Genomic DNA, 144,179 nt, shown 5'->3' with positions numbered 1-144,179 from the left:
CACACCCATGCATAACCCAATGCTACTCAGAAGAACACAACCCAGTTCCAACCACTGCTTCCCAATAAAAACACACCCATGCATAACCCAATGCTACACAAAAGAACACAGCCCAGTTCCAACCACTGCTTCTCAATAAAAACACACCCATGCATAACCCAATGCAAACCAGAAGAACACAGCCCAGTTCCAACCACTGCGGCCCAATAAAAACGCACCCATCCATAACCCAATGCTACCCAGAAGAACACAGCCCAGTTCCAACCACTGCGTCCCAATATAAACCCACCCATGGATAACTCAAAGCTACCCAGAAGAACACAGCCCAGTTCCAACCACTGCGTCCCAATAAAAACACACCCATGCATAGCCCAATGCCACCCAGAAGAACACAGCCCAGTTCCAACCACTGCGTCCCAATATAAACCCACCCATGGATAACTCAAAGCTACCCAGAAGAACACAGCCCAGTTCCAACCACTGCGTCCCAATAAAAACACACCCATGCATAACCCATTGCTACTCAGAAGAACACAGCCCAGTTCCAACCACTGCTCACCAATACAAACACACCCATGCATAACCCAATGCTACCCAGAAGAACACAGCCCAGTTCCAACCACTGCTCCCCAATAAAAACACACCCATGCATAGCCCAATGCCACCCAGAAGAACACAGCCCAGTTCCAACCACTGCTTCCCAATAAAAACACACCCATACATAAACCAATGCTAGCCAGAAGAACACAGCCCAGTTCCAACCACTGCTTCCCAATAAAAACACACCCATGCATAACCCATTGCTACCCAGAAGAACACAGCCCAATTCCAACCACTGCTCCCCAATACAAACACACCCATGCATAACCCAATGCTACCCAGAAGAACACAGCCCAGTAGTTCCAACCACTGCTTCCCAATAAAAACACACCCATGCTTAACCCCATACTACCTACAAGAACAGAGCCCAGTTCCAACCACTGCTTCCCAATAAAAACACACCCATGCATAACCCAATGCTACCCAGAAGAACGCAGCCCAGTTTCAACCACCACTTCCCAAAAAAAACACACCCATGCATAACCCAATGCTACTCAGAAGAACACAACCCAGTTCCAACCACTGCTTCCCAATAAAAACACACCCATGCATAACCCAATGCTACACAGAAGAACACAGCCCAGTTCCAACCACTGCTTCTCAATAAAAACACACCCATGCATAACCCAATGCAAACCAGAAGAACACAGCCCAGTTCCAACCACTGCTTCCCAATCAAAACACACCCATGCATAAACCAATGCCACCCAGAAGAACGCAGCCCAGTTCCAACCACTGCGGCCCAATAAAAACGCACCCATCCATAACCCAATGCTACCCAGAAGAACACAGCCCAGTTCCAACCACTGCGTCCCAATATAAACCTACCCATGAATAACTCAAAGCTACCCAGAAGAACACAGCCCAGTTCCAAACACTGCTTCCCAATAAAAACACACCCATGCATAACCCATTGCTACTCAGAAGAACACAGCCCAGTTCCAACCACTGCTCACCAATACAAACACACCCATGCATAACCCAATGCTACCCAGAAGAACACATCCCAGTTCCAACCACTGCTCCCCAACAAAAACAAACCCATGCATAACCCAATGCTACTCAGAAGAACACAGCCCAGTTCCAACCACTGCTTCCCAATAAAAACACACCCATACATAACCCAATGCTAGCCAGAAGAACACAGCCCAGTTCCAACCACTGCTTCCCAATATAAACACACCAATGCATAACCCAATGCTACCCAGAAGAACACAGCCCAGTTCCAACCACTGCTCCTCAATTCAAACACACCCATTCATACCCCAATGCTACCCAGAAGAACACAGCCCGGTTCCAACCACTGCTTCCCAATATAAACACACCCAGGCATAACCCAATGCTACCCAGAAGAAGGCAGCCCAGTTCCAACCACTGCTTCCCAATAAAACCACATCCATGCCTAACCCAATGCTACACAGAAGAACACAGCCCGGTTCCAACCACTGCTTCCCAATATAAACACACCCAGGCATAACCCAATGCTACCCAGAAGAACACAGCCCAGTTCCAACCACTGCTTCCCAATAAAAACACACCCATACATAACCCAATGCTAGCCAGAAGAACACAGCCCAGTTCCAACCACTGCTTCCCAATAGAAACACACCCATGCATAACCCAATGCTACCCAGAAGAACACAGCCCAGTTCCAACCACTGATTCTCAATGAAAACACACCAAAGCATAACCCAATGCTACCCAGAAGAACGTAGCCCCGTTCCAACCACTGCTTCCCAGTATAAACACACCCATGCATAACCCAATGCTACCCAGAAGAAGGCAGTCCAGTTCCAACCACTGCTTCCCAATAAAACCACATCCATGCCTAACCCAATGCTACCCAGAAGAACACTGCCCGGTTCCAACCACTGCTTCCCAGTATAAACACACCCATGCATAACCGAATGCTACCCAAAAGAACACAGCCCAGTTCCAACCACTGCTTCTCAATAAAAACACACCCATGCATAATCCAATTCTACCCAGAAGAACACAGCCCAGTTCCAACCACTGCTTCCCAATAAAAACACACCCATGCATAACCCAATGCCACTCAGAAGAACGCAGCCCAGTTCCAACCACTGCGTCCCAATAAAAACACACCCGTGCATAACCCAATGCTACCCAGAAGAACACAGTCCAGTTCCAACCACTGCTCCACAATACAAACACACCCATGCATAACCCAATGCTGTTCAGTAGAACACAGTCCAGTTCAAAATACTGGAGCCCAGTATAACCCAATACTACCAGGCAGAACACAACCCAGTTCCAACCACTGCTTCCCAATGAAAACACACCCAAGCATAACCCAATGCTACCCAGAAGAACGCAGCCCCGTTCCAACCACTGCTTCCCAATAAAACCACATCCATGCCTAACCCAATGCTACACAGAAGAACACAGCCCGGTTCCAACCACTGCTTCCCAATATAAACACACCCATGCATAACCCAATGCTACCAGAAGAACACAGCCCAGTTCCAACCACTGCTTCCCAATAAAAACAAATCGATGCATAACCCAATTCTACCCAGAAGAACGCAGCCCAGTTCCAACCACTGCTTCCCAATAAAAACACACCCATCCATAACCCAATGCTACCCAGAAGAACACAGCCCAGTTCCAACCACTGATTCTCAATGAAAACACACCAAAGCATAACCCAATGCTACCCAGAAGAACGTAGCCCCGTTCCAACCACTGCTTCCCAATAAATCCGCATCCATGCCTAACCCAATGCTACCCAGAAGAACACAGCCCAGTTCCTACCACTGCTTCCCAATAAAAACACACCCATGCATAACCCAATGCTACCCAAAAGAACACAGCCCAGTTCCAACCACTGCTTCTCAATAAAAACACACCCATGCATAATCCAATTCTACCCAGAAGAAAACAGCCCAGTTCCAACCACTGCTTCCCAATAAAAACACACCCATGCATAACCCAATGCCACTCAGAAGAACACAGCCCAGTTCCAACCACTGCGTCCCAATAAAAACACACCCATGCATAACCCAATGCTACCCAGAAGAACACAGTCCAGTTCCAACCACTGCTCCACAATACAAACACACCCATGCATAACCCAATGCTGTTCAGTAGAACACAGTCCAGTTCAAAATACTGGAGCCCAGTATAACCCAATACTACCAGGCAGAACACAACCCAGTTCCAACCACTGCTTCCCAATGAAAACACACCCAAGCATAACCCAATGCTACCCAGAAGAACGCAGCCCCGTTCCAACCACTGCTTCCCAATAAAACCACATCCATGCCTAACCCACTGCTACACAGAAGAACACAGCCCGGTTCCAACCACTGCTTCCCAATATAAACACACCCATGCATAACGCAATGCTACCAGAAGAACACAACCCAGTTCCAACCACTGCTTCCCAATAAAAACAAATCGATGCATAACCCAATTCTACCCAGAAGAACGCAGCCCAGTTCCAACCACTGCTTCCCAATAAAAACACACCCATGCATAACCCAATGCCACCCAGAAGAACGCAGCCCAGTTCCAACCACTGCTTCCCAATAAAAACATACCCATGCATAACCCAATGCCAGCCAGAAGAACGCAGCCCAGTTCCAACCACTGCGTCCCAATAAAAACACACCCATGCATAACCTAATGCCACCCATAAGAATGCAGTCCAGTTCCAACCACTGCGTCCCAATGAAAACACACCCATGCATAACCCAATGCCACCCAGAAGTACACAGCCCAGTTCCAACCACTGTGTCCCAATATAAACACACCATGCATAACCCAATGCTACCCAGAAGAACACTGCCCAGTTCCAACCATTGCTTCCCAATAAAAACACACCCATGCATAACCCATTCCTACCCAGAAGAATACAGCCCAGTTCCAACCACTGCTCCCCAATACAAACACACCCATGCATAACCCAATGCTACCCAGAAGAACACAGCCCAGTTCCAACCACTGCTTCCCAATAAAAACATACCCATGCATAACCCAATGCTACTCAGAAGAACACAGCCCAGTTCCAACCACTGCTTCCCAATAAAAACACACCCATGCATAACCCAATGCTACTCAGAAGAACAGAGCCCAGTTCCAACCACTGCTTCCCAATAAAAACACACCCATGCATAACCCAATGCTACCCAGAACACAGCCCAGTTGCAACCACTGCTTCCCAATAAAAATACACCCATTCATAACTCAATGCCACCCAGAAGAACACAGCCCAGTTCCAACCACTGCGTCCCAATAAAAACACACCCATGCATAACCCAATGCCACCCAGAAGAACACAGCCCAGTTCCAACCACTGTGTCCCAATATAAACACACCCATGCATAACACAATGCTACCCAGAAGAACACTGCCCAGTTCCAACCACTGCTTCCCAATAAAAACACACCCATGTATAACCCATTGCTACCCAGAAGAACACAGCCCAGTTCCAACCACTGCTTCCCAATAAAAACACACCCATGCATAACCCAATGCTACTCAGAAGAACACAGCCGAGCTCCAACCACTGCTCCCCAATCCAAACACACCCATGCATAACCCAATGCTACCCAGAAGAACACAGCCCAGTTCCAACCACTGCTTCCCAATAAAAACACACCCATGCATAACCCAATGCTACTCAGAAGAACACAGCCCAGTTCCAACCACTGCTTCCCAATAAAAACACACCCATGCATAACCCAATGCTACCCAGAAGAACGCAGCCCAGTTCCAACCACTGCTTCCCAATAAAAACACACCCATGCATAACCCAATGCTACCCAAAAGAACACAGCCCAGTTCCAACCACTGCTTCCCAATAAAAACACACCCATGCATAACCCAATGCTACCCAGAAGAACGCAGCCCAGTTCCAACCACTGCTTCCCAATAAAAACACACCCATGCATAACCCAATGCTACCCAAAAGAACACAGCCCAGTTCCAACCACTGCTTCCCAATAAAAACACACCCATGCATAACCCAATGCCACCCAGAAGAACGCAGCCGAGTTCCAACCACTGCGTCCCAATAAAAACACACCCATGCATAACCGAATGCCACCCAGAAGAACAAAGCCCAGTTCCAACCACTGCGTCCCAATATAAACACACCCATGCATAACGCAATGCTACCCAGAAGAACACAGCCCAGTTCCAACCACTGCTTCCCAATAAAAACACACCCATGCATAACCCATTGGTACCCAGAAGAACGCAGCCCAGTTCCAACCACTGCTCCCCAATACAAACACACCCATGCATAACCCAATGCTACTCAGAAGAACACAGCCCAGTTCCAACCACTGCTTCCCAATAAAAACACACCCATGCATAACCCAATGCTACCCAGAAGAACGCAGCCCAGTTCCAACCACTGCTTCCCAATAAAAAAACACCCATGCATAACCCAATGCTACCCAAAAGAACGCAGCCCAGTTCCAACCACTGCTTCGCAATAAAAACACACCCATGCATAACCCAATGCCACCCAGAAGAACGCAGCCGAGTTCCAACCACTGCGTCCCAATAAAAACACACCCATGCATAACCCAATGCCACCCAGAAGAACGCAGTCCAGCTCCAACCACTGCGTCCCAATAAAAACACACCTATGCATAACCGAATGCCACCCAGAAGAACAAAGCCCAGTTCCAACCACTGCGTCCCAATATAAACACACCCATGCCTAACCCAATGCTACCCAGAAGAACACAGCTCAGTTCCAACCACTGCTTCTCAATAAAAACACACCCATGCATAACCCATTGCTACCCAGAAGAACGCAGCCCAGTTCCAACCACTGCTCCCCAATACAAACACACCCATGCATAATCCAATGCTACCCAGAAGAACGCAGCCCAGTTCCAACCACTGCTTCCCAATAAAAACACACCCATGCATAACCCAATGCTACCCAGAAGAACGCAGCCCAGTTCCAACCACTGCTTCCCAATAAAAACAAAACCATGCATAACCCAATGCCACCCAGAAGAACGCAGCCCAGTTCCAACCACTGCGTCCCAATAAAAACACACCCATGCATAACCCAATGCCACCCAGAAGAATGCAGTCCAGTTCCATCCACTGCGTCCCAATAAAAACACACCCATGCATAACCCAATGCCACCCAGAGGAACACAGCCCAGTTGCAACCACTGCGTCCCAATATAAACACACCCATGCATAACCCAATGCTACCCAGAAGAACACAGCCCTGTTCCAACCACTGCGTCCCAATAAAAACACACCCATGCATAACCCAATGCTACCCAGAAGAAAACAGCCCAGTTCCAACCACTGCTCCCAAATAAAAACACACCCATGCATAACCCAATGCTACTCAGAAGAACACAGCCCAGTTCCAACCACTGCGTCCCAATAAAAACACACCCATGCATAACCCAATGCTACCCAGAAGAACACAGCCCAGTTCCAACCACTGCTCCCCAATAAAAACACGCCCATGCATAACCCAATGCTACCCAGAAGAACCCAGCCCAGTTCCAACCACTGCTTCTCAATAAAAACGTACACATGCATAACCCAATGCTACCCAGAAGAACACAGCCCAGTTCCAACCACTGCTTCCCAATAAAAACACACGCATTCATAACTCAATGCCACCCAGAAGAACACAGCCCAGTTCCAACCACTGCATCCCAATATAAACACACCCATGCATAACCCAATGCTACCCAGAAGAACGCAGCCCAGTTCCAACCACTGCGTCCCAATAAAAACACACCCATGCATAACCCAATGCCACCCAGAAGAACGCAGCCCAGTTCCAACCACTGCTTCCCAATAAAAACATACCCATGCATAACCCAATGCCAGCCAGAAGAACGCAGCCCAGTTCCAACCATTGCGTCCCAATAAAAACACACCCATGCATAACCCAATGCCACCCACAAGAATGCAGTCCAGTTCCAACCACTGCGTCCCAATGAAAACACACCCATGCATAACCCAATGCCACCCAGAAGAACACAGCCCAGTTCCAACCACTGCGTCCCAATATAAACACACCATGCATAACCCAATGCTACCCAGAAGAACACTGCCCAGTTCCAACCACTGCTTCCCAATAAAAACACACCCATGCATAACCCATTGCTACCCAGAAAAATACAGCCCAGTTCCAACCACTGCTGCCCAATACAAACACACCCATGCATAACCCAATGCTACCCAGAAGAACACAGCCCAGTTCCAACCACTGCTTCCCAATAAAAACACACCCATGCATAACCCAATGCTACTCAGAAGAACACAGCCCAGTTCCAACCACTGCTTCCCAATATAACACACCCATGCATAACCCAATGCTACTTAGAAGAACACAGCCCAGTTCCAACCACTGCTTCCCAATAAAAACACACCCATGCATAACCCAATGCTACCCAGAACACAGCCCAGTTCCAACCACTGTTTCCCAATAAAAACACACCCATTCATAACTCAATGCCACCCAGAAGAACACAGCCCAGTTCCAACCACTGCGTCCCAATAAAAACACACCCATGCATAACCCAATGCCACCCAGAAGAACACAGCCCAGTTCCAACCACTGCTCCCTAATACAAACACACCCATGCATAACCCAATGCTACCCAGAAGAATGCCTCCCAGTTGTAACCACTGCTCCCCAATAAAAGCACACCCATGCATAACCCAATGCCAACCAGAAGAACACAGCCCAGTTCCAACCACTGCTTCCCAATAAAACCACATCCATGCCTAACCCAATGCTACCCAGAAGAACACCGCACGGTTCCAACCACTGCTTCCCAATAAAAACACACCCATGCATAACCCAATGCCACCCAGAAGAACGCAGCCGAGTTCCAACCACTGCGTCCCAATAAAAACACACCCATGCATAACCGAATGCCACCCAGAAGAACAAAGCCCAGTTCCAACCACTGCGTCCCAATATAAACACACCCATGCATAACGCAATGCTACCCAGAAGAACACAGCCCAGTTCCAACCACTGCTTCCCAATAAAAACACACCCATGCATAACCCATTGGTACCCAGAAGAACGCAGCCCAGTTCCAACCACTGCTCCCCAATACAAACACACCCATGCATAACCCAATGCTACTCAGAAGAACACAGCCCAGTTCCAACCACTGCTTCCCAATAAAAACACACCCATGCATAACCCAATGCTACCCAGAAGAACGCAGCCCAGTTCCAACCACTGCTTCCCAATAAAAAAACACCCATGCATAACCCAATGCTACCCAAAAGAACGCAGCCCAGTTCCAACCACTGCTTCGCAATAAAAACACACCCATGCATAACCCAATGCCACCCAGAAGAACGCAGCCGAGTTCCAACCACTGCGTCCCAATAAAAACACACCCATGCATAACCCAATGCCACCCAGAAGAACGCAGTCCAGCTCCAACCACTGCGTCCCAATAAAAACACACCTATGCATAACCGAATGCCACCCAGAAGAACAAAGCCCAGTTCCAACCACTGCGTCCCAATATAAACACACCCATGCCTAACCCAATGCTACCCAGAAGAACGCAGCTCAGTTCCAACCACTGCTTCTCAATAAAAACACACCCATGCATAACCCATTGCTACCCAGAAGAACGCAGCCCAGTTCCAACCACTGCTCCCCAATACAAACACACCCATGCATAATCCAATGCTACCCAGAAGAACGCAGCCCAGTTCCAACCACTGCTTCCCAATAAAAACACACCCATGCATAACCCAATGCTACCCAGAAGAACGCAGCCCAGTTCCAACCACTGCTTCCCAATAAAAACAAAACCATGCATAACCCAATGCCACCCAGAAGAACGCAGCCCAGTTCCAACCACTGCGTCCCAATAAAAACACACCCATGCATAACCCAATGCCACCCAGAAGAACGCAGTCCAGTTCCATCCACTGCGTCCCAATAAAAACACACCCATGCATAACCCAATGCCACCCAGAGGAACACAGCCCAGTTGCAACCACTGCGTCCCAATATAAACACACCCATGCATAACCCAATGCTACCCAGAAGAACACAGCCCTGTTCCAACCACTGCGTCCCAATAAAAACACACCCATGCATAACCCAATGCTACCCAGAAGAACACAGCCCAGTTCCAACCACTGCTCCCAAATAAAAACACACCCATGCATAACCCAATGCTACTCAGAAGAACACAGCCCAGTTCCAACCACTGCGTCCCAATAAAAACACACCCATGCATAACCCAATGCTACCCAGTAGAACACAGCCCAGTTCCAACCACTGCTCCCCAATAAAAACACGCCCATGCATAACCCAATGCTACCCAGAAGAACCCAGCCCAGTTCCAACCACTGCTTCTCAATAAAAACGTACACATGCATAACCCAATGCTACCCAGAAGAACACAGCCCAGTTCCAACCACTGCTTCCCAATAAAAACACACGCATTCATAACTCAATGCCACCCAGAAGAACACAGCCCACTTCCAACCACTGCATCCCAATATAAACACACCCATGCATAACCCAATGCTACCCAGAAGAACGCAGCCCAGTTCCAACCACTGCGTCCCAATAAAAACACACCCATGCATAACCCAATGCCACCCAGAAGAACGCAGCCCAGTTCCAACCACTGCTTCCCAATAAAAACATACCCATGCATAACCCAATGCCAGCCAGAAGAACGCAGCCCAGTTCCAACCATTGCGTCCCAATAAAAACACACCCATGCATAACCCAATGCCACCCACAAGAATGCAGTCCAGTTCCAACCACTGCGTCCCAATGAAAACACACCCATGCATAACCCAATGCCACCCACAAGAATGCAGTCCAGTTCCAACCACTGCGTCCCAATGAAAACACACCCATGCATAACCCAATGCTACCCAGAAGAACACTGCCCAGTTCCAACCACTGCTTCCCAATAAAAACACACCCATGCATAACCCATTGCTACCCAGAAAAATACAGCCCAGTTCCAACCACTGCTGCCCAATACAAACACACCCATGCATAACCCAATGCTACCCAGAAGAACACAGCCCAGTTCCAACCACTGCTTCCCAATAAAAACACACCCATGCATAACCCAATGCTACTCAGAAGAACACAGCCCAGTTCCAACCACTGCTCCCTAATACAAACACACCCATGCATAACCCAATGCTACCCAGAAGAATGCCTCCCAGTTGTAACCACTGCTCCCCAATAAAAGCACACCCATGCATAACCCAATGCCAACCAGAAGAACACAGCCCAGTTCCAACCACTGCTTCCCAATAAAACCACATCCATGCCTAACCCAATGCTACCCAGAAGAACACCGCACGGTTCCAACCACTGCTTCCCAATATAAACACACCCATGCATTACCCAATACTACCCAGAAGAACACAGCCCAGTTCCTACCACTGCTTCCCAATAAAAACACACCCATGCATAACCCAATGCTACCCAGAAGAACACAGCCCAGTTCCTACCACTGCCCAGTTCCTACCACTGCCTCTCAATAAAAACGCACCCATGCATAACCCAATGCCACCCAGAAGAACACAGCCCAGTTCCAACCACTGCTCCCCAATACAAACACACCCATGCATAACCCAATGCTATCCAGAAGAACGCCTCCCAGTTCCAACCACTGCTCCCCAATAAAAGCATACCCATGCATAACCCAATGCCAACCAGAAGAACACAGCCCAGTTCCAACCACTGCTTCCCAATAAAACCACATCCATGCCTAACCCAATGCTACCCAGAAGAACACGGCCCGGTTCCAACCACTGCTTCCCAATATAAACACACCCATGCATAACCCAATGCTACCCAGAAGAACACAGCCCAGTTCCTACCACTGCTTCCCAATAAAAACACACCCATGCATAACCCAATGCTGCCCAGAAGAACACAGCCCAGTTCCTACCACTGCCCAGTTCCAACCACTGCTTCCCAATATAAACACATGCATGCATAACCCAATGCTACCCAGAAGAACACAGCCCAGTTCCAACCACTGCTCCTCAATTCAAACACACCCATTCATAACCCAATGCTACCCAGAAGAACACAGCCCATTTCCAACCACTGCTCCCCAATACAAACACACCCATGCATAACCCAATGCTATCCAGAAGAACGCCTCCCAGTTCCAAATACTGCTCCCCAATAAAAGCACACCCATGCATAACCCAATGCCAACCAGAAGAACACAGCCCAGTTCCAACCACTGCTTCCCAATAAAACCACATCCATGCCTAACCCAATGCTACCCAGAAGAACACTGCCCGGTTCCAACCACTGCTTCCCAATATAAACACACCCATGCATAACCCAATGCTACCCAGAAGAACACAGCTCAGGCCCTACCACTGCTTCACAATAAAAATACACCCATGCATAACCCAATGCTACCCAGAAGAACACAGCCCAGTTCCTACTACTGCTTCTCAATAAAAACACACCCATGCATAACCCATTGCTACCCAGAAGAACACAGCCCAGTTCCAACCACTGCTTCTCAATAAAAACACACCCATGCATAACCCAATGCAACCCAGAAGAACACAGCCCAGTTCCAACCACTGCTTCCCAATCAAAACACACCCTTTCATAACTCAATGCCACCCAGAAGAACACAGCCCAGTTCCAACCACTGCTTCCCAATATAAACACACCCATGCATAACCCAATGCCACCCAGAAGAACGCAGTCCAGTTCCAACCACTGCGTCCCAATAAAAACACACCTATGCATAACCTAATGCCACCCAGAAGAACACAGCCCAGTTCCAACCACTGCGTCCCAATATAAACACACCCATGCATAACCCAATGCTACCCAGAAGAACACAGCCCAGTTCCAATCACTGCTTCCCAATAAAAACACACCCGTGCATAACCCATTGCTACCCAGAAGAACACAGCCCAATTCCAACCACTGCTCCCCAATACAAACACACCCATGCATAACCCAATGCTACCCAGAAGAACACAGCCCAGTAGTTCCAACCACTGCATCCCAATAAAAACACACCCATGCTTAACCCCATACTACCTACAAGAACAGAGCCCAGTTCCAACCACTGCTTCCCAATAAAAACACACCCATGCATAACCCAATGCTACCCAGAAGAACGCAGCCCAGTTCCAACCACCACTTCCCAAAAAAACACACCCATGCATAACCCAATGATACTCAGAAGAACACAACCCAGTTCCAACCACTGCTTCCCAATAAAAACACACCCATACATAACCCAATGCTACACAGAAGAACACAGCCCAGTTCCAACCACTGCTTCTCAATAAAAACACACCCATGCATAACCCAATGCAACCCAGAAGAACACAGCCCAGTTCCAACCACTGCTTCCCAATCAAAACACACCCATGCATAACCCAAACTACCCAGAAGAACACAGCCCAGTTCCAACCACTGCGTCCCAATATAAACCCACCCATGCATAACCCAAAGCTACCCAAAAGAACACAGCCCAGATCCAACCACTGTGTCCCAATAAAAACACACCCATGCATAGCCCAATGCCACCCAGAAGAACATAGCCCAGTTCCAACCACTGCGTCCCAATATAAACCCACCCATGCATAACCCAAACTACCCAGAAGAACACAGCCCAGTTCCAACCACTGCTTCCCAATAAAAGCACACCCATGCATAACCCATTGCTACTCAGAAGAACACAGCCCAGTTCCAACCACTGCTCACCAATACAAACACACCCATGCATAACCCAATGCTACTCAGAAGAACACAGCCCAGTTCCAACCACTGCTTCCCAATAAAAACACACCCATACATAAATCAATGCTAGCCAGAAGAACACAGCCCAGTTCCAACCACTGCTTCCCAATAAAAACACACCCATGCATAACCCATTGCTACCCAGAAGAACACAGCCCAATTCCAACCACTGCTCCCCAATACAAACACACCCATGCATAACCCAATGCTACCCAGAAGAACACAGCCCAGTAGTTCCAACCACTGCATCCCAATAAAAACACACCCATGCTTAACCCCATACTACCTACAAGAACAGAGCCCAGTTCCAACCACTGCTTCCCAATAAAAACACACCCATGCATAACCCAATGCTAAGCAGAAGAACGCAGCCCAGTTCCAACCACCACTTCCCAAAAAAAACACACCCATGCATAACCCAATGCTACTCAGAAGAACACAACCCAGTTCCAACCACTGCTTCCCAATAAAAACACACCCATGCATAACCCAATGCTACACAGAAGAACACAGCCCAGTTCCAACCACTGCTTCTCAATAAAAACACACCCATGCATAACCCAATGCAAACCAGAAGAACACAGCCCAGTTCCAACCACTGCTTCCCAATCAAAACACACCCATGCATAAACCAATGCCACCCAGAAGAACGCAGCCCAGTTCCAACCACTGCGGCCCAATAAAAACGCACCCATCCATAACCCAATGCTACCCAGAAGAACACAGCCCAGTTCCAACCACTGCGTCCCAATATAAACCCACCCATGGATAACTCAAAGCTATCCAGAAGAACACAGCCCAGTTCCAACCACTGCGTCCCAATAAAAACACACCCATGCATAGCCCAATGCCACCCAGAAGAACACAGCCCAGTTCCAACCACTGCGTCCCAATATAAACCCACCCATGCATAACCCAAAGCTACCTAGAAGAACACAGCCCAGTTCCAAACACTGCTTCCCAATAAAAACACACCCATGCATAACCCATTGCTACTCAGAAGAACACAGCCCAGTTCCAACCACTGCTCACCAATACAAACACACCCATGCATAACCCAATGCTACCCAGAAGAACACAGCCCAGTTCCAACCACTGCTCCCCAATAAAAACACACCCATGCATAACCCAATGCTACTCAGAAGAACACAGCCCAGTTCCAACCACTGCTTCCCAATAGAAACACACCCATACATAACCCAATGCTAGCCAGAAGAACACAGCCCAGTTCCAACGACTGCTTCCCAATATAAACACACCCATGCATAACCCAATGCTACCCAGAGGAACACAGCCCAGTTCCAACCACTGCTCCTCAATTCAAACACACCCATTCATACCCCAATGCTACCCAGAAGAACACAGCCCGGTTCCAACCACTGCTTCCCAATATAAACACACCCAGGCATACCCAATGCTACCCAGAAGAAGGCAGCCCAGTTCCAACCACTGCTTCCCAATAAAACCACATCCATGCCTAACCCAATGCTACACAGAAGAACACAGCCCGGTTCCAACCACTGCTTCCCAATATAAACACACCCAGGCATAACCCAATGCTACCCAGAAGAACACAGCCCAGTTCCAACCACTGCTTCCCAATAAAAACAAATTGATGCATAACCCAATGCTACCCAGAAGAACGCAGCCCAGTTCCAACCACTGCTTCCCAATAGAAACACACCCATGCATAACCCAATGCTACCCATAAGAACGCAGCCCAGTTCCAACAACTGCTTCCCAATAAAAACACACCCATGCATACCCAATGCCACCCAGAAGAACGCAGCCCAGTTCCAACCACTGCGTCCCAATAAAAACACACCCATGCATAACCCAATGCCACCCAGAAGAATGCAGTCCAGTTCCAACCACTGCGTCCCAATAAAAACCCACCCATGCATAACCCAATGCCACCCAGAAGAATGCAGTCCAGTTCCAACCACTGCGTCCCAATATAAACACACCCATGCATAAAACAATACTACCCAGAAGAACACAGCCCAGTTCCAACCACTGCTTCCCAATAAAAACACACCCATGCATAACCCATTGCTACTCAGAAGAACACAGCCCAGTTCCAACCACTGCTCCCCAATACAAACACACCCATGCGTAACCCAATGCTATGCAGAAGAACACAGCCCAGTTCCAACCACTGCTTCCCAATAAAAACACACCCATGCCTAACCCAATGCTACTCAGAAGAACACAGCCCAGTTCCAAGACTGCTTCCCAATAAAAAACAAAGTGATGCTTAACCCAATGCTACCTAGAAGAACGCAGCCTAGTTCCAACCACTGCTTCTCAATAAAAACACACCCATGCATAACCCAATGCAACCCAGAAGAACACAGCCCAGTTCCAACCACTGCTTCCCAATCAAAACACACCCATGCATAACCCAAACTACCCAGAAGAACACAGCCCAGTTCCAACCACTGCGTCCCAATATAAACCCACCCATGCATAACCCAAAGCTACCCAAAAGAACACAGCCCAGATCCAACCACTGTGTCCCAATAAAAACACACCCATGCATAGCCCAATGCCACCCAGAAGAACATAGCCCAGTTCCAACCACTGCGTCCCAATATAAACCCACCCATGCATAACCCAAACTACCCAGAAGAACACAGCCCAGTTCCAACCACTGCTTCCCAATAAAAGCACACCCATGCATAACCCATTGCTACTCAGAAGAACACAGCCCAGTTCCAACCACTGCTCACCAATACAAACACACCCATGCATAACCCAATGCTACTCAGAAGAACACAGCCCAGTTCCAACCACTGCTTCCCAATAAAAACACACCCATACATAAACCAATGCTAGCCAGAAGAACACAGCCCAGTTCCAACCACTGCTTCCCAATAAAAACACACCCATGCATAACCCATTGCTACCCAGAAGAACACAGCCCAATTCCAACCACTGCTCCCCAATACAAACACACCCATGCATAACCCAATGCTACTCAGAAGAACACAGCCCAGTAGTTCCAACCACTGCATCCCAATAAAAACACACCCATGCTTAACCCCATACTACCTACAAGAACAGAGCCCAGTTCAACCACTGCTTCCCAATAAAAACACACCCATGCATAACCCAATGCTACCCAGAAGAACGCAGCCCAGTTCCAACCACCACTTCCCAAAAAAAACACACCCATGCATAACCCAATGCTACTCAGAAGAACACAACCCAGTTCCAACCACTGCTTCCCAATAAAAACACACCCATGCATAACCCAATGCTACACAGAAGAACACAGCCCAGTTCCAACCACTGCTTCTCAATAAAAACACACCCATGCATAACCCAATGCAAACCAGAAGACCACAGCCCAGTTCCAACCACTGCTTCCCAATCAAAACACACCCATGCATAAACCAATGCCACCCAGAAGAGCGCAGCCCAGTTCCAACCACTGCGGCCCAATAAAAACGCACCCATCCATAACCCAATGCTACCCAGAAGAACACAGCCCAGTTCCAACCACTGCGTCCCAATATAAACCCACCCATGGATAACTCAAAGCTACCCAGAAGAACACAGCCCAGTTCCAACCACTGCGTCCCAATAAAAACACACCCATGCATAGCCCAATGCCACCCAGAAGAACACAGCCCAGTTCCAACCACTGCGTCCCAATATAAACCCACCCATGCATAACCCAAAGCTACCTAGAAGAACACAGCCCAGTTCCAAACACTGCTTCCCAATAAAAACACACCCATGCATAACCCATTGCTACTCAGAAGAACACAGCCCAGTTCCAACCACTGCTCACCAATACAAACACACCCATGCATAACCCAATGCTACCCAGAAGAACACAGCCCAGTTCCAACCACTGCTCCCCAATAAAAACACACCCATGCATAACCCAATGCTACTCAGAAGAACACAGCCCAGTTCCAACCACTGCTTCCCAATAGAAACACACCCATACATAACCCAATGCTAGCCAGAAGAACACAGCCCAGTTCCAACGACTGCTTCCCAATATAAACACACCCATGCATAACCCAATGCTACCCAGAGGAACACAGCCCAGTTCCAACCACTGCTCCTCAATTCAAACACACCCATTCATACCCCAATGCTACCCAGAAGAACACAGCCCGGTTCCAACCACTGCTTCCCAATATAAACACACCCAGGCATACCCAATGCTACCCAGAAGAAGGCAGCCCAGTTCCAACCACTGCTTCCCAATAAAACCACATCCATGCCTAACCCAATGCTACACAGAAGAACACAGCCCGGTTCCAACCACTGCTTCCCAATATAAACACACCCAGGCATAACCCAATGCTACCCAGAAGAACACAGCCCAGTTCCAACCACTGCTTCCCAATAAAAACAAATTGATGCATAACCCAATGCTACCCAGAAGAACGCAGCCCAGTTCCAACCACTGCTTCCCAATAGAAACACACCCATGCATAACCCAATGCTACCCATAAGAACGCAGCCCAGTTCCAACAACTGCTTCCCAATAAAAACACACCCATGCATACCCAATGCCACCCAGAAGAACGCAGCCCAGTTCCAACCACTGCGTCCCAATAAAAACACACCCATGCATAACCCAATGCCACCCAGAAGAATGCAGTCCAGTTCCAACCACTGCGTCCCAATAAAAACCCACCCATGCATAACCCAATGCCACCCAGAAGAATGCAGTCCAGTTCCAACCACTGCGTCCCAATATAAACACACCCATGCATAACCCAATACTACCCAGAAGAACACAGCCCAGTTCCAACCACTGCTTCCCAATAAAAACACACCCATGCATAACCCATTGCTACTCAGAAGAACACAGCCCAGTTCCAACCACTGCTCCCCAATACAAACACACCCATGCGTAACCCAATGCTATGCAGAAGAACACAGCCCAGTTCCAACCACTGCTTCCCAATAAAAACACACCCATGCCTAACCCAATGCTACTCAGAAGAACACAGCCCAGTTCCAAGACTGCTTCCCAATAAAAAACAAAGTGATGCTTAACCCAATGCTACCTAGAAGAACGCAGCCTAGTTCCAACCACTGCTTCTCAATAAAAACACACCCATGCATAACCCAATGCAACCCAGAAGAACACAGCCCAGTTCCAACCACTGCTTCCCAATCAAAACACACCCATGCATAACCCAAACTACCCAGAAGAACACAGCCCAGTTCCAACCACTGCGTCCCAATATAAACCCACCCATGCATAACCCAAAGCTACCCAAAAGAACACAGCCCAGATCCAACCACTGTGTCCCAATAAAAACACACCCATGCATAGCCCAATGCCACCCAGAAGAACATAGCCCAGTTCCAACCACTGCGTCCCAATATAAACCCACCCATGCATAACCCAAACTACCCAGAAGAACACAGCCCAGTTCCAACCACTGCTTCCCAATAAAAGCACACCCATGCATAACCCATTGCTACTCAGAAGAACACAGCCCAGTTCCAACCACTGCTCACCAATACAAACACACCCATGCATAACCCAATGCTACTCAGAAGAACACAGCCCAGTTCCAACCACTGCTTCCCAATAAAAACACACCCATACATAAACCAATGCTAGCCAGAAGAACACAGCCCAGTTCCAACCACTGCTTCCCAATAAAAACACACCCATGCATAACCCATTGCTACCCAGAAGAACACAGCCCAATTCCAACCACTGCTCCCCAATACAAACACACCCATGCATAACCCAATGCTACCCAGAAGAACACAGCCCAGTAGTTCCAACCACTGCATCCCAATAAAAACACACCCATGCTTAACCCCATACTACCTACAAGAACAGAGCCCAGTTCCAACCACTGCTTCCCAATAAAAACACACCCATGCATAACCCAATGCTACCCAGAAGAACGCAGCCCAGTTCCAACCACCACTTCCCAAAAAAAACACACCCATGCATAACCCAATGCTACTCAGAAGAACACAACCCAGTTCCAACCACTGCTTCCCAATAAAAACACACCCATGCATAACCCAATGCTACACAGAAGAACACAGCCCAGTTCCAACCACTGCTTCTCAATAAAAACACACCCATGCATAACCCAATGCAAACCAGAAGACCACAGCCCAGTTCCAACCACTGCTTCCCAATCAAAACACACCCATGCATAAACCAATGCCATCCAGAAGAACGCAGCCCAGTTCCAACCACTGCGGCCCAATAAAAACGCACCCATCCATAACCCAATGCTACCCAGAAGAACACAGCCCAGTTCCAACCACTGTGTCCCAATATAAACCCACCCATGGATAACTCAAAGCTACCCAGAAGAACACAGCCCAGTTCCAACCACTGCGTCCCAATAAAAACACACCCATGCATAGCCCAATGCCACCCAGAAGAACACAGCCCAGTTCCAACCACTGCGTCCCAATATAAACCCACCCATGCATAACCCAAAGCTACCTAGAAGAACACAGCCCAGTTCCAAACACTGCTTCCCAATAAAAACACACCCATGCATAACCCATTGCTACTCAGAAGAACACAGCCCAGTTCCAACCACTGCTCACCAATACAAACACACCCATGCATAACCCAATGCTACCCAGAGGAACACAGCCCAGTTCCAACCACTGCTCCTCAATTCAAACACACCCATTCATACCCCAATGCTACCCAGAAGAACACAGCCCGGTTCCAACCACTGCTTCCCAATATAAACACACCCAGGCATAACCCAATGCTACCCAGAAGAAGGCAGCCCAGTTCCAACCACTGCTTCCCAATAAAACCACATCCATGCCTAACCCAATGCTACACAGAAGAACACAGCCCGGTTCCAACCACTGCTTCCCAATATAAACACACCCAGGCATAACCCAATGCTACCCAGAAGAACACAGCCCAGTTCCAACCACTGCTTCCCAATAAAAACAAATTGATGCATAACCCAATGCTACCCAGAAGAACGCAGCCCAGTTCCAACCACTGCTTCCCAATAGAAACACACCCATGCATAACCCAATGCTACCCATAAGAACGCAGCCCAGTTCCAACAACTGCTTCCCAATAAAAACACACCCATGCATACCCAATGCCACCCAAAAGAACGCAGCCCAGTTCCAACCACTGCGTCCCAATAAAAACACACCCATGCATAACCCAATGCCACCCAGAAGAATGCAGTCCAGTTCCAACCACTGCGTCCCAATAAAAACCCACCCATGCATAACCCAATGCCACCCAGAAGAATGCAGTCCAGTTCCAACCACTGCGTCCCAATATAAACACACCCATGCATAACCCAATACTACCCAGAAGAACACAGCCCAGTTCCAACCACTGCTTCCCAATAAAAACACACCCATGCATAACTCATTGCTACTCAGAAGAACACAGCCCAGTTCCAACAACTGCTCCCCAATACAAACACACCCATGCGTAACCCAATGCTATGCAGAAGAACACAGCCCAGTTCCAACCACTGCTTCCCAATAAAAACACACCCATGCCTAACCCAATGCTACTCAGAAGAACACAGCCCAGTTCCAAGACTGCTTCCCAATAAAAAACAAAGTGATGCTTAACCCAATGCTACCTAGAAGAACGCAGCCTAGTTCCAACCAGTGCTTCCCAATAAAAACACACCCATGCATAACCCAATGCTACCCAGAAGAACGCAGCCCAGTTCCAACCACTGCTTCCCAATAAAAACAAAACCATGCATAACCCAATGCCTCCCAGAAGAACGCAGCCCAGTTCCAACCACTGCGTCCCAATAAAAACACACCCATGCATAACCCAATGCCACCCAGAAGAATGCAGTCCAGTTCCATCCACTGCATCCCAATCAAAACACACCCATGCATAACCCAATGCCACCCAGAGGAACACAGCCCAGTTGCAACCACTGCGTCCCAATATAAACACACCCATGCATAACCCAATGCTACCCAGAAGAACACAGCCCAGTTCCAACCACTGCGTCCCAATAAAAACACATGCATAACCCATTGCTATCCAGAAGAACACAGCCCAGTTCCAACCACTGCGTCCCAATAAAAACACATCCATGCATAACCCAATGCTACCCAGAAGAACACAGCCCAGTTCCAACCACTGCTCCCCAATAAAAACACACCCATGCATAACCCAATGCTACTCAGAAGAACACAGCCCAGTTCCAACCACTGCGTCCCAATAAAAACACACCCATGCATAACCCAATGCTACCCAGAAGAACACAGCCCAGTTCCAACCACTGCTCCCCAATAAAAACACACCCATGCATAACCCAATGCTACCCAGAAGAATCCAGCCCATTTCCAACCACTGCTTCTCAATAAAAATGTACACATGCATAACCCAATGCTACCCAGAAGAACACAGCCCAGTTCCAACCACTGCTTCCCAATAAAAACACACCCATTCATAACTCAATGCCACCCAGAAGAACACAGCCCAGTTCCAACCACTGCTTCCCAATATAAACACACCCATGCATAACACAATGCTACCCAGAAAAACGCAGCCCAGTTCCAACCACTGCTCCCCAATACAAACACACCCATGCATAACCCAATGCTACCCAGAAGAACGCCTCCCAGTTCCAACCACTGCTCCCCAATAAAAGCACACCCATGCATAACCCAATGCCAACCAGAAGAACACAGCCCAGTTCCAACCACTGCTTCCCAATAAAACCACATCCATGCCTAACCCAATGCTACCCAGAAGAACACCGCCCGGTTCCAACCACTGCTTCCCAATATAAGCACACCCATGCATAACCCAATGCTACCCAGAAGAACACAGCCCAGTTCCTACCACTGCTTCCCAATAAAAACACACCCATGCATAACCAAATGCTACCCAGAAGAACACAGCCCAGTTCCTACCACTGCCCAGTTCCTACCACTGCTTCTCAATAAAAACGCACCCATGCATAACCCAATGCCACCCAGAAGAACACAGCCCATTTCCAACCACTGTGTCCCAATAAAAACACACCCATGCATAACCCAATTCCACCCAGAAGAACACAGCCCAGTTCCAACCACTGTGTCCAAATATAAACACACCCATGCATATCCCAATGCTACCCAGAAGAACACAGCCCAGTTCCAACCACTTCTTCCCAATAAAAACACACCCATGCATAACCCAATGCTACCCAGAAGAACACAGCCCAGTTCCAACCACTGCTCCCCAATACAAACACACCCATGCATAACCCAATGCTACCCAGAAGAACACAGCCCAGTTCCAACCACTGCTTCCCAATATAAACACACCCATGCATAACCCAATGCTACCCAGAAGAACACAGCCCAGTTCCAACCACTGCTCCCCAATACAAACACACCCATGATTAACCCAATGCTACCCAGAAGAACGCCACCCAGTTCCAACCACTGCTCCCCAATAAAAGCACACCCATGCATAACCCAATGCCAACCAGAAGAACACAGCCCAGTTCCAACCACTGCTTCCCAATAAAACCACATCCATGCCTAACCCAATGCTACCCAGAAGAACACCGCCCGGTTCCAACCACTGCTTCCCAATATAAACACACCCATGCATAATCCAATGCTACCCAGAAGAACACAGCCCAGTTCCTACCACTGCTTCCCAATAAAAACACACGCATGTATAACCCAATGCTACCCAGAAGAACACAGCCCAGTTCCTACCACTGCTTCTCAATAAAAACACACCCATGCATAACCCAATGCTACCCAGAAGAACACAGCCCAGTTCCAACCACTGCTTCTCAATAAAAACACACCCATGCATAACCCAATGCAACCCAGTGAAAACAGCCCAGTTCCAACCACTGCTTCACAATCAAAACACACCCATGCATAACCCAATGCCACCCAGAAGAACACAGCCCAGTTCCAACCACTGTGTCCCAATAAAAACGCACCCATCCATAACCCAATGCTTCCCAGAAGAACACAGCCCAGTTCCAACCACTGCTCCCCAATACAAACACACCCATGCATAACCCAATGCTGTTCAGTAGAACACAGTCCAGTTCAAAATACTGGAGCCCAGCATAACCCAATACTACCAAGCAGAACACAACCCAGTTCCAACCACTGCTTCCCAATGAAAACACATCCAAGCATAACCCAATGCTACCCAGAAGAACGCAGCCCAGTTCCAACCACTGCTTCCCAATAAAACCACATCCATGCCTAACCTAATGCTACACAGAAGAACACAGCCCGGTTCCAACCACTGCTTCCCAATATAAACACACCCAGGCATAACCCAATGCTACCCAGAAGAACACAGCCCAGTTCCAACCACTGCTTCCCAATAAAAACAAATCGATGCATAACCCAATGCTACTCAGAAGAACACAGCCCAGTTCCAACCACTGCTTCTCAATAAAAATGTACACATGCATAACCCAATGCTACCCAGAAGAACACAGCCCAGTTCCAACCACTGCTTCCCAATAAGAACACACCCATTCATAACTCAATGCCACCCAGAAGAACACAGCCCAGTTCCAACCACTGCTTCCCAATATAAACACACCCATGCATAACCCAATGCTACTCAGAAGAACACAGCCCATTTCCAACCACTGCTTCTCAATAAAAATGTACACATGCATAACCCAATGCTACCCAGAAGAACACAGCCCAGTTCCAACCACTGCTTCCCAATAAAAACACACCCATTCATAACTCAATGCCACCCAGAAGAACACAGCCCAGTTCCAACCACTGCTTCCCAATATAAACTCACCCATGCATAACACAATGCTACCCAGAAAAACGCAGCCCAGTTCCAACCACTGCTCCCCAATACAAACACACCCATGCATAACCCAATGCTACCCAGAAGAACGCCTCCCAGTTCCAACCACTGCTCCCCAATAAAAGCACACCCGTGCATAACCCAATGCCAACCAGAAGAACACAGCCCAGTTCCAACCACTGCTTCCCAATAAAACCACATCCATGCCTAACCCAATGCTACCCAGAAGAACACCGCCCGGTTCCAACCACTGCTTCCCAATATAAACACACCCATGCATAACCCAATGCTACCCAGAAGAACACAGCCCAGTTCCTACCACTGCTTCCCAATAAAAACACACCCATGCATAACCAAATGCTACCCAGAAGAACACAGCCCAGTTCCTACCACTGCCCAGTTCCTACCACTGCTTCTCAATAAAAACGCACCCATGCATAACCCAATGCCACCCAGAAGAACACAGCCCATTTCCAACCACTGTGTCCCAATAAAAACACACCCATGCATAACCCAATTCCACCCAGAAGAACACAGCCCAGTTCCAACCACTGTGTCCAAATATAAACACACCCATGCATATCCCAATGCTACCCAGAAGAACACAGCCCAGTTCCAACCACTTCTTCCCAATAAAAACACACCCATGCATAACCCAATGCTACCCAGAAGAACACAGCCCAGTTCCAACCACTGCTCCCCAATACAAACACACCCATGCATAACCCAATGCTACCCAGAAGAACACAGCCCAGTTCCAACCACTGCTTCCCAATATAAACACACCCATGCATAACCCAATGCTACCCAGAAGAACACAGCCCAGTTCCAACCACTGCTCCCCAATACAAACACACCCATGATTAACCCAATGCTACCCAGAAGAACGCCACCCAGTTCCAACCACTGCTCCCCAATAAAAGCACACCCATGCATAACCCAATGCCAAGCAGAAGAACACAGCCCAGTTCCAACCACTGCTTCCCAATAAAACCACATCCATGCCTAACCCAATGCTACCCAGAAGAACACCGCCCGGTTCCAACCACTGCTTCCCAATATAAACACACCCATGCATAATCCAATGCTACCCAGAAGAACACAGCCCAGTTCCTACCACTGCTTCCCAATAAAAACACACGCATGTATAACCCAATGCTACCCAGAAGAACACAGCCCAGTTCCTACCACTGCTTCTCAATAAAAACACACCCATGCATAACCCAATGCTACCCAGAAGAACACAGCCCAGTTCCAACCACTGCTTCTCAATAAAAACACACCCATGCATAACCCAATGCAACCCAGTGAAAACAGCCCAGTTCCAACCACTGCTTCACAATCAAAACACACCCATGCATAACCCAATGCCACCCAGAAGAACACAGCCCAGTTCCAACCACTGTGTCCCAATAAAAACGCACCCATCCATAACCCAATGCTTCCCAGAAGAACACAGCCCAGTTCCAACCACTGCTCCCCAATACAAACACACCCATGCATAACCCAATGCTGTTCAGTAGAACACAGTCCAGTTCAAAATACTGGAGCCCAGCATAACCCAATACTACCAAGCAGAACACAACCCAGTTCCAACCACTGCTTCCCAATGAAAACACATCCAAGCATAACCCAATGCTACCCAGAAGAACGCAGCCCAGTTCCAACCACTGCTTCCCAATAAAACCACATCCATGCCTAACCTAATGCTACACAGAAGAACACAGCCCGGTTCCAACCACTGCTTCCCAATAAAAACAAATCGATGCATAACCCAATGCTACTCAGAAGAACACAGCCCAGTTCCAACCACCCAGCCCAGTTCCAACCACTGCTTCTCAATAAAAACGTACACATGCATAACCCAATGCTACCCAGAAGAACACAGCCCAGTTCCAACCACTGCTTCCCAATAAAAACACACCCATTCATAACTCAATGCCACCCAGAAGAACACAGCCCAGTTCCAACCACTGCTTCCCAATATAAACACACCCATGCATAACAAAATGTTACCCAGAAGAACACAGCCCAGTTCCAACCACTGCTCCCCAATACAAACACACCCATGCATAACCCAATGCTACCCAGAAGAACGCCTCCCAGTTCCAACCACTGCTCCCCAATAAAAGCACACCCATGCATAACCCAATGCCAACCAGAAGAACACGGCCCAGTTCAAACCACTGCTTCCCAATAAAACCACATCCATGCCTAACCCAATGCTACCCAGATGAAAATCGCCCGGTTCCAACCACTGCTTCCCAATATAAACACACCCACGCATAACCCAATGCTACCCAGAAGAACACAGCCCAGTTCCAACCACTGCTCGCTAATAAAAACACACCCATGCATAACCCAATGCTACTCAGAAGAACACAGCTCAGTTCCAACCACTGCTTCCCAATAAAAACACACCCATGCATAACCCAATGCTACCCAGAAGAACACAGCCAGTTCCAACCACTGCTTTCCAATAAAAACACTCCCATGCATAACCCACTGCTACCCAGAAGAACACAGCCCCGTTCCAACCACTTCTTCCCAATAAAAACAGACCCATTCATAACCCAATGCCACCCAGAAGAACACAGCCCAGTTCCAACCACTGCTTCCCAATATAAACACACCCATGCATAACCCAATGCCACCCAGAAGAACACAGCCCAGTTCCAACCACTGCTCCCCAATACAAATGCACCCATGCATAACCCAATGCTACCCAGAAGAACGCCGCCCAGTTCCAACCACTGCTCCCCAATAAAAACACACCCTGCATAACCCAATGCCAACCAGAAGAACACAGCCCAGTTCCAACCACTGCTTTCCAATAAAACCACATCCATGCCTAACCCAATGCTACCCAGAAGAACACTGCACGGTTCCAACCACTGCTTCCCAATATAAACACACCCATGCATAACCCAATGCTACCCAGAAGAACACAGCCCAGTTCCTACCACTGCTTCCCAATAAAAACACACCCATGCATAACCCAATGCTACCCAGAAGAACACAGCCCGGTTCCTACCTCTGCTTCTCAATAAAAAACACACCCATGCATAACCCAATGCTACACAGAAGAACACAGCCCAGTTCCAACCACTGCTTCTCAATAAAAACACACCCATGCATAACCCAATGCAACCCAGAAGAACACAGCCCAGTTCCAGCCACTGCTTCCCAATCAAAACACACCCATGCATAACCCAATGCCACCCAGAAGAACACAGCCCAGTTCCAACCACTGCTTCCCAATAAAAACACACCCATGCATGACCCAATGCAACCCGGACGAAAACAGCCCAATAAAAGCACACCCATGCATAACCCAATGCCACCCAGAGGAACGCAGCCCAGTTCCAACCACTGCTCCCCAATACAAACACACCCATGCATAACTAATGCTACTGAGAAGAACGCAGCCCATTTCCAACCACTGCTTCCCAATATAACCACACCCATGCATAACCCAATATTACCCAGAAGAGCACACCCATGCATAACCAAATGCTACCCTGAAGATCACAGCCCAATTCCAACCGCTGCTTCCCAATAAAAACACAACCATGCATAACCCAATGCTACCCAAAAGAAGACAGCCAGGTTCCAACCACTGTTTCCCAATAAAACACACCCATGCATAACCCCATGCTACCCAGAAGAATGCAGCCCAGTTCCAACCACTGCGTCCCAATAAAAACACACCCTTGCATAACCCAATGCCACCCAGAGGAACACAGCCCAGTTCCAACCACTGCTTCCCAATAAAAACACACCCATGAATAACCCAATGCCACCCAGAAGAACACAGCCCAGTTGCAACCACTGCTTCCCAATAAAAACACACCCATGCATAACTCAATGTTACCCAGAAGAACACAGCCCAGTTCCAACCACTGCTTCTCAATAAAAAGGTACACATGCATAACCCAATGCTACCCAGAAGAACACAGCCCAGTTCCAACCACTGCTTCCAAATAAAAACACACCCATGCATAACCCAATGCCACCCAGAAGAACGCAGCCCAGTTCCAACCACTGCTTCCCAATAAAAACACACCCATGCATAACCCAATGCTACCCAGAAGAACACAGCCCAGTTCCAATCACTGCTGCACAATACAAACACACCCATGCATAACCCAATGCTGTTCAGTAGAACACAGTCCAGTTCAAAATACTGGAGCCCAGCATAACCCAATACTACCAGGCAGAACACAACCCAGTTCCAACCACTGCTTCCCAATGAAAACACACCCAAGCATAACCCAAGGCTAAGCAGAAGAACGCAGACCCGTTCCAACCACTGCTTCCCAATAAAACCACATCCATGCTTAACCCAATGCTACACAGAAGAACACAGTCCGGTTCCAACCACTGCTTCCCAATATAAACACACCCAGGCATAACCCAATGCTACCCAGAAGAACACAGCCCAGTTCCAACCACTGCTTCGCAATAAAAACAAATCGATGCATAACCCAATGCTACCCAGAAGAACACAGCCCAGTTCCAACCACTGCTTCCCAATAAAAACACCCCCATGCATAACCCAATGCTACCCAGAAGAACGCAGCCCAATTCCAACCTCTGCTCCCCAATACTAACACACCCATGCATAACCCAATGCTTCCCAGAGGAACACAGCCCAGTAGTTCCAACCACTGCGTCCCAATAAAAACACACCCATGCTTAACCCCATACTACCGACAAGAACAGAGCCCAGTTCCAACCACTGCTTCCCAATAAAAACACACCCATGCATAACCCAATGCTACCCAGAAGAACGCAGCCCAGTTCCAACCACTGCTTCCCAAAAAAAACACACCCATGCATAACCCAATGCTACCCAGAAGAACACAGCCCAGTTCCAACCACTGCTTCCCAATCAAAACACACCCATGCATAACCCAATGCCACCCAGAAGAACGCAGCCCAGTTCCAACCACTGCTTCCCAAAAAAAACACACCTATCCATAACCCAATGCTACCCAGAAGAACACAGCCCAGTTCCAACCATTGCTCCTCAATACAAACACACACATGCATAACCCAATGCTGTTCAGTAGAACACAGTCCAGTTCAAAATACTGGAGCCCAGCATAACCCAATACTACCAGGCAGAACACAACCCAGTTCCAACCACTGCTTCCCAATGAAAACACACCCAAGCATAACCCAATGCTACCCAGAAGAACACAACCCAGTTCCAACCACTGCTTCCCAATAAAAACACACCCATGCATAACCCAATGCTACTCAGAAGAACACAGCCCAGTTCCAACCACTGCTTGCCAATAAAAACACACCCATGCATAACCCAATGCTACTCAGAAGAACAGAGCCCAGTTCCAACCACTGCTTCCCAATAAAAACACACCCATGCATAACCCAATGCTACCCAGAACACAGCCCAGTTCCAACCACTGCTTCCCAATAAAAACACACCCATTCATAACTCAATGCCACCCAGAAGAACACAGCCCAGTTCCAACCACTGCTTCCCAATAAAAACACACCCATGTATAACCCATTGCTACCCAGAAGAACACAGCCCAGTTCCAACCACTGCTTCCCAATAAAAACACACCCATGCATAACCCAATGCTACTCAGAAGAACACAGCCGAGCTCCAACCACTGCTCCCCAATACAAACACACCCATGCATAACCCAATGCTACCCAGAAGAACACAGCCCAGTTCCAACCACTGCTTCCCAATAAAAACACACCCATGCATAACCCAATGCTTCTCAGAAGAACACAGCCCAGTTCCAACCACTGCTTCCCAATAAAAACACACCCATGCATAACCCAATGCTACCCAGAAGAACGCAGCCCAGTTCCAACCACTGCTTCCCAATAAAAACACACCCATGCATAACCCAATGCTACCCAAAAGAACGCAGCCCAGTTCCAACCACTGCTTCCCAATAAAAACACACCCATGCATAACCCAATGCCACCCAGAAGAACGCAGCAGAGTTCCAACCACTGCGTCCCAATAAAAACACACTCATGCATAACCCAATGCCACCCAGAAGAACGCAGTCCAGTTCCAACCACTGCGTCCCAATAAAAACACACCTATGCATAACCGAATGCCACCCAGAAGAACAAAGCCCAGTTCCAACCACTGCGTCCCAATAAAAACACACCCATGCATAATCCAATGCTACCCAGAAGAACGCAGCCCAGTTCCAACCACTGCTTCCCAATAAAAACAAAACCATGCATAACCCAATGCCACCCAGAAGAACGCAGCCCAGTTCCAACCACTGCGTCCCAATAAAAACACACCCATGCATAACCCAATGCCACCCAGAGGAATGCAGTCCAGTTCCATCCACTGCGTCCCAATAAAAACACACCCATGCATAACCCAATGCCACCCAGAGGAACACAGCCCAGTTGCAACCACTGCGTCCCAATATAAACACACCCATGCATAACCCAATGCTACCCAGAAGAACACAGCCCAGTTCCAACCACTGCGTCCCAATAAAAACACACCCATGCATAACCCAATGCTACCCAGAAGAACACAGCCCAGTTCCAACCACTGCTCCCAAATAAAAACACACCCGTGCATAACCCAATGCTACTCAGAAGAACACAGCCCAGTTCCAACCACTGCGTCCCAATAAAAACACACCCATGCATAATCCAATGCTACCCAGAAGAACACAGCCCAGTTCCAACCACTGCTCCCCAATAAAAACACGCCCATGCATAACCCAATGCTACCCAGAAGAACCCAGCCCAGTTCCAACCACTGCTTCTCAATAAAAACGTTCACATGCATAACCCATTGCTACCCAGAAGAACAGAGCCCAGTTCCAACCACTGCTTCCCAATAAAAACACACGCATTCATAACTCAATGCCACCCAGAAGAACACAGCCCAGTTCCAACCACTGCATCCCAATATAAACACACCCATGCATAACCCAATGCTACCCAGAAGAACGCAGCCCAGTTCCAACCACTGCGTCCCAATAAAAACATACCCATGCATAACCCAATGCCACCCAGAAGAACGCAGCCCAGTTCCAACCACTGCTTCCCAATAAAAACATACCCATGCATAACCCAATGCCAGCTAGAAGAACGCAGCCCAGTTCCAACCACTGCGTCCCAATAAAAACACACCCATGCATAACCCAATGCCACCCACAAGAATGCAGTCCAGTTCCAACCACTGCGTCCCAATGAAAACACACCCATGCATAACCCAATGCCACCCAGAAGAACACAGCCCAGTTCCAACCACTGTGTCCCAATATAAACACACCATGCATAACCCAATGCTACCCAGAAGAACACTGCCCAGTTCCAACCACTGCTTCCCAATAAAAACACACCCATGCATAACCCATTGCTACCCAGAAAAATACAGCCCAGTTCCAACCACTGCTGCCCAATACAAACACACCCATGCATAACCCAATGCTACCCAGAAGAACACAGCCCAGTTCCAACCACTGCTTCCCAATAAAAACACACCCATGCTTAACCCAATGCTACACAGAAGAACACAGTCCGGTTCCAACCACTGCTTCCCAATATAAACACACCCAGGCATAACCCAATGCTACCCAGAAGAACACAGCCCAGTTCCAACCACTGCTTCGCAATAAAAACAAATCGATGCATAACCCAATGCTACCCAGAAGAACACAGCCCAGTTCCAACCACTGCTTCCCAATAAAAACACCCCCATGCATAACCCAATGCTACCCAGAAGAACGCAGCCCAATTCCAACCTCTGCTCCCCAATACTAACACACCCATGCATAACCCAATGCTTCCCAGAGGAACACAGCCCAGTAGTTCCAACCACTGCGTCCCAATAAAAACACACCCATGCTTAACCCCATACTACCGACAAGAACAGAGCCCAGTTCCAACCACTGCTTCCCAATAAAAACACACCCATGCATAACCCAATGCTACCCAGAAGAACGCAGCCCAGTTCCAACCACTGCTTCCCAAAAAAAACACACCCATGCATAACCCAATGCTACCCAGAAGAACACAGCCCAGTTCCAACCACTGCTTCCCAATCAAAACACACCCATGCATAACCCAATGCCACCCAGAAGAACGCAGCCCAGTTCCAACCACTGCTTCCCAAAAAAAACACACCTATCCATAACCCAATGCTACCCAGAAGAACACAGCCCAGTTCCAACCATTGCTCCTCAATACAAACACACACATGCATAACCCAATGCTGTTCAGTAGAACACAGTCCAGTTCAAAATACTGGAGCCCAGCATAACCCAATACTACCAGGCAGAACACAACCCAGTTCCAACCACTGCTTCCCAATGAAAACACACCCAAGCATAACCCAATGCTACCCAGAAGAACACAACCCAGTTCCAACCACTGCTTCCCAATAAAAACACACCCATGCATAACCCAATGCTACTCAGAAGAACACAGCCCAGTTCCAACCACTGCTTCCCAATAAAAACACACCCATGCATAACCCAATGCTACTCAGAAGAACAGAGCCCAGTTCCAACCACTGCTTCCCAATAAAAACACACCCATGCATAACCCAATGCTACCCAGAACACAGCCCAGTTCCAACCACTGCTTCCCAATAAAAACACACCCATTCATAACTCAATGCCACCCAGAAGAACACAGCCCAGTTCCAACCACTGCTTCCCAATAAAAACACACCCATGTATAACCCATTGCTACCCAGAAGAACACAGCCCAGTTCCAACCACTGCTTCCCAATAAAAACACACCCATGCATAACCCAATGCTACTCAGAAGAACACAGCCGAGCTCCAACCACTGCTCCCCAATACAAACACACCCATGCATAACCCAATGCTACCCAGAAGAACACAGCCCAGTTCCAACCACTGCTTCCCAATAAAAACACACCCATGCATAACCCAATGCTTCTCAGAAGAACACAGCCCAGTTCCAACCACTGCTTCCCAATAAAAACACACCCATGCATAACCCAATGCTACCCAGAAGAACGCAGCCCAGTTCCAACCACTGCTTCCCAATAAAAACACACCCATGCATAACCCAATGCTACCCAAAAGAACGCAGCCCAGTTCCAACCACTGCTTCCCAATAAAAACACACCCATGCATAACCCAATGCCACCCAGAAGAACGCAGCAGAGTTCCAACCACTGCGTCCCAATAAAAACACACTCATGCATAACCCAATGCCACCCAGAAGAACGCAGTCCAGTTCCAACCACTGCGTCCCAATAAAAACACACCTATGCATAACCGAATGCCACCCAGAAGAACAAAGCCCAGTTCCAACCACTGCGTCCCAATATAAACACACCCATGCATAACGCAATGCTACCCAGAAGAACACAGCCCAGTTCCAACCACTGCTTCCCAATAAAAACACACCCATGCATAACCCATTGCTACCCAGAAGAACACAGCCCAGTTCCAACCACTGCTCCCCAATACAAACACACCCATGCATAACCCAATGCTACTCAGAAGAGCACAGCCCAGTTCCAACCACTGCTTCCCAATAAAAACACACCCATGCATAACCCAATGCTACCCAGAAGAACGCAGCCCAGTTCCAACCACTGCTTCTCAATAAAAAAACACCCATGCATAACCCAATGCTACCCAAAAGAACGCAGCCCAGTTCCAACCACTGCTTCCCAATAAAAACACACCCATGCATAACCCAATGCCACCCAGAAGAACGCATCCGAGTTCCAACCACTGCGTCCCAATAAAAACACACCCATGCATAACCCAATGCCACCCAGAAGAACGCAGTCCAGTTCCAACCACTGCGTCCCAATAAAAACACACCTATGCATAACCGAATGCCACCCAGAAGAACAAAGCCCAGTTCCAACCACTGCGTCCCAATATAAACACACCCATGCATAACCCAATGCTACCCAGAAGAACACAGCTCAGTTCCAACCACTGCTTCCCAATAAAAACACACCCATGCATAACCCATTGCTACCCAGAAGAACGCAGCCCAGTTCCAACCACTGCTCCCCAATACAAACACACCCATGCATAATCCAATGCTACCCAGAAGAACGCAGCCCAGTTCCAACCACTGCTTCCCAATAAAAACAAAACCATGCATAACCCAATGCCACCCAGAAGAACGCAGCCCAGTTCCAACCACTGCGTCCCAATAAAAACACACCCATGCATAACCCAATGCCACCCAGAGGAATGCAGTCCAGTTCCATCCACTGCGTCCCAATAAAAACACACCCATGCATAACCCAATGCCACCCAGAGGAACACAGCCCAGTTGCAACCACTGCGTCCCAATATAAACACACCCATGCATAACCCAATGCTACCCAGAAGAACACAGCCCAGTTCCAACCACTGCGTCCCAATAAAAACACACCCATGCATAACCCAATGCTACCCAGAAGAACACAGCCCAGTTCCAACCACTGCTCCCAAATAAAAACACACCCGTGCATAACCCAATGCTACTCAGAAGAACACAGCCCAGTTCCAACCACTGCGTCCCAATAAAAACACACCCATGCATAATCCAATGCTACCCAGAAGAACACAGCCCAGTTCCAACCACTGCTCCCCAATAAAAACACGCCCATGCATAACCCAATGCTACCCAGAAGAACCCAGCCCAGTTCCAACCACTGCTTCTCAATAAAAACGTTCACATGCATAACCCATTGCTACCCAGAAGAACAGAGCCCAGTTCCAACCACTGCTTCCCAATAAAAACACACGCATTCATAACTCAATGCCACCCAGAAGAACACAGCCCAGTTCCAACCACTGCATCCCAATATAAACACACCCATGCATAACCCAATGCTACCCAGAAGAACGCAGCCCAGTTCCAACCACTGCGTCCCAATAAAAACATACCCATGCATAACCCAATGCCACCCAGAAGAACGCAGCCCAGTTCCAACCACTGCTTCCCAATAAAAACATACCCATGCATAACCCAATGCCAGCTAGAAGAACGCAGCCCAGTTCCAACCACTGCGTCCCAATAAAAACACACCCATGCATAACCCAATGCCACCCACAAGAATGCAGTCCAGTTCCAACCACTGCGTCCCAATGAAAACACACCCATGCATAACCCAATGCCACCCAGAAGAACACAGCCCAGTTCCAACCACTGTGTCCCAATATAAACACACCATGCATAACCCAATGCTACCCAGAAGAACACTGCCCAGTTCCAACCACTGCTTCCCAATAAAAACACACCCATGCATAACCCATTGCTACCCAGAAAAATACAGCCCAGTTCCAACCACTGCTGCCCAATACAAACACACCCATGCATAACCCAATGCTACCCAGAAGAACACAGCCCAGTTCCAACCACTGCTTCCCAATAAAAACACACCCATGCATAACCCAATGCTAATCAGAAGAACACAGCCCAGTTCCAACCACTGCTTCCCAATAAAAACACACCCATGCATAACCCAATGCTACTCAGAAGAACACAGCCCAGTTCCAACCACTGCTTCCCAATATAAACACACCCATGCATAACAAAATGTTACCCAGAAGAACACAGCCCAGTTCCAACCACTGCTCCCCAATACAAACACACCCATGCATAACCCAATGCTACCCAGAAGAACGCCTCCCAGTTCCAACCACTGCTCCCCAATAAAAGCACACCCATGCATAACCCAATGCCAACCAGAAGAACACAGCCCAGTTCAAACCACTGCTTCCCAATAAAACCACATCCATGCCTAACCCAATGCTACCCAGATGAAAACCGCCCGGTTCCAACCACTGCTTCCCAATATAAGCACACCCACGCATAACCCAATGCTACCCAGAAGAACACAGCCCAGTTCCAACCACTGCTCGCTAATAAAAACACACCCATGCATAACCCAATGCTACTCAGAAGAACACAGCTCAGTTCCAACCACTGCTTCCCAATAAAAACACACCCATGCATAACCCAATGCTACCCAGAAGAACACAGCCAGTTCCAACCACTGCTTTCCAATAAAAACACTCCCATGCATAACCCACTGCTACCCAGAAGAACACAGCCCCGTTCCAACCACTTCTTCCCAATAAAAACACACCCATTCATAACCCAATGCCACCCAGAAGAACACAGCCCAGTTCCAACCACTGCTTCCCAATATAAACACACCCATGCATAACCCAATGCCACCCAGAAGAACACAGCCCAGTTCCAACCACTGCTCCCCAATACAAATGCACCCATGCATAACCCAATGCTACCCAGAAGAACGCCGCCCAGTTCCAACCACTGCTCCCCAATAAAAACACACCCTGCATAACCCAATGCCAACCAGAAGAACACAGCCCAGTTCCAACCACTGCTTTCCAATAAAACCACATCCATGCCTAACCCAATGCTACCCAGAAGAACACTGCACGGTTCCAACCACTGCTTCCCAATATAAACACACCCATGCATAACCCAATGCTACCCAGAAGAACACAGCCCAGTTCCTACCACTGCTTCCCAATAAAAACACACCCATGCATAACCCAATGCTACCCAGAAGAACACAGCCCGGTTCCTACCACTGCTTCTCAATAAAAAACACACCCATGCATAACCCAATGCTACACAGAAGAACACAGCCCAGTTCCAACCACTGCTTCTCAATAAAAACACACCCATGCATAACCCAATGCAACCCAGAAGAACACAGCCCAGTTCCAGCCACTGCTTCCCAATCAAAACACACCCATGCATAACCCAATGCCACCCAGAAGAACACAGCCCAGTTCCAACCACTGCTTCCCAATAAAAACACACCCATGCATGACCCAATGCAACCCGGACGAAAACAGCCCAATAAAAGCACACCCATGCATAACCCAATGCCACCCAGAGGAACGCAGCCCAGTTCCAACCACTGCTCCCCAATACAAACACACCCATGCATAACTAATGCTACTGAGAAGAACGCAGCCCATTTCCAACCACTGCTTCCCAATATAACCACACCCATGCATAACCCAATATTACCCAGAAGAGCACACCCATGCATAACCAAATGCTACCCTGAAGATCACAGCCCAATTCCAACCGCTGCTTCCCAATAAAAACACAACCATGCATAACCCAATGCTACCCAAAAGAAGACAGCCAGGTTCCAACCACTGTTTCCCAATAAAACACACCCATGCATAACCCCATGCTACCCAGAAGAATGCAGCCCAGTTCCAACCACTGCGTCCCAATAAAAACACACCCTTGCATAACCCAATGCCACCCAGAGGAACACAGCCCAGTTCCAACCACTGCTTCCCAATAAAAACACACCCATGAATAACCCAATGCCACCCAGAAGAACACAGCCCAGTTGCAACCACTGCTTCCCAATAAAAACACACCCATGCATAACTCAATGTTACCCAGAAGAACACAGCCCAGTTCCAACCACTGCTTCTCAATAAAAAGGTACACATGCATAACCCAATGCTACCCAGAAGAACACAGCCCAGTTCCAACCACTGCTTCCAAATAAAAACACACCCATGCATAACCCAATGCCACCCAGAAGAACGCAGCCCAGTTCCAACCACTGCTTCCCAATAAAAACACACCCATGCATAACCCAATGCTACCCAGAAGAACACAGCCCAGTTCCAATCACTGCTGCACAATACAAACACACCCATGCATAACCCAATGCTGTTCAGTAGAACACAGTCCAGTTCAAAATACTGGAGCCCAGCATAACCCAAAACTACCAGGCAGAACACAACCCAGTTGCAACCACTGCTTCCCAATGAAAACACACCCAAGCATAACCCAAGGCTAAGCAGAAGAACGCAGCCCCGTTCCAACCACTGCTTCCCAATAAAACCACATCCATGCTTAACCCAATGCTACACAGAAGAACACAGTCCGGTTCCAACCACTGCTTCCCAATATAAACACACCCAGGCATAACCCAATGCTACCCAGAAGAACACAGCCCAGTTCCAACCACTGCTTCCCAATAAAAACAAATCGATGCATAACCCAATGCTACCCAGAAGAACACAGCCCAGTTCCAACCACTGCTTCCCAATAAAAACACCCCCATGCATAACCCAATGCTACCCAGAAGAACGCAGCCCAATTCCAACCTCTGCTCCCCAATACTAACACACCCATGCATAACCCAATGCTTCCCAGAGGAACACAGCCCAGTAGTTCCAACCACTGCGTCCCAATAAAAACACACCCACGCTTAACCCCATACTACCGACAAGAACAGAGCCCAGTTCCAACCACTGCTTCCCAATAAAAACACACCCATGCATAACCCAATGCTACCCAGAAGAACGCAGCCCAGTTCCAACCACTGCTTCCCAAAAAAAACACACCCATGCATAACCCAATGCTACCCAGAAGAACACAGCCCAGTTCCAACCACTGCTTCCCAATCAAAACACACCCATGCATAACCCAATGCCACCCAGAAGAACGCAGCCCAGTTCCAACCACTGCTTCCCAATAAAAACACACCTATCCATAACCCAATGCTACCCAGAAGAACACAGCCCAGTTCCAACCATTGCTCCTCAATACAAACACACCCATGCATAACCCAATGCTGTTCAGTAGAACACAGTCCAGTTCAAAATACTGGAGCCCAGCATAACCCAATACTACCAGGCAGAACACAACCCAGTTCCAACCACTGCTTCCCAATGAAAACACACCCAAGCATAACCCAATGCTACCCAGAAGAACACAACCCAGTTCCAACCACTGCTTCCCAATAAAAACACACCCATGCATAACCCAATGCTACTCAGAAGAACACAGCCCAGTTCCAACCACTGCTTCCCAATAAAAACACACCCATGCATAACCCAATGCTACTCAGAAGAACAGAGCCCAGTTCCAACCACTGCTTCCCAATAAAAACACACCCATGCATAACCCAATGCTACCCAGAACACAGCCCAGTTCCAACCACTGCTTCCCAATAAAAACACACCCATTCATAACTCAATGCCACCCAGAAGAACACAGCCCAGTTCCAACCACTGCTTCCCAATAAAAACACACCCATGTATAACCCATTGCTACCCAGAAGAACACAGCCCAGTTCCAACCACTGCTTCCCAATAAAAACACACCCATGCATAACCCAATGCTACTCAGAAGAACACAGCCGAGCTCCAACCACTGCTCCCCAATACAAACACACCCATGCATAACCCAATGCTACCCAGAAGAACACAGCCCAGTTCCAACCACTGCTTCCCAATAAAAACACACCCATGCATAACCCAATGCTTCTCAGAAGAACACAGCCCAGTTCCAACCACTGCTTCCCAATAAAAACACACCCATGCATAACCCAATGCTACCCAGAAGAACGCAGCCCAGTTCCAACCACTGCTTCCCAATAAAAACACACCCATGCATAACCCAATGCTACCCAAAAGAACGCAGCCCAGTTCCAACCACTGCTTCCCAATAAAAACACACCCATGCATAACCCAATGCCACCCAGAAGAACGCAGCAGAGTTCCAACCACTGCGTCCCAATAAAAACACACTCATGCATAACCCAATGCCACCCAGAAGAACGCAGTCCAGTTCCAACCACTGCGTCCCAATAAAAACACACCTATGCATAACCGAATGCCACCCAGAAGAACAAAGCCCAGTTCCAACCACTGCGTCCCAATATAAACACACCCATGCATAACGCAATGCTACCCAGAAGAACACAGCCCAGTTCCAACCACTGCTTCCCAATAAAAACACACCCATGCATAACCCATTGCTACCCAGAAGAACGCAGCCCAGTTCCAACCACTGCTCCCCAATACAAACACACCCATGCATAACCCAATGCTACTCAGAAGAACACAGCCCAGTTCCAACCACTGCTTCCCAATAAAAACACACCCATGCATAACCCAATGCTACCCAGAAGAACGCAGCCCAGTTCCAACCACTGCTTCTCAATAAAAAAACACCCATGCATAACCCAATGCTACCCAAAAGAACGCAGCCCAGTTCCAACCACTGCTTCCCAATAAAAACACACCCATGCATAACCCAATGCCACCCAGAAGAACGCAGCCGAGTTCCAACCACTGCGTCCCAATAAAAACACACCCATGCATAACCCAATGCCACCCAGAAGAACGCAGCCGAGTTCCAACCACTGCGTCCCAATAAAAACACACCCATGCATAACCCAATGCCACCCAGAAGAACGCAGTCCAGTTCCAACCACTGCGTCCCAATAAAAACACACCTATGCATAACCGAATGCCACCCAGAAGAACAAAGCCCAGTTCCAACCACTGCGTCCCAATATAAACACACCCATGCATAACCCAATGCTACCCAGAAGAACACAGCTCAGTTCCAACCACTGCTTCCCAATAAAAACACACCCATGCATAACCCATTGCTACCCAGAAGAACGCAGCCCAGTTCCAACCACTGCTCCCCAATACAAACACACCCATGCATAATCCAATGCTACCCAGAAGAACGCAGCCCAGTTCCAACCACTGCTTCCCAATAAAAACAAAACCATGCATAACCCAATGCCACCCAGAAGAACGCAGCCCAGTTCCAACCACTGCGTCCCAATAAAAACACACCCATGCATAACCCAATGCCACCCAGAAGAATGCAGTCCAGTTCCATCCACTGCGTCCCAATAAAAACACACCCATGCATAACCCAATGCCACCCAGAGGAACACAGCCCAGTTGCAACCACTGCGTCCCAATATAAACACACCCATGCATAACCCAATGCTACCCAGAAGAACACAGCCCAGTTCCAACCACTGCGTCCCAATAAAAACACACCCATGCATAACCCAATGCTACCCAGAAGAACACAGCCCAGTTCCAACCACTGCTCCCAAATAAAAACACACCCGTGCATAACCCAATGCTACTCAGAAGAACACAGCCCAGTTCCAACCACTGCGTCCCAATAAAAACACACCCATGCATAATCCAATGCTACCCAGAAGAACACAGCCCAGTTCCAACCACTGCTCCCCAATAAAAACACGCCCATGCATAACCCAATGCTACCCAGAAGAACCCAGCCCAGTTCCAACCACTGCTTCTCAATAAAAACGTTCACATGCATAACCCAATGCTACCCAGAAGAACAGAGCCCAGTTCCAACCACTGCTTCCCAATAAAAACACACACATTCATAACTCAATGCCACCCAGAAGAACACAGCCCAGTTCCAACCACTGCATCCCAATATAAACACACCCATGCATAACCCAATGCTACCCAGAAGAACGCAGCCCAGTTCCAACCACTGCGTCCCAATAAAAACATACCCATGCATAACCCAATGCCAGCTAGAAGAACGCAGCCCAGTTCCAACCACTGCGTCCCAATGAAAACACACCCATGCATAACCCAATGCCACCCAGAAGAACACAGCCCAGTTCCAACCACTGTGTCCCAATATAAACACACCATGCATAACCCAATGCTACCCAGAAGAACACTGCCCAGTTCCAACCACTGCTTCCCAATAAAAACACACCCATGCATAACCCATTGCTACCCAGAAAAATACAGCCCAGTTCCAACCACTGCTGCCCAATACAAACACACCCATGCATAACCCAATGCTACCCAGAAGAACACAGCCCAGTTCCAACCACTGCTTCCCAATAAAAACACACCCATGCATAACCCAATGCTAATCAGAAGAACACAGCCCAGTTCCAACCACTGCTTCCCAATAAAAACACACCCATGCATAACCCAATGCTACTCAGAAGAACACAGCCCAGTTCCAACCACTGCTTCCCAATAAAAACACACCCATGCATAACCCAATGCTACCCAGAACACAGCCCAGTTCCAACCACTGCTTCCCAATAAAAGCACACCCATTCATAACTCAATGCCACCCAGAAGAACACAGCCCAGTTCCAACCACTGCGTCCCAATAAAAACACACCCATGCATAACCCAATGCCACCCAGAAGAACACAGCCCAGTTCCAACCACTGCTCCCTAATACAAACACACCCATGCATAACCCAATGCTACCCAGAAGAACGCCTCCCAGTTGTAACCACTGCTCCCCAATAAAAGCACACCCATGCATAACCCAATGCCAACCAGAAGAACACAGCCCAGTTCCAACCACTGCTTCCCAATAAAACCACATCCATGCCTAACCCAATGCTACCCAGAAGAACACCGCCCGGTTCCAACCACTGCTTCCCAATATAAACACACCCATGCATTACCCAATACTACACAGAAGAACACAGCCCAGTTCCTACCACTGCTTCCCAATAAAAACACACCCATGCATAACCCAATGCTACCCAGAAGAACACAGCCCAGTTCCTACCACTGCCCAGTTCCTACCACTGCTTCTCAATAAAAAGGCACCCATGCATAACCCAATGCCACCCAGAAGAACACAGCCCAGTTCCAACCACTGCTCCCCAATACAAACACACCCATGCATAACCCAATGCTATCCAGAAGAACGCCTCCCAGTTCCAACCACTGCTCCCCAATAAAAGCATACCCATGCATAACCCAATGCCAACCAGAAGAACACAGCCCAGTTCCAACCACTGCTTCCCAATAAAACCACATCCATGCCTAACCCAATGCTACCCAGAAGAACACGGCCCGGTTCCAACCACTGCTTCCCAATATAAACACACCCATGCATAACCCAATGCTACCCAGAAGAACACAGCCCAGTTCCTACCACTGCTTCCCAATAAAAACACACCCATGCATAACCCAATGCTGCCCAGAAGAACACAGCCCAGTTCCTACCACTGCCCAGTTCCAACCACTGCTTCCCAATATAAACACACCCATGCATAACCCAATGCTACCCAGAAGAACACAGCCCATTTCCAACCACTGCTCCTCAATTCAAACACACCCATTCATAACCCAATGCTACCCAGAAGAACACAGCCCAGTTCCTACCACTGCTTCCCAATAAAAACACACCCATGCATAACCCAATGCTGCCCAGAAGAACACAGCCCAGTTCCTACCACTGCCCAGTTCCTACCACTGCTTCTCAATAAAAACGCACCCATGCATAACCCAATGCCACCCAGAAGAACACAGCCCAGTTCCAACCACTGCTCCCCAATACAAACACACCCATGCATAACCCAATGCTATCCAGAAGAACGCCTCCCAGTTCCAACCACTGCTCCCCAATAAAAGCATACCCATGCATAACCCAATGCCAACCAGAAGAACACAGCCCAGTTCCAACCACTGCTTCCCAATAAAACCACATCCATGCCTAACCCAATGCTACCCAGAAGAACACGGCCCGGTTCCAACCACTGCTTCCCAATATAAACACACCCATGCATAACCCAATGCTACCCAGAAGAACACAGCCCAGTTCCTACCACTGCTTCCCAATAAAAACACACCCATGCATAACCCAATGCTGCCCAGAAGAACACAGCCCAGTTCCTACCACTGCCCAGTTCCAACCACTGCTTCCCAATATAAACACACCCATGCATAACCCAATGCTACCCAGAAGAACACAGCCCAGTTCCAACCACTGCTCCTCAATTCAAACACACCCATTCATAACCCAATGCTACCCAGAAGAACAGAGCCAATTTCCAACCACTGCTCCCCAATAAAAGCACACCCATGCATAACCCAATGCCAACCAGAAGAACACAGCCCAGTTCCAACCACTGCTTCCAAATAAAACCACATCCATGCCTAACCCAATGCTACCCAGAAGAACACTGCCCGGTTCCAACCACTGCTTCCCAATATAAACACACCCATGCATAACCCAATGCTACCCAGAAGAACACAGCTCAGTTCCTACCACTGCTTCACAATAAAAACACACCCATGCATAACCCAATGCTACCCAGAAGAACACAGCCCAGTTCCTACTACTGCTTCTCAATAAAAACACACCCATGCATAACCCATTGCTACCCAGAAGAACACAGCCCAGTTCCAACCACTGCTTCTCAATAAAAACACACCCATGCATAACCCAATGCAACCCAGAGGAACACAGCCCAGTTCCAACCACTGCTTCCCAATATAAACACACCCATGCATAACCCAATGCTACCCAGAAGAACACAGCCCAGTTCCAATCACTGCTTCCCAATAAAAACACACCCGTGCATAACCCATTGCTACCCAGAAGAACACAGCCCAATTCCAACCACTGCTCCCCAATACAAACACACCCATGCATAACCCAATGCTACCCAGAAGAACACAGCCCAGTAGTTCCAACCACTGCATCCCAATAAAAACACACCCATGCTTAACCCCATACTACCTACAAGAACAGAGCCCAGTTCCAACCACTGCTTCCCAATAAAAACACACCAATGCATAACCCAATGCTACCCAGAAGAACGCAGCCCAGTTCCAACCACCACTTCCCAAAAAAAAGACACCCATGCATAACCCAATGATACTCAGAAGAACACAACCCAGTTCCAACCACTGCTTCCCAATAAAAACACACCCATACATAACCCAATGCTACACAGAAGAACACAGCCCAGTTCCAACCACTGCTTCTCAATAAAAACACACCCATGCATAACCCAATGCAACCCAGAAGAACACAGCCCAGTTCCAACCACAGCTTCCCAATCAAAACACACCCATGCATAACCCAAACTACCCAGAAGAACACAGCCCAGTTCCAACCACTGCGTCCCAATATAAACCCACCCATGCATAACCCAAAGCTACCCAGAAGAACAGAGCCCAGATCCAACCACTGTGTCCCAATAAAAACACACCCATGCATACCCAATGCCACCCAGAAGAACGCAGCCCAGTTCCAACCACTGCGTCCCAATAAAAACACACCCATGCATAACCCAATGCCACCCAGAAGAATGCAGTCCAGTTCCAACCACTGCGTCCCAATAAAAACCCACCCATGCATAACCCAATGCCACCCAGAAGAATGCAGTCCAGTTCCAACCACTGCGTCCCAATATAAACACACCCATGCATAACCCAATACTACCCAGAAGAACACAGCCCAGTTCCAACCACTGCTTCCCAATAAAAACACACCCATGCATAACCCATTGCTACTCAGAAGAACACAGCCCAGTTCCAACCACTGCTCCCCAATACAAACACACCCATGCGTAACCCAATGCTATGCAGAAGAACACAGCCCAGTTCCAACCACTGCTTCCCAATAAAAACACACCCATGCCTAACCCAATGCTACTCAGAAGAGCACAGCCCAGTTCCAAGACTGCTTCCCAATAAAAAACAAAGTGATGCATAACCCAATGCTACCTAGAAGAACGCAGCCCAGTTCCAACCACTGCTTCCCAATAAAAACAAAACCATGCATAACCCAATGCCTCCCAGAAGAACGCAGCCCAGTTCCAACCACTGCGTCCCAATAAAAACACACCCATGCATAACCCAATGCCACCCAGAAGAATGCAGTCCAGTTCCATCCACTGCATCCCAATAAAAACACACCCATGCATAACCCAATGCCACCCAGAGGAACACAGCCCAGTTGCAACCACTGCGTCCCAATATAAACACACCCATGCATAACCCAATGCCACCCAGAAGAACACAGCCCAGTTCCAACCACTGCGTCCCAATAAAAACACATGCATAACCCATTGCTACCCAGAAGAACACAGCCCAGTTCCAACCACTGCGTCCCAATAAAAACACATCCATGCATAACCCAATGCTACCCAGAAGAACACAGCCCAGTTCCAACCACTGCTCCCCAATAAAAACACACCCATGCATAACCCAATGCTACTCAGAAGAACACAGCCCAGTTCCAACCACTGCGTCCCAATAAAAACACACCCATGCATAACCCAATGCTACCCAGAAGAACACAGCCCAGTTCCAACCACTGCTCCCCAATAAACACACACCCATGCATAACCCAATGCTACCCAGAAGAATCCAGCCCATTTCCAACCACTGCTTCTCAATAAAAATGTACACATGCATAACCCAATGCTACCCAGAAGAACACAGCCCAGTTCCAACCACTGCTTCCCAATAAAAACACACCCATTCATAACTCAATGCCACCCAGAAGAACACAGCCCAGTTCCAACCACTGCTTCCCAATATAAACACGCCCATGCATAACACAATGCTACCCAGAAAAAAGCAGCCCAGTTCCAACCACTGCTCCCCAATACAAACACACCCATGCATAACCCAATGCTACCCAGAAGAACGCCTCCCAGTTCCAACCACTGCTCCCCAATAAAAGCACACCCATGCATAACCCAATGCCAACCAGAAGAACACAGCCCAGTTCCAACCACTGCTTCCCAATAAAACCACATCCATGCCTAACCCAATGCTACCCAGAAGAACACCGCCCGGTTCCAACCACTGCTTCCCAATATAAACACACCCATGCATAACCCAATGCTACCCAGAAGAACACAGCCCAGTTCCTACCACTGCTTCCCAATAAAAACACACCCATGCATAACCAAATGCTACCCAGAAGAACACAGCCCAGTTCCTACCACTGCCCAGTTCCTACCACTGCTTCTCAACAAAAACGCACCCATGCATAACCCAATGCCACCCAGAAGAACACAGCCCATTTCCAACCACTGTGTCCCAATAAAAACACACCCATGCATAACCCAATTCCACCCAGAAGAACACAGCCCAGTTCCAACCACTGTGTCCAAATATAAACACACCCATGCATATCCCAATGCTACCCAGAAGAACACAGCCCAGTTCCAACCACTTCTTCCCAATAAAAACACACCCATGCATAACCCAATGCTACCCAGAAGAACACAGCCCAGTTCCAACCACTGCTCCCCAATACAAACACACCCATGCATAACCCAATGCTACCCAGAAGAACACAGCCCAGTTCCAACAACTGCTTCCCAATATAAACACACCCATGCATAACCCAATGCTACCCAGAAGAACACAGCCCAGTTCCAACCACTGCTCCCCAATACAAACACACCCATGCATAACCCAATGCTACCCAGAAGAACGCCTCCCAGTTCCAACCACTGCTCCCCAATAAAAGCACACCCATGCATAACCCAATGCCAACCAGAAGAACACAGCCCAGTTCCAACCACTGCTTCCCAATAAAACCACATCCATGCCTAACCCAATGCTACCCAGAAGAACACCGCCCGGTTCCAACCACTGCTTCCCAATATAAACACACCCATGCATAACCCAATGCTACCCAGAAGAACACAGCCCAGTTCCTACCACTGCTTCCCAATAAAAACACACCCATGCATAACCAAATGCTACCCAGAAGAACACAGCCCAGTTCCTACCACTGCCCAGTTCCTACCACTGCTTCTCAATAAAAACGCACCCATGCATAACCCAATGCCACCCAGAAGAACACAGCCCATTTCCAACCACTGTGTCCCAATAAAAACACACCCATGCATAACCCAATTCCACCCATAAGAACACAGCCCAGTTCCAACCACTGTGTCCAAATATAAACACACCCATGCATATCCCAATGCTACCCAGAAGAACACAGCCCAGTTCCAACCACTTCTTCCCAATAAAAACACACCCATGCATAACCCAATGCTACCCAGAAGAACACAGCCCAGTTCCAACCACTGCTCCCCAATACAAACACACCCATGCATAACCCAATGCTACCCAGAAGAACACAGCCCAGTTCCAACCACTGCTTCCCAATATAAACACACCCATGCATAACCCAATGCTACCCAGAAGAACACAGCCCAGTTCCAACCACTGCTCCCCAATACAAACACCCATGATTAACCCAATGCTACCCTGAAGAACTCCACCCAGTTCCAACCACTGCTCCCCAATAAAAGCACACCCATGCATAACCCAATGCCAACCAGAAGAACACAGCCCAGTTCCAACCACTGCTTCCCAATAAAACCACATCCATGCCTAACCCAATGCTACCCAGAAGAACACCGCCCGGTTCCAACCACTGCTTCCCAATATAAACACACCCATGCATAATCCAATGCTACCCAGAAGAACACAGCCCAGTTCCTACCACTGCTTCCCAATAAAAACACACGCATGTATAACCCAATGCTACCCAGAAGAACACAGCCCAGTTCCTACCACTGCTTCTCAATAAAAACACACCCATGCATAACCCAATGCTACCCAGAAGAACACAGCCCAGTTCCAACCACTGCTTCTCAATAAAAACACACCCATGCATAACCCAATGCAACCCAGTGAAAACAGCCCAGTTTCAACCACTGCTTCACAATCAAAACACACCCATGCATAACCCAATGCCACCCAGAAGAACACAGCCCAGTTCCAACCACTGTGTCCCAATAAAAACGCACCCATCCATAACCCAATGCTTCCCAGAAGAACACAGCCCAGTTCCAACCACTGCTCCCCAATACAAACACACCCATGCATAACCCAATGCTGTTCAGTAGAACACAGTCCAGTTCAAAATACTGGAGCCCAGCATAACCCAATACTACCAAGCAGAACACAACCCAGTTCCAACCACTGCTTCCCAATGAAAACACATCCAAGCATAACCCAATGCTACCCAGAAGAACGCAGCCCAGTTCCAACCACTGCTTCCCAATAAAACCACATCCATGCCTAACCTAATGCTACACACAAGAACACAGCCCGGTTCCAACCACTGCTTCCCAATATAAACACACCCAGGCATAACCCAACGCTACCCAGAAGAACACAGCCCAGTTCCAACCACTGCTTCCCAATAAAAACAAATCGATGCATAACCCAATGCTACTCAGAAGAACACAGCCCAGTTCCAACCACCCAGCCCAGTTCCAACCACTGCTTCTCAATAAAAACGTACACATGCATAACCCAATGCTACCCAGAAGAACACAGCCCAGTTCCAACCACTGCTTCCCAATAAAAACACACCCATTCATAACTCAATGCCACCCAGAAGAACACAGCCCAGTTCCAACCACTGCTTCCCAATATAAACACACCCATGCATAACAAAATGTTACCCAGAAGAACACAGCCCAGTTCCAACCACTGCTCCCCAATACAAACACACCCATGCATAACCCAATGCTACCCAGAAGAACGCCTCCCAGTTCCAACCACTGCTCCCCAATAAAAGCACACCCATGCATAACCCAATGCCAACCAGAAGAACAGAGCCCAGTTCAAACCACTGCTTCCCAATAAAACCACATCCATGCCTAACCCAATGCTACCCAGATGAAAACCGCCCGGTTCCAACCACTGCTTCCCAATATAAACACACCCACGCATAACCCAATGCTACCCAGAAGAACACAGCCAGTTCCAACCACTGCTTCCCAATAAAAACACTCCCATGCATAACCCACTGCTACCCAGAAGAACACAGCCCCGTTCCAACCACTTCTTCCCAATAAAAACACACCCATTCATAACCCAATGCCACCCAGAAGAACACAGCCCAGTTCCAACCACTGCTTCCCAATATAAACACACCCATGCATAACCCAATGCCACCCAGAAGAACACAGCCCAGTTCCAACCACTGCTCCCCAATACAAATGCACCCATGCATAACCCAATGCTACCCAGAAGAACGCCGCCCAGTTCCAACCACTGCTCCCCAATAAAAGCACACCCATGCATAACCCAATGCCAACCAGAAGAACACAGCCCAGTTCCAACCACTGCTTTCCAATAAAACCACATCCATGCCTAACCCAATGCTACCCAGAAGAACACTGCACGGTTCCAACCACTGCTTCCCAATATAAACACACCCATGCATAACCCAATGCTACCCAGAAGAACACAGCCCAGTTCCTACCACTGCTTCCCAATAAAAACACACCCATGCATAACCCAATGCTACCCAGAAGAACACAGCCCGGTTCCTACCACTGCTTCTCAATAAAAAACACACCCATGCATAACCCAATGCTACACAGAAGAACACAGCCCAGTTCCAACCACTGCTTCTCAATAAAAAACACACCCATGCATAACCCAATGCTACACAGAAGAACACAGCCCAGTTCCAACCACTGCTTCTCAATAAAAACACACCCATGCATAACCCAATGCAACCCAGAAGAACACAGCCCAGTTCCAACGACTGCTTCCCAATAAAAGCACACCCATGCATAAACCAATGCCACCCAGAGGAACGCAGCCCAGTTCCAACGACTGCTCCCCAATACAAACACACCCATGCATAACTAATGCTACTGAGAAGAACGCAGCCCATTTCCAACCACTGCTTCCCAATAAAACCACACCCATGCATAACCCAATATTACCCAGAAGAGCACACCCATGCATAACCAAATGCTACCCTGAAGATCACAGCCCAATTCCAACCGCTGCTTCCCAATAAAAACACAACCATGCATAACCCAATGCTACCCAAAAGAAGACAGCCAGGTTCCAACCACTGTTTCCCAATAAAACACACCCATGCATAACCCCATGCTACCCAGAAGAATGCAGCCCAGTTCCAACCACTGCGTCCCAATAAAAACACACCCTTGCATAACCCAATGCCACCCAGAGGAACACAGCCCAGTTCCAACCACTGCTTCCCAATAAAAACACACCCATGAATAACCCAATGCCACCCAGAAGAACACAGCCCAGTTGCAACCACTGCTTCCCAATAAAAACACACCCATGCATAACTCAATGTTACCCAGAAGAACACAGCCCAGTTCCAACCACTGCTTCTCAATAAAAAGGTACACATGCATAACCCAATGCTACCCAGAAGAACACAGCCCAGTTCCAACCACTGCTTCCAAATAAAAACACACCCATGCATAACCCAATGCCACCCAGAAGAACGCAGCCCAGTTCCAACCACTGCTTCCCAATAAAAACACACCCATGCATAACCCAATGCTACCCAGAAGAACACAGCCCAGTTCCAATCACTGCTGCACAATACAAACACACCCATGCATAACCCAATGCTGTTCAGTAGAACACAGTCCAGTTCAAAATACTGGAGCCCAGCATAACCCAATACTACCAGGCAGAACACAACCCAGTTCCAACCATTGCTTCCCAATGAAAACACACCCAAGCATAACCCAAGGCTAAGCAGAAGAACGCAGCCCCGTTCCAACCACTGCTTCCCAATAAAACCACATCCATGCTTAACCCAATGCTACACAGAAGAACACAGTCCGGTTCCAACCACTGCTTCCCAATATAAACACACCCAGGCATAACCCAATGCTACCCAGAAGAACACAGCCCAGTTCCAACCACTGCTTCCCAATAAAAACAAATCGATGCATAACCCAATGCTACCCAGAAGAACACAGCCCAGTTCCAACCACTGCTTCCCAATAAAAACACCCCCATGCATAACCCAATGCTACCCAGAAGAACGCAGCCCAATTCCAACCTCTGCTCCCCAATACAAACACACCCATGCATAACCCAATGCTTCCCAGAGGAACACAGCCCAGTAGTTCCAACCACTGCATCCCAATAAAAACACACCCATGCTTAACCCCATGCTACCAACAAGAACAGAGCCCAGTTCCAACCACTGCTTCCCAATAAAAACACACCCATGCATAACCCAATGCTACCCAGAAGAACGCAGCCCAGTTCCAACCACTGCTTCCCAAAAAAAACACACCCATGCATAACCCAATGCTACCCAGAAGAACACAGCCCAGTTCCAACCACTGCTTCCCAATCAAAACACACCCATGCATAACCCAATGCCACCCAGAAGAACGCAGCCCAGTTCCAACCACTGCTTCCCAATAAAAACACACCTATCCATAACCCAATGCTACCCAGAAGAACACAGCCCAGTTCCAACCATTGCTCCTCAATACAAACACACCCATGCATAACCCAATGCTGTTCAGTAGAACACAGTCCAGTTCAAAATACTGGAGCCCAGCATAACCCAATACTACCAGGCAGAACACAACCCAGTTCCAACCACTGCTTCCCAATGGAAACACACCCAAGCATAACCCAATGCTACCCAGAAGAACACAACCCAGTTCCAACCACTGCTTCCCAATAAAAACACACCCATGCATAACCCAATGCTACTCAGAAGAACACAGCCCAGTTCCAACCACTGCTTCCCAATAAAAACACACCCATGCATAACCCAATGCTACTCAGAAGAACAGAGCCCAGTTCCAACAACTGCTTCCCAATAAAAACACACCCATGCATAACCCAATGCTACCCAGAACACAGCCCAGTTCCAACCACTGCTTCCCAATAAAAACACACCCATTCATAACTCAATGCCACCCAGAAGAACACAGCCCAGTTCCAACCACTGCGTCCCAATAAAAACACACCCATGCATAACCCAATGCCACCCAGAAGAACACAGCCCAGTTCCAACCACTGTGTCCCAATATAAACACACCCATGCATAACACAATGCTACCCAGAAGAACACTGCCCAGTTCCAACCACTGCTTCCCAATAAAAACACACCCATGTATAACCCATTGCTACCCAGAAGAACACAGCCCAGTTCCAACCACTGCTTCCCAATAAAAACACACCCATGCATAACCCAATGCTACTCAGAAGAACACAGCCGAGCTCCAACCACTGCTCCCCAATACAAACACACCCATGCATAACCCAATGCTACCCAGAAGAACACAGCCCAGTTCCAACCACTGCTTCCCAATAAAAACACACCCATGCATAACCCAATGCTACTCAGAAGAACACAGCCCAGTTCCAACCACTGCTTCCCAATAAAAACACACCCATGCATAACCCAATGCTACCCAGAAGAACGCAGCCCAGTTCCAACCACTGCTTCCCAATAAAAACACACCCATGCATAACCCAATGCTACCCAAAAGAACGCAGCCCAGTTCCAACCACTGCTTCCCAATAAAAACACACCCATGCATAACCCAATGCCACCCAGAAGAACGCAGCCGAGTTCCAACCACTGCGTCCCAATAAAAACACACTCATGCATAACCCAATGCCACCCAGAAGAACGCAGTCCAGTTCCAACCACTGCGTCCCAATAAAAACACACCTATGCATAATCGAATGCCACCCAGAAGAACAAAGCCCAGTTCCAACCACTGCGTCCCAATATAAACACACCCATGCATAACGCAATGCTACCCAGAAGAACACAGCCCAGTTCCAACCACTGCTTCCCAATAAAAACACACCCATGCATAACCCATTGCTACCCAGAAGAACGGAGCCCAGTTCCAACCACTGCTCCCCAGTACAAACACACCCATGCATAACCCAATGCTACTCAGAAGAACACAGCCCAGTTCCAACCACTGCTTCCCAATAAAAACACACCCATGCATAACCCAATGCTACCCAGAAGAACGCAGCCCAGTTCCAACCACTGCTTCTCAATAAAAAAACACCCATGCATAACCCAATGCTACCCAAAATAACGCAGCCCAGTTCCAACCACTGCTTCCCAATAAAAACACACCCATGCATAACCCAATGCCACCCAGAAGAACACAGCCGAGTTCCAACCACTGCGTCCCAATAAAAACACACCCATGCATAACCCAATGCCACCCAGAAGAACGCAGTCCAGTTCCAACCACTGCGTCCCAATAAAAACACACCTATGCATAACCGAATGCCACCCAGAAGAACAAAGCCCAGTTCCAACCACTGCGTCCCAATATAAACACACCCATGCATAACCCAATGCTACCCAGAAGAACACAGCTCAGTTCCAACCACTGCTTCCCAATAAAAACACACCCATGCATAACCCATTGCTACCCAGAAGAACGCAGCCCAGTTCCAACCACTGCTCCCCAATACAAACACACCCATGCATAATCCAATGCTACCCAGAAGAACGCAGCCCAGTTCCAACCACTGCTTCCCAATGAAAACACACCCATGCATAACCCAATGCTACACAGAAGAACGCAGCCCAGTTCCAACCACTGCTTCCCAATAAAAACAAAACCATGCATAACCCAATGCCACCCAGAAGAACGCAGCCCAGTTCCAACCACTGCGTCCCAATAAAAACACACCCATGCATAACCCAATGCCACCCAGAAGAATGCAGTCCAGTTCCATCCACTGCGTCCCAATAAAAACACACCCATGCATAACCCAATGCCACCCAGAGGAACACAGCCCAGTTGCAACCACTGCGTCCCAATATAAACACACCCATGCATAACCCAATGCTACCCAGAAGAACACAGCCCAGTTCCAACCACTGCGTCCCAATAAAAACACACCCATGCATAACCCAATGCTACCCAGAAGAACACAGCCCAGTTCCAACCACTGCTCCCAAATAAAAACACACCCGTGCATAACCCAATGCTACTCAGAAGAACACAGCCCAGTTCCAACCACTGCGTCCCAATAAAAACACACCCATGCATAATCCAATGCTACCCAGAAGAACACAGCCCAGTTCCAACCACTGCTCCCCAATAAAAACACGCCCATGCATAACCCAATGCTACCCAGAAGAACCCAGCCCAGTTCCAACCACTGCTTCTCAATAAAAACGTACACATGCATAACCCAATGCTACCCAGAAGAACAGAGCCCAGTTCCAACCACTGCTTCCCAATAAAAACACACGCATTCATAACTCAATGCCACCCAGAAGAACACAGCCCAGTTCCAACCACTGCATCCCAACATAAACACACCCATGCATAACCCAATGCTACCCAGAAGAACGCAGCCCAGTTCCAACCACTGCGTCCCAATAAAAACATACCCATGCATAACCCAATGCCACCCAGAAGAACGCAGCCCAGTTCCAACCACTGCTTCACAATAAAAACATACCCATGCATAACCCAATGCCAGCCAGAAGAACGCAGCCCAGTTCCAACCACTGCGTCCCAATAAAAACACACCCATGCATAACCCAATGCCACCCACAAGAATGCAGTCCAGTTCCAACCACTGCGTCCCAATGAAAACACACCCATGCATAACCCAATGCCACCCAGAAGAACACAGCCCAGTTCCAACCACTGCGTCCCAATATAAACACACCATGCATAACCCAATGCTACCCAGAAGAACACTGCCCAGTTCCAACCACTGCTTCCCAATAAAAACACACCCATGCATAACCCATTGCTACCCAGAAAAATACAGCCCAGTTCCAACCACTGCTGCCCAATACAAACACACCCATGCATAACCCAATGCTACCCAGAAGAACACAGCCCAGTTCCAACCACTGCTTCCCAATAAAAACACACCCATGCATAACCCAATGCTACTCAGAAGAACACAGCCCAGTTCCAACCACTGCTTCCCAATAAAAACACACCCATGCATAACCCAATGCTACTCAGAAGAACACAGCCCAGTTCCAACCACTGCTTCCCAATAAAAACACACCCATGCATAACCCAATGCTACCCAGAACACAGCCCAGTTCCAACCACTGCTTCCCAATGAAAACACACCCATTCATAACTCAATGCCACCCAGAAGAACACAGCCCAGTTCCAACCACTGCGTCCCAATAAAAACACACCCATGCATAACCCAATGCCACCCAGAAGAACACAGCCCAGTTCCAACCACTGCTCCCTAATACAAACACACCCATGCATAACCCAATGCTACCCAGAAGAACGCCTCCCAGTTGTAACCACTGCTCCCCAATAAAAGCACACCCATGCATAACCCAATGCCAACCAGAAGAACACAGCCCAGTTCCAACCACTGCTTCCCAATAAAACCACATCCATGCCTAACCCAATGCTACCCAGAAGAACACCGCCCGGTTCCAACCACTGCTTCCCAATATAAACACACCCATGCATTACCCAATACTACCCAGAAGAACACAGCCCAGTTCCTGCCACTGCTTCCCAATAAAAACACACCCATGCATAACCCAATGCTACCCAGAAGAACACAGCCCAGTTCCTACCACTGCCCAGTTCCTACCACTGCTTCTCAATAAAAACGCACCCATGCATAACCCAATGCCACCCAGAAGAACACAGCCCAGTTCCAACCACTGCTCCCCAATACAAACACACCCATTCATAACCCAATGCTATCCAGAAGAACGCCTCCCAGTTCCAACCACTGCTCCCCAATAAAAGCATACCCATGCATAACCCAATGCCAACCAGAAGAACACAGCCCAGTTCCAACCACTGCTTCCCAATAAAACCACATCCATGCCTAACCCAATGCTACCCAGAAGAACACGGCCCGGTTCCAACCACTGCTTCCCAATATAAACACACCCATGCATAACCCAATGCTACCCAGAAGAACACAGCCCAGTTCCTACCACTGCTTCCCAATAAAAACACACCCATGCATAACCCAATGCTGCCCAGAAGAACACAGCCCAGTTCCTACCACTGCCCAGTTCCAACCACTGCTTCCCAATATAAACACACCCATGCATAACCCAATGCTACCCAGAAGAACACAGCCCAGTTCCAACCACTGCTCCTCAATTCAAACACACCCATTCATAACCCAATGCTACCCAGAAGAACACAGCCCATTTCCAACCACTGCTCCCCAATACAAACACACCCATGCATAACCCAATGCTAGCCAGAAGAACGCCACCCAGTTCCAAATACTGCTCCCCAATAAAAGCACACCCATGCATAACCCAATGCCAACCAGAAGAACACAGCCCAGTTCCAACCACTGCTTCCCAATAAAACCACATCCATGCCTAACCCAATGCTACCCAGAAGAACACTGCCCGGTTCCAACCACTGCTTCCCAATATAAACACACCCATGCATAACCCAATGCTACCCAGAAGAACACAGCTCAGTTCCTACCACTGCTTCACAATAAAAACACACCCATGCATAACCCAATGCTACCCAGAAGAACACAGCCCAGTTCCTACTACTGCTTCTCAATAAAAACACACCCACGCATAACCCATTGCTACCCAGAAGAACACAGCCCAGTTCCAACCACTGCTTCTCAATAAAAACACACCCATGCATAACCCAATGCAACCCAGAAGAACACAGCCCAGTTCCAACCACTGCTTCCCAATCAAAACACACCCTTTCATAACTCAATGCCACCCAGAAGAACACAGCCCAGTTCCAACCACTGCTTCCCAATATAAACCCACCCATGCATAACCCAATGCCACCCAGAAGAACGCAGTCCAGTTCCAACCACTGCGTCCCAATAAAAACAGACCTATGCATAACCTAATGCCACCCAGAAGAACACAGCCCAGTTCCAACCACTGCGTCCCAATATAAACACACCCATGCATAACCCAATGCTACCCAGAAGAACACAGCCCAGTTCCAATCACTGCTTCCCAATAAAAACACACCCGTGCATAACCCATTGCTACCCAGAAGAACACAGCCCAATTCCAACCACTGCTCCCCAATACAAACACACCCATGCATAACCCAATGCTACCCAGAAGAACACAGCCCAGTAGTTCCAACCACTGCATCCCAATATAAACACACCCATGCTTAACCCCATACTACCTACAAGAACAGAGCCCAGTTCCAACCACTTCTTCCCAATAAAAACACACCCATGCATAACCCAATGCTACCCAGAAGAACGCAGCCCAGTTCCAACCACCACTTCCCAAAAAAAACACACCCATGCATAACCCAATGATACTCAGAAGAACACAACCCAGTTCCAACCACTGCTTCCCAATAAAAACACACCCATGCATAACCCAATGCAACCCAGAAGAATACAGCCCAGTTCCAACCACAGCTTCCCAATCAAAACACACCCATGCATAACCCAAACTACCCAGAAGAACACAGCCCAGTTCCAACCACTGCGTCCCAATATAAACCCACCCATGCATAACCCAAAGCTACCCAGAAGAACACAGCCCAGATCCAACCACTGTGTCCCAATAAAAACACACCCATGCATAACCCAAACTACCCAGAAGAACACAGCCCAGTTCCAACCACTGCTTCCCAATAAAAACACACCCATGCATAACCCATTGCTACTCAGAAGAACACAGCCCAGTTCCAACCACTGCTCACCAATACAAACACACCCATGCATAACCCAATGCTACTCAGAAGAACACAGCCCAGTTCCAACCACTGCTTCCCAATAAAAACACACCCATACATAAACCAATGCTAGCCAGAAGAACACAGCCCAGTTCCAACCACTGCTTCCCAATAAAAACACACCCATGCATAACCCATTGCTACCCAGAAGAACACAGCCCAATTCCAACCACTGCTCCCCAATACAAACACACCCATGCATAACCCAATGCTACCCAGAAGAACACAGCCCAGTAGTTCCAACCACTGCATCCCAATAAATACACACCCATGCTTAACCCCATACTACCTACAAGAACAGAGCCCAGTTCCAACCACTGCTTCCCAATAAAAACACACCCATGCATAACCCAATGCTACCCAGAAGAACGCAGCCCAGTTTCAACCACCACTTCCCAAAAAAAACACACCCATGCATAACCCAATGCTACTCAGAAGAACACAACCCAGTTCCAACCACTGCTTCCCAATAAAAACACACCCATGCATAACCCAATGCTACACAGAAGAACACAGCCCAGTTCCAACCACTGCTTCTCAATAAAAACACACCCATGCATAACCCAATGCAAACCAGAAGAACACAGCCCAGTTCCAACCACTGCTTCCCAATCAAAACACACCCATGCATAAACCAATGCCACCCAGAAGAACGCAGCCCAGTTCCAACCACTGCGGCCCAATAAAAACGCACCCATCCATAACCCAATGCTACCCAGAAGAACACAGCCCAGTTCCAACCACTGCGTCCCAATATAAACCTACCCATGAATAACTCAAAGCTACCCAGAAGAACACAGCCCAGTTCCAAACACTGCTTCCCAATAAAAACACACCCATGCATAACCCATTGCTACTCAGAAGAACACAGCCCAGTTCCAACCACTGCTCACCAATACAAACACACCCATGCATAACCCAATGCTACCCAGAAGAACACAGCCCAGTTCCAACCACTGCTCCCCAATAAAAACACACCCATGCATAACCCAATGCTACTCAGAAGAACACAGCCCAGTTCCAACCACTGCTTCCCAATAAAAACACACCCATACATAACCCAATGCTAGCCAGAAGAACACAGCCCAGTTCCAACCACTGCTTCCCAATATAAACACACCTATGCATAACCCAATGCAACCCAGTGAAAACAGCCCAGTTCCAACCACTGCTTCACAATCAAAACACACCCATGCATAACCCAATGCCACCCAGAAGAACGCAGCCCAGTTCCAACCACTGTGTCCCAATAAAAACGCACCCATCCATAACCCAATGCTTCCCAGAAGAACACAGCCCAGTTCCAACCACTGCTCCCCAATACAAACACACCCATGCATAACCCAATGCTGTTCAGTAGAACACAGTCCAGTTCAAAATACTGGAGCCCAGCATAACCCAATACTACCAAGCAGAACACAACCCAGTTCCAACCACTGCTTCCCAATGAAAACACATCCAAGCATAACCCAAAGCTACCCAGAAGAACACAGCCCAGATCCAACCACTGTGTCCCAATAAAAACACACCCATGCATAGCCCAATGCCACCCAGAAGAACATAGCCCAGTTCCAACCACTGCATCCCAATATAAACCCACCCATGCATAACCCAAACTACCCAGAAGAACACAGCCCAGTTCCAACCACTGCTTCCCAATAAAAACACACCCATGCATAACCCATTGCTACTCAGAAGAACACAGCCCAGTTCCAACCACTGCTCACCAATACAAACACACCCATGCATAACCCAATGCTACTCAGAAGAACACAGCCCAGTTCCAACCACTGCTTCCCAATAAAAACACACCCATACATAAACCAATGCTAGCCAGAAGAACACAGCCCAGTTCCAACCACTGCTTCCCAATAAAAACACACCCATGCATAACCCATTGCTACCCAGAAGAACACAGCCCAATTCCAACCACTGCTCCGCAATACAAACACACCCATGCATAACCCAATGCTACCCAGAAGAACACAGCCCAGTAGTTCCAACCACTGCATCCCAATAAAAACACACCCATGCTTAACCCCATACTACCTACAAGAACAGAGCCCAGTTCCAACCACTGCTTCCCAATAAAAACACACCCATGCATAACCCAATGCTACCCAGAAGAACGCAGCCCAGTTTCAACCACCACTTCCCAAAAAAAACACACCCATGCATAACCCAATGCTACTCAGAAGAACACAACCCAGTTCCAACCACTGCTTCCCAATAAAAACACACCCATGCATAACCCAATGCTACACAGAAGAACACAGCCCAGTTCCAACCACTGCTTCTCAATAAAAACACACCCATGCATAACCCAATGCAAACCAGAAGAACACAGCCCAGTTCCAACCACTGCTTCCCAATCAAAACACACCCATGCATAAACCAATGCCACCCAGAAGAACGCAGCCCAGTTCCAACCACTGCGGCCCAATAAAAACGCACCCATCCATAACCCAATGCTACCCAGAAGAACACAGCCCAGTTCCAACCACTGCGTCCCAATATAAACCTACCCATGAATAACTCAAAGCTACCCAGAAGAACACAGCCCAGTTCCAAACACTGCTTCCCAATAAAAACACACCCATGCATAACCCATTGCTACTCAGAAGAACACAGCCCAGTTCCAACCACTGCTCACCAATACAAACACACCCATGCATAACCCAATGCTACCCAGAAGAACACAGCCCAGTTCCAACCACTGCTCCCCAATAAAAACACACCCATGCATAACCCAATGCTACTCAGAAGAACACAGCCCAGTTCCAACCACTGCTTCCCAATAAAAACACACCCATACATAACCCAATGCTAGCCAGAAGAACACAGCCCAGTTCCAACCACTGCTTCCCAATATAAACACACCCATGCATAACCCAATGCTACCCAGAAGAACACAGCCCAGTTCCAACCACTGCTCCTCAATTCAAACACACCCATTCATACCCCAATGCTACCCAGAAGAACACAGCCCGGTTCCAACCACTGCTTCCCAATATAAACACACCCAGGCATAACCCAATGCTACCCAGAAGAAGGCAGCCCAGTTCCAACCACTGCTTCCCAATAAAACCACATCCATGCCTAACCCAATGCTACACAGAAGAACACAGCCCGGTTCCAACCACTGCTTCCCAATATAAACACACCCAGGCATAACCCAATGCTACCCAGAAGAACACAGCCCAGTTCCAACCACTGCTTCCCAATAAAAACAAATTGATGCATAACCCAATGCTACCCAGAAGAACGCAGCCCAGTTCCAATCACTGCTTCCCAATAGAAACACACCCATGCATAACCCAATGCTACCCATAAGAACGCAGCCCAGTTCCAACAACTGCTTCCCAATAAAAACACACCCATGCATACCCAATGCCACCCAGAATAACGCAGCCCAGTTCCAACCACTGCGTCCCAATAAAAACACACCCATGCATAACCCAATGCCATCCAGAAGAATGCAGTCCAGTTCCAACCACTGCGTCCCAATAAAAACCCACCCATGCATAACCCAATGCCACCCAGAAGAATGCAGTCCAGTTCCAACCACTGCGTTCCAATATAAACACACCCATGCATAACCCAATACTACCCAGAAGAACACAGCCCAGTTCCAACCACTGATTCCCAATAAAAACACACCCATGCATAACCCATTGCTACTCAGAAGAACACAGCCCAGTTCCAACCACTGCTCCCCAATACAAACACACCCATGCGTAACCCAATGCTATGCAGAAGAACACAGCCCAGTTCCAACCACTGCTTCCCAATAAAAACACACCCATGCCTAACCCAATGCTACTCAGAAGAACACAGCCCAGTTCCAAGACTGCTTCCCAATAAAAAACAAATTGATGCATAACCCAATGCTACCTAGAAGAACGCAGCCTAGTTCCAACCACTGCTTCCCAATAAAAACACACCCATGCATAACCCAATGCTACCCAGAAGAACGCAGCCCAGTTCCAACCACTGCTTCCCAATAAAAACAAAACCATGCATAACCCAATGCCTCCCAGAAGAACGCAGCCCAGTTCCAACCACTGCGTCCCAATAAAAACACACCCATGCATAACCCAATGCCACCCAGAAGAATGCAGTCCAGTTCCATCCACTGCATCCCAATAAAACACACCCATGCATAACCCAATGCCACCCAGAGGAACACAGCCCAGTTGCAACCACTGCGTCCCAATATAAACACACCCATGCATAACCCAATGCTACCCAGAAGAACACAGCCCAGTTCCAACCACTGCGTCCCAATAAAAACACATGCATAACCCATTGCTACCCAGAAGAACACAGCCCAGTTCCAACCACTGCGTCCCAATAAAAACACATCCATGCATAACCCAATGCTACCCAGAAGAACACAGCCCAGTTCCAACCACTGCTCCCCAATAAAAACACACCCATGCATAACCCAATGCTACTCAGAAGAACACAGCCCACTTCCAACCACTGCGTCCCAATAAAAACACACCCATGCATAACCCAATGCTACCCAGAAGAACACAGCCCAGTTCCAACCACTGCTCCCCAATAAAAACACACCCATGCATAACCCAATGCTACCCAGAAGAACCCAGCCCATTTCCAACCACTGCTTCTCAATAAAAATGTACACATGCATAACCCAGTGCTACCCAGAAGAACACAGCCCAGTTCCAACCACTGCTTCCCAATAAAAACACACTCATTCATAACTCAATGCCACCCAGAAGAACACAGCCCAGTTCCAACCACTGCTTCCCAATATAAACACACCCATGCATAACACAATGCTACCCAGAAAGACGCAGCCCAGTTCCAACCACTGCTCCCCAATACAAACACACCCATGCATAACCCAATGCTACCCAGAAGAACGCCTCCCAGTTCCAACCACTGCTCCCCAATAAAAGCACACCCATGCATAACCCAATGCCAACCAGAAGAACACAGCCCAGTTACAACCACTGCTTCCCAATAAAACCACATCCATGCCTAACCCAATGCTACCCAGAAGAACACCGCCCGTTTCCAACCACTGCTTCCCAATATAAACACACGCATGCATAACCCAATGCTACCCAGAAGAACACAGCCCAGTTCCTACCACTGCTTCCCAATAAAAACACACCCATGCATAACCAAATGCTACCCAGAAGAACACAGCCCAGTTCCTACCACTGCCCAGTTCCTACCACTGCTTCTCAATAAAAACGCACCCATGCATAACCCAATGCCACCCAGAAGAACACAGCCCATTTCCAACCACTGCGTCCCAATAAAAACACACCCATGCATAACCCAATTCCACCCAGAAGAACACAGCCCAGTTCCAACCACTGTGTCCAAATATAAACACACCCATGCATATCCCAATGCTACCCAGAAGAACACAGCCCAGTTCCAACCACTTCTTCCCAATAAAAACACACCCATGCATAACCCAATGCTACCCAGAAGAACACAGCCCAGTTCCAACCACTGCTCCCCAATACAAACACACCCATGCATAACCCAATGCTACCCAGAAGAACACAGCCCAGTTCCAACCACTGCTTCCCAATATAAACACACCCATGCATAACCCAATGCTACCCAGAAGAACACAGCCCAGTTCCAACCACTGCTCCCCAATACAAACACACCCATGATTAACCCAATGCTACCCAGAAGAACGCCACCCAGTTCCAACCACTGCTCCCCAATAAAAGCACACCCATGCATAAGCCAATGCCAACCAGAAGAACACAGCCCAGTTCCAACCACTGCTTCCCAATAAAACCACATCCATGCCTAACCCAATGCTACCCAGAAGAACACCGCCCGGTTCCAACCACTGCTTCCCAATATAAACACACCCATGCATAATCCAATGCTACCCAGAAGAACACAGCCCAGTTCCTACCACTGCTTCCCAATAAAAACACACGCATGTAGAACCCAATGCTACCCAGAAGAACACAGCCCAGTTCCTACCACTGCTTGTCAATAAAATCACACCCATGCATAACTCAATGCTACCCAGAAGAACACAGCCCAGTTCCAACCACTGCTTCTCAATAAAAACACACCCATGCATAACCCAATGCAACCCAGTGAAAACAGCCCAGTTCCAACCACTGCTTCACAATCAAAACACACCCATGCATAACCCAATGCCACCCAGAAGAACGCAGCCCAGTTCCAACCACTGTGTCCCAATAAAAACGCACCCATCCATAACCCAATGCTTCCCAGAAGAACACAGCCCAGTTCCAACCACTGCTCCCCAATACAAACACACCCATGCATAACCCAATGCTGTTCAGTAGAACACAGTCCAGTTCAAAATACTGGAGCCCAGCATAACCCAATACTACCAAGCAGAACACAACCCAGTTCCAACCACTGCTTCCCAATGAAAACACATCCAAGCATAACCCAATGCTACCCAGAAGAACGCAGCCCAGTTCCAACCACTGCTTCCCAATAAAACCACATCCATGCCTAACCTAATGCTACACAGAAGAACACAGCCCGGTTCCAACCACTGCGTCCCAATATAAACACACCCAGGCATAACCCAATGCTACCCAGAAGAACACAGCCCAGTTCCAACCACTGCTTCCCAATAAAAACAAATCGATGCATAACCCAATGCTACTCAGAAGAACACAGCCCAGTTCCAACCACCCAGCCCAGTTCCAACCACTGCTTCTCAATAAAAACGTACACATGGATAACCCAATGCTACCCAGAAGAACACAGCCCAGTTCCAACCACTGCTTCCCAATAAAAACACACCCATTCATAACTCAATGCCACCCAGAAGAACACAGCCCAGTTCCTACCACTGCTTCCCAATATAAACACACCCATGCATAACAAAATGCTACCCAGAAGAACACAGCCCAGTTCCAACCACTGCTCCCCAATACAAACACACCCATGCATAACCCAATGCTACCCAGAAGAACGCCTCCCAGTTCCAACCACTGCTCCCCAATAAAAGCACACCCATGCATAACCCAATGCCAACCAGAAGAACACAGCCCAGTTCAAACCACTGCTTCCCAATAAAACCAAATCAATGCCTAACCCAATGCTACCCAGAAGAACACCGCCCGGTTCCAACCACTGCTTCCCAATATAAACACACCCACGCATAACCCAATGCTACCCAGAAGAACACAGCCCAGTTCCAACCACTGCTCCCTAATAAAAACACACCCATGCATAACCCAATGCTACTCAGAAGAACACAGCTCAGTTCCAACCACTGCTTCCCAATAAAAACACACCCATGCATAACCCAATGCTACCCAGAAGAACACAGCCAGTTCCAACCACTGCTTCCCAATAAAAACACTCCCATGCATAACCCACTGCTACCCAGAAGAACACAGCCCCGTTCCAACCACTTCTTCCCAATAAAAACACACCCATTCATAACCCAATGCCACCCAGAAGAACACAGCCCAGTTCCAACCACTGCTTCCCAATATAAACACACCCATGCATAACCCAATGCCACCCAGAAGAACACAGCCCAGTTCCAACCACTGCTCCCCAATACAAATGCACCCATGCATAACCCAATGCTACCCAGAAGAACGCCGCCCAGTTCCAACCACTGCTCCCCAATAAAAGCACACCCATGCATAACCCAATGCCAACCAGAAGAACACAGCCCAGTTCCAACCACTGCTTTCCAATAAAACCACATCCATGCCTAACCCAATGCTACCCAGAAGAACACCGCACGGTTCCAACCACTGCTTCCCAATATAAACACACCCATGCATAACCCAATGCTACCCAGAAGAACACAGCCCAGTTCCTACCACTGCTTCCCAATAAAAACACACCCATGCATAACCCAATGCTACCCAGAAGAACACAGCCCGGTTCCTACCACTGCTTCTCAATAAAAAACACACCCATGCATAACCCAATGCTACACAGAAGAACACAGCCCAGTTCCAACCACTGCTTCTCAATAAAAACACACCCATGCATAACCCAATGCAACCCAGAAGAACACAGCCCAGTTCCAACCACTGCTTCCCAATCAAAACACACCCATGCATAACCCAATGCCACCCAGAAGAACACAGCCCAGTTCCAACCACTGCTTCCCAATAAAAACTCACCCATGCATAACCCAATGCCAACCAGAAGAACACAGCCCAGTTCCAACCACTGCTTTCCAATAAAACCACATCCATGCCTAACCCAATGCTACCCAGAAGAACACCGCACGGTTCCAACCACTGCTTCCCAATATAAACACACCCATGCATAACCCAATGCTACCCAGAAGAACACAGCCCAGTTCCTACCACTGCTTCCCAATAAAAACACACCCATGCATAACCCAATGCTACCCAGAAGAACACAGCACGGTTCCAACCACTGCTTCCCAATATAAACACACCCATGCATAACCCAATGCTACCCAGAAGAACACAGCCCAGTTCCTACCACTGCTTCCCAATAAAAACACACCCATGCATAACCCAATGCCACCCAGAAGAACACAGCCCAGTTCCAACCACTGCTTCCCAATAAAAACACACCCATACATGACCCAATGCAACCCGGACGAAAACAGCCCAATAAAAGCACACCCATGCATAACCCAATGCCACCCAGAGGAACGCAGCCCAGTTCCAACCACTGCTCCCCAATAAAACCACACCCATGCACAACCCAATATTACTCAGAAGAGCACACCCATGCATAACCAAATGCTACCCTGAAGATCACAGCCCAATTCCAACCGCTGCTTCCCAATAAAAACACAACCATGCATAACCCAATGCTACCCAAAAGAAGACAGCCAGGTTCCAACCACTGTTTCCCAATAAAACACACCCATGCATAACCCCATGCTACCCAGAAGAATGCAGCCCAGTTCCAACCACTGCTTCCCAATAAAAACACACCCATTCATAACTCAATGCCACCCAGAAGAACACAGCCCAGTTCCACCCACTGCTTCCCAATATAAACACACCCATGCATAACAAAATGCTACCCAGAAGAACACAGCCCAGTTCCAACCACTGCTCCCCAATACAAACACACCCATGCATAACCCAATGCTACCCAGAAGAACGCCTCCCAGTTCCAACCACTGCTCCCCAATAAAAGCACACCCATGCATAACCCAATGCCAACCAGAAGAACACAGCCCAGTTCAAACCACTGCTTCCCAATAAAACCACATCAATGCCTAACCCAATGCTACCCAGAAGAACACCGCCCGGTTCCAACCACTGCTTCCCAATATAAACACACCCACGCATAACCCAATGCTACCCAGAAGAACACAGCCCAGTTCTAACCACTGCTCCCTAATAAAAACACACCCATGCATAACCCAATGCTACTCAGAAGAACACAGCTCAGTTCCAACCACTGCTTCCCAATAAAAACACACCCATGCATAACCCAATGCTACCCAGAAGAACACAGCCAGTTCCAACCACTGCTTCCCAATAAAAACACTCCCATGCATAACCCACTGCTACCCAGAAGAACACAGCCCCGTTCCAACCACTTCTTCCCAATAAAAACACACCCATTCATAACCCAATGCCACCCAGAAGAACACAGCCCAGTTCCAACCACTGCTTCCCAATATAAACACACCCATGCATAACCCAATGCCACCCAGAAGAACACAGCCCAGTTCCAACCACTGCTCCCCAATACAAATGCACCCATGCATAACCCAATGCTACCCAGAAGAACGCCGCCCAGTTCCAACCACTGCTCCCCAATAAAAGCACACCCATGCATAACCCAATGCCAACCAGAAGAACACAGCCCAGTTCCAACCACTGCTTTCCAATAAAACCACATCCATGCCTAACCCAATGCTACCCAGAAGAACACTGCACAGTTCCAACCACTGCTTCCCAATATAAACACACCCATGCATAACCCAATGCTACCCAGAAGAACACAGCCCAGTTCCTACCACTGCTTCCCAATAAAAACACACCCATGCATAACCCAATGCTACCCAGAAGAACACAGCCCGGTTCCTACCACTGCTTCTCAATAAAAAACACACCCATGCATAACCCAATGCTACACAGAAGAACACAGCCCAGTTCCAACCACTGCTTCTCAATAAAAACACACCCATGCATAACCCAATGCAACCCAGAAGAACACAGCCCAGTTCCAACCACTGCTTCCCAATCAAAACACACCCATGCATAACCCAATGCCACCCAGAAGAACACAGCCCAGTTCCAACCACTGCTTCCCAATAAAAACACACCCATGCATGACCCAATGCAACCCGGACGAAAACAGCCCAATAAAAGCACACCCATGCATAACCCAATGCCACCCAGAGGAACGCAGCCCAGTTCCAACCACTGCTTCCCAATAAAAACACACCTATCCATAACCCAATGCTACCCAGAAGAACACAGCCCAGTTCCAACCATTGCTCCTCAATACAAACACACCCATGCATAACCCAATGCTGTTCAGTAGAACACAGTCCAGTTCAAAATACTGGAGCCCAGCATAACCCAATACTACCAGGCAGAACACAACCCAGTTCCAACCACTGCTTCCCAATGGAAACACACCCAAGCATAACCCAATGCTACCCAGAAGAACACAACCCAGTTCCAACCACTGCTTCCCAATAAAAACACACCCATGCATAACCCAATGCTACTCAGAAGAACACAGCCCAGTTCCAACCACTGCTTCCCAATAAAAACACACCCATGCATAACCCAATGCTACTCAGAAGAACAGAGCCCAGTTCCAACAACTGCTTCCCAATAAAAACACACCCATGCATAACCCAATGCTACCCAGAACACAGCCCAGTTCCAACCACTGCTTCCCAATAAAAACACACCCATTCATAACTCAATGCCACCCAGAAGAACACAGCCCAGTTCCAACCACTGCGTCCCAATAAAAACACACCCATGCATAACCCAATGCCACCCAGAAGAACACAGCCCAGTTCCAACCACTGTGTCCCAATATAAACACACCCATGCATAACACAATGCTACCCAGAAGAACACTGCCCAGTTCCAACCACTGCTTCCCAATAAAAACACACCCATGTATAACCCATTGCTACCCAGAAGAACACAGCCCAGTTCCAACCACTGCTTCCCAATAAAAACACACCCATGCATAACCCAATGCTACTCAGAAGAACACAGCCGAGCTCCAACCACTGCTCCCCAATACAAACACACCCATGCATAACCCAATGCTACCCAGAAGAACACAGCCCAGTTCCAACCACTGCTTCCCAATAAAAACACACCCATGCATAACCCAATGCTACTCAGAAGAACACAGCCCAGTTCCAACCACTGCTTCCCAATAAAAACACACCCATGCATAACCCAATGCTACCCAGAAGAACGCAGCCCAGTTCCAACCACTGCTTCCCAATAAAAACACACCCATGCATAACCCAATGCTACCCAAAAGAACGCAGCCCAGTTCCAACCACTGCTTCCCAATAAAAACACACCCATGCATAACCCAATGCCACCCAGAAGAACGCAGCCGAGTTCCAACCACTGCGTCCCAATAAAAACACACTCATGCATAACCCAATGCCACCCAGAAGAACGCAGTCCAGTTCCAACCACTGCGTCCCAATAAAAACACACCTATGCATAATCGAATGCCACCCAGAAGAACAAAGCCCAGTTCCAACCACTGCGTCCCAATATAAACACACCCATGCATAACGCAATGCTACCCAGAAGAACACAGCCCAGTTCCAACCACTGCTTCCCAATAAAAACACACCCATGCATAACCCATTGCTACCCAGAAGAACGGAGCCCAGTTCCAACCACTGCTCCCCAGTACAAACACACCCATGCATAACCCAATGCTACTCAGAAGAACACAGCCCAGTTCCAACCACTGCTTCCCAATAAAAACACACCCATGCATAACCCAATGCTACCCAGAAGAACGCAGCCCAGTTCCAACCACTGCTTCTCAATAAAAAAACACCCATGCATAACCCAATGCTACCCAAAAGAACGCAGCCCAGTTCCAACCACTGCTTCCCAATAAAAACACACCCATGCATAACCCAATGCCACCCAGAAGAACACAGCCGAGTTCCAACCACTGCGTCCCAATAAAAACACACCCATGCATAACCCAATGCCACCCAGAAGAACGCAGTCCAGTTCCAACCACTGCGTCCCAATAAAAACACACCTATGCATAACCGAATGCCACCCAGAAGAACAAAGCCCAGTTCCAACCACTGCGTCCCAATATAAACACACCCATGCATAACCCAATGCTACCCAGAAGAACACAGCTCAGTTCCAACCACTGCTTCCCAATAAAAACACACCCATGCATAACCCATTGCTACCCAGAAGAACGCAGCCCAGTTCCAACCACTGCTCCCCAATACAAACACACCCATGCATAATCCAATGCTACCCAGAAGAACGCAGCCCAGTTCCAACCACTGCTTCCCAATGAAAACACACCCATGCATAACCCAATGCTACACAGAAGAACGCAGCCCAGTTCCAACCACTGCTTCCCAATAAAAACAAAACCATGCATAACCCAATGCCACCCAGAAGAACGCAGCCCAGTTCCAACCACTGCGTCCCAATAAAAACACACCCATGCATAACCCAATGCCACCCAGAAGAATGCAGTCCAGTTCCATCCACTGCGTCCCAATAAAAACACACCCATGCATAACCCAATGCCACCCAGAGGAACACAGCCCAGTTGCAACCACTGCGTCCCAATATAAACACACCCATGCATAACCCAATGCTACCCAGAAGAACACAGCCCAGTTCCAACCACTGCGTCCCAATAAAAACACACCCATGCATAACCCAATGCTACCCAGAAGAACACAGCCCAGTTCCAACCACTGCTCCCAAATAAAAACACACCCGTGCATAACCCAATGCTACTCAGAAGAACACAGCCCAGTTCCAACCACTGCGTCCCAATAAAAACACACCCATGCATAATCCAATGCTACCCAGAAGAACACAGCCCAGTTCCAACCACTGCTCCCCAATAAAAACACGCCCATGCATAACCCAATGCTACCCAGAAGAACCCAGCCCAGTTCCAACCACTGCTTCTCAATAAAAACGTACACATGCATAACCCAATGCTACCCAGAAGAACAGAGCCCAGTTCCAACCACTGCTTCCCAATAAAAACACACGCATTCATAACTCAATGCCACCCAGAAGAACACAGCCCAGTTCCAACCACTGCATCCCAACATAAACACACCCATGCATAAACCAATGCTACCCAGAAGAACGCAGCCCAGTTCCAACCACTGCGTCCCAATAAAAACATACCCATGCATAACCCAATGCCACCCAGAAGAACGCAGCCCAGTTCCAACCACTGCTTCACAATAAAAACATACCCATGCATAACCCAATGCCAGCCAGAAGAACGCAGCCCAGTTCCAACCACTGCGTCCCAATAAAAACACACCCATGCATAACCCAATGCCACCCACAAGAATGCAGTCCAGTTCCAACCACTGCGTCCCAATGAAAACACACCCATGCATAACCCAATGCCACCCAGAAGAACACAGCCCAGTTCCAACCACTGCGTCCCAATATAAACACACCATGCATAACCCAATGCTACCCAGAAGAACACTGCCCAGTTCCAACCACTGCTTCCCAATAAAAACACACCCATGCATAACCCATTGCTACCCAGAAAAATACAGCCCAGTTCCAACCACTGCTGCCCAATACAAACACACCCATGCATAACCCAATGCTACCCAGAAGAACACAGCCCAGTTCCAACCACTGCTTCCCAATAAAAACACACCCATGCATAACCCAATGCTACTCAGAAGAACACAGCCCAGTTCCAACCACTGCTTCCCAATAAAAACACACCCATGCATAACCCAATGCTACTCAGAAGAACACAGCCCAGTTCCAACCACTGCTTCCCAATAAAAACACACCCATGCATAACCCAATGCTACCCAGAACACAGCCCAGTTCCAACCACTGCTTCCCAATGAAAACACACCCATTCATAACTCAATGCCACCCAGAAGAACACAGCCCAGTTCCAACCACTGCGTCCCAATAAAAACACACCCATGCATAACCCAATGCCACCCAGAAGAACACAGCCCAGTTCCAACCACTGCTCCCTAATACAAACACACCCATGCATAACCCAATGCTACCCAGAAGAACGCCTCCCAGTTGTAACCACTGCTCCCCAATAAAAGCACACCCATGCATAACCCAATGCCAACCAGAAGAACACAGCCCAGTTCCAACCACTGCTTCCCAATAAAACCACATCCATGCCTAACCCAATGCTACCCAGAAGAACACCGCCCGGTTCCAACCACTGCTTCCCAATATAAACACACCCATGCATTACCCAATACTACCCAGAAGAACACAGCCCAGTTCCTGCCACTGCTTCCCAATAAAAACACACCCATGCATAACCCAATGCTACCCAGAAGAACACAGCCCAGTTCCTACCACTGCCCAGTTCCTACCACTGCTTCTCAATAAAAACGCACCCATGCATAACCCAATGCCACCCAGAAGAACACAGCCCAGTTCCAACCACTGCTCCCCAATACAAACACACCCATGCATAACCCAATGCTATCCAGAAGAACGCCTCCCAGTTCCAACCACTGCTCCCCAATAAAAGCATACCCATGCATAACCCAATGCCAACCAGAAGAACACAGCCCAGTTCCAACCACTGCTTCCCAATAAAACCACATCCATGCCTAACCCAATGCTACCCAGAAGAACACGGCCCGGTTCCAACCACTGCTTCCCAATATAAACACACCCATGCATAACCCAATGCTACCCAGAAGAACACAGCCCAGTTCCTACCACTGCTTCCCAATAAAAACACACCCATGCATAACCCAATGCTGCCCAGAAGAACACAGCCCAGTTCCTACCACTGCCCAGTTCCAACCACTGCTTCCCAATATAAACACACCCATGCATAACCCAATGCTACCCAGAAGAACACAGCCCAGTTCCAACCACTGCTCCTCAATTCAAACACACCCATTCATAACCCAATGCTACCCAGAAGAACACAGCCCATTTCCAACCACTGCTCCCCAATACAAACACACCCATGCATAACCCAATGCTAGCCAGAAGAACGCCACCCAGTTCCAAATACTGCTCCCCAATAAAAGCACACCCATGCATAACCCAATGCCAACCAGAAGAACACAGCCCAGTTCCAACCACTGCTTCCCAATAAAACCACATCCATGCCTAACCCAATGCTACCCAGAAGAACACTGCCCGGTTCCAACCACTGCTTCCCAATATAAACACACCCATGCATAACCCAATGCTACCCAGAAGAACACAGCTCAGTTCCTACCACTGCTTCACAATAAAAACACACCCATGCATAACCCAATGCTACCCAGAAGAACACAGCCCAGTTCCTACTACTGCTTCTCAATAAAAACACACCCACGCATAACCCATTGCTACCCAGAAGAACACAGCCCAGTTCCAACCACTGCTTCTCAATAAAAACACACCCATGCATAACCCAATGCAACCCAGAAGAACACAGCCCAGTTCCAACCACTGCTTCCCAATCAAAACACACCCTTTCATAACTCAATGCCACCCAGAAGAACACAGCCCAGTTCCAACCACTGCTTCCCAATATAAACCCACCCATGCATAACCCAATGCCACCCAGAAGAACGCAGTCCAGTTCCAACCACTGAGTCCCAATAAAAACAGACCTATGCATAACCTAATGCCACCCAGAAGAACACAGCCCAGTTCCAACCACTGCGTCCCAATATAAACACACCCATGCATAACCCAATGCTACCCAGAAGAACACAGCCCAGTTCCAATCACTGCTTCCCAATAAAAACACACCCGTGCATAACCCATTGCTACCCAGAAGAACACAGCCCAATTCCAACCACTGCTCCCCAATACAAACACACCCATGCATAACCCAATGCTACCCAGAAGAACACAGCCCAGTAGTTCCAACCACTGCATCCCAATATAAACACACCCATGCTTAACCCCATACTACCTACAAGAACAGAGCCCAGTTCCAACCACTTCTTCCCAATAAAAACACACCCATGCATAACCCAATGCTACCCAGAAGAACGCAGCCCAGTTCCAACCACCACTTCCCAAAAAAAACACACCCATGCATAACCCAATGATACTCAGAAGAACACAACCCAGTTCCAACCACTGCTTCCCAATAAAAACACACCCATACATAACCCAATGCTACACAGAAGAACACAGCCCAGTTCCAACCACTGCTTCTCAATAAAAACACACCCATGCATAACCCAATGCAACCCAGAAGAACACAGCCCAGTTCCAACCACAGCTTCCCAATCAAAACACACCCATGCATAACCCAAACTACCCAGAAGAACACAGCCCAGTTCCAACCACTGCGTCCCAATATAAACCCACCCATGCATAACCCAAAGCTACCCAGAAGAACACAGCCCAGATCCAACCACTGTGTCCCAATAAAAACACACCCATGCATAACCCAAACTACCCAGAAGAACACAGCCCAGTTCCAACCACTGCTTCCCAATAAAAACACACCCATGCATAACCCATTGCTACTCAGAAGAACACAGCCCAGTTCCAACCACTGCTCACCAATACAAACACACCCATGCATAACCCAATGCTACTCAGAAGAACACAGCCCAGTTCCAACCACTGCTTCCCAATAAAAACACACCCATACATAAACCAATGCTAGCCAGAAGAACACAGCCCAGTTCCAACCACTGCTTCCCAATAAAAACACACCCATGCATAACCCATTGCTACCCAGAAGAACACAGCCCAATTCCAACCACTGCTCCCCAATACAAACACACCCATGCATAACCCAATGCTACCCAGAAGAACACAGCCCAGTAGTTCCAACCACTGCATCCCAATAAATACACACCCATGCTTAACCCCATACTACCTACAAGAACAGAGCCCAGTTCCAACCACTGCTTCCCAATAAAAACACACCCATGCATAACCCAATGCTACCCAGAAGAACGCAGCCCAGTTTCAACCACCACTTCCCAAAAAAAACACACCCATGCATAACCCAATGCTACTCAGAAGAACACAACCCAGTTCCAACCACTGCTTCCCAATAAAAACACACCCATGCATAACCCAATGCTACACAGAAGAACACAGCCCAGTTCCAACCACTGCTTCTCAATAAAAACACACCCATGCATAACCCAATGCAAACCAGAAGAACACAGCCCAGTTCCAACCACTGCTTCCCAATCAAAACACACCCATGCATAAACCAATGCCACCCAGAAGAACGCAGCCCAGTTCCAACCACTGCGGCCCAATAAAAACGCACCCATCCATAACCCAATGCTACCCAGAAGAACACAGCCCAGTTCCAACCACTGCGTCCCAATATAAACCTACCCATGAATAACTCAAAGCTACCCAGAAGAACACAGCCCAGTTCCAAACACTGCTTCCCAATAAAAACACACCCATGCATAACCCATTGCTACTCAGAAGAACACAGCCCAGTTCCAACCACTGCTCACCAATACAAACACACCCATGCATAACCCAATGCTACCCAGAAGAACACAGCCCAGTTCCAACCACTGCTCCCCAATAAAAACACACCCATGCATAACCCAATGCTACTCAGAAGAACACAGCCCAGTTCCAACCACTGCTTCCCAATAAAAACACACCCATACATAACCCAATGCTAGCCAGAAGAACACAGCCCAGTTCCAACCACTGCTTCCCAATATAAACACACCCATGCATAACCCAATGCAACCCAGTGAAAACAGCCCAGTTCCAACCACTGCTTCACAATCAAAACACACCCATGCATAACCCAATGCCACCCAGAAGAACGCAGCCCAGTTCCAACCACTGTGTCCCAATAAAAACGCACCCATCCATAACCCAATGCTTCCCAGAAGAACACAGCCCAGTTCCAACCACTGCTCCCCAATACAAACACACCCATGCATAACCCAATGCTGTTCAGTAGAACACAGTCCAGTTCAAAATACTGGAGCCCAGCATAACCCAATACTACCAAGCAGAACACAACCCAGTTCCAACCACTGCTTCCCAATGAAAACACATCCAAGCATAACCCAAAGCTACCCAGAAGAACACAGCTCAGATCCAACCACTGTGTCCCAATAAAAACACACCCATGCATAGCCCAATGCCACCCAGAAGAACATAGCCCAGTTCCAACCACTGCATCCCAATATAAACCCACCCATGCATAACCCAAACTACCCAGAAGAACACAGCCCAGTTCCAACCACTGCTTCCCAATAAAAACACACCCATGCATAACCCATTGCTACTCAGAAGAACACAGCCCAGTTCCAACCACTGCTCACCAATACAAACACACCCATGCATAACCCAATGCTACTCAGAAGAACACAGCCCAGTTCCAACCACTGCTTCCCAATAAAAACACACCCATACATAAACCAATGCTAGCCAGAAGAACACAGCCCAGTTCCAACCACTGCTTCCCAATAAAAACACACCCATGCATAACCCATTGCTACCCAGAAGAACACAGCCCAATTCCAACCACTGCTCCGCAATACAAACACACCCATGCATAACCCAATGCTACCCAGAAGAACACAGCCCAGTAGTTCCAACCACTGCATCCCAATAAAAACACACCCATGCTTAACCCCATACTACCTACAAGAACAGAGCCCAGTTCCAACCACTGCTTCCCAATAAAAACACACCCATGCATAACCCAATGCTACCCAGAAGAACGCAGCCCAGTTTCAACCACCACTTCCCAAAAAAAACACACCCATGCATAACCCAATGCTACTCAGAAGAACACAACCCAGTTCCAACCACTGCTTCCCAATAAAAACACACCCATGCATAACCCAATGCTACACAGAAGAACACAGCCCAGTTCCAACCACTGCTTCTCAATAAAAACACACCCATGCATAACCCAATGCAAACCAGAAGAACACAGCCCAGTTCCAACCACTGCTTCCCAATCAAAACACACCCATGCATAAACCAATGCCACCCAGAAGAACGCAGCCCAGTTCCAACCACTGCGGCCCAATAAAAACGCACCCATCCATAACCCAATGCTACCCAGAAGAACACAGCCCAGTTCCAACCACTGCGTCCCAATATAAACCTACCCATGAATAACTCAAAGCTACCCAGAAGAACACAGCCCAGTTCCAAACACTGCTTCCCAATAAAAACACACCCATGCATAACCCATTGCTACTCAGAAGAACACAGCCCAGTTCCAACCACTGCTCACCAATACAAACACACCCATGCATAACCCAATGCTACCCAGAAGAACACAGCCCAGTTCCAACCACTGCTCCCCAATAAAAACACACCCATGCATAACCCAATGCTACTCAGAAGAACACAGCCCAGTTCCAACCACTGCTTCCCAATAAAAACACACCCATACATAACCCAATGCTAGCCAGAAGAACACAGCCCAGTTCCAACCACTGCTTCCCAATATAAACACACCCATGCATAACCCAATGCTACCCAGAAGAACACAGCCCAGTTCCAACCACTGCTCCTCAATTCAAACACACCCATTCATACCCCAATGCTACCCAGAAGAACACAGCCCGGTTCCAACCACTGCTTCCCAATATAAACACACCCAGGCATAACCCAATGCTACCCAGAAGAAGGCAGCCCAGTTCCAACCACTGCTTCCCAATAAAACCACATCCATGCCTAACCCAATGCTACACAGAAGAACACAGCCCGGTTCCAACCACTGCTTCCCAATATAAACACACCCAGGCATAACCCAATGCTACCCAGAAGAACACAGCCCAGTTCCAACCACTGCTTCCCAATAAAAACAAATTGATGCATAACCCAATGCTACCCAGAAGAACGCAGCCCAGTTCCAATCACTGCTTCCCAATAGAAACACACCCATGCATAACCCAATGCTACCCATAAGAACGCAGCCCAGTTCCAACAACTGCTTCCCAATAAAAACACACCCATGCATACCCAATGCCACCCAGAATAACGCAGCCCAGTTCCAACCACTGCGTCCCAATAAAAACACACCCATGCATAACCCAATGCCATCCAGAAGAATGCAGTCCAGTTCCAACCACTGCGTCCCAATAAAAACCCACCCATGCATAACCCAATGCCACCCAGAAGAATGCAGTCCAGTTCCAACCACTGCGTTCCAATATAAACACACCCATGCATAACCCAATACTACCCAGAAGAACACAGCCCAGTTCCAACCACTGATTCCCAATAAAAACACACCCATGCATAACCCATTGCTACTCAGAAGAACACAGCCCAGTTCCAACCACTGCTCCCCAATACAAACACACCCATGCGTAACCCAATGCTATGCAGAAGAACACAGCCCAGTTCCAACCACTGCTTCCCAATAAAAACACACCCATGCCTAACCCAATGCTACTCAGAAGAACACAGCCCAGTTCCAAGACTGCTTCCCAATAAAAAACAAATTGATGCATAACCCAATGCTACCTAGAAGAACGCAGCCTAGTTCCAACCACTGCTTCCCAATAAAAACACACCCATGCATAACCCAATGCTACCCAGAAGAACGCAGCCCAGTTCCAACCACTGCTTCCCAATAAAAACAAAACCATGCATAACCCAATGCCTCCCAGAAGAACGCAGCCCAGTTCCAACCACTGCGTCCCAATAAAAACACACCCATGCATAACCCAATGCCACCCAGAAGAATGCAGTCCAGTTCCATCCACTGCATCCCAATAAAACACACCCATGCATAACCCAATGCCACCCAGAGGAACACAGCCCAGTTGCAACCACTGCGTCCCAATATAAACACACCCATGCATAACCCAATGCTACCCAGAAGAACACAGCCCAGTTCCAACCACTGCGTCCCAATAAAAACACATGCATAACCCATTGCTACCCAGAAGAACACAGCCCAGTTCCAACCACTGCGTCCCAATAAAAACACATCCATGCATAACCCAATGCTACCCAGAAGAACACAGCCCAGTTCCAACCACTGCTCCCCAATAAAAACACACCCATGCATAACCCAATGCTACTCAGAAGAACACAGCCCACTTCCAACCACTGCGTCCCAATAAAAACACACCCATGCATAACCCAATGCTACCCAGAAGAACACAGCCCAGTTCCAACCACTGCTCCCCAATAAAAACACACCCATGCATAACCCAATGCTACCCAGAAGAACCCAGCCCATTTCCAACCACTGCTTCTCAATACAAATGTACACATGCATAACCCAGTGCTACCCAGAAGAACACAGCCCAGTTCCAACCACTGCTTCCCAATAAAAACACACTCATTCATAACTCAATGCCACCCAGAAGAACACAGCCCAGTTCCAACCACTGCTTCCCAATATAAACACACCCATGCATAACACAATGCTACCCAGAAAGACGCAGCCCAGTTCCAACCACTGCTCCCCAATACAAACACACCCATGCATAACCCAATGCTACCCAGAAGAACGCCTCCCAGTTCCAACCACTGCTCCCCAATAAAAGCACACCCATGCATAACCCAATGCCAACCAGAAGAACACAGCCCAGTTACAACCACTGCTTCCCAATAAAACCACATCCATGCCTAACCCAATGCTACCCAGAAGAACACCGCCCGTTTCCAACCACTGCTTCCCAATATAAACACACGCATGCATAACCCAATGCTACCCAGAAGAACACAGCCCAGTTCCTACCACTGCTTCCCAATAAAAACACACCCATGCATAACCAAATGCTACCCAGAAGAACACAGCCCAGTTCCTACCACTGCCCAGTTCCTACCACTGCTTCTCAATAAAAACGCACCCATGCATAACCCAATGCCACCCAGAAGAACACAGCCCATTTCCAACCACTGCGTCCCAATAAAAACACACCCATGCATAACCCAATTCCACCCAGAAGAACACAGCCCAGTTCCAACCACTGTGTCCAAATATAAACACACCCATGCATATCCCAATGCTACCCAGAAGAACACAGCCCAGTTCCAACCACTTCTTCCCAATAAAAACACACCCATGCATAACCCAATGCTACCCAGAAGAACACAGCCCAGTTCCAACCACTGCTCCCCAATACAAACACACCCATGCATAACCCAATGCTACCCAGAAGAACACAGCCCAGTTCCAACCACTGCTTCCCAATATAAACACACCCATGCATAACCCAATGCTACCCAGAAGAACACAGCCCAGTTCCAACCACTGCTCCCCAATACAAACACACCCATGATTAACCCAATGCTACCCAGAAGAACGCCACCCAGTTCCAACCACTGCTCCCCAATAAAAGCACACCCATGCATAAGCCAATGCCAACCAGAAGAACACAGCCCAGTTCCAACCACTGCTTCCCAATAAAACCACATCCATGCCTAACCCAATGCTACCCAGAAGAACACCGCCCGGTTCCAACCACTGCTTCCCAATATAAACACACCCATGCATAATCCAATGCTACCCAGAAGAACACAGCCCAGTTCCTACCACTGCTTCCCAATAAAAACACACGCATGTAGAACCCAATGCTACCCAGAAGAACACAGCCCAGTTCCTACCACTGCTTGTCAATAAAATCACACCCATGCATAACTCAATGCTACCCAGAAGAACACAGCCCAGTTCCAACCACTGCTTCTCAATAAAAACACACCCATGCATAACCCAATGCAACCCAGTGAAAACAGCCCAGTTCCAACCACTGCTTCACAATCAAAACACACCCATGCATAACCCAATGCCACCCAGAAGAACGCAGCCCAGTTCCAACCACTGTGTCCCAATAAAAACGCACCCATCCATAACCCAATGCTTCCCAGAAGAACACAGCCCAGTTCCAACCACTGCTCCCCAATACAAACACACCCATGCATAACCCAATGCTGTTCAGTAGAACACAGTCCAGTTCAAAATACTGGAGCCCAGCATAACCCAATACTACCAAGCAGAACACAACCCAGTTCCAACCACTGCTTCCCAATGAAAACACATCCAAGCATAACCCAATGCTACCCAGAAGAACACAGCCCGGTTCCAACCACTGCGTCCCAATATAAACACACCCAGGCATAACCCAATGCTACCCAGAAGAACACAGCCCAGTTCCAACCACTGCTTCCCAATAAAAACAAATCGATGCATAACCCAATGCTACTCAGAAGAACACAGCCCAGTTCCAACCACCCAGCCCAGTTCCAACCACTGCTTCTCAATAAAAACGTACACATGGATAACCCAATGCTACCCAGAAGAACACAGCCCAGTTCCAACCACTGCTTCCCAATAAAAACACACCCATTCATAACTCAATGCCACCCAGAAGAACACAGCCCAGTTCCTACCACTGCTTCCCAATATAAACACACCCATGCATAACAAAATGCTACCCAGAAGAACACAGCCCAGTTCCAACCACTGCTCCCCAATACAAACACACCCATGCATAACCCAATGCTACCCAGAAGAACGCCTCCCAGTTCCAACCACTGCTCCCCAATAAAAGCACACCCATGCATAACCCAATGCCAACCAGAAGAACACAGCCCAGTTCAAACCACTGCTTCCCAATAAAACCACATCAATGCCTAACCCAATGCTACCCAGAAGAACACCGCCCGGTTCCAACCACTGCTTCCCAATATAAACACACCCACGCATAACCCAATGCTACCCAGAAGAACACAGCCCAGTTCCAACCACTGCTCCCTAATAAAAACACACCCATGCATAACCCAATGCTACTCAGAAGAACACAGCTCAGTTCCAACCACTGCTTCCCAATAAAAACACACCCATGCATAACCCAATGCTACCCAGAAGAACACAGCCAGTTCCAACCACTGCTTCCCAATAAAAACACTCCCATGCATAACCCACTGCTACCCAGAAGAACACAGCCCCGTTCCAACCACTTCTTCCCAATAAAAACACACCCATTCATAACCCAATGCCACCCAGAAGAACACAGCCCAGTTCCAAACACTGCTTCCCAATATAAACACACCCATGCATAACCCAATGCCACCCAGAAGAACACAGCCCAGTTCCAACCACTGCTCCCCAATACAAATGCACCCATGCATAACCCAATGCTACCCAGAAGAACGCCGCCCAGTTCCAACCACTGCTCCCCAATAAAAGCACACCCATGCATAACCCAATGCCAACCAGAAGAACACAGCCCAGTTCCAACCACTGCTTTCCAATAAAACCACATCCATGCCTAACCCAATGCTACCCAGAAGAACACCGCACGGTTCCAACCACTGCTTCCCAATATAAACACACCCATGCATAACCCAATGCTACCCAGAAGAACACAGCCCAGTTCCTACCACTGCTTCCCAATAAAAACACACCCATGCATAACCCAATGCTACCCAGAAGAACACAGCCCGGTTCCTACCACTGCTTCTCAATAAAAAACACACCCATGCATAACCCAATGCTACACAGAAGAACACAGCCCAGTTCCAACCACTGCTTCTCAATAAAAACACACCCATGCATAACCCAATGCAACCCAGAAGAACACAGCCCAGTTCCAACCACTGCTTCCCAATCAAAACACACCCATGCATAACCCAATGCCACCCAGAAGAACACAGCCCAGTTCCAACCACTGCTTCCCAATAAAAACACACCCATGCATAACCCAATGCCAACCAGAAGAACACAGCCCAGTTCCAACCACTGCTTTCCAATAAAACCACATCCATGCCTAACCCAATGCTACCCAGAAGAACACCGCACGGTTCCAACCACTGCTTCCCAATATAAACACACCCATGCATAACCCAATGCTACCCAGAAGAACACAGCCCAGTTCCTACCACTGCTTCCCAATAAAAACACACCCATGCATAACCCAATGCTACCCAGAAGAACACAGCACGGTTCCAACCACTGCTTCCCAATATAAACACACCCATGCATAACCCAATGCTACCCAGAAGAACACAGCCCAGTTCCTACCACTGCTTCCCAATAAAAACACACCCATGCATAACCCAATGCCACCCAGAAGAACACAGCCCAGTTCCAACCACTGCTTCCCAATAAAAACACACCCATACATGACCCAATGCAACCCGGACGAAAACAGCCCAATAAAAGCACACCCATGCATAACCCAATGCCACCCAGAGGAACGCAGCCCAGTTCCAACCACTGCTCCCCAATAAAACCACACCCATGCACAACCCAATATTACTCAGAAGAGCACACCCATGCATAACCAAATGCTACCCTGAAGATCACAGCCCAATTCCAACCGCTGCTTCCCAATAAAAACACAACCATGCATAACCCAATGCTACCCAAAAGAAGACAGCCAGGTTCCAACCACTGTTTCCCAATAAAACACACCCATGCATAACCCCATGCTACCCAGAAGAATGCAGCCCAGTTCCAACCACTGCTTCCCAATAAAAACACACCCATTCATAACTCAATGCCACCCAGAAGAACACAGCCCAGTTCCAACCACTGCTTCCCAATATAAACACACCCATGCATAACAAAATGCTACCCAGAAGAACACAGCCCAGTTCCAACCACTGCTCCCCAATACAAACACACCCATGCATAACCCAATGCTACCCAGAAGAACGCCTCCCAGTTCCAACCACTGCTCCCCAATAAAAGCACACCCATGCATAACCCAATGCCAACCAGAAGAACACAGCCCAGTTCAAACCACTGCTTCCCAATAAAACCACATCAATGCCTAACCCAATGCTACCCAGAAGAACACCGCCCGGTTCCAACCACTGCTTCCCAATATAAACACACCCACGCATAACCCAATGCTACCCAGAAGAACACAGCCCAGTTCTAACCACTGCTCCCTAATAAAAACACACCCATGCATAACCCAATGCTACTCAGAAGAACACAGCTCAGTTCCAACCACTGCTTCCCAATAAAAACACACCCATGCATAACCCAATGCTACCCAGAAGAACACAGCCAGTTCCAACCACTGCTTCCCAATAAAAACACTCCCATGCATAACCCACTGCTACCCAGAAGAACACAGCCCCGTTCCAACCACTTCTTCCCAATAAAAACACACCCATTCATAACCCAATGCCACCCAGAAGAACACAGCCCAGTTCCAACCACTGCTTCCCAATATAAACACACCCATGCATAACCCAATGCCACCCAGAAGAACACAGCCCAGTTCCAACCACTGCTCCCCAATACAAATGCACCCATGCATAACCCAATGCTACCCAGAAGAACGCCGCCCAGTTCCAACCACTGCTCCCCAATAAAAGCACACCCATGCATAACCCAATGCCAACCAGAAGAACACAGCCCAGTTCCAACCACTGCTTTCCAATAAAACCACATCCATGCCTAACCCAATGCTACCCAGAAGAACACTGCACAGTTCCAACCACTGCTTCCCAATATAAACACACCCATGCATAACCCAATGCTACCCAGAAGAACACAGCCCAGTTCCTACCACTGCTTCCCAATAAAAACACACCCATGCATAACCCAATGCTACCCAGAAGAACACAGCCCGGTTCCTACCACTGCTTCTCAATAAAAAACACACCCATGCATAACCCAATGCTACACAGAAGAACACAGCCCAGTTCCAACCACTGCTTCTCAATAAAAACACACCCATGCATAACCCAATGCAACCCAGAAGAACACAGCCCAGTTCCAACCACTGCTTCCCAATCAAAACACACCCATGCATAACCCAATGCCACCCAGAAGAACACAGCCCAGTTCCAACCACTGCTTCCCAATAAAAACACACCCATGCATGACCCAATGCAACCCGGACGAAAACAGCCCAATAAAAGCACACCCATGCATAACCCAATGCCACCCAGAGGAACGCAGCCCAGTTCCAACCACTGCTCCCCAATACAAACACACCCATGCATAACTAATGCTACTGAGAAGAACGCAGCCCATTTCCAACCACTGCTTCCCAATAAAACCACACCCATGCATAACCCAATATTACCCAGAAGAGCACACCCATGCATAACCAAATGCTACCCTGAAGATCACAGCCCAATTCCAACCGCTGCTTCCCAATAAAAACACAACCATGCATAACCCAATGCTACCCAAAAGAAGACAGCCAGGTTCCAACCACTGTTTCCCAATAAAACACACCCATGCATAACCCCATGCTACCCAGAAGAATGCAGCCCAGTTCCAACCACTGCGTCCCAATAAAAACACACCCATGCATAACCCAATGCAACCCAGAAGAACACAGCCCAGTTCCAACCACTGCTTCCCAATCAAAACACACCCATGCATAACCCAATGCCACCCAGAAGAACACAGCCCAGTTCCAACCACTGCTTCCCAATAAAAACACACCCATGCATGACCCAATGCAACCCGGACGAAAACAGCCCAATAAAAGCACACCCATGCATAACCCAATGCCACCCAGAGGAACGCAGCCCAGTTCCAACCACTGCTCCCCAATACAAACACACCCATGCATAACTAATGCTACTGAGAAGAACGCAGCCCATTTCCAACCACTGCTTCCCAATAAAACCACACCCATGCATAACCCAATATTACCCAGAAGAGCACACCCATGCATAACCAAATGCTACCCTGAAGATCACAGCCCAATTCCAACCGCTGCTTCCCAATAAAAACACAACCATGCATAACCCAATGCTACCCAAAAGAAGACAGCCAGGTTCCAACCACTGTTTCCCAATAAAACACACCCATGCATAACCCCATGCTACCCAGAAGAATGCAGCCCAGTTCCAACCACTGCGTCCCAATAAAAACACACCCATGCATAACCCAATGCCACCAGAGGAACACAGCCCAGTTCCAACCACTGCTTCCCAATAAAAACACACCCATGAATAACCCAATGCCACCCAGAAGAACACAGCCCAGTTCCAACCACTGCTTCCCAATAAAAACACACCCATGAATAACCCAATGCCACCCAGAAGAACACAGCCCAGTTCCAACCACTGCTTCTCAATAAAAAGGTACACATGCATAACCCAATGCTACCCAGAAGAACACAGCCCAGTTCCAACCACTGCTTCCAAATAAAAACACACCCATGCATAACCCAATGCCACCCAGAAGAACGCAGCCCACTTCCAACCACTGCTTCCCAATAAAAATACACCCATGCATAACCCAATGCTACCCAGAAGAACACAGCCCAGTTCCAATCACTGCTGCACAATACAAACACACCCATGCATAACCCAATGCTGTTCAGTAGAACACAGTCCAGTTCAAAATACTGGAGCCCAGCATAACCCAATACTACCAGGCAGAACACAACCCAGTTTCAACCACTGCTTCCCAATGAAAACACACCCAAGCATAACCCAAGGCTAAGCAGAAGAACGCAGCCCCGTTCCAACCACTGCTTCGCAATAAAACCACATCCATGCTTAACCCAATGCTACACAGAAGAACACAGTCCGGTTCCAACCACTGCTTCCCAATATAAACACACCCAGGCATAACCCAATGCTACCCAGAAGAACACAGCCCAGTTCCAACCACTGCTTCCCAATAAAAACAAATCGATGCATAACCCAATGCTACCCAGAAGAACACAGCCCAGTTCCAACCACTGCTTCCCAATAAAAACAGCCCCATGCATAACCCAATGCTACCCAGAAGAAGGCAGCCCAATTCCAACCTCTGCTCCCCAATACAAACACACCCATGCATAACCCAATGCTTCCCAGAGGAACACAGCCCAGTAGTTCCAACCACTGCGTCCCAATAAAAACACACCCATGCTTAACCCCATACTACCGACAAGAACAGAGCCCAGTTCCAACCACTGCTTCCCAATAAAAACACACCCATGCATAACCCAATGCTACCCAGAAGAACGCAGCCCAGTTCCAATCACTGCTTCCCAAAAAAAACACACCCATGCATAACCCAATGCTACCCAGAAGAACACAGCCCAGTTCCAACCACTGCTTCCCAATCAAAACACACCCATGCATAACCCAATGCCACCCAGAAGAACGCAGCCCAGTTCCAACCACTGCTTCCCAATAAAAACACACCTATCCATAACCCAATGCTACCAAGAAGAACACAGCCCAGTTCCAACCATTGCTCCTCAATACAAACACACCCATGCATAACCCAATGCTGTTCAGTAGAACACAGTCCAGTTCAAAATACTGGAGCCCAGCATAACCCAATACTACCAGGCAGAACACAACCCAGTTCCAACCACTGCTTCCCAATGAAAACACACCCAAGCATAACCCAATGCTACCCAGAAGAACACAACCCAGTTCCAACCACTGCTTCCCAATAAAAACACACCCATGCATAACCCAATGCTACCCAGAAGAACACAGCCCAGTTCCAACCACTGCTCCCCAATACAAACACACCCATGATTAACCCAATGCTACCCAGAAGAACGCCACCCAGTTCCAACCACTGCTCCCCAATAAAAGCACACCCATGCATAACCCAATGCCAACCAGAAGAACACAGCCCAGTTCCAACCACTGCTTCCCAATAAAACCACATCCATGCCTAACCCAATGCTACCCAGAAGAACACCGCCCGGTTCAAACCACTGCTTCCCAATATAAACACATCCATGCCTAACCCAATGCTACCCAGAAGAACACAGCCCAGTTCCTACCACTGCTTCCCAATAAAAACACACGCATGTATAACCCAATGCTACCCAGAAGAACACAGCCCAGTTCCTACCACTGCTTCTCAATAAAAACACACCCATGCATAACCCAATGCTACCCAGAAGAACACAGCCCAGTTCCAACCACTGCTTCTCAATAAAAACACACCCATGCATAACCCAATGCAACCCAGTGAAAACAGCCCAGTTCCAACCACTGCTTCACAATCAAAACACACCCATGCATAACCCAATGCCACCCAGAAGAACACAGCCCAGTTCCAACCACTGTGTCCCAATAAAAACGCACCCATCCATAACCCAATGCTTCCCAAAAGAACACAGCCCAGTTCCAACCACTGCTCCCCAATACAAACACACCCATGCATAACCCAATGCTGTTCAGTAGAACACAGTCCAGTTCAAAATACTGGAGCCCAGCATAACCCAATACTACCAAGCAGAACACAACCCAGTTCCAACCACTGCTTCCCAATGAAAACACATCCAAGCATAACCCAATGCTACCCAGAAGAACGCAGCCCAGTTCCAACCACTGCTTCCCAATAAAACCACATCCATGCCTAACCTAATGCTACACAGAGGAAAACAGCCCGGTTCCAACCACTGCTTCCCAATATAAACACACCCAGGCATAACCCAATGCTACCCAGAAGAACACAGCCCAGTTCCAACCACTGCTTCCCAATAAAAACAAATCGATGCATAACCCAATGCTACTCAGAAGAACACAGCCCAGTTCCAACCACCCAGCCCAGTTCCAACCACTGCTTCCCAATAAAAACACACCCATTCATAACTCAATGCCACCCAGAAGAACACAGCCCAGTTCCAACCACTGCTTCCCAATATAAACACACCCATGCATAACAAAATGCTACCCAGAAGAACACAGCCCAGTTCCAACCACTGCTCCCCAATACAAACACACCCATGCATAACCCAATGCTACCCAGAAGAACGCCTCCCAGTTCCAACCACTGCTCCCCAATAAAAGCACACCCATGCATAACCCAATGCCAACCAGAAGAACACAGCCCAGTTCAAACCACTGCTCCCAATAAACCCACATCCATGCCTAACCCAATGCTACCCAGAAGAACACAGCCAGTTCCAACCACTGCTTCCCAATAAAAACACTCCCATGCATAACCCACTGCTACCCAGAAGAACACAGCCCCGTTCCAACCACTTCTTCCCAATAAAAACACACCCATTCATAACCCAATGCCACCCAGAAGAACACAGCCCAGTTCCAACCACTGCTTCCCAATATAAACACACACATGCATAACCCAATGCCACCCAGAAGAACACAGCCCAGTTCCAACCACTGCTCCCCAATACAAATGCACCCATGCATAACCCAATGCTACCCAGAAGAATGCCGCCCAGTTCCAACCACTGCTCCCCAATAAAAGCACACCCATGCATAACCCAATGCCAACCAGAAGAACACAGCCCAGTTCCAACCACTGCTTTCCAATAAAACCACATCCATGCCTAACCCAATGCTACCCAGAAGCACACCGCACGGTTCCAACCACTGCTTCCCAATAAAAACACACGCATGTATAACCCAATGCTACCCAGAAGAACACAGCCCCATTCCAACCACTTCTTCCCAATAAAAACACACCCATTCATAACCCAATGCCACCCAGAAGAACACAGCCCAGTTCCAACCACTGCTTCCCAATAGAAACACACCCATTCATAACCCAATGCCACCCAGAAGAACACAGCCCAGTTCCAACCACTGCTTCCCAATATAAACACACCCATGCATAACCCAATGCCACCCAGAAGAACACAGCCCAGTTCCAACCACTGCTCCCCAATACAAATGCACCCATGCATAACCCAATGCTACCCAGAAGAACATAGCCCAGTTCCAACCACTGCTCCCTAATAAAAACACACCCATGCATAACCCAATGCTACTCGGAAGAACACAGCTCAGTTCCAACCACTGCTTCCCAATAAAAACACACCCATGCATAACCCAATGCTACCCAGAAGAACACAGCCAGTTCCAACCACTGCTTCCCAATAAAAACACTCCCATGCATAACCCACTGCTACCCAGAAGAACACAGCCCCGTTCCAACCACTTCTTCCCAATAAAAACACACCCATTCATAACCCAATGCCACCCAGAAGAACACAGCCCAGTTCCAACCACTGCTTCCCAATATAAACACACCCATGCATAACCCAATGCCACCCAGAAGAACACAGCCCAGTTCCAACCACTGCTCCCCAATACAAATGCACCCATGCATAACCCAATGCTACCCAGAAGAACGCCGCCCAGTTCCAACCACTGCTCCCCAATAAAAGCACACCCATGCATAACCCAATGCCAACCAGAAGAACACAGCCCAGTTCCAACCACTGCTTTCCAATAAAACCACATCCATGCCTAACCTAATGCTACCCAGAAGAACACCGCACGGTTCCAACCACTGCTTCCCAATATAAACACACCCATGCATAACCCAATGCTACCCAGAAGAACACAGCCCAGTTCCTACCACTGCTTCCCAATAAAAACACACCCATGCATAACCCAATGCTACACAGAAGAACACAGCCCAGTTCCAACCACTGCTTCTCAATAAAAACACACCCATGCATAACCCAATGCAACCCAGAAGAACACAGCCCAGTTCCAACCACTGCTTCCCAATCAAAACACACCCATGCATAACCCAATGCCACCCAGAAGAACACAGCCCAGTTCCAACCACTGCTTCCCAATAAAAACACACCCATGCATGACCCAATGCAACCCGGACGAAAACAGCCCAATAAAAGCACACCCATGCATAACCCAATGCCACCCAGAAGAACGCAGCCCAGTTCCAACCACTGCTCCCCAATACAAACACACCCATGCATAACTAATGCTACTGAGAAGAACGCAGCCCATTTCCAACCACTGCTTCCCAATAAAACCACACCCATGCATAACCCAATATTACCCAGAAGAGCACACCCACGCATAACCAAATGCTACCCTGAAGATCACAGCCCAATTCCAACCGCTGCTTCCCAATAAAAACACAACCATGCATAACCCAATGCTACCCAAAAGAAGACAGCCAGGTTCCAACCACTGTTTCCCAATAAAACACACCCATGCATAACCCCATGCTACCCAGAAGAATGCAGCCCAGTTCCAACCACTGCGTCCCAATAAAAACACACCCATGCATAACCCAATGCCACCCAGAGGAACACAGCCCAGTTCCAACCACTGCTTCCCAATAAAAACACACCCATGAATAACCCAATGCAACCCAGAAGAACACAGCCCAGTTGCAAGCACTGCTTCCCAATAAAAACACACCCATGCATAACTCAATGTTACCCAGAAGAACACAGCCCAGTTCCAACCACTGCTTCTCAATAAAAAGGTACACATGCATAACCCAATGCTACCCAGAATAACACAGCCCAGTTCCAACCACTGCTTCCAAATAAAAACACACCCATGCATAACCCAATGCCACCCAGAAGAACGCAGCCCAGTTCCAACCACTGCTTCCCAATAAAAACACACCCATGCATAACCCAATGCTACCCAGAAGAACACAGCCCAGTTCCAATCACTGCTGCACAATACAAACACACCCATGCATAACCCAATGCTGTTCAGTAGAACACAGTCCAGTTCAAAATACTGGAGCCCAGCATAACCCAATACTACCAGGCAGAACACAACCCAGTTCCAACCGCTGCTTCCCAATGAAAACACACCCAAGCATAACCCAAGGCTAAGCAGAAGAACGCAGCCCCGTTCCAACTACTGCTTCCCAATAAAACCACATCCATGCTTAACCCAATGCTACACAGAAGAACACAGTCCGGTTCCAACCACTGCTTCCCAAAATAAACACACCCAGGCATAACCCAATGCTACCCAGAAGAACACAGCCCAGTTTCAACCTCTGCTTCCCAATAAAAACAAATCGATGCATAACCCAATGCTACCCAGAAGAACACAGCCCAGTTCCAACCACTGCTTCCCAATAAAAACACCCCCATGCATAACCCAATGCTACCAAGAAGAACGCAGCCCAGTTCCAACCACTGCTTCCCAATAAAAACACACCCATGCATAACCCAATGCCACCCAGTAGAATGCAGCCCAGTTCCAACCACTGCGTCCCAATAAAAACACACCCATGCATAACCCAATGCCACCCAGAAGAACGCAGTCCAGTTCCAACCACTGCATCCCAATAAAAACACACCCATGCATAACCTAATGCCACCCAGAAGAACACAGCCCAGTTCCAACCACTGCGTCCCAATATAAACACACCCATGCATAACCCAATGCTACCCAGAAGAACACAGCCCAGTTCCAACCACTGCTTTCCAATAAAAACACACCCATGCATAACCCATTGCTACCCAGAAGAACACAGCCCAATTCCAACCTCTGCTCCCCAATACAAACACACCCATGCATAACCCAATGCTACTCAGAGGAACACAGCCCAGTAGTTCCAACCACTGCGTCCCAATAAAAACACACCCATGTTTCACCCCATACTACCTACAAGAACAGAGCCCAGTTCCAACCACTGCTTCCCAATGAAAACACACCCAAGCATAACCCAATGCTACCCAGAAGAACACAACCCAGTTCCAACCACTGCTTCCCAATAAAAACACACCCATGCATAACCCAATGCTACTCAGAAGAACACAGCCCAGTTCCAACCACTGATTCCCAATAAAAACACACCCATGCATAACCCAATGCTACCCAGAAGAACACAGCCCAGTTGCAACCACTGCTTCCCAATAAAAACACACCCATGCATAACCCAATGCTACCCAGAAGAACACAGCCCCGTTCCAACCACTGCTTCCCAATAAAAATACACCCATTCATAACCCAATGCCACCCAGAAGAACACAGCCAGTTCCAACCACTGCCTCCCAATATAAACACACCCATGCATAACCCAATGCTGCCCAGAAGAACACAGCCCAGTTCCAACCACTGGTCCCCAATACAAACACACCCATGCATAACCCAATGCTACCCAGAACAACGCCGCCCAGTTCCAAATACTGCTCCCCAATAAAAGCACACCCATGCATAACCCAATGCCAACCAGAAGAACACAACCCAGTTCCAACCACTGCTTCCCAATAAAACCACATCCATGCCTAACCCAATGCTACCCAGAAGAACACCGCCCGGTTCCAACCACTGCTTCCCAATATAAACACACCCATGCATAACCCAATGCTACCCAGAAGAACACAGCCCAGTTCCAACCACTGCTTTCCAATAAAAACACACCCATGCATAACCAATTGCTACCCAGAAGAACACAGCCCAATTCCAACCTCTGCTCCCCAATACAAACACACCCATGCATAACCCAATGTTTCCCAGAGGAACACAGCCCAGTAGTTCCAACCACTGCGTCCCAATAAAAACACACCCATGCTTAACCCCATACTACCGACAAGAACAGAGCCCAGTTCCAACCACTGCTTCCCAATAAAAACACACCCATGCATAACCCAATGCTACCCAGAAGAACGCAGCCCAGTTCCAACCACTGCTTCCCAAAAAAAACACACCCATGCATAACCCAATGCCACCCAGAAGAACACAACCCAGTTCCAACCACTGCGTCCCAATAAAAACGCACCCATCCATAACCCAATGCTACCCAGAAGAACACAGCCCAGGTCCAACCACTGCTCCCCAATACCAACACACCCATGCATAACCCAATGCTGTTCAGTAGAACACAGTCCAGTTCAAAATACTGGAGCCCAGCATAACCCAATACTACCAGGCAGAACACAACCCAGTTCCAACCACTGCTTCCCAATGAAAACACACCCAAGCATAACCCAATGCTACCCAGAAGAACACAGCCCAGTTCCAACCACTGCTTCCCAATAAAAACACATCCATGCATAACCCAATGCTACCCAGAAGAACACAGCCCAGTTCCAACCACTGCTTCCCAATAAAAACACACCCATGCATAACCCAATGCTACCCAGAAGAACACAGCCCCGTTCCAACCACTGCTTCCCAATAAAAATACACCCATTCATAACCCAATGCCACCCAGAAGAACACAGCCAGTTCCAACCACTGCCTCCCAATATAAACACACCCATGCATAACCCAATAGTGCCCATAAGAACACAGCCCAGTTCCAACCACTGCTCCCCAATACAAACACACCCATGCATAACCCAATGCTACCCAGAAGAACGCCGCCCAGTTCCAAATACTGCTCCCCAATAAAAGCACACCCATGCATAACCCAATTCCAACCAGAAGAACACAGCCCAGTTCCAACCACTGCTTCCCAATGAAAACACACCCAAGCATAACCCAATGCTACCCAGAAGAACGCAGCCCCGTCACAACCACTGCTTCCCAATAAAACCACATCCATGCCTAACCCAATGCTACACAGAAGAACACAGCCCGGCTCCAACCACTGCTTCCCAATTAAACCACATCCATGCCTAACCCAATGCTACACAGAAGAACACAGCCCAGTTCCAACCACTGCTTCCCAATGAAAACACACCCATGCATAACCCAATGCCACCCAGAAGAACACAGCCCAGTTCCAACCACTGCTTCCCAATAAAAACACACCCATGCATAACCCAATGCCACCCAGAAGAACACAGCCCAGTTCCAACCACTGCTCCCCAATACAAATGCACCCATGCATAACCCAATGCTACCCAGAAGAATGCCGCCCAGTTCCAACCACTGCTCCCCAATAAAAGCACACCCATGCATAACCCAATGCCAACCAGAAGAACACAGCCCAGTTCCAACCACTGCTTTCCAATAAAACCACATCCATGCCTAACCCAATGCTACCCAGAAGAACACCGCACGGTTCCAACCACTGCTTCCCAATAAAAACACACGCATGTATAACCCAATGCTACCCAGAAGAACACAGCCCCGTTCCAACCACTTCTTCCCAATAAAAACACACCCATTCATAACCCAATGCCACCCAGAAGAACACAGCCCAGTTCCAACCACTGCTTCCCAATAGAAACACACCCATTCATAACCAAATGCCACCCAGAAGAACACAGCCCAGTTCCAACCACTGCTTCCCAATATAAACACACCCATGCATAACCCAATGCCACCCAGAAGAACGCAGCCCAGTTCCAACCACTGCTTCCCAATAAAAACACACCTATCCATAACCCAATGCTACCCAGAAGAACACAGCCCAGTTCCAACCATTGCTCCTCAATACAAACACACCCATGCATAACCCAATGCTGTTCAGTAGAACACAGTCCAGTTCAAAATACTGGAGCCCAGCATAACCCAATACTACCAGGCAGAACACAACCCAGTTCCAACCACTGCTTCCCAATGAAAACACACCCAAGCATAACCCAATGCTACCCAGAAGAACACAACCCAGTTCCAACCACTGCTTCCCAATAAAAACACACCCATGCATAACCCAATGCTACTCAGAAGAACACAGCCCAGTTCCAACCACTGCTTCCCAATAAAAACACACCCATGCATAACCCAATGCTACCCAGAACACAGCCCAGTTCCAACCACTGCTTCCCAATAAAAACACACCCATTCATAACTCAATGCCACCCAGAAGAACACAGCCCAGTTCCAACCACTGCGTCCCAATAAAAACACACCCATGCATAACCCAATGCCACCCAGAAGAACACAGCCCAGTTCCAAACACTGTGTCCCAATATAAACACACCCATGCATAACACAATGCTACCCAGAAGAACACTGCCCAGTTCCAACCACTGCTTCCCAATAAAAACACACCCATGTATAACCCATTGCTACCCAGAAGAACACAGCCCAGTTCCAACCACTGCTTCCCAATAAAAACACACCCATGCATAACCCAATGCTACTCAGAAGAACACAGCCGAGCTCCAACCACTGCTCCCCAATACAAACACACCCAGGCATAACTCAATGTTACCCAGAAGAACACAGCCCAGTTCCAACCACTGCTTCTCAATAAAAAGGTACACATGCATAACCCAATGCTACCCAGAAGAACACAGCCCAGTTCCAACCACTGCTTCCAAATAAAAACACACCCATGCATAACCCAATGCCACCCAGAAGAACGCAGCCCAGTTCCAACCACTGCTTCCCAATAAAAACACACCCATGCATAACCCAATGCTACCCAGAAGAACACAGCCCAGTTCCAATCACTGCTGCACAATACAAACACACCCATGCATAACCCAATGCTGTTCAGTAGAACACAGTCCAGTTCAAAATACTGGAGCCCAGCATAACCCAATACTACCAGGCAGAACACAACCCAGTTCCAACCACTGCTTCCCAATGAAAACACACCCAAGCATAACCCAAGGCTAAGCAGAAGAACGCAGCCCCGTTCCAACCACTGCTTCCCAATAAAACCACATCCATGCTTAACCCAATGCTACACAGAAGAACACAGTCCGGTTCCAACCACTGCTTCCCAATATAAACACACCCAGGCATAACCCAATGCTACCCAGAAGAACACAGCCCAGTTTCAACCTCTGCTTCCCAATAAAAACAAATCGATGCATAACCCAATGCTACCCAGAAGAACACAGCCCAGTTCCAACCACTGCTTCCCAATAAAAACACCCCCATGCATAACCCAATGCTACCCAGAAGACCGCAGCCCAGTTCCAACCACTGCTTCCCAATAAAAACACACCCATGCATAACCCAATGCCACCCAGTAGAATGCAGCCCAGTTCCAACCACTGCGTCCCAATAAAAACACACCCATGCATAAACCAATGCCACCCAGAAGAACGCAGTCCAGTTCCAACCACTGCATCCCAATAAAAACACACCCATGCATAACCTAATGCCACCCAGAAGAACACAGCCCAGTTCCAACCACTGCGTCCCAATATAAACACACCCATGCATAACCCAATGCTACCCAGAAGAACACAGCCCAGTTCCAACCACTGCTTTCCAATAAAAACACACCCATGCATAACCCATTGCTACCCAGAAGAACACAGCCGAATTCCAACCTCTGCTCCCCAATACAAACACACCCATGCATAACCCAATGCTACTCAGAGGAACACAGCCCAGTAGTTCCAACCACTGCGTCCCAATAAAAACACACCCATGCTTCACCCCATACTACCTACAAGAACAGAGCCCAGTTCCAACCACTGCTTCCCAATAAAAACACACCCATGCATAACCCAATGCCTCCCAGAAGAACGCAGCCCATTTCCAACCACTGCTTCCCAAAAAAAACACACCCATGCATAACCCAATGCTACTCAGAAGAACACAGCCCAGTTCCAACCACTGCTTCCTAATAAAAACACACCCATGCATAACCCAATGCTACACGAAGAACACAGCCCAGTTCCAACCACTGCTTGTCAATAAAAACACACCCATTCATAACCCAATGCAACCCAGAAGAACACAGCCCAGTTCCAACCTCTGCTTCCCAATCAAAACACACCCATGCATAAACCAATGCCACCCAGAAGAACGCAGCCCAGTTCGAACCACTGCGTCCCAATAAAAACGCACCCATCCATAACCCAATGCTACCCAGAAGAACATAGCCCAGTTCCAACCACTGCTCCCCAATACCAACACACCCATGCATAACCCAATGCTGTTCAGTAGAACACAGTCCAGTTCAAAATACTGGAGCCCAGCATAACCCAATACTACCAGGCAGAACACAACCCAGTTCCAACCACTGCTTCCCAATGAAAACACACCCAAGCATAACCCAATGCTACCCAGAAGAACACAACCCAGTTCCAACCACTGCTTCCCAATAAAAACACACCCATGCATAACCCAATGCTACTCAGAAGAACACAGCCCAGTTGCAACCACTGCTTCCCAATAAAAACACACCCATGCATAACCCAATGCTACCCAGAAGAACACAGCCCCGTTCCAACCACTGCTTCCCAATAAAAATACACCCATTCATAACCCAATGCCACCCAGAAGAACACAGCCAGTTCCAACCACTGCCTCCCAATATAAACACACCCATGCATAACCCAATGCTGCCCAGAAGAACACAGCCCAGTTCCAACCACTGCTCCCCAATACAAACACACCCATGCATAACCCAATGCTACCCAGAAGAACGCCGCCCAGTTCCAAATACTGCTCCCCAATAAAAGCACACCCATGCATAACCCAATGCCAACCAGAAGAACACAACCCAGTTCCAACCACTGCTTCCCAATAAAACCACACCCATGCCTATCCCAATGCTACCCAGAAGAACACCGCCCGGTTCCAACCACTGCTTCCCAATATAAACACACCCATGCATAACCCAATGCTACCCAGAAGAACACAGCCCAGTTCCAACCACTGCTTTCCAATAAAAACACACCCATGCATAACCAATTGCTACCCAGAGGAACACAGCCCAATTCCAACCTCTGCTCCCCAATACAAACACACCCATGCATAACCCAATGCTTCCCAGAGGAACACAGCCCAGTAGTTCCAACCACTGCGTCCCAATAAAAACACACCCATGCTTAACCCCATACTACCGACAAGAACAGAGCCCAGTTCCAACCACTGCTTCCCAATAAAAACACACCCATGCATAACCCAATGCTACCCAGAAGAACGCAGCCCAGTTCCAACCACTGCTTCCCAAAAAAAACACACCCATGCATAACCCAATGCCACCCAGAAGAACACAGCCCAGTTCCAACCACTGCGTCCCAATAAAAACGCACCCATCCATAACCCAATGCTACCCAGAAGAACACAGCCCAGGTCCAACCACTGCTCCCCAATACCAACACACCCATGCATAACCCAATGCTGTTCAGTAGAACACAGTCCAGTTCAAAATACTGGAGCCCAGCATAACCCAATACTACCAGGCAGAACACAACCCAGTTCCAACCACTGCTTCCCAATGAAAACACACCCAAGCATAACCCAATGCTACCCAGAAGAACACAACCCAGTTCCAACCACTGCTTCCCAATAAAAACACATCCATGCATAACCCAATGCTACCCAGAAGAACACAGCCCAGTTCCAACCACTGCTGCCCAATAAAAACACACCCATGCATAACCCAATGCTACCCAGAAGAACACAGCCCCGTTCCAACCACTGCTTCCCAATAAAAATACACCCATTCATAACCCAATGCCACCCAGAAGAACACAGCCAGTTCCAACCACTGCCTCCCAATATAAACACACCCATGCATAACCCAATGCTGCCCAGAAGAACACCGCCCAGTTCCAACCACTGCTCCCCAATACAAACACACCCATGCATAACCAAATGCTACCCAGAAGAACGCCACCCAGTTCCAAATACTGCTCCCCAATAAAAGCACACCCATGCATAACCCAATTCCAACCAGAAGAACACAGCCCAGTTCCAACCACTGCTTCCCAATGAAAACACACCCAAGCATAACCCAATGCTACCCAGAAGAACGCAGCCCCGTCACAACCACTGCTTCCCAATAAAACCACATCCATGCCTAACCCAATGCTACACAGAAGAACACAGCCCGGTTCCAACCACTGCTTCCCAATTAAACCACATCCATGCCTAACCCAATGCTACACAGAAGAACACAGCCCAGTTCCAACCACTGCTTCCCAATGAAAACACACCCATGCATAACCCAATGCCTCCCAGAAGAACACAGCCCAGTTCCAACCACTGCTTCCCAATAAAAACACACCCATGCATAACCCAATGCCACCCAGAAGAACACAGCCCAGTTCCAACCACTGTGTCCCAATAAAAAAACACACCCATGCATAACCCAATGCTACCCAGAAGAACACAGCCCAGTTCCAAACACTGCTTCCCAATAAAAACACACCCATACATAACCCATTGCTACTCAGAAGAACACAGCCCAGTTCCAACCATTGCTGCCCAATAATAACACACCCATGCACAACTCAATGCTACTCAGAAGAACACAGCCCAGTTCCAACCACTGCGTCCCAATAAAAACACACCCATGCATAACCCAATGCCACCCAGAAGAACGCAGTCCAGTTCCAACCACTGCATCCCAATAAAAACACACCCATGCATAACCTAATGCCACCCAGAAGAACACAGCCCAGTTCCAACCACTGCGTCCCAATATAAACACACCCATGCATAACCCAATGCTACCCAGAAGAACACAGCCCAGTTCCAACCACTGCTTTCCAATAAAAACACACCCATGCATAACCCATTGCTACCCAGAAGAACACAGCCCAATTCCAACCTCTGCTCCCCAATACAAACACACCCATGCATAACCCAATGCTACTCAGAGGAACACAGCCCAGTAGTTCCAACCACTGCGTCCCAATAAAAACACACCCATGTTTCACCCCATACTACCTACAAGAACAGAGCCCAGTTCCAACCACTGCTTCCCAATGAAAACACACCCAAGCATAACCCAATGCTACCCAGAAGAACACAACCCAGTTCCAACCACTGCTTCCCAATAAAAACACACCCATGCATAACCCAATGCTACTCAGAAGAACACAGCCCAGTTCCAACCACTGATTCCCAATAAAAACACACCCATGCATAACCCAATGCTACCCAGAAGAACACAGCCCAGTTGCAACCACTGCTTCCCAATAAAAACACACCCATGCATAACCCAATGCTACCCAGAAGAACACAGCCCCGTTCCAACCACTGCTTCCCAATAAAAATACACCCATTCATAACCCAATGCCACCCAGAAGAACACAGCCAGTTCCAACCACTGCCTCCCAATATAAACACACCCATGCATAACCCAATGCTGCCCAGAAGAACACAGCCCAGTTCCAACCACTGGTCCCCAATACAAACACACCCATGCATAACCCAATGCTACCCAGAACAACGCCGCCCAGTTCCAAATACTGCTCCCCAATAAAAGCACACCCATGCATAACCCAATGCCAACCAGAAGAACACAACCCAGTTCCAACCACTGCTTCCCAATAAAACCACATCCATGCCTAACCCAATGCTACCCAGAAGAACACCGCCCGGTTCCAACCACTGCTTCCCAATATAAACACACCCATGCATAACCCAATGCTACCCAGAAGAACACAGCCCAGTTCCAACCACTGCTTTCCAATAAAAACACACCCATGCATAACCAATTGCTACCCAGAAGAACACAGCCCAATTCCAACCTCTGCTCCCCAATACAAACACACCCATGCATAACCCAATGTTTCCCAGAGGAACACAGCCCAGTAGTTCCAACCACTGCGTCCCAATAAAAACACACCCATGCTTAACCCCATACTACCGACAAGAACAGAGCCCAGTTCCAACCACTGCTTCCCAATAAAAACACACCCATGCATAACCCAATGCTACCCAGAAGAACGCAGCCCAGTTCCAACCACTGCTTCCCAAAAAAAACACACCCATGCATAACCCAATGCCACCCAGAAGAACACAACCCAGTTCCAACCACTGCGTCCCAATAAAAACGCACCCATCCATAACCCAATGCTACCCAGAAGAACACAGCCCAGGTCCAACCACTGCTCCCCAATACCAACACACCCATGCATAACCCAATGCTGTTCAGTAGAACACAGTCCAGTTCAAAATACTGGAGCCCAGCATAACCCAATACTACCAGGCAGAACACAACCCAGTTCCAACCACTGCTTCCCAATGAAAACACACCCAAGCATAACCCAATGCTACCCAGAAGAACACAGCCCAGTTCCAACCACTGCTTCCCAATAAAAACACATCCATGCATAACCCAATGCTACCCAGAAGAACACAGCCCAGTTCCAACCACTGCTTCCCAATAAAAACACACCCATGCATAACCCAATGCTACCCAGAAGAACACAGCCCCGTTCCAACCACTGCTTCCCAATAAAAATACACCCATTCATAACCCAATGCCACCCAGAAGAACACAGCCAGTTCCAACCACTGCCTCCCAATATAAACACACCCATGCATAACCCAATAGTGCCCATAAGAACACAGCCCAGTTCCAACCACTGCTCCCCAATACAAACACACCCATGCATAACCCAATGCTACCCAGAAGAACGCCGCCCAGTTCCAAATACTGCTCCCCAATAAAAGCACACCCATGCATAACCCAATTCCAACCAGAAGAACACAGCCCAGTTCCAACCACTGCTTCCCAATGAAAACACACCCAAGCATAACCCAATGCTACCCAGAAGAACGCAGCCCCGTCACAACCACTGCTTCCCAATAAAACCACATCCATGCCTAACCCAATGCTACACAGAAGAACACAGCCCGGCTCCAACCACTGCTTCCCAATTAAACCACATCCATGCCTAACCCAATGCTACACAGAAGAACACAGCCCAGTTCCAACCACTGCTTCCCAATGAAAACACACCCATGCATAACCCAATGCCACCCAGAAGAACACAGCCCAGTTCCAACCACTGCTTCCCAATAAAAACACACCCATGCATAACCCAATGCCACCCAGAAGAACACAGCCCAGTTCCAACCACTGCTCCCCAATACAAATGCACCCATGCATAACCCAATGCTACCCAGAAGAATGCCGCCCAGTTCCAACCACTGCTCCCCAATAAAAGCACACCCATGCATAACCCAATGCCAACCAGAAGAACACAGCCCAGTTCCAACCACTGCTTTCCAATAAAACCACATCCATGCCTAACCCAATGCTACCCAGAAGAACACCGCACGGTTCCAACCACTGCTTCCCAATAAAAACACACGCATGTATAACCCAATGCTACCCAGAAGAACACAGCCCCGTTCCAACCACTTCTTCCCAATAAAAACACACCCATTCATAACCCAATGCCACCCAGAAGAACACAGCCCAGTTCCAACCACTGCTTCCCAATAATAACACACCCATTCATAACCAAATGCCACCCAGAAGAACACAGCCCAGTTCCAACCACTGCTTCCCAATATAAACACACCCATGCATAACCCAATGCCACCCAGAAGAACGCAGCCCAGTTCCAACCACTGCTTCCCAATAAAAACACACCTATCCATAACCCAATGCTACCCAGAAGAACACAGCCCAGTTCCAACCATTGCTCCTCAATACAAACACACCCATGCATAACCCAATGCTGTTCAGTAGAACACAGTCCAGTTCAAAATACTGGAGCCCAGCATAACCCAATACTACCAGGCAGAACACAACCCAGTTCCAACCACTGCTTCCCAATGAAAACACACCCAAGCATAACCCAATGCTACCCAGAAGAACACAACCCAGTTCCAACCACTGCTTCCCAATAAAAACACACCCATGCATAACCCAATGCTACTCAGAAGAACACAGCCCAGTTCCAACCACTGCTTCCCAATAAAAACACACCCATGCATAACCCAATGCTACCCAGAACACAGCCCAGTTCCAACCACTGCTTCCCAATAAAAACACACCCATTCATAACTCAATGCCACCCAGAAGAACACAGCCCAGTTCCAACCACTGCGTCCCAATAAAAACACACCCATGCATAACCCAATGCCACCCAGAAGAACACAGCCCAGTTCCAAACACTGTGTCCCAATATAAACACACCCATGCATAACACAATGCTACCCAGAAGAACACTGCCCAGTTCCAACCACTGCTTCCCAATAAAAACACACCCATGTATAACCCATTGCTACCCAGAAGAACACAGCCCAGTTCCAACCACTGCTTCCCAATAAAAACACACCCATGCATAACCCAATGCTACTCAGAAGAACACAGCCGAGCTCCAACCACTGCTCCCCAATACAAACACACCCAGGCATAACTCAATGTTACCCAGAAGAACACAGCCCAGTTCCAACCACTGCTTCTCAATAAAAAGGTACACATGCATAACCCAATGCTACCCAGAAGAACACAGCCCAGTTCCAACCACTGCTTCCAAATAAAAACACACCCATGCATAACCCAATGCCACCCAGAAGAACGCAGCCCAGTTCCAACCACTGCTTCCCAATAAAAACACACCCATGCATAACCCAATGCTACCCAGAAGAACACAGCCCAGTTCCAATCACTGCTGCACAATACAAACACACCCATGCATAACCCAATGCTGTTCAGTAGAACACAGTCCAGTTCAAAATACTGGAGCCCAGCATAACCCAATACTACCAGGCAGAACACAACCCAGTTCCAACCACTGCTTCCCAATGAAAACACACCCAAGCATAACCCAAGGCTAAGCAGAAGAACGCAGCCCCGTTCCAACCACTGCTTCCCAATAAAACCACATCCATGCTTAACCCAATGCTACACAGAAGAACACAGTCCGGTTCCAACCACTGCTTCCCAATATAAACACACCCAGGCATAACCCAATGCTACCCAGAAGAACACAGCCCAGTTTCAACCTCTGCTTCCCAATAAAAACAAATCGATGCATAACCCAATGCTACCCAGAAGAACACAGCCCAGTTCCAACCACTGCTTCCCAATAAAAACACCCCCATGCATAACCCAATGCTACCCAGAAGACCGCAGCCCAGTTCCAACCACTGCTTCCCAATAAAAACACACCCATGCATAACCCAATGCCACCCAGTAGAATGCAGCCCAGTTCCAACCACTGCGTCCCAATAAAAACACACCCATGCATAAACCAATGCCACCCAGAAGAACGCAGTCCAGTTCCAACCACTGCATCCCAATAAAAACACACCCATGCATAACCTAATGCCACCCAGAAGAACACAGCCCAGTTCCAACCACTGCGTCCCAATATAAACACACCCATGCATAACCCAATGCTACCCAGAAGAACACAGCCCAGTTCCAACCACTGCTTTCCAATAAAAACACACCCATGCATAACCCATTGCTACCCAGAAGAACACAGCCGAATTCCAACCTCTGCTCCCCAATACAAACACACCCATGCATAACCCAATGCTACTCAGAGGAACACAGCCCAGTAGTTCCAACCACTGCGTCCCAATAAAAACACACCCATGCTTCACCCCATACTACCTACAAGAACAGAGCCCAGTTCCAACCACTGCTTCCCAATAAAAACACACCCATGCATAACCCAATGCCTCCCAGAAGAACGCAGCCCATTTCCAACCACTGCTTCCCAAAAAAAACACACCCATGCATAACCCAATGCTACTCAGAAGAACACAGCCCAGTTCCAACCACTGCTTCCTAATAAAAACACACCCATGCATAACCCAATGCTACACGAAGAACACAGCCCAGTTCCAACCACTGCTTGTCAATAAAAACACACCCATTCATAACCCAATGCAACCCAGAAGAACACAGCCCAGTTCCAACCTCTGCTTCCCAATCAAAACACACCCATGCATAAACCAATGCCACCCAGAAGAACGCAGCCCAGTTCGAACCACTGCGTCCCAATAAAAACGCACCCATCCATAACCCAATGCTACCCAGAAGAACATAGCCCAGTTCCAACCACTGCTCCCCAATACCAACACACCCATGCATAACCCAATGCTGTTCAGTAGAACACAGTCCAGTTCAAAATACTGGAGCCCAGCATAACCCAATACTACCAGGCAGAACACAACCCAGTTCCAACCACTGCTTCCCAATGAAAACACACCCAAGCATAACCCAATGCTACCCAGAAGAACACAACCCAGTTCCAACCACTGCTTCCCAATAAAAACACACCCATGCATAACCCAATGCTACTCAGAAGAACACAGCCCAGTTGCAACCACTGCTTCCCAATAAAAACACACCCATGCATAACCCAATGCTACCCAGAAGAACACAGCCCCGTTCCAACCACTGCTTCCCAATAAAAATACACCCATTCATAACCCAATGCCACCCAGAAGAACACAGCCAGTTCCAACCACTGCCTCCCAATATAAACACACCCATGCATAACCCAATGCTGCCCAGAAGAACACAGCCCAGTTCCAACCACTGCTCCCCAATACAAACACACCCATGCATAACCCAATGCTACCCAGAAGAACGCCGCCCAGTTCCAAATACTGCTCCCCAATAAAAGCACACCCATGCATAACCCAATGCCAACCAGAAGAACACAACCCAGTTCCAACCACTGCTTCCCAATAAAACCACATCCATGCCTATCCCAATGCTACCCAGAAGAACACCGCCCGGTTCCAACCACTGCTTCCCAATATAAACACACCCATGCATAACCCAATGCTACCCAGAAGAACACAGCCCAGTTCCAACCACTGCTTTCCAATAAAAACACACCCATGCATAACCAATTGCTACCCAGAGGAACACAGCCCAATTCCAACCTCTGCTCCCCAATACAAACACACCCATGCATAACCCAATGCTTCCCAGAGGAACACAGCCCAGTAGTTCCAACCACTGCGTCCCAATAAAAACACACCCATGCTTAACCCCATACTACCGACAAGAACAGAGCCCAGTTCCAACCACTGCTTCCCAATAAAAACACACCCATGCATAACCCAATGCTACCCAGAAGAACGCAGCCCAGTTCCAACCACTGCTTCCCAAAAAAAACACACCCATGCATAACCCAATGCCACCCAGAAGAACACAGCCCAGTTCCAACCACTGCGTCCCAATAAAAACGCACCCATCCATAACCCAATGCTACCCAGAAGAACACAGCCCAGGTCCAACCACTGCTCCCCAATACCAACACACCCATGCATAACCCAATGCTGTTCAGTAGAACACAGTCCAGTTCAAAATACTGGAGCCCAGCATAACCCAATACTACCAGGCAGAACACAACCCAGTTCCAACCACTGCTTCCCAATGAAAACACACCCAAGCATAACCCAATGCTACCCAGAAGAACACAACCCAGTTCCAACCACTGCTTCCCAATAAAAACACATCCATGCATAACCCAATGCTACCCAGAAGAACACAGCCCAGTTCCAACCACTGCTGCCCAATAAAAACACACCCATGCATAACCCAATGCTACCCAGAAGAACACAGCCCCGTTCCAACCACTGCTTCCCAATAAAAATACACCCATTCATAACCCAATGCCACCCAGAAGAACACAGCCAGTTCCAACCACTGCCTCCCAATATAAACACACCCATGCATAACCCAATGCTGCCCAGAAGAACACCGCCCAGTTCCAACCACTGCTCCCCAATACAAACACACCCATGCATAACCAAATGCTACCCAGAAGAACGCCACCCAGTTCCAAATACTGCTCCCCAATAAAAGCACACCCATGCATAACCCAATTCCAACCAGAAGAACACAGCCCAGTTCCAACCACTGCTTCCCAATGAAAACACACCCAAGCATAACCCAATGCTACCCAGAAGAACGCAGCCCCGTCACAACCACTGCTTCCCAATAAAACCACATCCATGCCTAACCCAATGCTACACAGAAGAACACAGCCCGGTTCCAACCACTGCTTCCCAATTAAACCACATCCATGCCTAACCCAATGCTACACAGAAGAACACAGCCCAGTTCCAACCACTGCTTCCCAATGAAAACACACCCATGCATAACCCAATGCCTCCCAGAAGAACACAGCCCAGTTCCAACCACTGCTTCCCAATAAAAACACACCCATGCATAACCCAATGCCACCCAGAAGAACACAGCCCAGTTCCAACCACTGTGTCCCAATAAAAAAACACACCCATGCATAACCCAATGCTACCCAGAAGAACACAGCCCAGTTCCAAACACTGCTTCCCAATAAAAACACACCCATACATAACCCATTGCTACTCAGAAGAACACAGCCCAGTTCCAACCATTGCTGCCCAATAATAACACACCCATGCACAACTCAATGCTACTCAGAAGAACACAGCCCAGTTCCAACCACTGCGTCCCAATAAAAACACACCCATGCATAACCCAATGCTACCCAGAATAACACAGCCCAGTTCCAACCACTGCTTCCCAATAAAAACACACCCATGCATTACCCAATGCTACCCAGAAGAACACAGCCCAGTTCCAACCACTGCTTCCCAATAAAAACACACCCATTCATAACCCAATGCCACCCAGAAGAACACAGTCCAATAGTTCCAACCACTGCGTCACAATAAAAACACAACCATACATAACCCAATACTACCCAGAAGAACAGATCCCAGTTCCAACCACTGCTTCCCAATAAAAACACACCCATGCATAACCCAATGCTACCCAGAAGAAAATAGCCCAGTTCCAACCACTGCTTCCCTATAAAAACTCACCCATGCATAACCCTATGCTACCCAGAAGAACGACGCACAGTTCCAACCACTGTTCCCCAATAAAAGCACACCCATGCATAACCCAATGCCACCCAGAAGAACACAGCCCAGTTCCAACCACTGCTTCCCAATAAAAACACACCCAAGAATAACCCAATGCAACCCGGAAGAAAACAGCCCAATAACAGCACACCCATGCATAACCCAATGCCACCCAGAAGAACGCAGCCCAGTTCCAACCACTGTGTCCCAATAAAAACACACCCATGCATAACCCAATGCCAGCCAGAGAATACAGCCCAGTTCCAACCACTGCTTCCCAATGAAAACACACCCATGCATAACCCAATGCCACCCAGAAGAACACATCCCGTTCCAACCACTGCTACCCAATAAAAACACACCCATGCATAACCCAATGCCACTCAGAAGAATGCAGCCCAGTTCCAACCACTGCTTCCCAATAAAAACACACCCATGCATAACCCAATGCCAACCAGAGAACAGAGCCCAGTTCCAACCACTGCTTCCCAATGAAAACACACCCATGCATAACCCAATGCCACCCATATGAACAGAGCCCAGTTCCAACCACTGCGTCCCAATAAAAACACACCCATGCATAACCCAATGCCACCCAGAAGAACGCAGCCCAGTTCCAACCACTGCTTCCCAATGAAAACACACCCATGCATAACCCAATGCCACCCAGAAGAACGCAGCCCAGTTCCAACCACTGTTTCCCAATAAAAACACACCCATGCATAACCCAATGCTACCCAGAAGAACACAGCCCAATTCCAACCACTGCTCCCCAATACAAACACACCCATGCATAACCCAATGCTGTTCAGTAGAACACAGTCCAGTTCAAAATACTGGAGCCCAGCATAACCCAATAGTACCAAGCAGAACACAACCCAGTTCCAACCACTGCTTCCCAATGAAAACACACCCAAGCATAACCCAATGCTACCCAGAAGAACGCAGCCCTGTTCCAACCACTGCTTCCCAATAAAACCACATCCATGCCTAAACCAATGCTACACAGAAGAACACAGCCCGGTTCCAATCACTGCTTCCCAATATAAACACACCCAGGCATAACCCAATGCTACCCAGAAGAACACAGCCCAGTTCCAACCACTGCTTCCCAATAAAAACAAATTGATGCATAACCCAATGCTAACCAGAAGAACGCAGCCCAGTTCCAACCACTGCTTCCCAATCAAAACACACCAATGCATAACCCAATGCTACCCAGAGGAACGCAGCCCAGTTCCAACCACTGCTTCCCAATAAAAACACACCCATGCATAACCCAATGCCACCCAGAAGAACGCAGCCCAGTTCCAACCACTGCTTCCCAATAAAAACACACCCATGCATAACCCAATGCCAGCCAGAAGAACGCAGCCCATTTGCAATCACTACGTCCCAATAAAAACACACCCATGCATAACCAAATGCCAACCAGAGAACACAGCCCAGTTCCAACCACTGCTTCCCAATGAAAACACACCCATGCATTACCCAATGCCACCCAGAAGAACGCAGCCCAGTTCCAACCACTGCTTCCCAATAAAAACACACCCATTCATAACCCAATGCCACCCAGAAGAACACAGCCCAGTTCCAACCACTGCTTCCCAATATAAACACACCCATGCATAACCCAATGCCACCCAGAAGAACACAGCCCAGTTCCAACCACTGCTCCCCAATACAAATGCACCCATGCATAACCCAATGCTACCCAGAAGAACGCCGCCCAGTTCCAACCACTGCTCCCCAATAAAAGCACACCCATGCATAACCCAATGCCAACCAGAAGAACACAGCCCAGTTCCAACCACTGCTTTCCAATAAAACCACATCCATGCCTAACCCAATGCTACCCAGAAGAACACTGCACAGTTCCAACCACTGCTTCCCAATATAAACACACCCATGCATAACCCAATGCTACCCAGAAGAACACAGCCCAGTTCCTACCACTGCTTCCCAATAAAAACACACCCATGCATAACCCAATGCTACCCAGAAGAACACAGCCCGGTTCCTACCACTGCTTCTCAATAAAAAACACACCCATGCATAACCCAATGCTACACAGAAGAACACAGCCCAGTTCCAACCACTGCTTCTCAATAAAAACACACCCATGCATAACCCAATGCAACCCAGAAGAACACAGCCCAGTTCCAACCACTGCTTCCCAATCAAAACACACCCATGCATAACCCAATGCCACCCAGAAGAACACAGCCCAGTTCCAACCACTGCTTCCCAATAAAAACACACCCATGCATGACCCAATGCAACCCGGACGAAAACAGCCCAATAAAAGCACACCCATGCATAACCCAATGCCACCCAGAGGAACGCAGCCCAGTTCCAACCACTGCTCCCCAATACAAACACACCCATGCATAACTAATGCTACTGAGAAGAACGCAGCCCATTTCCAACCACTGCTTCCCAATAAAACCACACCCATGCATAACCCAATATTACCCAGAAGAGCACACCCATGCATAACCAAATGCTACCCTGAAGATCACAGCCCAATTCCAACCGCTGCTTCCCAATAAAAACACAACCATGCATAACCCAATGCTACCCAAAAGAAGACAGCCAGGTTCCAACCACTGTTTCCCAATAAAACACACCCATGCATAACCCCATGCTACCCAGAAGAATGCAGCCCAGTTCCAACCACTGCGTCCCAATAAAAACACACCCATGCATAACCCAATGCCACCAGAGGAACACAGCCCAGTTCCAACCACTGCTTCCCAATAAAAACACACCCATGAATAACCCAATGCCACCCAGAAGAACACAGCCCAGTTACAACCACTGCTTCCCAATAAAAACACACCCATGAATAACCCAATGCCACCCAGAAGAACACAGCCCAGTTCCAACCACTGCTTCTCAATAAAAAGGTACACATGCATAACCCAATGCTACCCAGAAGAACACAGCCCAGTTCCAACCACTGCTTCCAAATAAAAACACACCCATGCATAACCCAATGCCACCCAGAAGAACGCAGCCCAGTTCCAACCACTGCTTCCCAATAAAAATACACCCATGCATAACCCAATGCTACCCAGAAGAACACAGCCCAGTTCCAATCACTGCTGCACAATACAAACACACCCATGCATAACCCAATGCTGTTCAGTAGAACACAGTCCAGTTCAAAATACTGGAGCCCAGCATAACCCAATACTACCAGGCAGAACACAACCCAGTTTCAACCACTGCTTCCCAATGAAAACACACCCAAGCATAACCCAAGGCTAAGCAGAAGAACGCAGCCCCGTTCCAACCACTGCTTCGCAATAAAACCACATCCATGCTTAACCCAATGCTACACAGAAGAACACAGTCCGGTTCCAACCACTGCTTCCCAATATAAACACACCCAGGCATAACCCAATGCTACCCAGAAGAACACAGCCCAGTTCCAACCACTGCTTCCCAATAAAAACAAATCGATGCATAACCCAATGCTACCCAGAAGAACACAGCCCAGTTCCAACCACTGCTTCCCAATAAAAACAGCCCCATGCATAACCCAATGCTACCCAGAAGAACGCAGCCCAATTCCAACCTCTGCTCCCCAATACAAACACACCCATGCATAACCCAATGCTTCCCAGAGGAACACAGCCCAGTAGTTCCAACCACTGCGTCCCAATAAAAACACACCCATGCTTAACCCCATACTACCGACAAGAACAGAGCCCAGTTCCAACCACTGCTTCCCAATAAAAACACACCCATGCATAACCCAATGCTACCCAGAAGAACGCAGCCCAGTTCCAATCACTGCTTCCCAAAAAAAACACACCCATGCATAACCCAATGCTACCCAGAAGAACACAGCCCAGTTCCAACCACTGCTTCCCAATCAAAACACACCCATGCATAACCCAATGCCACCCAGAAGAACGCAGCCCAGTTCCAACCACTGCTTCCCAATAAAAACACACCTATCCATAACCCAATGCTACCAAGAAGAACACAGCCCAGTTCCAACCATTGCTCCTCAATACAAACACACCCATGCATAACCCAATGCTGTTCAGTAGAACACAGTCCAGTTCAAAATACTGGAGCCCAGCATAACCCAATACTACCAGGCAGAACACAACCCAGTTCCAACCACTGCTTCCCAATGAAAACACACCCAAGCATAACCCAATGCTACCCAGAAGAACACAACCCAGTTCCAACCACTGCTTCCCAATAAAAACACACCCATGCATAACCCAATGCTACTCAGAAGAACACAGCCCAGTTCCAACCACTGCTTCCCAATAAAAACACACCCATGCATAACCCAATGCTACCCAGAAGAACACAGCCCAGTTCCAACCACTGCTTCCCAATATAAACACACCCATGCATAACCCAATGCTACCCAGAAGAACACAGCCCAGTTCCAACCACTGCTCCCCAATACAAACACACCAATGATTAACCCAATGCTACCCAGAAGAACGCCACCCAGTTCCAACCACTGCTCCCCAATAAAAGCACACCCATGCATAACCCAATGCCAACCAGAAGAACACAGCCCAGTTCCAACCACTGCTTCCCAATAAAACCACATCCATGCCTAACCCAATGCTACCCAGAAGAACACCGCCCGGTTCAAACCACTGCTTCCCAATATAAACACATCCATGCCTAACCCAATGCTACCCAGAAGAACACAGCCCAGTTCCTACCACTGCTTCCCAATAAAAACACACGCATGTATAACCCAATGCTACCCAGAAGAACACAGCCCAGTTCCTACCACTGCTTCTCAATAAAAACACACCCATGCATAACCCAATGCTACCCAGAAGAACACAGCCCAGTTCCAACCACTGCTTCTCAATAAAAACACACCCATGCATAACCCAATGCAACCCAGTGAAAACAGCCCAGTTCCAACCACTGCTTCACAATCAAAACACACCCATGCATAACCCAATGCCACCCAGAAGAACACAGCCCAGTTCCAACCACTGTGTCCCAATAAAAACGCACCCATCCATAACCCAATGCTTCCCAAAAGAACACAGCCCAGTTCCAACCACTGCTCCCCAATACAAACACACCCATGCATAACCCAATGCTGTTCAGTAGAACACAGTCCAGTTCAAAATACTGGAGCCCAGCATAACCCAATACTACCAAGCAGAACACAACCCAGTTCCAACCACTGCTTCCCAATGAAAACACATCCAAGCATAACCCAATGCTACCCAGAAGAACGCAGCCCAGTTCCAACCACTGCTTCCCAATAAAACCACATCCATGCCTAACCTAATGCTACACAGAGGAAAACAGCCCGGTTCCAACCACTGCTTCCCAATATAAACACACCCAGGCATAACCCAATGCTACCCAGAAGAACACAGCCCAGTTCCAACCACTGCTTCCCAATAAAAACAAATCGATGCATAACCCAATGCTACTCAGAAGAACACAGCCCAGTTCCAACCACCCAGCCCAGTTCCAACCACTGCTTCCCAATAAAAACACACCCATTCATAACTCAATGCCACCCAGAAGAACACAGCCCAGTTCCAACCACTGCTTCCCAATATAAACACACCCATGCATAACAAAATGCTACCCAGAAGAACACAGCCCAGTTCCAACCACTGCTCCCCAATACAAACACACCCATGCATAACCCAATGCTACCCAGAAGAACGCCTCCCAGTTCCAACCACTGCTCCCCAATAAAAGCACACCCATGCATAACCCAATGCCAACCAGAAGAACACAGCCCAGTTCAAACCACTGCTTCCCAATAAACCCACATCCATGCCTAACCCAATGCTACCCAGAAGAACACAGCCAGTTCCAACCACTGCTTCCCAATAAAAACACTCCCATGCATAACCCACTGCTACCCAGAAGAACACAGCCCCGTTCCAACCACTTCTTCCCAATAAAAACACACCCATTCATAACCCAATGCCACCCAGAAGAACACAGCCCAGTTCCAACCACTGCTTCCCAATATAAACACACACATGCATAACCCAATGCCACCCAGAAGAACACAGCCCAGTTCCAACCACTGCTCCCCAATACAAATGCACCCATGCATAACCCAATGCTACCCAGAAGAATGCCGCCCAGTTCCAACCACTGCTCCCCAATAAAAGCACACCCATGCATAACCCAATGCCAACCAGAAGAACACAGCCCAGTTCCAACCACTGCTTTCCAATAAAACCACATCCATGCCTAACCCAATGCTACCCAGAAGCACACCGCACGGTTCCAACCACTGCTTCCCAATAAAAACACACGCATGTATAACCCAATGCTACCCAGAAGAACACAGCCCCATTCCAACCACTTCTTCCCAATAAAAACACACCCATTCATAACCCAATGCCACCCAGAAGAACACAGCCCAGTTCCAACCACTGCTTCCCAATAGAAACACACCCATTCATAACCCAATGCCACCCAGAAGAACACAGCCCAGTTCCAACCACTGCTTCCCAATATAAACACACCCATGCATAACCCAATGCCACCCAGAAGAACACAGCCCAGTTCCAACCACTGCTCCCCAATACAAATGCACCCATGCATAACCCAATGCTACCCAGAAGAACATAGCCCAGTTCCAACCACTGCTCCCTAATAAAAACACACCCATGCATAACCCAATGCTACTCGGAAGAACACAGCTCAGTTCCAACCACTGCTTCCCAATAAAAACACACCCATGCATAACCCAATGCTACCCAGAAGAACACAGCCAGTTCCAACCACTGCTTCCCAATAAAAACACTCCCATGCATAACCCACTGCTACCCAGAAGAACACAGCCCCGTTCCAACCACTTCTTCCCAATAAAAACACACCCATTCATAACCCAATGCCACCCAGAAGAACACAGCCCAGTTCCAACCACTGCTTCCCAATATAAACACACCCATGCATAACCCAATGCCACCCAGAAGAACACAGCCCAGTTCCAACCACTGCTCCCCAATACAAATGCACCCATGCATAACCCAATGCTACCCAGAAGAACGCCGCCCAGTTCCAACCACTGCTCCCCAATAAAAGCACACCCATGCATAACCCAATGCCAACCAGAAGAACACAGCCCAGTTCCAACCACTGCTTTCCAATAAAACCACATCCATGCCTAACCTAATGCTACCCAGAAGAACACCGCACGGTTCCAACCACTGCTTCCCAATATAAACACACCCATGCATAACCCAATGCTACCCAGAAGAACACAGCCCAGTTCCTACCACTGCTTCCCAATAAAAACACACCCGTGCATAACCCAATGCTACACAGAAGAACACAGCCCAGTTCCAACCACTGCTTCTCAATAAAAACACACCCATGCATAACCCAATGCAACCCAGAAGAACACAGCCCAGTTCCAACCACTGCTTCCCAATCAAAACACACCCATGCATAACCCAATGCCACCCAGAAGAACACAGCCCAGTTCCAACCATTGCTTCCCAATAAAAACACACCCATGCATGACCCAATGCAACCCGGACGAAAACAGCCCAATAAAAGCACACCCATGCATAACCCAATGCCACCCAGAAGAACGCAGCCCAGTTCCAACCACTGCTCCCCAATACAAACACACCCATGCATAACTAATGCTACTGAGAAGAACGCAGCCCATTTCCAACCACTGCTTCCCAATAAAAACAGCCCCATGCATAACCCAATGCTACCCAGAAGAACGCAGCCCAATTCCAACCTCTGCTCCCCAATACAAACACACCCATGCATAACCCAATGCTTCCCAGAGGAACACAGCCCAGTAGTTCCAACCACTGCGTCCCAATAAAAACACACCCATGCTTAACCCCATACTACCGACAAGAACAGAGCCCAGTTCCAACCACTGCTTCCCAATAAAAACACACCCATGCATAACCCAATGCTACCCAGAAGAACGCAGCCCAGTTCCAATCACTGCTTCCCAAAAAAAACACACCCATGCATAACCCAATGCTACCCAGAAGAACACAGCCCAGTTCCAACCACTGCTTCCCAATCAAAACACACCCATGCATAACCCAATGCCACCCAGAAGAACGCAGCCCAGTTCCAACCACTGCTTCCCAATAAAAACACACCTATCCATAACCCAATGCTACCAAGAAGAACACAGCCCAGTTCCAACCATTGCTCCTCAATACAAACACACCCATGCATAACCCAATGCTGTTCAGTAGAACACAGTCCAGTTCAAAATACTGGAGCCCAGCATAACCCAATACTACCAGGCAGAACACAACCCAGTTCCAACCACTGCTTCCCAATGAAAACACACCCAAGCATAACCCAATGCTACCCAGAAGAACACAACCCAGTTCCAACCACTGCTTCCCAATAAAAACACACCCATGCATAACCCAATGCTACTCAGAAGAACACAGCCCAGTTCCAACCACTGCTTCCCAATAAAAACACACCCATGCATAACCCAATGCTACCCAGAAGAACACAGCCCAGTTCCAACCACTGCTTCCCAATATAAACACACCCATGCATAACCCAATGCTACCCAGAAGAACACAGCCCAGTTCCAACCACTGCTCCCCAATACAAACACACCCATGATTAACCCAATGCTACCCAGAAGAACGCCACCCAGTTCCAACCACTGCTCCCCAATAAAAGCACACCCATGCATAACCCAATGCCAACCAGAAGAACACAGCCCAGTTCCAATCACTGCTTCCCAATAAAACCACATCCATGCCTAACCCAATGCTACCCAGAAGAACACCGCCCGGTTCAAACCACTGCTTCCCAATATAAACACATCCATGCCTAACCCAATGCTACCCAGAAGAACACAGCCCAGTTCCTACCACTGCTTCCCAATAAAAACACACGCATGTATAACCCAATGCTACCCAGAAGAACACAGCCCAGTTCCTACCACTGCTTCTCAATAAAAACACACCCATGCATAACCCAATGCTACCCAGAAGAACACAGCCCAGTTCCAACCACTGCTTCTCAATAAAAACACACCCATGCATAACCCAATGCAACCCAGTGAAAACAGCCCAGTTCCAACCACTGCTTCACAATCAAAACACACCCATGCATAACCCAATGCCACCCAGGAGAACACAGCCCAGTTCCAACCACTGTGTCCCAATAAAAACGCACCCATCCATAACCCAATGCTTCCCAAAAGAACACAGCCCAGTTCCAACCACTGCTCCCCAATACAAACACACCCATGCATAACCCAATGCTGTTCAGTAGAACACAGTCCAGTTCAAAATACTGGAGCCCAGCATAACCCAATACTACCAAGCAGAACACAACCCAGTTCCAACCACTGCTTCCCAATGAAAACACATCCAAGCATAACCCAATGCTACCCAGAAGAACGCAGCCCAGTTCCAACCACTGCTTCCCAATAAAACCACATCCATGCCTAACCTAATGCTACACAGAGGAAAACAGCCCGGTTCCAACCACTGCTTCCCAATATAAACACACCCAGGCATAACCCAATGCTACCCAGAAGAACACAGCCCAGTTCCAACCACTGCTTCCCAATAAAAACAAATCGATGCATAACCCAATGCTACTCAGAAGAACACAGCCCAGTTCCAACCACCCAGCCCAGTTCCAACCACTGCTTCCCAATAAAAACACACCCATTCATAACTCAATGCCACCCAGAAGAACACAGCCCAGTTCCAACCACTGCTTCCCAATATAAACACACCCATGCATAACAAAATGCTACCCAGAAGAACACAGCCCAGTTCCAACCACTGCTCCCCAATACAAACACACCCATGCATAACCCAATGCTACCCAGAAGAACGCCTCCCAGTTCCAACCACTGCTCCCCAATAAAAGCACACCCATGCATAACCCAATGCCAACCAGAAGAACACAGCCCAGTTCAAACCACTGCTTCCCAATAAACCCACATCCATGCCTAACCCAATGCTACCCAGAAGAACACAGCCAGTTCCAACCACTGCTTCCCAATAAAAACACTCCCATGCATAACCCACTGCTACCCAGAAGAACACAGCCCCGTTCCAACCACTTCTTCCCAATAAAAACACACCCATTCATAACCCAATGCCACCCAGAAGAACACAGCCCAGTTCCAACCACTGCTTCCCAATATAAACACACACATGCATAACCCAATGCCACCCAGAAGAACACAGCCCAGTTCCAACCACTGCTCCCCAATACAAATGCACCCATGCATAACCCAATGCTACCCAGAAGAATGCCGCCCAGTTCCAACCACTGCTCCCCAATAAAAGCACACCCATGCATAACCCAATGCCAACCAGAAGAACACAGCCCAGTTCCAACCACTGCTTTCCAATAAAACCACATCCATGCCTAACCCAATGCTACCCAGAAGCACACCGCACGGTTCCAACCACTGCTTCCCAATAAAAACACACGCATGTATAACCCAATGCTACCCAGAAGAACACAGCCCCATTCCAACCACTTCTTCCCAATAAAAACACACCCATTCATAACCCAATGCCACCCAGAAGAACACAGCCCAGTTCCAACCACTGCTTCCCAATAGAAACACACCCATTCATAACCCAATGCCACCCAGAAGAACACAGCCCAGTTCCAACCACTGCTTCCCAATATAAATACACCCATGCATAACCCAATGCCACCCAGAAGAACACAGCCCAGTTCCAACCACTGCTCCCCAATACAAATGCACCCATGCATAACCCAATGCTACCCAGAAGAACATAGCCCAGTTCCAACCACTGCTCCCTAATAAAAACACACCCATGCATAACCCAATGCTACTCGGAAGAACACAGCTCAGTTCCAACCACTGCTTCCCAATAAAAACACACCCATGCATAACCCAATGCTACCCAGAAGAACACAGCCAGTTCCAACCACTGCTTCCCAATAAAAACACTCCCATGCATAACCCACTGCTACCCAGAAGAACACAGCCCCGTTCCAACCACTTCTTCCCAATAAAAACACACCCATTCATAACCCAATGCCACCCAGAAGAACACAGCCCAGTTCCAACCACTGCTTCCCAATATAAACACACCCATGCATAACCCAATGCCACCCAGAAGAACACAGCCCAGTTCCAACCACTGCTCCCCAATACAAATGCACCCATGCATAACCCAATGCTACCCAGAAGAACGCCGCCCAGTTCCAACCACTGCTCCCCAATAAAAGCACACCCATGCATAACCCAATGCCAACCAGAAGAACACAGCCCAGTTCCAACCACTGCTTTCCAATAAAACCACATCCATGCCTAACCTAATGCTACCCAGAAGAACACCGCACGGTTCCAACCACTGCTTCCCAATATAAACACACCCATGCATAACCCAATGCTACCCAGAAGAACACAGCCCAGTTCCTACCACTGCTTCCCAATAAAAACACACCCATGCATAACCCAATGCTACACAGAAGAACACAGCCCAGTTCCAACCACTGCTTCTCAATAAAAACACACCCATGCATAACCCAATGCAACCCAGAAGAACACAGCCCAGTTCCAACCACTGCTTCCCAATCAAAACACACCCATGCATAACCCAATGCCACCCAGAAGAACACAGCCCAATTCCAACCACTGCTTCCCAATAAAAACACACCCATGCATGACCCAATGCAACCCGGACGAAAACAGCCCAATAAAAGCACACCCATGCATAACCCAATGCCACCCAGAAGAACGCAGCCCAGTTCCAACCACTGCTCCCCAATACAAACACACCCATGCATAACTAATGCTACTGAGAAGAACGCAGCCCATTTCCAACCACTGCTTCCCAATAAAACCACACCCATGCATAACCCAATATTACCCAGAAGAGCACACCCACGCATAACCAAATGCTACCCTGAAGATCACAGCCCAATTCCAACCGCTGCTTCCCAATAAAAACACAACCATGCATAACCCAATGCTACCCAAAAGAAGACAGCCAGGTTCCAACCACTGTTTCCCAATAAAACACACCCATGCATAACCCCATGCTACCCAGAAGAATGCAGCCCAGTTCCAACCACTGCGTCCCAATAAAAACACACCCATGCATAACCCAATGCCACCCAGAGGAACACAGCCCAGTTCCAACCACTGCTTCCCAATAAAAACACACCCATGAATAACCCAATGCAACCCAGAAGAACACAGCCCAGTTGCAAGCACTGCTTCCCAATAAAAACACACCCATGCATAACTCAATGTTACCCAGAAGAACACAGCCCAGTTCCAACCACTGCTTCTCAATAAAAAGGTACACATGCATAACCCAATGCTACCCAGAATAACACAGCCCAGTTCCAACCACTGCTTCCAAATAAAAACACACCCATGCATAACCCAATGCCACCCAGAAGAACGCAGCCCAGTTCCAACCACTGCTTCCCAATAAAAACACACCCATGCATAACCCAATGCTACCCAGAAGAACACAGCCCAGTTCCAATCACTGCTGCACAATACAAACACACCCATGCATAACCCAATGCTGTTCAGTAGAACACAGTCCAGTTCAAAATACTGGAGCCCAGCATAACCCAATACTACCAGGCAGAACACAACCCAGTTCCAACCACTGCTTCCCAATGAAAACACACCCAAGCATAACCCAAGGCTAAGCAGAAGAACGCAGCCCCGTTCCAACTACTGCTTCCCAATAAAACCACATCCATGCTTAACCCAATGCTACACAGAAGAACACAGTCCGGTTCCAACCACTGCTTCCCAAAATAAACACACCCAGGCATAACCCAATGCTACCCAGAAGAACACAGCCCAGTTTCAACCTCTGCTTCCCAATAAAAACAAATCGATGCATAACCCAATGCTACCCAGAAGAACACAGCCCAGTTCCAACCACTGCTTCCCAATAAAAACACCCCCATGCATAACCCAATGCTACCAAGAAGAACGCAGCCCAGTTCCAACCACTGCTTCCCAATAAAAACACACCCATGCATAACCCAATGCCACCCAGTAGAATGCAGCCCAGTTCCAACCACTGCGTCCCAATAAAAACACACCCATGCATAACCCAATGCCACCCAGAAGAACGCAGTCCAGTTCCAACCACTGCATCCCAATAAAAACACACCCATGCATAACCTAATGCCACCCAGAAGAACACAGCCCAGTTCCAACCACTGCGTCCCAATATAAACACACCCATGCATAACCCAATGCTACCCAGAAGAACACAGCCCAGTTCCAACCACTGCTTTCCAATAAAAACACACCCATGCATAACCCATTGCTACCCAGAAGAACACAGCCCAATTCCAACCTCTGCTCCCCAATACAAACACACCCATGCATAACCCAATGCTACCCAGAGGAACACAGCCCAGTAGTTCCAACCACTGCGTCCCAATAAAAACACACCCATGTTTCACCCCATACTACCTACAAGAACAGAGCCCAGTTCCAACCACTGCTTCCCAATAAAAACACACCCATGCATAACCCAATGCCTCCCAGAAGAACGCAGCCCATTTCCAACCACTGCTTCCCAAAAAAAAAAAAAACCCATGCATAACCCAATGCTACTCAGAAGAACACAGCCCAGTTCCAACCACTGCTTCCTAATAAAAACACACCCATGCATAACCCAATGCTACACGAAGAACACAGCCCAGTTCCAACCACTGCTTGTCAATAAAAACACACCCATTCATAACCCAATGCAACCCAGAAGAACACAGCCCAGTTCCAACCTCTGCTTCCCAATCAAAACACACCCATGCATAAACCAATGCCACCCAGAAGAACGCAGCCCAGTTCCAACCACTGCGCCCCAATAAAAACGCACCCATCCATAACCCAATGCTACCCAGAAGAACATAGCCCAGTTCCAACCACTGCTCCCTAATACCAACACACCCATGCATAACCCAATGCTGTTCAGTAGAACACAGTCCAGTTCAAAATACTGGAGCCCAGCATAACCCAATACTACCAGGCAGAACACAACCCAGTTCCAACCACTGCTTCCCAATGAAAACACACCCAAGCATAACCCAATGCTACCCAGAAGAACACAACCCAGTTCCAACCACTGCTTCCCAATAAAAACACACCCATGCATAACCCAATGCTACTCAGAAGAACACAGCCCAGTTCCAACCACTGATTCCCAATAAAAACACACCCATGCATAACCCAATGCTACCCAGAAGAACACAGCCCAGTTGCAACCACTGCTTCCCAATAAAAACACACCCATGCATAACCCAATGCTACCCAGAAGAACACAGCCCCGTTCCAACCACTGCTTCCCAATAAAAATACACCCATTCATAACCCAATGCCACCCAGAAGAACACAGCCAGTTCCAACCACTGCCTCCCAATATAAACACACCCATGCATAACCCAATGCTGCCCAGAAGAACACAGCCCAGTTCCAACCACTGGTCCCCAATACAAACACACCCATGCATAACCCAATGCTACCCAGAACAACGCCGCCCAGTTCCAAATACTGCTCCCCAATAAAAGCACACCCATGCATAACCCAATGCCAACCAGAAGAACACAACCCAGTTCCAACCACTGCTTCCCAATAAAACCACATCCATGCCTAACCCAATGCTACCCAGAAGAACACCGCCCGGTTCCAACCACTGCTTCCCAATATAAACACACCCATGCATAACCCAATGCTACCCAGAAGAACACAGCCCAGTTCCAACCACTGCTTTCCAATAAAAACACACCCATGCATAACCAATTGCTACCCAGAAGAACACAGCCCAATTCCAACCTCTGCTCCCCAATACAAACACACCCATGCATAACCCAATGTTTCCCAGAGGAACACAGCCCAGTAGTTCCAACCACTGCGTCCCAATAAAAACACACCCATGCTTAACCCCATACTACCGACAAGAACAGAGCCCAGTTCCAACCACTGCTTCCCAATAAAAACACACCCATGCATAACCCAATGCTACCCAGAAGAACGCAGCCCAGTTCCAACCACTGCTTCCCAAAAAAAACACACCCATGCATAACCCAATGCCACCCAGAAGAACACAGCCCAGTTCCAACCACTGCGTCCCAATAAAAACGCACCCATCCATAACCCAATGCTACCCAGAAGAACACAGCCCAGGTCCAACCACTGCTCCCCAATACCAACACACCCATGCATAACCCAATGCTGTTCAGTAGAACACAGTCCAGTTCAAAATACTGGAGCCCAGCATAACCCAATACTACCAGGCAGAACACAACCCAGTTCCAACCACTGCTTCCCAATGAAAACACACCCAAGCATAACCCAATGCTACCCAGAAGAACACAACCCAGTTCCAACCACTGCTTCCCAATAAAAACACATCCATGCATAACCCAATGCTACCCAGAAGAACACAGCCCAGTTCCAACCACTGCTTCCCAATAAAAACACACCCATGCATAACCCAATGCTACCCAGAAGAACACAGCCCCGTTCCAACCACTGCTTCCCAATAAAAATACACCCATTCATAACCCAATGCCACCCAGAAGAACACAGCCAGTTCCAACCACTGCCTCCCAATATAAACACACCCATGCATAACCCAATAGTGCCCATAAGAACACAGCCCAGTTCCAACCACTGCTCCCCAATACAAACACACCCATGCATAACCCAATGCTACCCAGAAGAACGCCGCCCAGTTCCAAATACTGCTCCCCAATAAAAGCACACCCATGCATAACCCAATTCCAACCAGAAGAACACAGCCCAGTTCCAACCACTGCTTCCCAATGAAAACACACCCAAGCATAACCCAATGCTACCCAGAAGAACGCAGCCCCGTCACAACCACTGCTTCCCAATAAAACCACATCCATGCCTAACCCAATGCTACACAGAAGAACACAGCCCGGTTCCAACCACTGCTTCCCAATTAAACCACATCCATGCCTAACCCAATGCTACACAGAAGAACACAGCCCAGTTCCAACCACTGCTTCCCAATGAAAACACACCCATGCATAACCCAATGCCACCCAGAAGAACACAGCCCAGTTCCAACCACTGCTTCCCAATAAAAACACACCCATGCATAACCCAATGCCACCCAGAAGAACACAGCCCAGTTCCAACCACTGCTCCCCAATACAAATGCACCCATGCATAACCCAATGCTACCCAGAAGAATGCCGCCCAGTTCCAACCACTGCTCCCCAATAAAAGCACACCCATGCATAACCCAATGCCAACCAGAAGAACACAGCCCAGTTCCAACCACTGCTTTCCAATAAAACCACATCCATGCCTAACCCAATGCTACCCAGAAGAACACCGCACGGTTCCAACCACTGCTTCCCAATAAAAACACACGCATGTATAACCCAATGCTACCCAGAAGAACACAGCCCCGTTCCAACCACTTCTTCCCAATAAAAACACACCCATTCATAACCCAATGCCACCCAGAAGAACACAGCCCAGTTCCAACCACTGCTTCCCAATAGAAACACACCCATTCATAACCCAATGCCACCCAGAAGAACACAGCCCAGTTCCAACCACTGCTTCCCAATATAAACACACCCATGCATAACCCAATGCCACCCAGAAGAACGCAGCCCAGTTCCAACCACTGCTTCCCAATAAAAACACACCTATCCATAACCCAATGCTACCCAGAAGAACACAGCCCAGTTCCAACCATTGCTCCTCAATACAAACACACCCATGCATAACCCAATGCTGTTCAGTAGAACACAGTCCAGTTCAAAATACTGGAGCCCAGCATAACCCAATACTACCAGGCAGAACACAACCCAGTTCCAACCACTGCTTCCCAATGAAAACACACCCAAGCATAACCCAATGCTACCCAGAAGAACACAACCCAGTTCCAACCACTGCTTCCCAATAAAAACACACCCATGCATAACCCAATGCTACTCAGAAGAACACAGCCCAGTTCCAACCACTGCTTCCCAATAAAAACACACCCATGCATAACCCAATGCTACCCAGAACACAGCCCAGTTCCAACCACTGCTTCCCAATAAAAACACACCCATTCATAACTCAATGCCACCCAGAAGAACACAGCCCAGTTCCAACCACTGCGTCCCAATAAAAACACACCCATGCATAACCCAATGCCACCCAGAAGAACACAGCCCAGTTCCAAACACTGTGTCCCAATATAAACACACCCATGCATAACACAATGCTACCCAGAAGAACACTGCCCAGTTCCAACCACTGCTTCCCAATAAAAACACACCCATGTATAACCCATTGCTACCCAGAAGAACACAGCCCAGTTCCAACCACTGCTTCCCAATAAAAACACACCCATGCATAACCCAATGCTACTCAGAAGAACACAGCCGAGCTCCAACCACTGCTCCCCAATACAAACACACCCAGGCATAACTCAATGTTACCCAGAAGAACACAGCCCAGTTCCAACCACTGCTTCTCAATAAAAAGGTACACATGCATAACCCAATGCTACCCAGAAGAACACAGCCCAGTTCCAACCACTGCTTCCAAATAAAAACACACCCATGCATAACCCAATGCCACCCAGAAGAACGCAGCCCAGTTCCAACCACTGCTTCCCAATAAAAACACACCCATGCATAACCCAATGCTACCCAGAAGAACACAGCCCAGTTCCAATCACTGCTGCACAATACAAACACACCCATGCATAACCCAATGCTGTTCAGTAGAACACAGTCCAGTTCAAAATACTGGAGCCCAGCATAACCCAATACTACCAGGCAGAACACAACCCAGTTCCAACCACTGCTTCCCAATGAAAACACACCCAAGCATAACCCAAGGCTAAGCAGAAGAACGCAGCCCCGTTCCAACCACTGCTTCCCAATAAAACCACATCCATGCTTAACCCAATGCTACACAGAAGAACACAGTCCGGTTCCAACCACTGCTTCCCAATATAAACACACCCAGGCATAACCCAATGCTACCCAGAAGAACACAGCCCAGTTTCAACCTCTGCTTCCCAATAAAAACAAATCGATGCATAACCCAATGCTACCCAGAAGAACACAGCCCAGTTCCAACCACTGCTTCCCAATAAAAACACCCCCATGCATAACCCAATGCTACCCAGAAGACCGCAGCCCAGTTCCAACCACTGCTTCCCAATAAAAACACACCCATGCATAACCCAATGCCACCCAGTAGAATGCAGCCCAGTTCCAACCACTGCGTCCCAATAAAAACACACCCATGCATAAACCAATGCCACCCAGAAGAACGCAGTCCAGTTCCAACCACTGCATCCCAATAAAAACACACCCATGCATAACCTAATGCCACCCAGAAGAACACAGCCCAGTTCCAACCACTGCGTCCCAATATAAACACACCCATGCATAACCCAATGCTACCCAGAAGAACACAGCCCAGTTCCAACCACTGCTTTCCAATAAAAACACACCCATGCATAACCCATTGCTACCCAGAAGAACACAGCCGAATTCCAACCTCTGCTCCCCAATACAAACACACCCATGCATAACCCAATGCTACTCAGAGGAACACAGCCCAGTAGTTCCAACCACTGCGTCCCAATAAAAACACACCCATGCTTCACCCCATACAACCTACAAGAACAGAGCCCAGTTCCAACCACTGCTTCCCAATAAAAACACACCCATGCATAACCCAATGCCTCCCAGAAGAACGCAGCCCATTTCCAACCACTGCTTCCCAAAAAAAACACACCCATGCATAACCCAATGCTACTCAGAAGAACACAGCCCAGTTCCAACCACTGCTTCCTAATAAAAACACACCCATGCATAACCCAATGCTACACGAAGAACACAGCCCAGTTCCAACCACTGCTTGTCAATAAAAACACACCCATTCATAACCCAATGCAACCCAGAAGAACACAGCCCAGTTCCAACCTCTGCTTCCCAATCAAAACACACCCATGCATAAACCAATGCCACCCAGAAGAACGCAGCCCAGTTCGAACCACTGCGTCCCAATAAAAACGCACCCATCCATAACCCAATGCTACCCAGAAGAACATAGCCCAGTTCCAACCACTGCTCCCCAATACCAACACACCCATGCATAACCCAATGCTGTTCAGTAGAACACAGTCCAGTTCAAAATACTGGAGCCCAGCATAACCCAATACTACCAGGCAGAACACAACCCAGTTCCAACCACTGCTTCCCAATGAAAACACACCCAAGCATAACCCAATGCTACCCAGAAGAACACAACCCAGTTCCAACCACTGCTTCCCAATAAAAACACACCCATGCATAACCCAATGCTACTCAGAAGAACACAGCCCAGTTCCAACCACTGATTCCCAATAAAAACACACCCATGCATAAAACAATGCTACCCAGAAGAACACAGCCCAGTTGCAACCACTGCTTCCCAATAAAAACACACCCATGCATAACCCAATGCTACCCAGAAGAACACAGCCCCGTTCCAACCACTGCTTCCCAATAAAAATACACCCATTCATAACCCAATGCCACCCAGAAGAACACAGCCAGTTCCAACCACTGCCTCCCAATATAAACACACCCATGCATAACCCAATGCTGCCCAGAAGAACACAGCCCAGTTCCAACCACTGCTCCCCAATACAAACACACCCATGCATAACCCAATGCTACCCAGAAGAACGCCGCCCAGTTCCAAATACTGCTCCCCAATAAAAGCACACCCATGCATAACCCAATGCCAACCAGAAGAACACAACCCAGTTCCAACCACTGCTTCCCAATAAAACCACATCCATGCCTATCCCAATGCTACCCAGAAGAACACCGCCCGGTTCCAACCACTGCTTCCCAATATAAACACACCCATGCATAACCCAATGCTACCCAGAAGAACACAGCCCAGTTCCAACCACTGCTTTCCAATAAAAACACACCCATGCATAACCAATTGCTACCCAGAGGAACACAGCCCAATTCCAACCTCTGCTCCCCAATACAAACACACCCATGCATAACCCAATGCTTCCCAGAGGAACACAGCCCAGTAGTTCCAACCACTGCGTCCCAATAAAAACACACCCATGCTTAACCCCATACTACCGACAAGAACAGAGCCCAGTTCCAACCACTGCTTCCCAATAAAAACACACCCATGCATAACCCAATGCTACCCAGAAGAACGCAGCCCAGTTCCAACCACTGCTTCCCAAAAAAAACACACCCATGCATAACCCAATGCCACCCAGAAGAACACAGCCCAGTTCCAACCACTGCGTCCCAATAAAAACGCACCCATCCATAACCCAATGCTACCCAGAAGAACACAGCCCAGGTCCAACCACTGCTCCCCAATACCAACACACCCATGCATAACCCAATGCTGTTCAGTAGAACACAGTCCAGTTCAAAATACTGGAGCCCAGCATAACCCAATACTACCAGGCAGAACACAACCCAGTTCCAACCACTGCTTCCCAATGAAAACACACCCAAGCATAACCCAATGCTACCCAGAAGAACACAACCCAGTTCCAACCACTGCTTCCCAATAAAAACACATCCATGCATAACCCAATGCTACCCAGAAGAACACAGCCCAGTTCCAACCACTGCTGCCCAATAAAAACACACCCATGCATAACCCAATGCTACCCAGAAGAACACAGCCCCGTTCCAACCACTGCTTCCCAATAAAAATACACCCATTCATAACCCAATGCCACCCAGAAGAACACAGCCAGTTCCAACCACTGCCTCCCAATATAAACACACCCATGCATAACCCAATGCTGCCCAGAAGAACACAGCCCAGTTCCAACCACTGCTCCCCAATACAAACACACCCATGCATAACCAAATGCTACCCAGAAGAACGCCACCCAGTTCCAAATACTGCTCCCCAATAAAAGCACACCCATGCATAACCCAATTCCAACCAGAAGAACACAGCCCAGTTCCAACCACTGCTTCCCAATGAAAACACACCCAAGCATAACCCAATGCTACCCAGAAGAACGCAGCCCCGTCACAACCACTGCTTCCCAATAAAACCACATCCATGCCTAACCCAATGCTACACAGAAGAACACAGCCCGGTTCCAACCACTGCTTCCCAATTAAACCACATCCATGCCTAACCCAATGCTACACAGAAGAACACAGTCCAGTTCCAACCACTGCTTCCCAATGAAAACACACCCATGCATAACCCAATGCCTCCCAGAAGAACACAGCCCAGTTCCAACCACTGCTTCCCAATAAAAACACACCCATGCATAACCCAATGCCACCCAGAAGAACACAGCCCAGTTCCAACCACTGTGTCCCAATAAAAAAACACACCCATGCATAACCCAATGCTACCCAGAAGAACACAGCCCAGTTCCAAACACTGCTTCCCAATAAAAACACACCCATACATAACCCATTGCTACTCAGAAGAACACAGCCCAGTTCCAACCATTGCTGCCCAATAATAACACACCCATGCACAACTCAATGCTACTCAGAAGAACACAGCCCAGTTCCAACCACTGCGTCCCAATAAAAACACACCCATGCATAACCCAATGCTACCCAGAATAACACAGCCCAGTTCCAACCACTGCTTCCCAATAAAAACACACCCATGCATTACCCAATGCTACCCAGAAGAACACAGCCCAGTTCCAACCACTGCTTCCCAATAAAAACACACCCATTCATAACCCAATGCCACCCAGAAGAACACAGTCCAATAGTTCCAACCACTGCGTCACAATAAAAACACAACCATACATAACCCAATACTACCCAGAAGAACAGATCCCAGTTCCAACCACTGCTTCCCAATAAAAACACACCCATGCATAACCCAATGCTACCCAGAAGAAAATAGCCCAGTTCCAACCACTGCTTCCCTATAAAAACTCACCCATGCATAACCCTATGCTACCCAGAAGAACGACGCACAGTTCCAACCACTGTTCCCCAATAAAAGCACACCCATGCATAACCCAATGCCACCCAGAAGAACACAGCCCAGTTCCAACCACTGCTTCCCAATAAAAACACACCCAAGAATAACCCAATGCAACCCGGAAGAAAACAGCCCAATAACAGCACACCCATGCATAACCCAATGCCACCCAGAAGAACGCAGCCCAGTTCCAACCACTGTGTCCCAATAAAAACACACCCATGCATAACCCAATGCCAGCCAGAGAATACAGCCCAGTTCCAACCACTGCTTCCCAATGAAAACACACCCATGCATAACCCAATGCCACCCAGAAGAACACATCCCGTTCCAACCACTGCTACCCAATAAAAACACACCCATGCATAACCCAATGCCACTCAGAAGAATGCAGCCCAGTTCCAACCACTGCTTCCCAATAAAAACACACCCATGCATAACCCAATGCCAACCAGAGAACAGAGCCCAGTTCCAACCACTGCTTCCCAATGAAAACACACCCATGCATAACCCAATGCCACCCATATGAACAGAGCCCAGTTCCAACCACTGCGTCCCAATAAAAACACACCCATGCATAACCCAATGCCACCCAGAAGAACGCAGCCCAGTTCCAACCACTGCTTCCCAATGAAAACACACCCATGCATAACCCAATGCCACCCAGAAGAACGCAGCCCAGTTCCAACCACTGTTTCCCAATAAAAACACACCCATGCATAACCCAATGCTACCCAGAAGAACACAGCCCAATTCCAACCACTGCTCCCCAATACAAACACACCCATGCATAACCCAATGCTGTTCAGTAGAACACAGTCCAGTTCAAAATACTGGAGCCCAGCATAACCCAATAGTACCAAGCAGAACACAACCCAGTTCCAACCACTGCTTCCCAATGAAAACACACCCAAGCATAACCCAATGCTACCCAGAAGAACGCAGCCCTGTTCCAACCACTGCTTCCCAATAAAACCACATCCATGCCTAAACCAATGCTACACAGAAGAACACAGCCCGGTTCCAATCACTGCTTCCCAATATAAACACACCCAGGCATAACCCAATGCTACCCAGAAGAACACAGCCCAGTTCCAACCACTGCTTCCCAATAAAAACAAATTGATGCATAACCCAATGCTAACCAGAAGAACGCAGCCCAGTTCCAACCACTGCTTCCCAATCAAAACACACCAATGCATAACCCAATGCTACCCAGAGGAACGCAGCCCAGTTCCAACCACTGCTTCCCAATAAAAACACACCCATGCATAACCCAATGCCACCCAGAAGAACGCAGCCCAGTTCCAACCACTGCTTCCCAATAAAAACACACCCATGCATAACCCAATGCCAGCCAGAAGAACGCAGCCCATTTGCAATCACTACGTCCCAATAAAAACACACCCATGCATAACCAAATGCCAACCAGAGAACACAGCCCAGTTCCAACCACTGCTTCCCAATGAAAACACACCCATGCATTACCCAATGCCACCCAGAAGAACGCAGCCCAGTTCCAACCACTGCTTCCCAATAAAAACACACCCAGGCATAACCCAATGCTACCCAGAAGAACGCAGCCCAGTTCCAACCACTGCTCCCCAATAAAAACACACCCAGGCATAACCCAATGCCACCCAGAAGAACGCAGCCGAGTTCCAACCACTGCGTCCCAATAAAAACACACCCATGCATAACCCAATGCCACCCAGAAGAATGCAGTCCAGTTCCAACCACTGCGTCCCAATACAAACACACCCATGCATAACCCAATGCCACCCATAAGAACACAGCCCAGTTCCAACCACTGCTTCCCAATATAAACACACCCATGCATAACAAAATGCTACCCAGAAGAACACAGCCCAGTTCCAACCACTGCTCCCCAATACAAACACACCCATGCATAACCCAATGCTACCCAGAAGAACGCCTCCCAGTTCCAACCACTGCTCCCCAATAAAAGCACACCCATGCATAACCCAATGCCAACCAGAAGAACACAGCCCAGTTCAAACCACTGCTTCCCAATAAACCCACATCCATGCCTAACCCAATGCTACCCAGAAGAACACAGCCAGTTCCAACCACTGCTTCCCAATAAAAACACTCCCATGCATAACCCACTGCTACCCAGAAGAACACAGCCCCGTTCCAACCACTTCTTCCCAATAAAAACACACCCATTCATAAACCAATGCCACCCAGAAGAACACAGCCCAGTTCCAACCACTGCTTCCCAATATAAACACACCCATGCATAACCCAATGCCACCCAGAAGAACACAGCCCAGTTCCAACCACTGCTCCCCAATACAAATGCACCCATGCATAACCCAATGCTACCCAGAAGAACGCCGCCCAGTTCCAACCACTGCTCCCCAATAAAAGCACGCCCATGCATAACCCAATGCCAACCAGAAGAACACAGCCCAGTTCCAACCACTGCTTTCCAATAAAACCACATCCATGCCTAACCCAATGCTACCCAGAAGAACACCGCACGGTTCCAACCACTGCTTCCCAATAAAAACACACGCATGTATAACCCAATGCTACCCAGAAGAACACAGCCCCGTTCCAACCACTTCTTCCCAATAAAAACACACCCATTCATAACCCAATGCCACCCAGAAGAACACAGCCGAGTTCCAACCACTGCTTCCCAATATAAACACACCCATTCATAACCCAATGCCACCCAGAAGAACACAGCCCAGTTCCAATCACTGCTTCCCAATATAAACACACCCAGGCATAACCCAATGCTACCCAGAAGAACACAGCCCAGTTCCAACCACTGCTTCCCAATAAAAACAAATTGATGCATAACCCAATGCTAACCAGAAGAACGCAGCCCAGTTCCAACCACTGCTTCCCAATCAAAACACACCAATGCATAACCCAATGCTACCCAGAAGAACGCAGCCCAGTTCCAACCACTGCTTCCCAATAAAAACACACCCATGCATAACCCAATGCCACCCAGAAGAACGCAGCCCAGTTCCAACCACTGCTTCCCAATAAAAACACACCCATGCATAACCCAATGCCAGCCAGAAGAACGCAGCCCATTTGCAATCACTACGTCCCAATAAAAACACACCCATGCATAACCAAATGCCAACCAGAGAACACAGCCCAGTTCCAACCACTGCTTCCCAATGAAAACACACACATGCATTACCCAATGCCACCCAGAAGAACGCAGCCCAGTTCCAACCACTGCTTCCCAATAGAAACACACCCAGGCATAACCCAATGCTACCCAGAAGAACGCAGCCCAGTTCCAACCACTGCTCCCCAATAAAAACACACCCAGGCATAACCCAATGCCACCCAGAAGAACGCAGCCGAGTTCCAACCACTGCGTCCCAATAAAAACACACCCATGCATAACCCAATGCCACCCAGAAGAATGCAGTCCAGTTCCAACCACTGCGTCCCAATACAAACACACCCATGCATAACCCAATGCCACCCATAAGAACACAGCCCAGTTCCAACCACTGCTTCCCAATATAAACACACCCATGCATAACAAAATGCTACCCAGAAGAACACAGCCCAATTCCAACCACTGCTCCCCAATACAAACACACCCATGCATAACCCAATGCTACCCAGAAGAACGCCTCCCAGTTCCAACCACTGCTCCCCAATAAAAGCACACCCATGCATAACCCAATGCCAACCAGAAGAACACAGCCCAGTTCAAACCACTGCTTCCCAATAAACCCACATCCATGCCTAACCCAATGCTACCCAGAAGAACACAGCCAGTTCCAACCACTGCTTCCCAATAAAAACACTCCCATGCATAACCCACTGCTACCCAGAAGAACACAGCCCCGTTCGAACCACTTCTTCCCAATAAAAACACACCCATTCATAAACCAATGCCACCCAGAAGAACACAGCCCAGTTCCAACCACTGCTTCCCAATATAAACACACCCATGCATAACCCAATGCCACCCAGAAGAACACAGCCCAGTTCCAACCACTGCTCCCCAATACAAATGCACCCATGCATAACCCAATGCTACCCAGAAGAACGCCGCCCAGTTCCAACCACTGCTCCCCAATAAAAGCACACCCATGCATAACCCAATGCCAACCAGAAGAACACAGCCCAGTTCCAACCACTGCTTTCCAATAAAACCACATCCATGCCTAACCCAATGCTACCCAGAAGAACACCGCACGGTTCCAACCACTGCTTCCCAATAAAAACACACGCATGTATAACCCAATGCTACCCAGAAGAACACAGCCCCGTTCCAACCACTTCTTCCCAATAAAAACACACCCATTCATAACCCAATGCCACCCAGAAGAACACAGCCCAGTTCCAACCACTGCTTCCCAATATAAACACACCCATTCATAACCCAATGCCACCCAGAAGAACACAGCCCAGTTCCAACCACTGCTTCCCAATATAAACACACCCATGCATAACCCAATGCCACCCAGAAGAACACAGCCCAGTTCCAACCACTGCTCCCCAATACAAATGCACCCATGCATAACCCAATGCTACCCAGAAGAACACAGCCCAGTTCCAACCACTGCTCCCTAATAAAAACACACCCATGCATAACCCAATGCTACTCAGAAGAACACAGCTCAGTTCCAACCACTGCTTCCCAATAAAAACACACCCATGCATAACCCAATGCTACCCAGAAGAACACAGCCAGTTCCAACCACTGCTTCCCAATAAAAACACTCCCATGCATAACCCACTGCTACCCAGAAGAACACAGCCCCGTTCCAACCACTTCTTCCCAATAAAAACACACCCATTCATAACCCAATGCCACCCAGAAGAACACAGCCCAGTTCCAACCACTGCTTCCCAATATAAACACACCCATGCATAACCCAATGCCACCCAGAAGAACACAGCCCAGTTCCAACCACTGCTCCCCAATACAAATGCACCCATGCATAACCCAATGCTACCCAGAAGAATGCCGCCCAGTTCCAACCACTGCTCCCCAATAAAAGCACACCCATGCATAACCCAATGCCAACCAGAAGAACACAGCCCAGTTCCACCCACTGCTTTCCAATAAAACCACATCCATGCCTAACCCAATGCTACCCAGAAGAACACCGCACGGTTCCAACCACTGCTTCCCAATATAAACACACCCATGCATAACCCAATGCTACCCAGAAGAACACAGCCCAGTTCCTACCAATGCTTCCCAATAAAAACACACCCATGCATAACCCAATGCTACCCAGAAGAACACAGCCCAGTTCCTACCACTGCTTCTCAATAAAAAAACACACCCATGCATAACCCAATGCTACACAGAAGAACACAGCCCAGTTCCAACCACTGCTTCTCAATAAAAACACACCCATGCATAACCCAATGCAACCCAGAAGAACACAGCCCAGTTCCAACCACTGCTTCCCAATCAAAACACACCCATGCATAACCCAATGCCACCCAGAACACAACCCAGTTCCAACCACTGCTTCCCAATAAAAACACACCCATGCATGACCCAATGCAACCCGGACGAAAACAGCCCAATAAAAGCACACCCATGCATAACCCAATGCCACCCAGAAGAACGCAGCCCAGTTCCAACCACTGCTCCCCAATACAAACACACCCATGCATAACTAATGCTACTGAGAAGAACGCAGCCCATTTCCAACCACTGCTTCCCAATAAAACCACACCCATGCATAACCCAATATTACCCAGAAGAGCACACCCATGCATAACCAAATGCTACCCTGAAGATCACAGCCCAATTCCAACCGCTGCTTCCCAATAAAAACACAACCATGCATAACCCAATGCTACCCAAAAGAAGACAGCCAGGTTCCAACCACTGTTTCCCAATAAAACACTCCCATGCATAACCCCATGCTACCCAGAAGAATGCAGCCCAGTTCCAACCACTGCGTCCCAATAAAAACACACCCATGCATAACCCAATGCCACCCAGAGGAACACAGCCCAGTTCCAACCACTGCTTCCCAATAAAAACACACCCATGAATAACCCAATGCCACCCAGAAGAACACAGCCCAGTTGCAAGCACTGCTTCCCAATAAAAACACACCCATGCATAACTCAATGTTACCCAGAAGAACACAGCCCAGTTCCAACCACTGCTTCTCAATAAAAAGGTACACATGCATAACCCAATGCTACCCAGAAGAACACAGCCCAGTTCCAACCACTGCTTCCAAATAAAAACACACCCATGCACAACCCAATGCCACCCAGAAGAACGCAGCCCAGTTCCAACCACTGCTTCCCAATAAAAACACACCCATGCATAACCCAATGCTACCCAGAAGAACACAGCCCAGTTCCAATCACTGCTGTACAATACAAACACACCCATGCATAACCCAATGCTGTTCAGTAGAACACAGTCCAGTTCAAAATACTGGAGCCCAGCATAACCCAATACTACCAGGCAGAACACAACCCAGTTCCAACCACTGCTTCCCAATGAAAACACACCCAAGCATAACCCAAGGCTAAGCAGAAGAACGCAGCCCCGTTCCAACCACTGCTTCCCAATAAAACCACATCCATGCTTAACCCAATGCTACACAGAAGAACACAGTCCGGTTCCAACCACTGCTTCCCAATATAAACACACCCAGGCATAACCCAATGCTACCCAGAAGAACACAGCCCAGTTCCAACCACTGCTTCCCAATAAAAACAAATCGATGCATAACCCAATGCTACCCAGAAGAACACAGCCCAGTTCCAACCACTGCTTCCCAATAAAAACACCCCCATGCATAACCCAATGCTACCCAGAAGAACGCAGCCCAGTTCCAACCACTGCTTCCCAATAAAAACACACCCATGCATAACCCAATGCCACCCAGTAGAATGCAGCCCAGTTCCAACCACTGCGTCCCAATAAAAACACACCCATGCATAACCCAATGCCACCCAGAAGAACGCAGTCCAGTTCCAACCACTGCATCCCAATAAAAACACACCCATGCATAACCTAATGCCACCCAGAAGAACACAGCCCAGTTCCAACCACTGCGTCCCAATATAAACACACCCATGCATAACCCAATGCTACCCAGAAGAACACAGCCCAGTTCCAACCACTGCTTTCCAATAAAAACACACCCATGCATAACCCATTGCTACCCAGAAGAACACAGCCCAATTCCAACCTCTGCTCCCCAATACAAACACACCCATGCATAACCCAATGCTACTCAGAGGAACACAGCCCAGTAGTTCCAACCACTGCGTCCCAATAAAAACACACCCATGCTTCACCCCATACTACCTACAAGAACAGAGCCCAGTTCCAACCACTGCTTCCCAATAAAAACACACCCATGCATAACCCAATGCCTCCCAGAAGAACGCAGCCCAGTTCCAAACACTGCTTCCCAAAAAAAACACACCCATGCATAACCCAATGCTACTTAGAAGAACACAGCCCAGTTCCAACCACTGCTTCCTAATAAAAACACACCCATGCATAACCCAATGCTACACGAAGAACACAGCCCAGTTCCAACCACTGCTTGTCAATAAAAACACACCCATTCATAACCCAATGCAACCCAGAAGAACACCGCCCAGTTCCAACCTCTGCTTCCCAATCAAAACACACCCATGCATAAACCAATGCCACCCAGAAGAACGCAACCCAGTTCGAACCACTGCGTCCCAATAAAAACGCACCCATCCATAACCCAATACTACCCAGAAGAACAAAGCCCAGTTCCAACCATTGCTCCCCAATACCAACACACCCATGCATAACCCAATGCTGTTCAGTAGAACACAGTCCAGTTCAAAATACTGGAGCCCAGCATAACCCAATACTACCAGGCAGAACACAACCCAGTTCCAACCACTGCTTCCCAATGAAAACACACCCAAGCATAACCCAATGCTACCCAGAAGAACACAACCCAGTTCCAACCACTGCTTCCCAATAAAAACACACCCATGCATAACCCAATGCTACTCAGAAGAACACAGCCCAGTTCCAACCACTGATTCCCAATAAAAACACACCCATGCATAACCCAATGCTACCCAGAAGAACACAGCCCAGTTGCAACCACTGCTTTCCAATAAAAACACACCCATGCATAACCCAATGCTACCCAGAAGAACACAGCCCCGTTCCAACCACTGCTTCCCAATAAAAATACACCCATTCATAACCCAATGCCACCCAGAAGAACACAGCCAGTTCCAACCACTGCCTCCCAATATAAACACACCCATGCATAGCCCAATGCTGCCCAGAAGAACACAGCCCAGTTCCAACCACTGCTCCCCAATACAAACACACCCATGCATAACCCAATGCTACCCAGAAGAACGCCGCCCAGTTCCAAATACTGCTCCCCAATAAAAGCACACCCATGCATAACCCAATGCCAACCAGAAGAACACAACCCAGTTCCAACCACTGCTTCCCAATAAAACCACATCCATGCCTAACCCAATGCTACCCAGAAGAACACCGCCCGGTTCCAACCACTGCTTCCAAATATAAACACACCCATGCATAACCCAATGCTACCAAGAAGAACACAGCCCAGTTCCAACCACTGCTTTCCAATAAAAACACACCCATGCATAACCAATTGCTACCCAGAAGAACACAGCCCAATTCCAACCTCTGCTCCCCAATACAAACACACCCATGCATAACCCAATGCTTCCCAGAGGAACACAGCCCAGTAGTTCCAACCACTGCGTCCCAATAAAAACACACCCATGCTTAACCCCATACTACCGACAAGAACAGAGCCCAGTTCCAACCACTGCTTCCCAATAAAAACACACCCATGCATAACCCAATGCTACCCAGAAGAACGCAGCCCAGTTGCAACCACTGCTTCCCAAAAAAAACACACCCATGCATAACCCAATGCTACTCAGAAGAACACAGCCCAGTTCCAACCACTGCTTCTCAATAAAAACACACCCATTCATAACCCAATGCAACCCAGAAGAACACAGCCCAGTTCCAACCACTGCTTCCCAATCAAAACACACCCATGCATAAACCAATGCCACCCAGAAGAACACAGCCCAATTCCAACCTCTGCTCCCCAATACAAACACACCCATGCATAACCCAATGCTTCCCAGAGGAACACAGCCCAGTAGTTCCAACCACTGCGTCCCAATAAAAACACACCCATGCTTAACCCCATACTACCGACAAGAACAGAGCCCAGTTCCAACCACTGCTTCCCAATAAAAACACACCCATGCATAACCCAATGCTACCCAGAAGAACGCAGCCCAGTTCCAACCACTGCTTCCCAAAAAAAACACACCCATGCATAACCCAATGCTACTCAGAAGAACACAGCCCAGTTCCAACCACTGCGTCCCAATAAAAACGCACCCATCCATAACCCAATGCTACCCAGAAGAACACAGCCCAGGTCCAACCACTGCTCCCCAATACCAACACACCCATGCATAACCCAATGCTGTTCAGTAGAACACAGTCCAGTTCAAAATACTGGAGCCCAGCATAACCCAATACTACCAGGCAGAACACAACCCAGTTCCAACCACTGCTTCCCAATGAAAACACACCCAAGCATAACCCAATGCTACCCAGAAGAACACAACCCAGTTCCAACCACTGCTTCCCAATAAAAACACATCCATGCATAACCCAATGCTACCCAGAAGAACACAGCCCAGTTCCAACCACTGCTTCCCAATAAAAACACACCCATGCATAACCCAATGCTACCCAGAAGAACACAGCCCCGTTCCAACCACTGCTTCCCAATAAAAATACACCCATTCATAACCCAATGCCACCCAGAAGAACACAGCCAGTTCCAACCACTGCCTCCCAATATAAACACACCCATGCATAACCCAATGCTGCCCAGAAGAACACAGCCCAGTTCCAACCACTGCTCCCCAATACAAACACACCCATGCATAACCCAATGCTACCCAGAAGAACGCCGCCCAGTTCCAAATACTGCTCCCCAATAAAAGCACACCCATGCATAACCCAATTCCAACCAGAAGAACACAGCCCAGTTCCAACCACTGCTTCCCAATGAAAACACACCCAAGCATAACCCGATGCTACCCAGAAGAACGCAGCCCCGTCACAACCACTGCTTCCCAATAAAACCACATCCATGCCTAACCCAATGCTACACAGAAGAACACAGCCCAGTTCCAACCACTGCTTCCCAATAAAACCACATCCATGCCTAACCCAATGCTACACAGAAGAACACAGCCCAGTTCCAACCACTGCTTCCCAATGAAAACACACCCATGCATAACCCAATGCCACCCAGAAGAACACAGCCGAGTTCCAACCACTGCTTCCCAATAAAAACACACCCATGCATAACCCAATGCCACCCAGAAGGACACAGCCCAGTTCCAACCACTGTGTCCCAATAAAAAAACACACCCATGCATAACCCAATGCTACCCAGAAGAACACAGCCCAGTTCCAACCACTGCTTCCCAATAAAAACACACCCATACATAACCCATTGCTACTCAGAAGAACACAGCCCAGTTCCAACCATTGCTGCCCAATAATAACACACCTATGCACAACTCAATGCTACTCAGAAGAACACAGCCCAGTTCCAACCACTGCGTCCCAATAAAAACACACCCATGCATAACCCAATGCTACCCAGAAGAACACAGCCCAGTTCCAACCACTGCTTCCCAATAAAGACACACCCATGCATTACCCAATGCTACCCAGAAGAACACAGCCCAGTTCCAACCACTGCTTCCCAATAAAAACACACCCATTCATAACCCAATGCCACCCAGAAGAACACAGTCCAATAGTTCCAACCACTGCGTCACAATAAAAACACAACCATACATAACCCAATAATACCCAGAAGAACAGATCCCAGTTCCAACCACTGCTTCCCAATAAAAACACACCCATGCATAACCCAATGCTACCCAGAAGAAAATAGCCCAGTTCCAACCACTGCTTCCCTATAAAAACTCACCCATGCATAACCCTATGCTACCCAGAGGAACGACGCACAGTTCCAACCACTGTTCCCCAATAAAAGCACACCCATGCATAACCCAATGCCACCCAGAAGAACACAGCCCAGTTCCAACCACTGCTTCCCAATAAAAACACACCCATGCATAACCCAATGCAACCCGGAAGAAAACAGCCCAATAAAAGCACACCCATGCATAACCCAATGCCACCCAGAAGAACGCAGCCCAGTTCCAACCACTGTGTCCCAATAAAAACACACACATGCATAACCAAATGCCAGCCAGAGAATACAGCCCAGTTCCAATCACTGCTTCCCAATGAAAACACACCCATGCATAACCCAATGCCACCCAGAAGAACACATCCCAGTTCCAACCACTGCTACCCAATAAAAAACACACCCATGCATAACCCAATGCCACTCAGAAGAATGCAGCCCAGTTCCAACCACTGCTTCCCAATAAAAACACACCCATGCATAACCCAATGCCAACCAGAGAACACAGCCCAGTTCCAACCACTGCTTCCCAATGAAAACACACCCATGCATAACCCAATGCCACCCAGATGAACAGAGCCCAGTTCCAACCACTGCGTCCCAATAAAAACACACCCATGCATAACCCAATGCCACCCAGAAGAACGCAGCCCAGTTCCAACCACTGCTTCCCAATGAAAACACACCCATGCATAACCCAATGCCACCCAGAAGAACGCAGCCCAGTTCCAACCACTGCTTCCCAATAAAAACACACTCATGCATAACCCAATGCTACCCAGAAGAACACAGCCCAATTCCAACCACTGCTCCCAATACAAACACACCCATGCATAACCCAATGCTGTTCAGTAGAACACAGTCCAGTTCAAAATACTGGAGCCCAGCATAACCCAATAGTACCAAGCAGAATACAAACCAGTTCCAACCACTGCTTCCCAATGAAAACACACCCAAGCATAACCCAATGCTACCCAGAAGAACGCAGCCCTGTTCCAACCACTGCTTCCCAATAAAACCACATCCATGCCTAAACCAATGCTACACAGAAGAACACAGCCCGGTTCCAATCACTGCTTCCCAATATAAACACACCCAGGCATAACCCAATGCTACCCAGAAGAACACAGCCCAGTTCCAACCACTGCTTCCCAATAAAAACAAATTGATGCATAACCCAATGCTACCCAGAAGAACGCAGCCCAGTTCCAACCACTGCTTCCCAATCAAAACACACCCATGCATAACCCAATGCTACCCAGAAGAACGCAGCCCAGTTCCAACCACTGCTTCCCAATAAAAACACACCCATGCATAACCCAATGCCACCCAGAAGAACGCAGCCCAGTTCCAACCACTACGTCCCAATAAAAACACACCCATGCATAACCCAATGCCAACCAGAGAACACAGCCCAGTTCCAACCACTGCTTCCCAATGAAAACACACCCATGCATTACCCAATGCCACCCAGAAGAACGCAGCCCAGTTCCAACCACTGCTTCCCAATAAAAACACACCCAGGCATAACCCAATGCTACCCAGAAGAACGCAGCCCAGTTCCAACCACTGCTCCCCAATAAAAACACACCCAGGCATAACCCAATGCCACCCAGAAGAACGCAGCCGAGTTCCAACCACTGCGTCCCAATAAAAACACACCCATGCATAACCCAATGCCACCCAGAAGAATGCAGTCCAGTTCCAACCACTGCGTCCCAATACAAACACACCCATGCATAACCCAATGCCACCCATAAGAACACAGCCCAGTTCCAACCACTGCGTACCAATAAAAACACACCCATGCATAACCCATTGCTACCCAGAAGAACACAGCCCAGTTCCAACCACTGCTCCCCAATACAAACACACCCATGCATAACCCAATGCTACCCAGAACAACACAGCCCAGGTTCAACCACTGCTTCCCAATAAAAACACACCCATGCATAACCCAATGCTACTCAGAAGAACACAGCCCAGTTCCAACCACTGCTTCCCAATAAAACCACACCCATGCATAACCCAATGCTACCCAGAAGAACACAGCCCAGTTCCAACCACTGCTTCCCAATACAAACACACCCATGCATAACTCAATGCTACCCAGAAGGACACAGCCCAGTTCCAACCACTGCTTCCCAATAAAAACACACCCATTCATAACCCAATGCCACCCAGAAGAACACAGCCCAGTTCCAACCACTGCTTCCCCATATAAACACACCCATGCATAACCCAATGCTACCCAGAAGAACACAGTCCAGTTCCAACCACACCTCCCCAATACAAACATACCCATGCATAACCCAATGCTACCCAAAAGAGCACAGCCCAATAGTTCCAACCACTGCGTCCCAATAAGAACACACCCATGCATAACAAATGGATACCCAGAAGAACATAGCCCAGTTCCAACCACTGTTTCCCAATAAAAACACACCCATGCATAACCCTATGCTACCCAGAAGAACGCTGCCCAGTTCCAACCACTGCTCCCCAACAAAAGCACACCCATGCATAACCCAATGCCACCCAGAAGAACACAGCCCATTTCCAACCACTGCTTCCCAGTAAAAACACACCCATGCATGACCCAATGCAACCCGGACGAAAACAGCCCAATAAAAGCACACCCATGCATAACCCAATGCCACCCAGAAGAATGCAGCCCAGTTCCAA

The sequence above is a fragment of the Ambystoma mexicanum genome, chromosome 10, assembly GCF_040938575.1.
Source record: "Ambystoma mexicanum isolate Mex_15411 chromosome 10, UKY_AmexF1_1, whole genome shotgun sequence".
In the NCBI taxonomy this organism is placed as follows: Eukaryota; Metazoa; Chordata; class Amphibia; order Caudata; family Ambystomatidae; genus Ambystoma; species Ambystoma mexicanum.
This window is presented reverse-complemented; position numbering follows the sequence as displayed.